General features: G+C 33.2%; 3 protein-coding genes across 3 annotated transcripts in view; 2 read left to right on the top strand and 1 right to left on the bottom strand.

Annotated features, from left to right (window-relative positions):
- The first annotated feature begins 47,967 nt into the window (after positions 1–47,967).
- Positions 47,968–109,687, top strand: LOC119602860 (tetratricopeptide repeat protein 28). The gene is made up of 6 exons (XM_037954636.1): positions 47,968–48,166; positions 101,509–104,626; positions 104,691–104,810; positions 104,929–106,597; positions 106,656–107,389; positions 107,453–109,687. Exons 1-6 carry the CDS (start codon positions 48,035–48,037, stop codon positions 109,453–109,455), a joined length of 7,776 nt encoding a protein of 2,591 aa, XP_037810564.1. The 5' UTR covers positions 47,968–48,034; the 3' UTR covers positions 109,456–109,687.
- A 19,582-nt stretch (positions 109,688–129,269) lies between these two features.
- LOC119602855 (inositol oxygenase) lies at positions 129,270–133,035 on the top strand. The gene is made up of 3 exons (XM_037954629.1): positions 129,270–129,481; positions 129,561–130,312; positions 132,812–133,035. Exons 1-3 carry the CDS (start codon positions 129,464–129,466, stop codon positions 132,918–132,920), a joined length of 879 nt encoding a protein of 292 aa, XP_037810557.1. The 5' UTR covers positions 129,270–129,463; the 3' UTR covers positions 132,921–133,035.
- A 23-nt stretch (positions 133,036–133,058) lies between these two features.
- The window catches only part of LOC119602854 (protein suppressor of white apricot), a 12,461-nt gene continuing 1,340 nt past the window's right edge, over positions 133,059–144,179 (bottom strand). Inside the window, 8 exon segments of the mRNA XM_037954628.1 lie at positions 133,059–134,162; positions 134,599–134,727; positions 137,532–138,002; positions 138,071–138,146; positions 138,148–138,756; positions 138,758–139,042; positions 141,345–141,532; positions 142,244–142,416. Of these exon segments, the coding sequence (XP_037810556.1) occupies positions 133,339–134,162; positions 134,599–134,727; positions 137,532–138,002; positions 138,071–138,146; positions 138,148–138,756; positions 138,758–139,042; positions 141,345–141,532; positions 142,244–142,416 (2,755 nt within the window). The 3' untranslated portion in view covers positions 133,059–133,338.

The following is a 144,179-nucleotide window of genomic DNA, read 5'->3' as shown; positions in this document are numbered from 1 at the left end:
AAAATTTATCTTCTAATCATTAGATATTGATCGGAACAATTTTTTTTCTAATACGGGTTTTTTTTCATATTGTTAATTGTCATACATTGTGTAATTTTAAAGTACAATAAACCTGAATTTGGAACATTGTTTAAGATATTTTGATTTACAATTCAAACTTAAAAATTTTTTTGTAGATGTAGTTTCCAGTGGTCGATCAAAAATTTGTTTAAAACACAATATTCTAGATAGTATTGCCCCTTTCTACTAGCTTGCACTTAGTAAATACTAAGAACCGTCAGAGCCTTCAAAACTTCTTCCAGATTTCGTATACGATTTTGAAATTTTTATTATCAAATATTGTTTTTAAACTTGTTTTTTTTTTTTTCTTCAGAATCTGTTGTTTAGATTGTCGTTAGGGATATCTTTTATATCTTGTTTGGAATTTTTTTTTTTAATATGGCGATGGTAGAAAGATCACCACCTTCAGCTATGCCTGAAGCATCTAATGAACCATACTGTATTGTTTGCAATGAAACTATGTCCAATGGGCAAGACTGTCTGATAATCTCGGAATGTAACCATTCCTTTCATCGAATCTGTATTGAGAAATATTTGTCTCATTCCGCAGAATGTCCCAGCTGCAAACGGCCTTGTGCCTTATCTGAATTAAAGACAATAAATTTTAATGACAGTTTTCATCCGACAGTGAAACCTAAAGTAGTTGCATCCAAAACTCGTGGTGTTGTTGCCAAGTACTATAACACTAGGCAAAATGCGAAAGCTTTGTTCAATGAACCACAAACCCCTTGTGCAGATTTTAGATCTGATGGCCAGTCAGCCCGGACAACCAATACACCACAGACAAATCGTCCTGTATCTACCGATAATAATTTATTTCGGAATAATCCTCCTACTGCTAACAGGGAGAATAATGTTCAAAATAATACAATAACCATAGATTCCTCACAATTAACGAGTTTAATTGAGACTACAGTTAATCGCTTATTGAAAAATTTAAACTTAAATCAATCCTCTCAAAATTCCAATGAGAATAGCAATTTCCAACCCTTTCATAATTACAATGAGAATCGAAATGTCCAACCTACAACGTCTAGACATCAACTAGAATTCTCAAATGGTCCAAATAACCCTCACAGTCGCCAAGATTGTAGATTTAGAAATCCGAACACTCGTCAAAATTCACACAATTCCTTTGATGAAAACTTTGCCATACGGTCCGATAAGATAACATCGATAATCCAAAACTGGAACCTAAAATTCGATGGTTCAAGCAATGGCATTAGTGTGGACGAATTTCTATATCGTGTAGGGTGTTTAACAAAGGAAAATTTTAACAATGATTTTTCATTTGTGTGTAAAAACTTACATATTTTACTTGCTGGTAGAGCTAGAGAGTGGTTTTGGCGATACCACAAGCAAGTAGAATTCATCGATTGGAAAGAGTTTTGTCAAGCGCTAAAATACCAATATGGTGAATTCAAATCCCCATTTGATATACATGAAGAGATCAGAAATCGCAAAATGAAAGCAAATGAAAACTTTGAGACATTTTACGAGTCCATTTGTGCTCTGTTAGATAAACTCACAAATCCTATACCGGAAGCAGATCTTATAGAAATTTTAGTTCGAAACCTTCGACCGGAGATAAGGCATGAGCTCCTATATGTACCGGTGTACTCAATTGCTCATCTGCGCAAATTAGTGCAGATGAGAGAAAATCTATTGGAAAACGATTATTTTAAGAAAAATGTACCAAATAAATATTTCCCAAATTTTCATACTCGAAGACAAGTTTCTGAAATCGATGGTTCTTCTGAACTTAATAGTCTTGAACCAAATGTTGTCCATGATATGTCAGTCGATGCTATTCAGCAATCTCCTAATATTATCAAGTGCTGGAACTGCGATCAACCTGGTCATCACTGGGAAGATTGCTTAGAATCTCGTAACATTTTTTGCTATGGTTGTGGATTGAAAGATACGTATAAGCCACAATGCACCAGATGCACAAATAGGAAAAGTAATCAGACAAAAAACTCGATGGGTCAAAACAATGTGCGGAATCAACCTTAGTGTTGGCTAGCTCAGACCCCATTATCTCTAATAAAACCTTAATGAAAATTACAGAAACATCCCAAAATCTGAGACCAAATATTCCCAAGAATGATATTAGTGGAAGTTCTGAAAAAATAATTATTTTGAAAAAAGAAAACGAAAACCAAAGTTCTGTTAGTAAGTCAAGTGCAAATATTAACAAACTGATTTACCCTATAGTACCATATCATATCCGAATGCAACGATATTTGGAAAAAAGGAAGACCATTTATGAAGTTAATGTTGTTAGTAATTGTCCTGTTAGGAAACAAAAACGTTCTACTCGAAGGCTTCGTCAATATTTTAAAGATCGGAAATTTAGCTCAAAATTCGTTCTGTCCACTATTGTAAACAATCCTGGTGACAAACGATATTATGCCCCTGTAAAATTTTTAAAATTTTATGAATTTGGCCTTTTGGACACTGGTGCAAATGTGTCTTGTATAGGATCTGATTTGGCTAACTCTGACTTTTGTAAGTTTGAAGAATTTAGTCCTTTTAAGTCAGTAGTCAAAACAGCGGATGGTAGCGTACAAAAAGTCCGGGGAATTTTAAATGTTGATGTTCAGTTCAAAGATATCGTTAAAAAATTGAAAATTTTAGTTATCCCTTCTATTACGCAAAGGCTTATTCTAGGCTTAGACTTTTGGGAAAGTTTTAATCTTGCTCCCGATTTCTTTAGTTCTGTAATACATTCGTCTGTCCGAGAAAGTCCTTCAAAAGTCCTGTCCGAATTGGTTAATTATACTCCGGCTCCTGCTGAAGTTAAGTCTGACATAAATACCATTAGCCAGTATCCTTTAAACTCTACACAAAAGTCTCAACTCGATGCTATTGTGAATTTGTTTCCAAATTTCGAGAAACAAGGTTTAGGACGAACGAGTCTGATAAAACATAGTATCGATATTGGTGAAGCAAAGGCAGTAAAACAACGATTTTACCCCATTTCCCCAGCAGTAGAAAAGTTAATGTTTAAGGAGATTGACCGAATGCTTGAGTTAGGAGTCATAGAGCCCTCATCTTCCGCCTGGAGTTCTCCTATGAGGCTGGTCGTAAAACCCCATAAAGTTAGGTTGTGTTTGGACGCGAGGAAACTGAATGACCTCACCAAAAAAGACGCATACCCTCTGCCAAATATAGAAGGTATATTTTCACGTTTACCTAAGGCCAATTTGATATCAAAGCTAGACCTTAAGGACGCCTATTGGCAAATCGCTTTATCAGAAGAATCAAAGCCCTTGACAGCATTTACAGTCCCGGGAAGGCCGCTATACCAGTTTGTGGTAATGCCTTTCGGGCTCTGTAATGCTCCGTCCACAATGTGCCGCCTTATGGATAGTTTAATTCCTCCTGACCTTCGTTATTCCGTTTTCGGATATCTTGACGACTTGATTATAGTCTCAGAAGACTTTAACTCACACCTTTCTGTCCTTGTTCGCATTGCTGAGCAATTTAAAAAAGCAAATCTTACTCTCAATATATCTAAGTCAAAGTTCTGTGTCACAGAAGTTAATTATTTAGGGTACATAATCGGAAACGGTGGTATAAAGACAGACCCAGAAAAGGTGGAGTCAATCCGGAAATGGCCAACCCCGAAAAACATTAAACAAGTTCGTGGGTTTCTGGGCCTAGCAGGTTGGTACCGCAGATTTGTTGCTAATTTCTCTTCAATCGTTTTCCCAATAACGGAAGTCTTGTCGACTAAAAGAAAATTTTGTTGGACTCCAGAAGCACAAGCATCCTTTGAACGTATAAAAAATTTGTTAACATCCGCACCCATTCTGTCTAATCCTGATTTTTCTAAGAAATTTTATTTACAATGCGACGCAAGCGACTTTGGCATCGGTGCTGTGCTTGTGCAGTTTGACGATGACGGCAACGAAAAGCCTATAGCTTTCATGTCGAAAAAGTTAAACACTGCACAACGCAACTATTCTGTCACCGAACGCGAATGCTTAGCAGCGCTAGAGGCAATAAAAAAATTCCGATGCTATTTGGAACTACAAGAATTCGAAGTCATTACTGACCACTCTTCATTAGTTTGGTTAATGAAACAACAGGATGTGACAGGAAGGTTGGCGAGATGGGTCTGGAAGCTCCAAGGATATAAATTTTCGATTAGTCACCGTAAGGGAAAGGATAATGTGGTACCTGATGCCTTATCTAGGTTTCCTTTCGAAGAAGTAGGTGCAATTGAATATGTGGAACCCGAAATAGACTTGTCTTCACCCCATTTTAAGGACGAAGACTATGTTGAATTGCAGGAAAAGATAAAGGAAAATTCTAGTAAATTCCCTGATATCAAAATAATTGACAATTTTGTTTATATCCGAACATCTCATTATACCGGAAACAATGAAGAGGAAAATAACGCATGGAAACTGTGGATACCACAAAATCTGAGACAAACAATTATACATCGCTTCCACGATACTCCTATTGCTTCCCATGGAGGCATGGTAAAGACCACCGAATTAATTAGGAGAAATTTCTACTGGCCAGGTCTCGTTCGTGATGTAAGAAATTATATAAGAAATTGTGATACCTGTAAGGAATCGAAAGCTCCTAACGTTATTCTTAAACCTAATATGGGTAATCCGATTATTAGTCTTCGACCCTTTCAGAGACTGTACGTCGATATTTTAGGTCCGTATCCCCGAAGCAAAAAGGGTCATATAGGGATTTTTATTGTACTTGATCATCTGACCAAATTCCATTGGCTTTGTTTATTGAAAAAGTTTACTTCAGCTGTTATACAAGATTTTTTATTACAGGAAATTTTTCATACGTATGGTGTACCAGAAACTTTGGTTAGCGACAATGGTTCGCAATTTAAAGCAAACGAGTTCAATGCTTTTCTTACTGCTCTTGGCATCCAACATACGTACACTGCCATATACTCCCCTCAGTCGAATGCTTCGGAAAGGGTAAATCGTTCTATAATTGCCGGCATTCGTTCTTACTTGAAAAAGGATCACACCCTTTGGGATAATAATTTAAGTTCCATCAGCGGCGCACTAAGAAATTCTGTTCATCAGACAATTCAATGTACTCCATATCGTGCGGTTTTTGGCCAAGAAATGGTTACTCATGGTAGTTCGTATGAACTGCTTAGAAATCTAAATGTCTTAAATGAAACATCATTCACATTGAACCATGATGATAAACTTTATTTACTTCGGAATGATATCCGAAAACATATCAACAAAGCTTATGAGATTAATAGAACTCATTACAATTTAAGGGCCAGAGCAGTATCTTACGAAATTGGGCAATATATATTTAGAAGAAATTTTGCACCATCAAATTTAGAAAAGAAATTTAATGCTAAACTAGCACCTTCCTTTATTAAATCCAAAATTAGAGACAAAGTGGGAAACAATTATTATATCCTGGAGGATCTAGAAGGAAAACTATTAGGCACTTATCATGCGAAAGATCTTCGCCCTTAATCTTGTTTTTCCTCCTAATACTTCTAAATATTATTTAAGTATTATGCGGTTTGTAAGGCAAGATTTGCGGATAAAAAAATACTCGCTTTCGTTGTATACATTTTTTGGCATCATATTGCAGAAACCTTTTATTTCCTTTTCCTTATTATTTGTTCTTGACCATTACCATTAACAGTCCCCGTGTTTATAAATAAAGTTAATGACTTCGTTTTGGTTCTTGAGATTTTGTTTGCTTAATTTCTTTATTTGTAGTAACATTTTTTCCTTTGGTGTAATTTAAATAGCTTACGAATTTTGTAACAACACCTAATTAATACTACACTCGATAAATACTCAATTGTTTACACACACATCCCCAGTCCTCTTGTAAACATTCTCTCAACGCAATGTTTCTACATGATCCAGCAACATTGGTTGTTGTCCGTGCTAAACTGTAAAAAAAAAAACAATTTGCATGTTGCGTACAATACAGGCCCATATACAAATGCATATTGAACAGAAATAGAAGCAAATTATTAGCAACATACTTATTTTACATTGTGTTAAAATGTATTTACAGCTCGATTGATGTTTCAATTATTTTATTATATTAGTTAAAAAAAAAAAGTAAACTTTTGTATTACAACAAGAGTAAATATGTATTAAATGATATAAGGAAATATTAGTGTACACGAGGACAGAATGAAATTGTTTGATCATTTTCATAATTTCTGAAGAATAAGTCTAATGATTAAGATCTCTTAAATCTGACTAATACCCATTTGCTATTATAATGTATTTCACAACTAATTTCATCGTACTAATTTGCTTGAATTAAGGAAATCTTCGTCAAATTATAAAATTGTTTGTCAAAACTTGCTATAATCAAAAGGTGGCAATATTCTCCATGACAGTGCTTATGGACAGAGGTGTTATAATAGCTACCTTTCTCTGAAGAATTTCTTTTCCGGTTTACTGCGAACAACAAAACAACATTACGCATAATTGCAAATCATCTCAAAGATTTATTAATTAAAAGTGATTTAAAAAAATACATAAAATACACAAGTGAATTTAAATTTGTCTTCTTAAATCCTAGAAAGTCCACAGCACATATAACTAAATTACGACAATTGGATAATCTTTCTTGCCTATGTTGCCAAATAACTTATTTTGACCTATGGTCAAGACTCCGGAAAGATCATATTAATCAGTCGTTTGTTCACGATTATAGCAAGGAACCACATTTTTTCCATTTTTTATTCGTGGTGGACTCATTTAATGAGCCACCACTGTTCCTTTTAATCTCATCGTATATTTAATAATAAATGTATGTATGTCAATCTATTACGCTATTGTAAACGTTAACAGAATCGCTCAGCTAGAAATATGTATGTAGGAATGTGTATCCACATTCCAGACATTCTTTAAGAATTCTTTGTATAAAGAGGAAGAAGAGAAAGATCGAACAATTGCCAATGATCACATTTATTTTGAATAAGAAAGAGCATACAGTAATTACATGACAAGAATACATATAACATTTAACTTATTTAAAACAAAGAATTCAAGTGAAAAACTAAATCAACTCTTATCATCGGGCAAATTTACTAATTTATATCATCCTATACCACCCAAAGGATTGATTCCTTCGAAGAATCTGGTTTAAAATCCCTTTGAAGATCTCATTTGATGGCTTAAATACCAACGTTATGTAACTATAGTGCTATTAAATTGTGTTATTTACGGAAACCTACTTAAAAATAAATTTCTAAATGTGCAAAATAGTCAAAGAGTGAAAAAAAATAAGTCCAAAACATCCAAACTCGTCATAAAAAAAAAAAAAATTAAATAATTTATTTGAAAAGTCTAAAAATAGTAAATTTTCCTTATAAAAAGATAATTAAAAGAAAAAACCTTAAGCTAATTAAAAATCCTTAAAACACTAATTAAAACCCTTAAAATTAATTAAGAAGCTTAAAACTAATTAAAACATCTTATAAACTAGATATTGCACATTGAAATTTCTTTTTAAGTCGATTAAATAAGAATCAATAATTTAAAAAAAAACACTATTGTAATTTTAATTTAGCATAAGTATATTCATCTGCATTGAATACCCTTACTACAAGCATTACACGCTTGTACATTCGTACATATTTACATATATACTTGCATCTCATCTTCAGTACCAGCAGTTGCAGAGGCCTCTACATATGCGGTTACATACAAACTTACATTGTAAATTCGGTGAGTGAGAAAAAAAAATTATTACTATATATATCTGTATGTATGTATTCCTCAACAAATGTTAATAAAACAACAGTAACATTAATTACTCACTCAGGCTAATGTTAATTTTTATTAAAAGCTTTTGAAATGCTTGCTAAATATGATTTTTATTCTGTTTTATATCTGTTGTTTTGTTATCATTTGGCTATTGAGTGCAGATAAACAAAATCTTATTTATTAGAGACAGAATTCCTATCTATTAATTTTGAAAAAAAAAAAAAAAAAAAAAAAAAAAAACAAATTAAGTTCAAAAAGTTTTTTTTTACTAATAAGTTAGCTCAAGATTGTTTTATATACATCTAATAACGTATATACCTATTAATTTCCTTATTTCAAATGTTAAATTGACAGTTTATTAATTTGTGTCATTCAATTATGCTTAAAATTGAAACAAGGAAAATAATCCACTTTAAGTTGCCATTTCTATACCCTCTTATTATATTCGATCCAGAACCGATTCTTATTTAAATTCGCTATATCCCTTATTTGATTAAATTCGGCTTTGGTTGAAAATGTTACTTAAAGTTAATAGTTTTAAAATAGATTTTTTTTTATAATGTAAACTTGCATGATATCGGGTTTCTGTAAACTCTTGGTAAATATAGTTTTTTTTGTTAACATTTAAAATAAAAAAAAAAAAATGAATTTTAATATGAATTGCTAAACACCTAAAAAGTTTTCTTACTACAATGTGATGTGAAGGTTTTGGTAAAGGAGTTTGGGATCTTAGTTAATCGCTGGCGCTACTAAGATCATAGGAAGGGAGGGTTTCGAAGCGCGTCTCTACCCAAATACCACCAAAGGAAGACTTAATTAAAAAAATAGTTGTTTTCGGTTGATGTTTTTTTTTCGTTTATTTTCAGTTAGTTGATCTAAATACGGGGTTTTGTCACTATCTTTGTTGAGTTATGATCAATTATAGTCCATAATTACTTATATAGGAGTCTATAATATTATTTATGTAGCAAATTATCGTCTGTTGACAAGCGAGATAACTGAGACAAGAATCCACCCCACCCGACTGACCGCTAGTGTTTGCAATGGCTCCTCTAGTCCCTTTATCTCGATCCTGAGCATATTTCGTCAATGGTCACATGTCACCTCTATGTGTTGTCATGGTATGTTTCTACTTATTAATGCAAGAAACAGAACAAAATAATTCACAACCAAAGTTTTGTTCATTACAGTCTATAGTCTTGTCTATAGTCTAGTCTATAGTCTAGTCTATAGTCTAGTCTATAGTCTAATCTGTAGTCTAGTCCATAGTCTAATCTATAGTCTGCTCTATAGTCTAGCCTATAGTATAGCCTGAAGTCTAGTCTATAGTCTAGTCTGTAGTCTAGTCTATAGTATAGTCTATAGTATACTTTATAGTCTAGCCTATAGTCTAATCTGTTGTCTAGTCTGTTGTCTAGTCTGTTGTCTAGTCTGTTGTCTAGTCTGTTGTCTAGTCTGTTGTCTAGTCTATAGCCTAGTCTATAGTCTAGTCTATAGTCTAGTCTATAGTCTAGTCTATAGTCTAGTCTATAGTCTAGTCTATAGTCTAGTCTATAGTCTAGTCTATAGTCTAGTCTATAGTCTAGTCTATAGTCTAGTCTATAGTCTAGTCTATAGTCTAGTCTATAGTCTAGTCTATAGTCTAGTCTATAGTCTAGTCTATAGTCTAGTCTATAGTCTAGTCTATAGTCTAGTCTATAGTCTAGTCTATAGTCTAGTCTATAGTCTATAGTCTAGTCTATAGTCTAGTCTATAGTCTAGTCTATAGTCATAGGTCTATAGTCTAGTCTATAGTCTAGTCTATAGTCTAGTCTATAGTCTAGGTCTATAGTTAGTCTCTAGTCTAGTCTATAGTCTAGTCTATAGGTCTCGTCTATAGTTCTAGTCTATAGTCTAGTCTATAGTCTAGTCTATAGTCTAGTCTATAGTCTAGTCTATAGTCTAGTCTATAGTCTAGTCTATAGTCTAGTCTATAGTCTAGTCTATAGTCTAGTCTATAGTCTAGTCTATAGTCTAGTCTATAGTCTAGTCTATAGTTAGTCTATGTCGTCTATAGTCTAGTCTATAGTCTAGTCTATAGTCTAGTCTATAGTCTAGTCTATAGGTCTAGTCTAGTCTAGTAGTAGTCTAGTCTATAGTCTAGTCTATAGTCTAGTCTATGGTCTAGTCTATAGTCTAGTCTATAGTCTAGTCTATAGTCTAGTCTAGTCTAGTCTATAGTCTAGTCTATAATCTAGTCTATAGTCTAGTCTAGTCTAGTCTAGTCTATAGTCTATAGACTAGACAATAGTCTGGACCCACGATCGGCAAGTCTAGTCTAGTATAGACAAGACTATAGTCTAGTCTATAGCCTAGTCTATAGTCTTGTTTATAGTCTAGTTTGTATTCTTGTTTATAATCTGTATAATATATACACCTTCTACTGTATTGTTCTGTTTTAGTACAGCCTTAAGGTATGCAAATCTTTTACATATTAAGTAAACGGTTTTACCCAGTAACTGTTTTATCGTCAGTATTAGATTTGAAGTAATTTTAAAAGATTTCGTTAATTTTAAATTAAAATATGTGTTAAATTAACCGGTTTCCTTTAGAATATACAATTAACCTTCTGTAAGTATTTTGTGTAAAAAAGTATGATATGAGACTGCCATACCGACTGCTTAATAAGATTTTCTTCAGCTCAATTAGACCCAAAGAGAATAATTGTTAACAAGATCACAGATCACAGCTTTAACTCTTTTCAGCTTAAACTCCAGCGAACAGTTTACAACGGCAAAGCGAGCGAGTAACAACATTTAAACGGATAAAAGCGCAACTTAACGTGGTTTTAAATAAAAAAAAAATTAAAGTGAAAAAAATTGCCAAAAAATATAAAAGAAAATTTTTTATGGTAGAAAAAATATTTTCGTTTAAAGAAAATAGCAGAAGAAGCAAAGGAAATTTTTTGGAGAAAAAATATGAAAGTTTAAAGAAAATTCTGAATATATTTAAGAAAAAAGTAATTAAAAGTTTTAAGAAATGTAACAAATGGAAAAAGATAGAAAAATATTACTAAAGAATAAGATTTAAATATTTAAAGAAAATTTGTAATTTTTACAAGAAAAATTGATCTATGTGAGTGTGTATGTGAAAAAATTCAAGTATAAATTTGACAAATTTTCAAGTGATTCAATTCAAAAAAAGAAAATTTTCACTTTTCCTGTGATGGAAAATTAAATGGAAACAATAACCATTAAACAAGTAAATGTTTTAATTTTGTTGTTAATTTTCATTTTATATAAGTTTTTTTTCTGCAAATTTTAATTAAAAGAAAATTTTTGCACTGTTCATGATCAGCTAAACTTAGCAGCTGTAAGTGTATGTATGTGTTTGCCTGTGAATGTTGTTGTATGTGTAAACCTCATTTCATTTTTGATCATTTTTTTCATTTTTGTTTTTGGTCTTCATCTTATTGTTGCTGTATATTGTTGTTGTCTTATTTATCTCTGTTTGTGTTTTTGGTTTGTTTTTGTTGTTTTCATTACATTCCTTAACATTAGCAGCAGCATAAAAGTTGTTTGACTTGTTTGCATGTTGTTTTTGTTGGTGACTGCGCCGCGCGCTGTTAAATAAATGAGAAGAACCCAATAGCCGTACTAGAGATTGGTGTTTGTCAAACTGGCTAAGAAGACAAGAGTGTTGTCAATTTAATTTAAAATGGTTTGGTTTTGCTTCCAAATAATGTAGTTAAGACAATAGGCTATAGTCCAGAGTATGGGCTATATTCCTGACTATGGGCTGTAATCCAGACTACACTAGATAGACTATAGTCCAGACTAGAGACCAGACTACAGACTAGTGCTGTAATATTCTACTACTTTTGATTACTCAATACTTTTCGCTTGGGTACTCAATACTACTCGATACTTTTAACGGTTTTATTTTAAATTAAAAACGAGAAATTTTTCCTTATTTTTAAGTAAAGTAAGACCAGACATCACACCTCTTTTGAGACATTTTATTTTTTTTAGATTGCGTCAATAAATATTTGAAACTTTTTAACTATTATTGCAGTTTTTAAATTATTTTTATATTGATTTGACATTGCTAAGAGTAGCATTTCTAATAATGATATGATCTGTATTACTTCTAGAGCTGTATTTTTTCACATCATAGCCGTTAAATTTAAATAAGTTAAATCCATATACAAGTCTGAAAGTATTGAGTAACTACTTCTTAGTATTGAGTACCCAAAAAATAGGGCAAATACTCGATACCCACTACTCAATACTTTAACAGCACTACTACAGACTACATAGTCCTGACTATAGGCTATACTGCAGATTAAAGGCCGTAGTCCAGATTATAGGTTATAGTCCAGACTTTAGACTGCAGTTCAGACTATAGTCTATATTACAGACCATAGGCTATAGACCAGACTATAGTCCAGACTATAGACTATAGTCCAGACTATAGACTATAGTCCAGACTATAGACTGTAGCCAATAGTCAAAACTATAGACTCAAGTACTATAGACTATATTCCAGACTATATTCCAAACTATAGACTGTAGTCCTGACTACAGTCCAAACTATACACTATATTCCAAACTATAAACAATAGTCCAGACTATAGTACAAATTATAAAATATAGTCTAGACTATACCCTAGACTAAACTATAGACTACACTATAGTCTAGACTATAGACTAGTCTACAGTTCAGTCTATAGTCAAGTGTACGGTCTAGTCTATACTCTAGTCTACAGTCTAGTCTATAGTCAAGTCCATAGTCTAGTCTAAATTCTAGTCAATAATCTAGACCATAGTCTAGTTTGTAGTATAGTCTATAGTCTAGTCTATAGTCAAGTCTAAAATCTAGTCTATAGTCTAGCCTATAGTCTATTCTAGAGTCACTCTATAGTTCTGTCTGCAGTCAAGTCTGAACAAGACTATATTATATTCTATAGTCTAGTCTATAATCAAGTATACATTCTAGTCTATAAAGTAGTCCATAGTCAAATCTATGGTCTAGTCTCTAGTCTAGTCTCTAGTCTGGTCTCCAGTCTATAGTCTATTCTATAGTCTAGTCATAGTCTAGTCTCTAGTCTAGTCTACAGTCTAGTCTATAGTCTAGTCAATAGTCTAGTCAATAGTCTAGTCAATAGTCTAGTCAATAGTCTAGTCTATAGTCTAGTCTAGTCTATAGTCTATAGTTTAGTCTAGTCTATAGTCTAGTCTATAGTCTTGTGTATAGTCTTGTTTATACTCTAGTCTATAGTCTAGTATGCAGTCTAGTCAAGAGTTTAGTCTATATTCTATTCCACAGTCTAGTCTATAGTCTAATATATAGTCTAGTATGTAGCATAGTTTATAGTCTAGTCTATAGTTTATTCTATAGACTATTCTATAGACTAGTTTATAGTCTATAGTCTATTCTATTATATAGTCTATAGTATAGTATGTAGTCTAGTATATATTCAGTCTATACTATAGACTGAATATATACTAGACTATAGACTCTATAGTATAGTCGATAGTCTAGTTTATAGTCTAGTCTATAGTCTACTCTATAGTCTTGTGTATAGTCTAGTCTATAGTCCATCTACAGTCTTGTCTACTGTCTAGTCTGTAGTCTATTCTATAATCTTGTTTACATTCTAGACTGTAGTCTAGTCTAAAGTCTAGTATATAGTCTAGTCTATAGTGTAGTCTATAGTCTTGTCTGCAGTATATTCTATAATCCAGTCCATGTATAATCTAGTCAACAGTCTACTCTGTAGTCTAGTCAAGAGTTTAGTATATAGTCTAGTCAATAGTTTAGTCATTAGGCTAGTCTTTAGTCTGGTCTTTAGTCTAGCTTATAGTCTAGTCTCTAGTTAATAGTCTAGTCTATAGTCTAGTCAATAGTCTAGTCTATAGTCTAGTCTAGTCTATAGTCTAGTCTATAGTCTTGTGTATAGTCTTGTCTGCAGGATATTCTATAATCCAGTCTATGTATAATCTAGTCAACAGTCTAGTCTATAGTCTAGTCAAGAGTTTAGTATATTATCTATTCCATAGACTAGTCTATAGTCTAGTATATACTCTAGTATACAGTCTAGTCTGTAGTCTAGTCAATAATCTAGTCTATAGTCTAGTCAATAGTTTAGTCTTTGGTCTGGTCTTTAGTCTAGCTTATAGTCTAGTCTCTGGTCTAGTCTATAGTCTAGTCTATAGTCTTGTGTATAGTCTTGTTTATACTCTAGTCTATAGTCTAGTATGCAGTCTAGTCAAGAGTTTAGTCTATATTCTATTCCACAGTCTAGTCTATAGTCTATTCTATTATATAGTCTATAGTATAGTATGTAGTCTTGTATATATTCAGTCTATAGTCTAGTCGATAGTCTAGTTTATAGTCTAGTCTATTATCTACTCTATAGTCTTGTTTATAGTCTAGTCTATAGTTTAGTATGCATTCTAGTCAAGAATTTAGTCTATAGTCTATTCTATAGTCTAGTTTATAGTCTAGTCTATAGACTGGTCTATTCTATAGTGTAGTGTATAGTCGTCTATAGTCTAGTCTATAGTCTAGTCTTTAGTTTGGTATATAGTCTTGTCTTTAGTATAGTTTATAGTCTTTTGTCTAGTATATAGTCTAGTCTATAGACTAGTCTATTGTCTAGTATAAAGACTAGTCTATAGTCTAGTCTATGGTCTAGTCTATAGTCTAGTCTATAGTCTAATCTATAGTCCAGTCTATAGTCTGGCCTATAGTTTAGTCTAAACTATAGGCAATAGTTAAGACTATAGTCTAGACTATCGACTATAGTCCAGAATATAGCCAATAGTACAGGTCATAGTCTATAGTCTGGACTATATTTTAAACGCTTTAAAAAAACCTTAAAATTGTCAACACTGTTCTTAAGAAAACATGCTCCACACTCAAGTTTTTATTTTATTCTCCTTTTTCCTCTTACTCGTTATTCCTCTTACACTCATACAAACAAATATATTCGTTTTGTGAGTGTATCATGGAGCAGACCATGCTCTTTCTGAAGAAAAGAAAAATAAAACAACAACAAAAATAGAAATATATTTCTTGTTTTTGTGTGTTTTTTCTTCTTATTACTTTTCTGGTCTTTAATATTTTTGTAAATTTTTTTTATATATTTTTTTTTTGTAATTTACCAAACATGTGCATTCACCTGTAATTATAAAAGTTAGTTTTTGGTAATGTGAATAGTTGTTGTTCTTGTTGTTGTTAAGCAAAGTAAAAAATAAAAATTTATTTTTAATTTGTTTGTTTTTAGTTTTTGGTTTTTGATTTAGAAAAAAAAAAGACAAACAACCTAAAACGCCAGCAAATACATAATACTAACAACTACAACAACAACAGCAACAATGCCACACTTATGTTATACATGTTTTTTCAATTAAATGTTATTTGTTGTATTTTTGTGTTTTTTTAATTTGTTTGTTTGTTTTTGTGTCTTTTTGCTTTTTTTGAAAAACAAGTTTGTTGCCTAAGTCTTTTGTTTAGTTTTTGGTTTGGTCTTACAAAATAGCAAAAAAATTGTTTAAATTATTTCTTTTAATGAAATGAAAAATTGCGTGTATCAACTTCAAAGTAATTATAGCAACAATACTATTTGTAGCATTTAAAAAAACACAAATTTGCTAATGTTTTTTTAATAACATTTCAAACAACATTAATATGTTGTTGCTGTTTTTATTTTTTTCAATTCATAAGATTTTAATTTCTTTTTATAAGGAAATTTTATTCTTCTTATAAACATTTTTCAAGTGATTTTTTTAAACATTTTGTAGGAAGTAATTACTGTTATTAACACTTAAACAAAAAAACATTTTGTTTAATGACGTCTATAACTGTCAAGGTCTGTGAGATTTTTAAAACAAAATGTCCAATATAGACAGAGTTTTTTCAAATCAAGTGTGATGTAGACGATTTTAATAATCTGCAAATTAATGGCCACTTGTTGAAGATTAACGACTTTTTTGTTGGTACCAAGTAAAGAAACAATAAAATCAACAATTATCAAACAATTAACACAATTTAGAGACAATAGAGAAGGTGTTTGGTGTTATAAAGTGTTTTAATATTAAAATTTTTTAAAAGTTTTATTAATAAAGAAATTGGAAGAAATATGGTAAATGTACCTTTTAAATTAAATAAAAAAAGTACCATTCTCCACAATATCCACTTTTTGTTATCAATCTCAATTCATTAGTAAGGGATTAATAAGTGTCGATATGCATTTACGCTCCAGTTTCTATATTAAAATAAGTACCAAAAAGTACTAAATGAAAACTACATGCAGCTTTATTTTCCAAAATTTATTATTTTATATTAAAATTATTTAAAAATCTGGACTAAACTACTAAACAGTAGACTAAAGACTAGACTATAGACTATACTATAGACTAGACTATAGACTATACTATAGACTTGACTAAAGACTAGACTATAGACTATACTATAGACTAGACTATAGACTAGACTATAGACTAGACTATAGACTAGACTATAGACTAGACTATAGACTAGACTATAGACTAGACTATAGACTAGACTATAGACTAGACTATAGACTAGACTATAGACTAGACTATAGACTAGACTATAGACTAGACTATAGACTAGACTATAGACTAGACTATAGACTAGACTAGACTAGACTAGACTAGCTAGCTAGCTAGTTAGTTAGTTTAGTTTGTTTGTTTGTTTGTTTGTTTGTTTGTTTGTTTGTTTGTTTGTTTGTTAGTTTGTTTGTTTGTTTGTTTGTTTGTTCGTTTGTTGTTTGTTTGTTGTTGTTTGTTTGTTTGTTGTTTGTTTGTTTGTTTGTTTGTTTGTTTGTTTGTTTGTTTGTTTGTTTGTTTGTTGTTTGTTTGTTTGTTTGTTTGTTTGTTTGTTTGTTTGTTGTTTGTTGTTAGTGTTAGTTAGTTAGTTAGTTAGTTAGTTAGTTAGTTAGTTAGTTAGTTAGTTAGTTAGTTAGTTAGTTAGTTAGTTAGTTAGTAGTTAGTAGTTAGTTAGTTAGTTAGTTAGTTAGTTAGTTAGTTAGTTAGTTAGTTAGTTAGTTAGTTAGTTAGTTAGTTAGTTAGTTAGTTAGTTAGTTAGTTAGTTAGTTAGTTAGTTAGTTAGTTAGTTAGTTAGTTAGTTAGTTAGTTAGTTAGTTAGTTAGTTAGTTAGTTAGTTAGTTAGTTAGTTAGTTAGTTAGTTAGTTAGTTAGTTAGTTAGTTAGTTAGTTAGTTAGTTAGTTAGTTAGTTAGTTAGTTAGTTAGTTAGTTAGTTAGTTAGTTAGTTAGTTAGTTAGTTAGTTAGTTAGTTAGTTAGTTAGTTAGTTAGTTAGTTAGTTAGTTAGTTAGTAGTTAGTTAGTTAGTTAGTTAGTTAGTTAGTTAGTTAGTTAGTAGTTAGTTAGTTAGTTAGTTAGTTAGTTAGTTAGTTAGTTAGTTAGTTAGTTAGTTAGTTAGTTAGTTAGTTAGTTAGTTAGTTAGTTAGTTAGTTAGTTAGTTAGTTAGTAGTTAGTTAGTTAGTTAGTTAGTTAGTTAGTTAGTTAGTTAGTTAGTTAGTTAGTTAGTTAGTTAGTTAGTTAGTTAGTTAGTTAGTTAGTTAGTTAGTTAGTTAGTTAGTTAGTTAGTTAGTTAGTTAGTTAGTTAGTTAGTTAGTTAGTTAGTTAGTTAGTTAGTTAGTTAGTTAGTTAGTTAGTTAGTTAGTTAGTTAGTTAGTTAGTTAGTTAGTTAGTTAGTTAGTTAGTTAGTTAGTTAGTTAGTTAGTTAGTTAGTTAGTTAGTTAGTTAGTTAGTTAGTTAGTTAGTTAGTTAGTTAGTTAGTTAGTTAGTTAGTTAGTTAGTTAGTTAGTTAGTTAGTTAGTTAGTTAGTTAGTAGTTAGTTAGTTAGTTAGTTAGTTAGTTAGTTAGTTAGTTAGTTAGTTAGTTAGTTAGTTAGTTAGTTAGTTAGTTAGTTAGTTAGTTAGTTAGTTAGTTAGTTAGTTAGTTAGTTAGTTAGTTAGTTAGTTAGTTAGTTAGTTAGTTAGTAGTTAGTTAGTTAGTTAGTTAGTTAGTTAGTTAGTTAGTTAGTTAGTTAGTTAGTTAGTTAGTTAGTTAGTTAGTTAGTTAGTTAGTTAGTTAGTTAGTTAGTTAGTTAGTTAGTAGTTAGTAGTAGTTAGTTAGTAGTTAGTTAGTTAGTAGTTAGTTAGTTAGTTAGTTAGTTAGTTAGTTAGTTAGTTAGTTAGTTAGTTAGTAGTTAGTTAGTTAGTTAGTTAGTTAGTTAGTTAGTTAGTTAGTTAGTTAGTAGTTAGTTAGTTAGTTAGTTAGTTAGTTAGTTAGTTAGTAGTTAGTAGTTAGTTAGTAGTTAGTTAGTTAGTTAGTTAGTTAGTTAGTTAGTTAGTTAGTTAGTTAGTTAGTAGTTAGTTAGTTAGTTAGTTAGTTAGTTAGTTAGTAGTTAGTTAGTTAGTTAGTTAGTTGCACTTTTTTACATATTAAAATTATGTTATGTAAATTTTTATATGAAACATACTTCATCATCATCTTTATAACTTCATTATGTACTAAAATGTTGAATAACTTTTTTGTTTCATTTAATGTTAAACAAAAACACGAAGTAATAAATAACGAAAACAATATGAACTATAAACAGTTCAAGTTCGTTGCCTAAGTCTTTTGTTTTCCATGTTGTTTTACTAAGAAATGCACGTGTTTTTGTTGCTGTTTTAAATATTATGCACATGAAGCTAAAGTGGGAAGAAAATCGAAATATATTAAGAAAGAAAACAATTAAAAAGGCTGTTAATGAAGAAACAAATATTTGTTTTAAAGATTTGTTTAAAAATAAATTAAATTTTGTTTGTTTTGTAGAGAGACGAAAAACTAATATTTGAAAATAGATTTTGAAACTATATATGAAGAATACTATTTAACAAGATCTAATTTATTTATATACATAGAAATTTCAGATAGTTTAGATAATTTCTTAAGATTTATTATCATTTGAAATAACATTAATTTAAATATTTATTAGATTAAATTAGACTTCCGAATGTGAATTATAATATTCCATTAATTAAGATTCCTTTAATGATAAAATTATAAAAAAAATGATAATACAACTCTTCTAATCTTATTTATTAAAGTTTTATATATTAGTCATTTAATAAATGGCTTTAAAATTTTAATTTTTTTATATAAATAAACTTGATTTTGTTAATATTCTATAACAAAAGTATATAATTTTGTACTTTTTGGTTCCAATGAATATTTATAAATTACCATTGATAAACTAAAGCAACCATGTAAACTCGCTTAAATTTATCTTATTCTCTCTATAAAATTAATATATTTGAATCTTTATTCAAATATAAACTCACCATATATAAAAAAATCCATACAAACGTAATATCCAACAACAAATTTAATTAACATAAATAAAACAAATGTGGTTTTCTTTCAAGTCACTTTGATAGTCACAAACTAACTAACATCTCAGTGAAACCCTAGTAATTTATTAAACTTCTTTTCATCTTAACTATAATTATGCAAAAACCCCCCACAGCACAGACCTCAAACCTTTCCTTTATACTTATAAATTAGAACGAATGTCTGTCAATCCATCTGTCCGTCCGTCAATCATTAATTGTCTATTGATTGGTTTGGTTTTGGTTTTAATTTTCCAATCAAGTTCATTTGCATTTGTTTGTAGTAATTTTTTTGCTTTTCATTGTGACAAACTCAGTATTTTGCTGTTAAATGTTGTTACTGATGATGACGATGACGCTGACTCTGATGTTATTGAGTTTGATGTTGATCGGTGACAATGATTCATACAGTGTTTCAAACAAGACATTAGAATAAATTAATGGGTTATCATAACGTTTTTTAGCCTACATTAGAAGTAAAACAAAGTTAATGGCCGTTACATAAACATCAAGTACAGTAATGGCGGAAATAATGAGAATTTATTAAAAGAACTGGACAGTATTAAACGTTGTGTTAATGTAATAAAGTTAATATCAAGTGTTTGAACATTAAAGATTACAAACATCAACAGAACTAGAACAGAACTAGAACAGAACTAGAACAGAACTAGAATAGAACTAGAAAAGATCTAGAACAGAACTAGATCAGAACTAGAAGAGAACTAGAACAGAACTAGAACAGAACTAGAACAGAACTAGAACAGAACTAGAACAGAACTAGAACAGAACTAGAACTGAACTAGAACAGAACTAGAACAGAACTAGAACAGAACTAGAACAGAACTAGAACAGAACTAGAACAGAACTAGAACAGAACTGCAACAGAACTAGAACAGAACTAGAAAGGAACTAGAACAGAACTGCAACAGAACTAGAACAGAACTAGAACAGAACTAGAACAGAACTAGAACAGAACTAGAACAGAACTAGAACAGAACTAGAACAGAACTAGAACAGAACTAGAACAGAACTACAACAGAACTAGAACAGAACTAGAACAGAACTAGCACAGAACTAGAACAGAACTAGAACAGAACTAGAACAGAACTAGAACAGAACTAGAACAGAACTAGAAAGAACTAGAACAGAACTAGAACAGAACTAGAACAGAACTAGAACAGAACTAGAACAGAACTAGAACAGAACTAGAACAGAACTAGAACAGAACTAGAACAGAACTAGAACAGAACTTGAACAGAACTAGAACAGAACTAGAACAGAACTAGAACAGAACTAGAACAGAAACTCGAACAGAACTAGAACAGAACTAGAACAGAACTAGAACAGAACTAGAACAGAACATAGAACAGAACTAGAACAGAACTAGAACAGAACTAGAACAGAACTAGAACAGAACTAGAACAGAACTAGAACAGAACTAGAACAGAACTAGAACAGAACTAGAACAGAACTAGAACAGAACTAGAACAGAACTAGAACAGAACTAGAACAGAACTAGACAGAACTGAACAGAACTAGAACAGAACAGAACAGAACTAGAACAGAACTAGAACAGAACTAGAACAGAAACTGAACAGAACTAGAAAACTAGAAACTAGAACAGAACTAGAACAGAAACTAGAACGAACTAGAACAGAACTCGAACAGAACTAGAACAGAACTAGAACAGAACTAGAACAGAACAGAACAGAACTAGAACAGAACTAGAACAGAACTAGAACAGAACTAGAACAGAACTAGAAAGACACTAGAACAGAACTAGAACAGAACTAGAAAGAACTAGAAACAGAACTAGAACAGAACTAGAACAGAACTAGAACAGAACTAGAACAGAACTAGAACAGAACTAGAACAGAACTAGAACAGAACTAGAACAGAACTAGAACAGAACTAGAACAGAACTAGAACAGAACTAGAACAGAACTAGAACAGAACTAGAAGAACAGAACTAGAACAGAACTAGAACAGAACTAGAACAGAACTAGAACAGAACTAGAACAGAACTAGAACAGAACTAGAACAGAACTAGAACAGAACTAGAACAGAACTAGAACAGAACTAGAACAGAACTAGAACAGAACTAGAACAGAACTAGAACAGAACTAGAACAGAACTAGAACAGAACAGAACTAGAACAGAACTAGAACTAGAACAGAACTAGAACAGAACTAGAAACAGAACTAGAACAGAACTAGAACAGAACTAGAACAGAACTAGAACAGAACTAGAACAGAACTAGAACAGAACTAGAACAGAACTAGAACAGAACTAGAACAGAACTAGAACAGAACTGAACAGAACTAGAACAGAACTAGAACTAGAACAGAACTAGAACAGAACTAGAACAGAACTAGAACAGAACTAGAACCGAACTAGAACAGAACTGCAACAGAACTGAACAGAACTGAACAGAACTAGAACAGAACTGCAACAGAACTAGAACAGAACTAGAACAGAACTAGAACAGAACTAGAACAGAACTAGAACAGAACTAGAACAGAACTAAAACAGAACTAGAACAGAACTAGAACAGAACTAGAACAGAACTAGAACAGAACTGCAACAGAACTAGAACAGAACTGCAGAACTAGAACAGAACTAGAACAGAACTAGAACAGAACTAGAACAGAACTAGAACAGAACTAGAACAGAACTAGAACAGAACTAGAACAGAACTAGAACAGAACTAGAACAGAACTAGAACAGAACTAGAACAGAACTAGAACAGAACTAGAACAGAACTAGAACAGAACTAGAACAGAACTAGAACAGAACTAGAACAGAACTAGAACAGAACTAGAACAGAACTAGAACAGAACTAGAACAGAACTAGAACAGAACTAGAACAGAACTAGAACAGAACTAGAACAGAACTAGAACAGAACTAGAACAGAACTAGAACAGAACTAGAACAGAACTAGAACAGAACTAAAACGAACTAGAACAGAACTAGAACAGAACTAGAACAGAACTAGAACAGAACTAGAACAGAACTAGAACAGAACTAGAACAGAACTAGAACAGAACTAGAACAGAACTAGAACTAGAACAGAACTAGAACAGAACTAGAACAGAACTAGAACAGAACTAGAACAGAACAGAACGAAGAGAACTAAACAGAACTGAAACAGAACTAAAACAGAACTAGAACAGAACTAGAACAGAACTAGAACAGAACTAGAACAGAACTAGAACAGAACTAGAACAGAACTAGAACAGAACTAGAACAGAACTAGAACAGAACTAGAACAGAACTAGAACAGAACTAGAACAGAACTAGAACAGAACTAGAACAGAACTAGAACAGAACTAGAACAGAACTAGAACAGAACTAGAACAGAACTAGAACAGAACTAGAACAGAACTAGAACGAACTAGAACAGAACTAGAACAGAACTAGAACAGAACTAGAACAGAACTAGAACAGAACTAGAACAGAACTAGAAAGAACTAGAACAGAACTAGAACAGAACTAGAACAGAACTAGAACAGAACTAGAACAACTAGAACAGAACTAGAACAGAACTAGAACAGAACTAGAACAGAACTAGAACAGAACTAGAACAGAACTAGAACAGAACTAGAACAGAACTAGAACAGAACTAGAACAGAACTAGAACAGAACTAGAACAGAACTAGAACAGAATTAGAACAGAACTAGAACAGAACTAGAACAGAACTAGAACAGAACTAGAACAGAACTAGAACAGAACTAGAACAGAACTAGAACAGAACTAGAACAGAATTAGAACAGAACTAGAACAGAACTAGAACAGAACTAGAACAGAACTAGAACAGAACTAGAACAGAACTAGAACAGAACTAGAACAGAACTAGAACAGAACTGCACCAGAACTAGAACAGAACTGCACCAGAACTAGAACAGAACTAGAACAGAACTAGAACAGAACTAGAACAGAACTAGAACAGAACTAGACAGAACTAGAACAGAACTAGAACAGAACTAGAACAGAACTAGAACAGAACTAGAACAGAACTAGAACAGAACTAGAACAGAACTAGAACAGAACTAGAACAGAACTAGAACAGAACTAGAACAGAACTAGAACAGAACTAGAACAGAACTAGAAAACAACTAGAACAGAACTAGAACAGAACTAGAACAGAACTAGAACAGAACTAGAACAGAACTAGAACAGAACTAGAACAGAACTAGAACAGAAATAGAACAGAACTAGAACAGAACTAGAACAGAACTAGAACAGAACTAGAACAGAACTAGAACAGAACTAGAACAGAACTAGAACATAACTAGAACAGAACTTGAACAGATCTAGAACAGAACTAGAATAGAACTAGAACAGAACTAGAACAGAACTAGAACAGAACTAGAACAGAACTAGAACAGAACTAGAACAGAACTAGAACAGAACTAGAACAGAACTAGAACAGAACTAGAACAGAACTAGAACAGAACTAGAACAGAACTAGAACAGAACTAGAACAGAACTAGAACAGAACTAGAACAGAACTAGAACAGAACTAGAACAGAACTAGAACAGAACTAGAACAGAACTAGAACAGAACTAGAACAGAACTAGAACAGAACTAGAACAGAACTAGGACAGAACTAGAACAGAACTAGAACAGAACTAGAACAGAACTAGAACAGAACTAGAACAGAACTAGAACAGAACTAGAACAGAACTAGAACAGAACTAGAACAGAACTAGAACAGAACTAGAACAGAACTTGAACAGAACTAGAACAGAACTAGAACAGAACTAGAACAGAACTAGAACAGAACTAGAACAGAACTAGAACAGAACTAGAACAGAACTAGAACAGAACTAGAACAGAACTAGAACAGAACTAGAACAGAAACTAGAATAGAACTAGAAACAGAAATAGAAACTGAATTAGTTTTGAACTGATAAATCAAAATTCCAAAAACATTTCAAAACGGATCATAACTTTAATATGTGTAAAAAATGTTGAGGGTGAGTCTATGAATTTTCTCATAAAATTACTTTTTTTGTAATTAACCAAAATCTTTAAATATTAACCCCATAAATTACTTAGCTTTTTAAATTAGCTCATTTAAACACTGGGGTTCTAGACCCAAAATTAAGTTAAGGTTCATTAAAACATAAATGTGCTCAAAAAATCTCAATTATTCAAATAACTTTTGAAATAGTTTAACCATGATATTGGTTCTTTTTTTTTTTTTTTTAATATAAATAACTAATTAATAAACATTTACATATATTAAGTAATGACAATCAACAAAATTTATAAAAAAAAAACTCCTACCAAAAACTCTATATTTAATACCAATAAACTTATTAACATATTTTTGTTAAAACAATTTTAAAAAATTCTTTAATTTATGCCAAAAAAGACTAAAAAACCGGGGTGGTAAAATTTATAATCAAAAAAAAATAAATTAATATTTTATAAATTTTGGACATTATCGTTTTGGTAGCTTAAGTCACAAATTAATTATATTTTTCTAACTCTCTATGCATGATTCTTGGTTCTCCTTATCTTTACATCTTTAATTTTTTGTTACACAAAATTAATTAAAGAAAAGTCTAGATTTTATGGAATCTTATTATTCAATAAAACAGTGTGTAACAAATTTGGTCTTTGTATTATAACAGGGGTATGTGTATGTTTTTAAATTCCTTCTAGATTAAATCAAAACTTTATTTCTACACTTTTATGCTTAATTAAAGTATTAAATGTAAAAAACAAAAATAATTTTATTGATCATGCAAATTGATTCGTTTTTAAAAGTATTTATAAAAATTGCAGAAAAAAAAGCACAATAATCAATCAAAAATTGACATGGGAACAAAAGCATTTAGAATGGTTATGAATTAAATCTCAAATTTGGAATATATGTATACGAGACTGCGTAATAAAATCGATTTTTGCAAATCACCAGCTGTTTTGTATTAAACAAGGTGGAACCGTTTTATAACGTAATTTTAAAAATAAAACTAATATAAAGTATTTAATATACTTTTAAAATATGCACTAAAATTATGACACAGACAGATCAAAAGCCGAGACCAGTCACAATATATAGTCACGATATTAGAATACAGTTTAAGTATATAATCCGAATAGAGCCGGCGCTATTTTCAGATGATAGTTTAAGTCTACAGACCAGTTCTAGTTCTGTTGTTCTGTTCTAGTTCTGTTCTAGTTCTGTTCTAGTTCTGGTCTAGTTCTGTTCTAGTTCTGTTGTAGTTCTGTTGTAGTTCTGTTGTAGTTCTGTTCTAGTCGTTCTAGTTCTGTTCTAGTTCTGTTCTAGTTCTGTTCTAGTTCTGTTCTAGTTCTGTTCTAGTTCTGTTCTAGTTCTGTTCTAGTTCTGTTCTAGTTCTGTTCTAGTTCTGTTCTAGTTCTGTTCTAGTTCTGTTCTAGTTCTGTTCTAGTTCTGTTCTAGTTTGTTCTAGTTGTTCTAGTTCTGTTCTAGTTCTGTTCTAGTTCTGTTCTAGTTCTGTTCTAGTTCTGTTCTAGTTCTGTTCTAGTTCTGTTCTAGTTCTGTTCTAGTTCTGTTCTGTTCTGTTCGTTCTGTTCTAGTTCTGTTCTAGTTCTGTTCTAGTTCTGTTCTAGTTCTGTTCTAGTTCTGTTCTGTTCTTCTAGTTCTGTTCTAGTTCTGTTCTAGTTCTGTTCTAGTTCTGTTCTAGTTCTGTTCTAGTTCTGTTCTAGTTCTGTTCTAGTTCTGTTAGTAGTGTTCTAGTTCTGTTCTAGTTCTGTTCTAGTTCTGTTCTAGTTCTGTTCTAGTTCTGTTCTAGTTCTGTTCTAGTTCTGTTCTAGTTCTGTTCTAGTTCTGTTCTAGTTCTGTTCTAGTTCTGTTCTAGTTCTGTTCTAGTTCTGTTCTAGTTCTGTTCTAGTTCTGTTCTAGTCTGTTCTAGTTCTGTTCTAGTTCTGTTCTGGTTCTGTTCTAGTTCTGTTCTAGTTCTGTTCTAGTTCTGTTCTAGTGTTCTAGCTCTGTTCTAGTTCTGTTCTAGTTCTGTTCTCTGTTCTATTCTGTTCTAGTTTTCTAGTTTGTTCTAGTTCTGTTCTAGTTCTGTTCTAGTTCTGTTCTAGTTCTGTTCTAGTTCTGTTCTAGTTCTGTTCTAGTTCTGTTCTAGTTCTGTTCTAGTTCTGTTCTAGTTCTGTTCTAGTTCTGTTCTAGTTCTGTTCTAGTTCTGTTCTAGTTCTGTTCTAGTTTGTTCTAGTTCTTCTAGTTCTGTTCTAGTTTGTTCTAGTTCTGTTCTAGTTCTGTTCTAGTTCTGTTCTAGTTCTGTTCTAGTTCTGTTCTAGTTCTGTTCTAGTTCTGTTCTAGTTCTGTTCTAGTTCTGTTCTAGTTCTGTTCTAGTTCTGTTCTAGTTGTTCTAGTTCTGTTCTAGTTCTGTTCTAGTTCTGTTAGTTCTGTTCTAGTTCTGTTCTAGTTCTGTTCTAGTTCTGTTCTAGTTGTTCTAGTTCTGTTCTAGTTCTGTTCTAGTTCTGTTCTAGTTCTGTTCTAGTTCTGTTCTAGTTCTGTTCTAGTTCTGTTCTAGTTCGGTTCTAGTTCTGTTCTAGTTCTGTTCTAGTTCTGTTCTAGTTCTGTTCTAGTTCTGTTCTAGTTCTGTTCTAGTTCTGTTCTAGTTCTGTTCTAGTTCTGTTCTAGTTTGTTCTAGTTCTGTTCTAGTTCTGTTCTAGTTCTGTTCTAGTTCTGTTCTAGTTCTGTTCTAGTTCTGTTCTGTTCTAGTTCTGTTCTAGTTCTGTTCTAGTTCTGTTCTAGTTCTGTTCTAGTTCTGTTCTAGTTCTGTTCTAGTTCTGTTCTAGTTCTGTTCTAGTTCTGTTCTAGTTCTGTTCTATTCTGTTCTTCTGTTCTAGTTCTCTTCTAGTTCTGTACTAGTTCTGTTCTAGTTCTGTTCTAGTTCTGTTCTAGTTCTGTTCTAGTTCTGTTCTAGTTCTGTTCTAATTCTGTTCTTGTTCTGTTCTAGTCTGTTCTAGTTCTGTTCTAGTTGTTCTAGTTCTGTTCTAGTTCTGTTCTAGTTCTGTTCTAGTTCTGTTCTAGTTCTGTTCTAGTTCTGTTCTAGTTCTGTTCTAGTTGTTCTAGTTCTGTTCTAGTTCTGTTCAAGTTCTGTTCTAGTTCTGTTCTAGTGTTTTAGTTCTGTTCTAGTTCTGTTCTAGTTCTGTTCTAGTTCTGTTCTAGTTCTGTTATAGTTCTATTCTAGTTCTGTTCTAGTCTGTTCTAGTCTGTTCTAGTTCTGTTCCAGTTCTGTTCTAGTTCTGTTCTAGTTCTGTTCTAGTTCTGTTCTAGTTCTGTTCTAGTACTGTTCTAGTTCTGTTCTAGTTCTGTTCTAGTTCTGTTCTAGTTCTGTTCTAGTTCTGTTCTTGTTCTGTTCTTGTTCTGTTCTAGTTTTGTTCTAGTTCTGTTCTAGTTCTGTTCTAGTTCTGTTCTAGTTCTGTTCTAGTTTTGTTCTAGTTCTGTTCTTTCTGTTCTAGTTCTGTTCTAGTTATGTTCTAGTTCTGTTCTAGTTCTGTTCTAGTTCTGTTCTAGTTCTGTTCTAGTTCTGTTCTAGCTCTGTTCTAGTTCCAGTTCTATTCTAGTTCTGCTATATTTCTCTTCTAGCTGAATCTAACATTTTTAACTGTTAACCCATAGTTGTTTGGATTTTTTTAAATGCAAATTTCTCATAAGAATATTTTTCATTTTGTTTAGTCATTATTTGTTTTATATTTAAAGTAACTGCTTTATCATGTCGTCTTTTTTCTAAGAAATAATCAGCAAATGTTCTTAGTATTTCGGAGACATCATTTATGTTTAGGCGCCGGAACTAAGAGACCTTAATTTTCAGTATAAAACGGTTAATAATTGGGGAAAATTTTTGGATATAAAAATAATTATTTAAAATGTTTGTGTGTAATTATGTTATCTTAAGATATTGTTTAATTTTTTAGGTGTTAAAATTTTTTTAGCAGATTTAAGTTCAGTTTAAAAGCTCTTTTGCTTTCACGCATAAGAAAGATTACAAATGTATTGCATGGAACTCATTTGTCACTCTCTGTTGATGCCAGTTTATAGTCTCTAATTCAGTTTCTTTTAAACAAGATTCTGGCATAAATAAAGTTTTGAACCTCAGTTTTTCTGCTGTTCGCTAACATTATAATCATGTCATCAGAAAACGTCTTTTTCTCTATATAACCAACTCTCATATCAACTAATGTCGTATCATCATGTCTTCATTAGATTTAAATTAACAATATACATTTTATATTCTAGTATTTTTCTAACGTAATTATTATTATTTTTTTTTTTTTTTTTTGTTAACATTATTTATTTATCAAATTATTCAAATCACCCGAGAACACACAACAGACTAAACAAATGAAGATTTTCCAAGCAAAAAACAAAAAAAAAACTTAAATGAAAATGTGGAAAAAATCTACATGTTTAACTGTACAAAAATACCCCAAAGTTAATCAGGTAAAATGTTTCTTTCTAACAACATGTTGCTGCATATTTTCAAACTCCAAAAGCAGTGATGGGCAACACACAGATTAACTAAATAAGGAATTTTCGTAAAAAAGCAACAAATTATACACAAAAACTTAATTCCAAAATGTAACATGAGTGTGAAGCACAAAATTAATTTATTTTTCTCAAATCTCAGCCTAACGTACCTTATTGAAAGTCTTCACGCACTAGAAGAATCTTGTCATATTAACTTATGCTTATATTGTTTCATACGTTGCCCATTGCTGCTCTATGGTAAATGATGATGATGATGGGGGGGGCAACAAACAGTCTTTTTAAAGGAAATAGCAACAATGTTGCCGAAAGCCAAATGATTAGAACATAAACCACCTTAAACAATGTTTAATGCATGTTTATGTATTTTTTTTTTTGTTGCAGCAACAAAAAAATTAGATTTCAAAAACAACAACAACTAACTCCATTAAAATATTTTTCATGACAAATGTACATGTATGGGGAAATTATTTTTTTGTGGAAATCAAAGAGAAAAAAATTTGCACAAAATATTTGCTATTTACAAGAACAATCAGGAAAAACATGAAACAATTTGAATTCCATTCGAAAGTAAAGAACGAATTTAAAATGCTGTACATTTTAGTAGTTAAGTTTTAGTGCTGTTCTAGTTGTGTTCTAGTTCTGTTCTAGTTCTAGTTCTGTTCTAGTTCTGTTCTAGTTCTGTTCTAGTTCTGTTCTAGTTCTGTTCTAGTTCTGTTCTAGTTCTGTTCTAGTTCTGTTCTAGTTCTGTTCTAGTTCTGTTCTAGTTCTGTTCTAGTTCTGTTCTAGTTCTGTTCTAGTTCTGTTCTAGTTCTGTTCTAGTTCTGTCCTAGTTCTGTTCTAGTTCTGTTCTAGTTCTGTTCTAGTTCTAGTTCTGTTCTGTTCTAGTTCTGTTCTAGTTCTGTTCTAGTTCTGTTCTGTTCTAGTTCTGTTCTAGTTCTGTTCTAGTTCTGTTCTAGTTCTGTTCTAATTCTGTTCTAGTTCTGTTCTAGTTCTGTTCTAGTTCTGTTCTAGTTCTGTTCTACTTCTGTTCTAGTTCTGTTCTACTTCTGTTCTAGTTCTGTTCTAGTTCTGTTCTAGTTCTGTTCTAGTTCTGTTCTAGTTCTGTTCTAGTTCTGTTCTAGTTCTGTTCTAGTTCTGTTCTAGTTCTGTTCTAGTTCTGTTCTAGTTCTGTTCTAGTTCTGTTCTAGTTCTGTTCTAGTTCTGTTCTAGTTCAGTTCTAGTTCTGTTCTACTTCTGTTCTACTTCTGTTCTAGTTCTGTTCTAGTTCTGTTCTAGTTCTGTTCTAGTTCTGTTCTAGTTCTGTTCTAGTTCTGTTCTGTTCTAGTTCTAGTTCTGTTCTGTTCTAGTTCTGTTCTAGTTCTGTTCTAGTTCTGTTCTGTTCTAGTTATATTCTAGTTCTGTTCTAGTTCTGTTCTAGTTCTGTTCTAGTTCAGTTCTAGTTCAGTTCTAGTTCAGTTCTAGTTCAGTTCTAGTTCAGTTCTAGTTCAGTTCTAGTTCAGTTCTAGTTCAGTTCTAGTTCAGTTCTAGTTCAGTTCTAGTTCAGTTCTAGTTCAGTTCTAGTTCAGTTCTAGTTAAGTTCTAGTTCTGTTCTAGTTCTGTTCTAGTTCTGTTCTAGTTCTGTTCTAGTTCTGTTCTAGTTCTGTTCTAGTTCTGTTCTAGTTCTGTTCTAGTTCTGTTCTAGTTCTGTTCTAGTTCTGTTCTAGTTCTGTTCTAGTTCTGTTTTAGTTCTGTTCTAGTTCAAATCTAGTTCAAATCTAGTTCTGTTCTAGTTCTGTTCTAGTTCTGTTCTAATTATGTTCTAGTTCTGTTCTAGTTCTGTTCTAATTATGTTCTAGTTCTGTTCTAGTTCTGTTCTAGTTCTGTTCTAGTTCTGTTCTAGTTCTGTTCTAGTTCTGTTCTAGTTCTGTTCTAGTTCTGTTCTAGTTCTGTTCTAGTTCTGTTCTAACTCTGTTCTAGTTCTGTTCTAATTCTGTTCTAGTTCTGTTCTAGTTCTGTTCTAGTTCTGTTCTAGTTCTGTTCTAGTTCTGTTCTAGTTCTGTTCTAATTCTGTTCTAGTTCTGTTCTAGTTCTGTTCTAGTTCTGTTCTAGTTCTGTTCTAGTTCAGTTCTAGTACTGTTCTAGTTCTGTTCTAGTTCTGTTCTAGTTCTGTTCTAGTTCTGTTCTACTTCTGTTCTAGTTCTGTTCTAGTTCTGTTCTAGTTCTGTTCTGTTCTAGTTCTGTTCTAGTTCTGTTCTAGTTCTGTTCTGTTCTAGTTATATTCTAGTTCTGTTCTAGTTCTGTTCTAGTTCTGTTCTAGTTCAGTTCTAGTTCAGTGTTCTAGTTCAGTTCTAGTTCAGTTCTAGTTCAGTTCTAGTTCAGTTCTAGTTCAGTTCTAGTTCAGTTCTAGTTCAGTTCTAGTTCAGTTCTAGTTCAGTTCTAGTTCAGTTCTAGTTCAGTTCTAGTTAAGTTCTAGTTCTGTTCTAGTTCTGTTCTAGTTCTGTTCTAGTTCTGTTCTAGTTCTGTTCTAGTTCTGTTCTAGTTCTGTTCTAGTTCTGTTCTAGTTCTGTTCTAGTTCTGTTCTAGTTCTGTTCTAGTTCTGTTCTAGTTCTGTTCTAGTTCTGTTCTAGTTCTGTTCTAGTTCTGTTCTAGTTCTGTTCTAGTTCTGTTCTACTTTGTTCTAGTTCTGTTCTAGTTCTGTTCTAGTTCTCTTCTAGTTCTGTTCTAGTTATGTTCTAGTCCTGTTCTAGTTCTGTTCTAGTTCTGTTCTAGTTCTGTTCTAGTTCTGTTCTAGTTCTGTTCTAGTTCTGTTCTAGTTCTGTTCTAGTTCTGTTCTGTTTCTGTTCTAGTTCTGTTCTAGTTCTGTTCTAGTTCTGTTCTAGTTCTGTTCTAGTTCTGTTCTAGTTCTGTTCTAGTTCTGTTCTAGTTCTGTTCTAGTTCTCTTCTAGTTCTGTTCTAGTTCTGTTCTAGTCCTGTTCTAGTCCTGTTCTAGTTCCTGTTCTAGTTCTGTTCTAGTTCTGTTCTAGTTCTGTTCTAGTTCTGTTCTAGTTCTGTTCTAGTTCTGTTCTAGTTCTGTTCTAGTTCTGTTCTAGTTCTGTTCTAGTTCTGTTCTACTTCTGTTCTAGTTCTGTTCTAGTTCTGTTCTAGTTCTGTTCTAGTTCTGTTCTAGTTCTGTTCTAGTTCTGTTCTAGTTCTGTTCTAGTTCTGTTCTAGTTCTGTTCTAGTTCTGTTCTAGTTCTGTTCTAGTTCTCTTCTAGTTCTGTTCTAGTTCTGTTCTAGTCCTGTTCTAGTTCTGTTCTAGTTCTGTTCTAGTTCTGTTCTAGTTCTGTTCTAGTTCTGTTCTAGTTCTGTTCTGTTCTAGTTCTGTTCTAGTTCTGTTCTAGTTCTGTTCTAGTTCTGTTCTAGTTCTGTTCTAGTTCTCTTCTAGTTCTGTTCTAGTTCTGTTCTACTTCTGTTCTAGTTCTGTTCTAGTTCTGTTTTAGTTCTGTTCTAGTTCTGTTCTAGTTCTGTTCTAGTTCTGGTCTAGTTCTGTTCTAGTTCTGTTTTAATTCCAGTGTTTTGTGTTACTAATTGTTTTATAAACCTTTGATAGCCTTTTTATGTATATTAATACCATGATTTTGTTCATGTTCATTTTATGGAAATTTTGAAATAAAACTATTAAAATATTTTGTTATATTTTAACTAATTTCTATAACAAAATTACTCTTTACTTACAATCGCGTTGATATAAATTTAACAATTACTCATTATTTAACACTTTTACTTAATTTTTTGCTATTTCATAAAACAAAGAATTCATACAGCGTGTCTGAACGTGTCAGGCGGCTGATATCAACTTACCACACCCTCAAACGTAATATGAAACTGTAGGGTACAATTACAAGATTAGAAACCTGACACACAAAAGCAAATATTTTCACAATGACAGCAACAAGAACAAATGTTACTTTATAATCTTTTATATAAAAAAAAGAAAACATAAATATACATTTTTGCAAACAAATGCATATTAATGCAAACAAATAATTAAATTAACATTTACCGGTTTTAATAAAGCTAAAGCACTTGAGTTTCAGCTTATTATTTTATTTAATTGAACAAATGTTCACTAGACTTAAATAAGTAAATAAACTAAATTACTTTTTTTAGTTTTACAAAGGTAAATAACTAATATTAACTATTTTTTAAATTAATAAAACCATTTACCTATATAGCCTGGGAAACTGGCTAATAAAACTTTTGTTAAACATTAATAACAACATCATTAGCCAACCCTTTTAATTAACATAATATACTTTTTTCTGTATAGTTTTAAACGAAATTGTTAACAAAAAACAGACTCATTAGGGGATTATAACTAGTGTTTTTTTGTTTAATTAAGTTATAAATTTTATAAATAAACCATTTTGCATTCTCTGGTAACAAAACATGCTGGAGCATGAAACATTTTTAGTGAGACTGGGAATAGTGATTGAAGAGAAAACAATAGCCCTGAGACGCAAAACATTAATGACAATAATAAAAATTACTTTGGAATTTGTAAGCCAAAATAGAACAGTAAAGACTACCGCGACTACAGCCGAGACTGCGTTGAAACAATAGACATTACTATAGTGTGACTATAGTCAAGACTATAGTGGACTATATTTAAGGCTATAGTGAGACTTTAGTTAATATTATAGTCAAGACAAAACGATAGTCACTAATAAAGTGAGACTATAGTCAAGACTATAGTAAAATTAAATTGAAGACAATAACTAGCGAGAATATAGTTAAGACCATAGACGTGATTATAGTGAGACTATAGTAAGTATAACCAAGACAATTGTGAAACTATAGTCATTACTATAGTGCGACTAAGGAAGACAATAGTGACTCTAGAGTTCAGAATATAGTAAATCTACAATCAAGACCATCATAGTGAGACTATAATCAAGACAATAGTGAGGCTATAGTCAAGGCTATAGTGAGACCACAGTCAAGATCATCATATGACCATAGTCAAGACTATAGTTAAGACTATAGTGAGACTATAATCAAGAATATAGAGAAACCATTGTCTCAGTAATGACTAGAGTGAAGCCTGGGGAGACCATAGTCAAAAAACTATAGTGCTACTATAGTCAAGAGTATGTATTCAAGCTAACAATGAGACTATTATCAGGACTCTAGTGGAGCTATAGGAAAAACTACAGTAAGACTATAGCTTCGCTAAAGTTCTGTGCATGTTCTGTTCAGTTCTAGTTCAGTTCCAGCTCAGTTCTAGTTCAGTTCTAGTTCAGTTCTAGTTCAGTTCTAGTTCAGTACTAGTTCTGTTCTAGTTCTGTTCTAGTTCTGTTCTAGTTCTGTTCTAGTTCTGTTCTAGTTCAGTTCTAGTTCAGTTCTAGTTGAGTTCTAGTTCAGTTCTAGTTCAGTTCTAGTTCAGTTCTAGTTCAGTTCTAGTTCAGTTCTAGTTCAGTTCTAGTTCAGTTCTAGTTGAGTTCTAGTTGAGTTCTAGTTGAGTTCTAGTTGAGTTCTAGTTCAGTTCTAGTTCAGTTCTAGTTCAGTTCTAGTTCAGTTCTAGTTCAGTTCTAGTTCAGTTCTAATTCAGTTCCAGTTCAGTTCCAGTTCAGTTCTAGTTCTTTTCTAGTTCAGTTCTAGTTCTGTTCTAGTTCTGTTCTAGTTCTGTTCTAGTTCAGTTCTAGTTCAGTTCTAGTTCAGTTCTACTTCTGTTCTAGTTCTGTTCTAGTTCTGTTCTAGTTCTGTTCTAGTTCTGTTCTAGTTCTGTTCTAGTTCTGTTCTAGTTCTGTTCTAGTTCTGTTCTAGTTCTGTTCTAGTTCTGTTCTAGTTCTGTTCTAGTTCTGTTCTAGTTCTGTTCTAGTTCTGTTCTAGTTCTGTTCTAGTTCTGTTCTAGTTCTGTTCTAGTTCTGTTCTAGTTCTGTTCTAGTTCTGTTCTAGTTCTGTTCTAGTTGTTCTAGTTCTGTTCTAGTTCTGTTCTAGTTCTGTTCTAGTTCTGTTCTAGTTCTGTTCTAGTTCTGTTCTAGTTCTGTTCTAGTTCTGTTCTAGTTCTGTTCTAGTTCTGTTCTAGTTCTGTTCTAGTTCTGTTCTAGTTCTGTTCTAGTTCTGTTCTAGTTCTGTTCTAGTTCTGTTCTAGTTCTGTTCTAGTTCTGTTCTGTTCTGTTCTGTTCTAGTTCTGTTCTAGTTCTGTTCTAGTTCTGTTCTAGTTCTGTTCTAGTTCTGTTCTAGTTCTGTTCTAGTTCTGTTCTAGTTCTGTTCTAGTTCTGTTCTAGTTCTGTTCTAGTTCTGTTCTAGTTCTGTTCTAGTTCTGTTCTAGTTCTGTTCTAGTTCTGTTCTAGTTCTGTTCTAGTTCTAGTTCTAGTTCTGTTCTAGTTCTGTTCTAGTACTATTCTAGTTCTGTTCTAGTTTGGATCAAACTCAGTTCTCTTCTTTAAACGTATTTGAATTATGTTATAAGATAAATTTTTGAAAATTTACGTTATCCGGGTTAAATGTGTATTACTGCAGAAACCTGCGCTTTAATTTATAAAATTGAAATAAATTAATTCGCCATATAAACACATAATTATGCGCATTTGTTTTTAATTAAGTTATAAAACAAAGCAACCAGCTTAAAAGAGAGTTGTTGTTGAGCAAAGGAAATAATAGTTTATATAAAGAAAAAGAAACAAAAGACTAAAATTGTAAAGTTCACTAATTAATGTAGACAAAACAGAGGATTTCCTTAAATAAAATTAAACAAGAAAATAAATCAAAGTTAACAAAATATATAAAAAATTTAGTAGATAATTAAATTTAACAAAAGTATAAAATAGAGGGATATATAATAAGACAAATATAGATAAAAAATATTAATAAAATGAAAATGAAGAAAATATCTAAGAAATTGTATTTTTATTGATTTTATAAAATTCCTTTAAAATATGTTTAATCCCAAAGAAATATTTATAGATTTAAAGTATCTACTATGACAGCAACATGTCAAAGCTTTTAAAAAGTTAATTTAACACCAAACAAAAGACTTAAGCAACAAGCAGCCTTTTAAATAATTACTGAAACATTGTTTTTGTTATTTTATAAGATTTTGTAGTTTACAAAAACTTCGTCACATTTAATTAAAAGTGTAAATATATCTTTATATAGTTTTTTTTTCTATAGAATTTCTTCAACAAACCTTTTAGCTAAACAATTATTTATAACTATTATAAAAAAAAGCTAATGTTTAATTGCTATGAACTACAACTCCATGAGAGTATTTTTTATTGACAGTTAATAAAACTGTTTTGAAAATAAAAACTGTCATTGTTATGGCGCCTTTAGAGTCTTCTTTTATTAACTATCAATGTTGTTTTTAAAAACAATTTTCTCAATGATTAGACAATTTTCTATTTAACACTAAAACTAAAAAATGAAACTTTATACTCAACTATTCCCCTCCGACTAATATTTCTTTCTTTCTTTGGTTTTTTGATTTTACCGCTTTATTTGATTTTTTTTCATTCATCTATATTTTATTTCATTGCCATGTTTATTATAACTTTTGTGTTTTTGTAATTTAACGTAAATATAAAAATTCTTAGAAATTTATACACACTCACTTTAAATGTCGGCAATTTTATGTTTATAACTCATATTTCATTTCCGTTTCTTATTTGAATGGAAAGCAAAAGAAAAAAAAAACAAAATGTGAAAAAATTCAAAAGAGAATTAATACAAAAATATTTGTATAAAACTTTGATTTTTCTTTATTATTAACCAGATAATGATTTTAAAGATGAAAGGCAATCACATAAATCAGTAGAAGAAAATGAAACACCATTTCTTAAGAAAAGTAAATCTACTTAACATAGTTTTGACGATTGTGTGTAGTTTCACTATAGTCTTGACTATAGTCTCACTATAGTCTTGACTATAGTATTACTCTTGTCTTGACTATAGTCTCACTATAGTCTTGACTGTAGTCTTAATATAGTCTTGACTATAGTCCCACTATAGTCTAGACTATAGTACTCTTGACTATAGTCTCACTGTAGTCTTGACAACATTCTCACTATAATCTTGACTATAGTTTTACTATAGTCTCACTATATCCTCAGTATAGTCTCACTATAGTCTCCCTATAGTCTTGACTAGAGTCTCTCTATAGTCTTGACTATAGTCTCCCTATAGTCCCGCCGCAGTCTTGACTATAGTCTCTCTATGGTCTCGCTATAGTCTGTATATTGTCTTGACAATAGTCTTACTATAGTCTCAGTATAGACTTGACTACAGGCTTAATAATAGTATCAATATAGTCTTGTCAATAGTCTAAATATATTCTTGACTATAGTCTCCTTATAGCCTTGACTGTAGTCTCACTATAGTTTCACTATATTCTTGAATATAGTTCCACTATACTATTGAATTCGGTATCACTATGGTCTCATTATAGTCTTGACTATAATCTCGACTATATTCTCACTATAGTCATTATAGTCTTGACTATAATCTCACTATGGCCTCACCATAGACTCACTACGGCCTCACCATAGACTCACTGTTGTCTCAGTTCTGTTCAAGTCTTCAGTCCTTCTTGACTATATCCTCACTATAAGCTTTACTATAGTCTCACTATGGTCTCACCATAGATTCACTATGGCCTCAGTTCTGTTCTAGTTCTATAGTCTTGATTATAGTCTCACTACAGTCTTGACTGCAGTCACACTCTGGCCGTGACTAGAGTCACATTATTGACTAGAGTCACTTTATTTACCAGAGTCACACTATAGCCTTGACTATAATCTCACTATGGCCCTGACTATAGTCTTAACTATTGTCTTAGTATAGTCTCTCTATATCCTCAGTATAGTCTCACTATAGTCTCTCTATAGTCTTGACTATAGACTCACTATAGTCCCAATGTAGTCTTGACTATAGTGTAAGTATATTCCTGACTATAGATTAGACTATAGTCTAGTCTATAGTCAAGTCTATAGTCGAGTCCATAGTCTAGTCTATAGTCTAGTCTATAGTCGAGTCCATAGTCTAGTCTATAGTCTAGTCTATAGTCTAGTCTATAGTCGAGTCCATAGTCTAGTCTATAGTCTAGTCTATAGTCTAGTCTATAGTCTAGTCTATAGTCTAGTCTATAGTCTAGTCTATAGTCTAGTCTATAGTCTAGTCTATAATCTAGTCTATAGTCTAGTCTATAGTCTAGTCTATAGTCTAGTCTATAGTCTAGTCTATAGTCTAGTCTATGGTCTAGTCTATAGTCTAGTCTATAATCTAGTCTATAGTCTAGTCTATAGTCTAGTCTATAGTCTAGTCTATAGTCTAGTCTATAGTCTAGTCTATAGTCTAGTCCATAGTCTAGTCTATAGTCTGGTCTATAGTCTAGTCTATAGTCTAGTCTATAGTCTAGTCTATAGTCTAGTCTATAGTCTAGTCTATAGTCTAGTCTATCGTCTAGTCTATAGTCTAGTCTATAGTCTAGTCTATAGTCTAATCTATAGTCTAGTCTATAGTCTAGTCTATAGTCTAGTCTATAGTATAGTCTATAGTCTAGTCTATAGTCTAGTCTATAGTCTAGTTTATAGTCTAGTCTATAGTCTAGTCTATAGTCTAGTCTATAGTCTAGTCTAGTCTAGTCTAGTCTAGTCTAGTCTAGTCTAGTCTAGTCTAGTCTAGTCTAGTCTAGTCTAGTCCAGTCCAGTCCAGTCTAGTCTAGTCTAGCCTAGTCTTGTCTATAGTCTAGTCTAGTCTAGTTTAGTCTAGTCTAGTCTAGTCTAGTCTAGTCTAGTCTAGTCTAGTCTAGTTTAGTTTAGTTTAGTTTAGTCTAGTCTATAGTCTAGTCTAGTCTAATCTAGTTTATAGTCTAGTCTATAGTCTAGTCTATAGTCTAGTCTATAGTCTAGTCTATAGTCTAGTCTATAGTCTAGTCTATAGTCTAGTCTATAGTCTAGTCTATAGTCTAGTTTATAGTCTAGTCTAGTCTAGTCTAGTCTATAGTCTAGTCTATAGTCTAGTCTATAGTCTAGTCTATAGTCTAGTCTATAGTCTAGTCTAGTCTATAGTCTAGTCTATAGTCTAGTCTATAGTCTAGTCTATAATCTAGTCTATAGTCTAGTCTATAGTCTAGTCTATAGTCTAGTCTATAGTCAAGTCTATAGTCTAGTCTATAGTCTAGTCTATAGTCTAGTCTATAGTCTAGTCTATAGTCTAGTCCATAGTCTAGTCTATAGTCTAGTCTATAGCCTAGTCTATAGTCTAGTCTATAGTCTAGTCTATAGTCTAGTCTATAGTCTAGTCTATAGTCTAGTCTATAGTCTAGTCTATAGTCTAGTCTATAGTCTGGTCTATAGTCTAGTCTATAGTCTAGTCTATAGTCTAATCTATAGTTTAGTCTATAGTCTAGTCTATAGTCTAGTCTATTGTTTAGTTTATAGTCTAGTCTATAGTCTAGTCTATAGTCTAGTCTATAGTCTAGTCTATAGTCTAGTCTATAGTCTAGTCTATAGTCTAGTCTATAGTCTTGTCTATAGTCTAGTCTATAGTCTAGTCTATAGTCTAGTCTATAGTCTAGTCTATAGTCTAGTCTATAGTCTAGTCTATAGTCTAGTCTATAGTCTAGTCTATAGTCTAGTCTATAGTCTAGTCTATAGTCTAGTCTATAGTCTAGTCTAGTCTAGTCTATAGTCTAGTCTATAGTCTAGTCTATAGTCTAGTCTATAGTCTAGTCTATAGTCTAGTCTATAGTCTAGTCTATAGTCTAGTCTATAGTCTAGTCTATAGTCTAGTCTATAGTCTAGTCTATAGTCTAGTCTATAGTCTAGTCTATAGTCTAGTCTATAGTCTAGTCTATAGTCTAGTCTATAGTCTAGTCTATAGTCTAGTCTATAGTCTAGTCTATAGTCTAGTCTATAGTCTAGTCTATAGTCTAGTCTATAGTCTAGTCTATAGTCTAGTCTATAGTCTAGTCTATAGTCTAGTCTAGTCTAGTCTATAGTCTAGTAGTCTAGTCTATAGTCTAGTCTAGTCTAGTCTATAGTCTAGTCTAGGCTATAGTCTAGTCTAGTCTATAGTCTAGTCTATAGTCTAGTCTATAGTCTAGTCTATAGTCTAGTCTATAGTCTAGTCTATAGTCTAGTCTATAGTCTAGTCTATAGTCTAGTCTATAGTCTAGTCTATAGTCTAGTCTATAGCCTAGTATAAGTCTAGCCTATAGTCTAGTCTATAGTCTAGTCTATAGTCTAGTCTATAGTCTAGTCTATAGTCTAGTCTATAGTCTAGTCTATAGTCTAAGTCTATAGTCTAGTCTATAGTCTAGTCTATAGTCTAGTCTATAGTCTAGTCTATTAGTCTAGTCTATAGTCTAGTCTATAGTCTAGTCTATAGTCTAGTCTATAGTCTAGTCTATAGTCTAGTCTATAGTCTAGTCTATAGTCTAGTCTATAGTCTAGTCTATAGTCTAGTCTATAGTCTAGTATATAGTCTAGTCTATAGTCTAGTCTATAGTCTAGTCTATAGTCTAGTCTATAGTCTAGTCTATAGTCTAGTCTATATTCTAGTCTATAGTCTAGTCTATAGTCTAGTCTATAGTCTAGTCTATAGTCTAGTCTATAGTCTAGTCTATATTCTAGTCTATAGTCTAGTCTATAGTCTAGTCTATAGTCTAGTCTATAGTCTAGTCTATAGTCTAGTCTATAGTCTAGTCTATAGTCTAGTCTATAGTCTAGTCTATAGTCTAGTCTATAGTCTAGTCTATAGTCTAGCCTATAGTCTAGTCTATAGTCTAGTCTATAGTCTAGTCTATAGTCTAGTCTATAGTCTAGTCTATAGTCTAGTCTATAGTCTATTCTATAGTCTAGTCTATAGTCTAGTCTGTAGTCCAGTCTATAGTCTAGTCTATAGTCTAATCTAGCCTATAGCATAGTATATATTCTAATATAGTCTGGTCCATAGTATAGTATATATTCTAATATATAGTCTAGTCTATAGTCTAGTCTTGAGGATAGTCACATAGTCTTTAGAATAGTCTTGTCTAGGGTCTATAGTCTAGTCTGTAGTCCGGTATAGTCTTGACCATAGTCGCACTATAATCTTAATTACAGCCTCACGATAGTCTTGACTATGATCTCACTACACTCCTGACTATAGTTTTGACTATATTTTTCACTATAGTCTTGACTTTAGTCTTAATATAGTCTAGACTATAGTTGAAATTCGAAGGGCTTTAAATTGTCTAGTAGGGAAACGGTGTATTTATGGCTTTTTTGTTGTTGTTTTTGTACATCTCTAAATGTTTTAGTCATAAACCGACAAGTGGCGCCTGTAAACAAAAGAGTATGTTTTTTTTCTTATTTCCCCAACAACAATTCACAAACTATTATTACTCACTGTACATCATCTGATGACTATTGCGCATATTTTCATGATTCTCATGGAGTTCAAAAGAAGCATGTAAAGAATGCATGTTAACAACGTATGTTTTTTTTTCATCTTTAGTACTTCATTTATATTGTTACTAAAATCTGTTGTTGTCTTTTTTTTAGTTTTTCAATATAAAACTTAAATTAAAAATAATAAAGTAAAAAAAAAAAATAATAATAATTTTTATGTTTACACCTGCATGGTGTTGTTGTTTCTGGGCTTACAGTTTTTAGCCAGTTATTTTAATAGTTTTTAACGATAAGAAATAATTGAATTTTTTCCAGCTTAATTTTATTTTTTTAAATATAATTTATACTTTTTTGCAGCTTCTGCCTGGGAATTATGGCACTTACACCCATAAATTGTATGATTTTTTTCTCTTTAGATTTTTGAAATAAAAACAAGGTTTCTATCAGATTTATGGAAAAAGAAATAAATTAAAAATTAATATCAGGCTATTACTAGTTGAGTGCTAAGGAAGTCAGGAAAAAAGTGAGAGGTTGATTAAATTTATTAAATATTTTTTCTGCTATTTTGTTGTTAACAACAAAAATGTTGTAAATAACGCACGTGTCTTAAGTCTTTTGTTTTTTTTTTTTTTGTAAAAATAAATATAAATCTGTTTTCGTTTTATAAGTTTTAAACTGATTTTTTGTTGGCTTTTGTTTAATTAAAGAGAAATTTTTTAGAATTTTTCTTAACTCCTAAAAAATGCCCACAATTATTTACAGCTCTTGTTAATGTGGCCAAGAAATGGGTCACTAAACTTTACGATTTCTTTGGTAAATATTTGTAATCATATATTTTTAGAATTATCATAAATTGTTGCCAAAGTCATAAATCATTTACTATTGCCTATAAAAACTTACTTTTTTACAGGCAACAATTAAACTGTTGCAAAAAGCTTAATTTAAAAACAAAATTAAAATTTTTTCATTAAACCCAAAATCTTATGCTTAATTAGTTTCCATAACAATTTACACATGTTTTTAGTTTAACGTAATCTTTTTATAACATAATTCGTTTTACATAATAAATTTTTATGACTCAATTTTAGTAAAAAAAAAAAAAAACAACATATTTTTATCAGTTTCGGTTTCAGTTCTTTATTTTTAAATTCAACAACTTTTCATACCTTTAAAGATAAACATGTAACGGTTACGCCTTAAACAATAAAAATTGCCAAAAAAAAATTTCTTGCTGTTTTTGTTAGCCTCCATTTATTTGGTTTATAAAAGTGTTTTTCTTTTGGCACCAGAAAAAAATTTCAACTGACAACTGTAAAATATTTTTGATAAATAACTTTATCAAGAATAAACTAAAATGTAAAAAACAAACAGAAATTAATATGATAAATTAGAATAAAAATATTACTAAAACTAAAGTTATACTGTAGACAAAAGTGCGTAGTCTGAGGAGGCCACGCTAACTAAGTTCGATATAAGATAGTCCATATTCAAGAACTAAAACAGAACTAGAACAGAATTAGAAGAGAAATGCAACAGAACTAGAACAGAAATAAACAGAACTAGAACAGAACTAGAACAGAACTAAAACAGAACAAGTAAGAGTGTTATATTCGGCTATGCCGAATCTTATATACCCACCATCAAATCACTGTCATATAAATATTTTGAATATTTTATTATTATGTATCGATATTAATGAGAACATCATTATAATATTTGAAAGAGGTCCATTAATGAGGGTTTAACTATTGACAGTGCTCTTTCGAATTAAATATGTTAATTTATATAGGGAGCATTAAAGTCATTTTCTTAGAGGGACCTTATACGGGGTTAAGGTTAATTATGGACCGATCCTCATAAAATATGGTAGAGAGATTTTAGCTAAAAATTAGTTTATGTCGAATTGAATCGAATTTCATTTACGCCAGTAATGAGCGTTTAAGTTATTTTCTGATGGGGACCTTAAATGAAAGGTAGAGTCAATTATGGACCGATCCCCACAAAATTTTGTAGAGAGATGTTAGCTCATACAAAACTATATCGAATTTCATCGCCTTACTCGCTTTTTTAGGTCAGTAATGAGCGTTAAAGTAATTTTCTGTTAAGGATCTTATATGCGGGATAGGGTCATTTAAGGCCCGATCCACATAAAGGTTTTGGCTCCTATGATACTTATTTCTGTCAAATTTCTTTACGCCAATAATGAGCGTTAAAGACATTTTCAGAAGGGGACCTTATATGGGCGGATAGGGGCAATTATGGACCGATCCACATAAAATTTGGTAGAGAGAAGTCATATAAAACTTACTTCTGTGAAATTTCATCGCTATACTCGTATTTTTATGCCAGTAATGAGCGTTAAAGTAATTTTATGGAGGGGACCTTATATGGGGGGTAGGATCAATTACGGACCGATACACATATAGTTTGGTGGAGAGATATTGGCTTGCATGAAACTTACGTGTGTCAAATTTCATCGCTATATTCGTATGTTTAAGCCAGTAATCAGCATTATAGTCATTTTCCAAAGAGGACCTTATATGGGGGGTAGGGCCAATTATGGACCGATCCACATAAAATTTGGTAAAGAGATTTTGGCTCATATAAAACTTACTTCTGTAAAATTTCATCGCTATATTCGTATTTTTAAACCAGTAATGAGCGTTAAAGTCATTTTATGGAGGGGACCTTATATGGGGGTAGGGGCAATTATGGACCGATCCACACGAAATTTAGTGGAGAGATTTTTACTCGTATGAAACTTACTTATGTCAAATTTCATCGCTATACTCGTATTATTACGCCAATAATGAGCGTTAAAGTCATTTTCTGAAGGGAACCTTATATGGGGGGTAGGGCCAATTATGAACCGATCCACATAAAATTTGGTAGAGAGATTTTAGCTCATATAAAACTTACTTGTGTCAAATTTCATCGCTATGCTCGTATTTTTACGCCAATAATGACCGTTAATGTCATTTTCTGAAGGGGACCTTATATGGGGGGTAGGGTCAATTATGGACCGATCCACATATAGTTTGGTGGAGAGATATTGGCTTGCAAGAAACCCATGTTTAGCAAATTTCGTCGCTATATTCGTATGTTTAAGCCAGTAATCAGAATTATAGTAATTTTCAAAAGGGGACCTTATATGGGGGGTAGGGCCAATTGTGGTTCTATGTCCGACATAATTCAGAATTTTATTTCGGAGGTCAAAAAACTGACTTATACTAAATTTTGTGCCATTTGCTTCATAAACAACGAATTTGTGAATGTTTGAAGCTTTTTACACAATATTCCGGGGGTACATTTGTATGGGGGCTATGTGAAATCGTTGACCGATTTTGCCCATTTTCAATACCAAACATTTCTGATCAATAAAAAATATTTTGGGAAAATTTCATCTCAATATCTCTTTTTTTGTGGACGCTATCGTGCCAACAACAGACAGACGGATAGACGGACGGACATAGCTAGATCGTCTTAGAATCTTACGAGGTCCCAGAATATATATACTTTATGGGGTCTGTGAACAATATTTCTATGTGTTACACACGGAATGACAAAATCAATATACCCCCCATCTTTTTTGATGGTGGGTATAACTAGAACAGAACTAAACAGAACTAGAACTGAAGTAGAACAGAACTAGAACAGAACTAGAACAGAACTAGAACAGAACTAGAACAGAACTAGAACAGAACTAGAACAGAACTAGAACAGAACTAGAACAGAACTAGAACAGAACTAGAACAGAACTAGAACAGAACTAGAACAGAACTAGAACAGAACTAGAACAGAACTAGAACAGAACTAGAACAGAACTAGAAAAGAACTAGAACAGAACTAGAACAGAACTAGAACAGAACTAGAACAGAACTAGAACTGAACTAGAACAGAACTAGAACAGAACTAGAACTGAACTAGAACAGAACTAGAACAGAACTAGAACAGAACTAGAACAGAACTAGAACAGAACTAGAACAGAACTAGAACAGAACTAGAACAGAACTAGAACAGAACTAGAACAGAACTAGAACAGAACTAGAACAGCACTAGAACAGAACTAGAACAGAACTAGAACAGAACTAGAACAGAACTAGAACAGAACTAGAACAGAACTAGAACAGAACTAGAACAGAACTAGAACAGAACTAGAACAGAACTAGAACAGAACTAGAACAGAACTAGAACAGAACTAGAACAGAACTAGAACAGAACTAGAACAGAACTAGAACAGAACTAGAACAGAACTAGAACAGAACTAGAACAGAACTAGAACAGAACTAGAACAGAACTAGAACAGAACTAGAACAGAACTAGAACAGAACTAGAACAGAACTAGAACAGAACTAGAACAGAACTAGAACCGAACTAGAACAGAACTAGAACAGAACTAGAACAGAACTAGAACAGAACTAAAACAGAACTAGAACAGAACTAGAACAGAACTAGAACAGAACTAGAACTAGACAGAACTAGAACAGAACTAGAACAGAACTAGAACAGAACTAGAACAGAACTAGAACAGAACTAGAACAGAACTAGAACAGAACTAGAACAGAACTAGAACAGAACTAGAACAGAACTAGAAAGAACTAGAACAGAAACTAGAACAGAACTAGAACAGAACTAGAACAGAACTAGAACAGAACTAGAACAGAACTAGAACAGAACTAGAACAGAACTAGAACAGAACTAGAACAGAACTAGAACAGAACTAGAACAGAACTAGAACAGAACTAGAACAGAACTAGAACAGAACTAGAACAGAACTAGAACAGAACTACAACAGAACTACAACAGAACTAGAACAGAACTAGAACAGAACTAGAACAGAACTAGAACAGAACTACAACAGAACTACAACAGAACTACAACAGAACTAGAACAGAACTAGAACAGAACTAGAACAGAACTAGAACAGAACTACAACAGAACTACAACAGAACTACAACAGAACTACAACAGAACTACAACAGAACTAGAACAGAACTAGAACAGAACTAGAACAGAACTACAACAGAACTAGAACAGAACTAGAACAGAACTAGAACAGAACTAGAACAGAACTAGAACAGAACTAGAACAGAACTAGAACAGAACTAGAACAGAACTAGAACAGAACTAGAACAGAACTAGAATAGAACTAGAATAGAACTAGAACAGAACTAGTCATTACTCTGAGCAAACTATTGTTCTCTGTCTTAGGAGAAAAACTATATTTCAAAGTTTGAGCAGACTATAGTTCAATATAAGAGCAGACTACAGTTCACAGTGTATGCAGACTATTGTCTATAGTTGATCCAAATTATAGTCCATAGTCTGACAAAATTATACTTCTTTGTCTAAGCAGACTACAGTCCAATAAGGGTACAGTTTTTAGTCTAAGGAGACTGTAGGCCGTACTCCAAATAACTATGGTCAAAAGCAGACTATAGTCCATAGTCTGACCTTACTTTATTCCACAGACTCATCAGGCTATATTACGTAGTTTGAGAAAACTATAGTAAACTATATACTACAGTCTGAGCAGACTATAGTCCGTATTCTGAGGAGACTAGATTCCATAGGCTGAACAGATAAAAGTCTATAGTCTCAGCAAACTCAAGTTCACAGTCTGTGCAGGCTATATGCAACAATCTCAACAGACAATCGTTTATGGTCTAATCAGACTATAGTCCATAGCCTGAGCACAATGTAGTCTAATAACTGAGAAGACTATAGTCCAATAAATAAGCAGGTTACAGTCCATAGTCTTAGCAGGCTATATTCCACAGTCAGAGCAGACTACAGGCCACAGTCTGTGCAGACTATAGTTCATAATCTCAATAAACTATATAGACTATAGTCTATATTCTGAATATCCTATAGTTCATAGTCTAAGCAGATTATAGTCCATAATCTGAGCAGGCTATAATCTATAATGTGATCAGGCTATAGTCCATAGCCCGAGCGAACTATGGTCTATAGTCTGAAAAGGCTACAGAACATATTTTAAACAGACTATAACTCATTGTCTGAATATATAGTCCAGTGATTGAGCAGTCTATAGTCCATAGATTGAGAAAACTATAGTACATAGACTGAGAAAACTATAGTACGTATTCTGAGCAAAATATAGTCCATAGTCTGAGTAGACTATATTCCATATTTTGGGCAGAATACAGTTAATAGTCTGGTCAGACTTTAGTGCATAGTCTTAGCACTTTCATTTCTCTCCCGTTCTCTACCCCCAAATTTGTATATTCAACTCTCCCATTTATTCTTACATTTCTTAAAGCCAAAAAGAAACTTTACAAAACCCCCAACAAAAAAAAAAAAACAGTAATATTATAATTTATTACCCCAAAGGCTTAAGGAGTGTTTGCCAAAAAAAAAAGAACACAAAACAAAAGCAAAATATTAATGTCAGAGTCATTTATTTAATAGCGGAAGTTATTTATAATAAGAAAAATTGTTTCAGAACTTTGTTAAAAGTGCAACATTGTTGCAACAAAATCAAACACCACAGCGTTTTTAAAATGAAATCAAAAACTTGCTGACTAAGAGAAGAGATATTGTCAAAAGTCTGTACATTTAAAGTCATTTATCAAAAAACTGTTAATAAGTAGTCCGACAAAATAACAAAAGATTTTAAAGTGAAATCAAATTAAATTTTTTTTTTTAAGGAAAACAAGTATGTGTCTTAAGTCTTTTGATTTTATAGGTTTATTGACAATATAACTGTTGTAAATATCTACTAAAAGTATCTTTCAGATAGTGTCATAAAGCAAACAAAATAATTATTTTAATTTAAGAATACTTTAAACCAATAAAATTTTAATTTATTTTCTCCCTTTCCAGCTTAATAATTCAATTTGAATATAAAAATGTCCTTCGCAACTTCTAAACATAAAGAATTCACGAGGCCTTGTTTAAGATAAAAGTTTGTTTTCCTTTGGTTAACGAATTATGTTAAATGATTTTTTAAACGATGACAAATTATGAAAATTTATTAAATTTGCCAATGAATTTTAATGGCAACGAATTGAATGGTGATTTAAATAATTCCAATCTACCAACACAACATGATGCTGTAAAAATGTCCCAAAGAGATTTCTCGGAGGTAAGTTTGCTAAAATAAAACTTAATTATACGATAAAGAATTTTAAGCAATAATAATAAAACAGAATAAACCCACTGTAGACTATAGATTGATCATACTTTGTACTAAGTATATATAGTCAAACAAAAATTGCTCTGATAACGGTTTGTATAAAGTTCCTTATGGATTATAAGCAGCTCATATTATAGTATGTAGTTTGTTGAGATTATGGATTATATTCAGCTCAACCTACAGTCTATAACTAGCTCAGACTATGGACTTTACCCTGCTAAGTCTATTGCTCAGAATATGGCCTATAGTCTGCTCAGACTACAGACTGTAGTCTGCTCAGACTACGGACTGTAGTCTGCTCAGACTATGGACTATAGCCTGCTCTGTATTTTGACAAGAGTCTGCTCAGTCTATTGACTATAGTCTGCTCAGACTATGGACCACAGTCTGGTTAGACTATGGACTATTGTCTGCTCAGTCTATGAATTATGGACAGCTCAGACTATGGACTATAGTCTGCTCAGACAATGGACTAGATAGAGTTCGCTTAGACTTTTGCTCAGTCATCTCAGTCTATTAACTATAGTCTGTTCAGACTATCGACTAAAGTCTGCTTAGACTATGCACTAGAGTCTGTTCAGACTATGAGCAACAATCTGCTCAGACTATGGTCTGCTTAGACTATAGACTATGTATAGTCTTCTCAGAATATAGACTGCTCAACCTCTTGACAACAGTCTGCTAAGTCTATGGACTAAGTATAGTCTGCTCAGTCTGTGGGCAGTAGCTTGCTCAGACTATAGGTTGTATTCTGCCCAAACTTTGGACTAGAGTATGATACAGTCTGCTTAGACTATAAACCGACTACAATGTGCAAAGACTCTTGACAACAGTGTGCTCAGATTATGGACTATAGTTTGCCCAGTAGCCTGCAGTAGACTGTTAACAACTGTCTACTTAGACTATGCCCTATAGTCTGTTCAGACACAGTTAGTTAGTTAGTTAGTTAGTTAGTTAGTTAGTTAGTTATTTAGTTAGTTAGTTAGTTAGTTAGTTAGTTAGTTAGTTAGTTAGTTAGTTAGTTAGTTAGTTAGTTAGTTAGTTAGTTAGTTAGTTAGTTAGTTAGTTAGTTAGTTAGTTAGTTAGTTAGTTAGTTAGTTAGTTAGTTAGTTAGTTAGTTAGTTAGTTAGTTAGTTAGTTAGTTAGTTAGTTAGTAGTTAGTTAGTTAGTTAGTTAGTTAGTTAGTTAGTTAGTTAGTTAGTTAGTTAGTTAGTTAGTTAGTTAGTTAGTTAGTTAGTTAGTTAGTTAGTTAGTTAGTTAGTTAGTTAGTTAGTTAGTTAGTTAGTTAGTTAGTTAGTTAGTTAGTTAGTTAGTTAGTTAGTTAGTTAGTTAGTTAGTTAGTTAGTTAGTTAGTTAGTTAGTTAGTTAGTTAGTTAGTTTAGTTAGTTAGTTAGTTAGTTAGTTAGTTAGTTAGTTAGTTAGTTAGTTAGTTAGTTAGTTAGTTAGTTAGTTAGTAGTTAGTTAGTTAGTTAGTTAGTTAGTTAGTTAGTAGTTAGTTAGTTAGTTAGTTAGTTAGTTAGTTAGTTAGTTAGTTAGTTAGTTAGTTAGTTAGTTAGTTAGTTAGTTAGTTAGTTAGTTAGTTAGTTAGTTAGTTAGTTAGTTAGTTAGTTAGTTAGTTAGTTAGTTAGTTAGTTAGTTAGTTAGTTAGTTAGTTAGTTAGTTAGTTAGTTAGTTAGTTAGTTAGTTAGTAGTTAGTTAGTTAGTTAGTTAGTTAGTTAGTTAGTTAGTTAGTTAGTTAGTTAGTTAGTTAGTAGTTAGTTAGTTAGTTAGTTAGTTAGTAGTTAGTTAGTTAGTTAGTTAGTTAGTTAGTTAGTTAGTTAGTTAGTAGTTAGTTAGTTAGTTAGTTAGTTAGTTAGTTAGTTAGTTAGTTAGTTAGTTAGTTAGTTAGTAGTTAGTTAGTTAGTTAGTTAGTTAGTTAGTAGTTAGTTAGTTAGTTAGTTAGTTAGTTAGTTAGTTAGTTAGTTAGTTAGTTAGTTAGTTAGTTAGTTAGTTAGTTAGTTAGTTAGTTAGTTAGTTAGTTAGTTAGTTAGTTAGTTAGTTAGTTAGTTAGTTAGTTAGTTAGTTAGTTAGTTAGTTAGTTAGTTAGTTAGTTAGTTAGTTAGTTAGTAGTTAGTTAGTTAGTTAGTTAGTTAGTTAGTTAGTTAGTTAGTTAGTTAGTTAGTTAGTTAGTTAGTTAGTTAGTTAGTTAGTTAGTTAGTTAGTTAGTTAGTTAGTTAGTTAGTTAGTTAGTTAGTTAGTTAGTTAGGGGGGTGCAGGTTACATCACATAATAAGAAATACATCCAGGTCTTAAACGGACCTGTTGTTCCCTTCTTTATCAGTGCCTTTGGTGGGAATGGAACACTGAGACTATAGACTATGGACTATCAGTTAGTCAGACTATAGACTACTCAGCCTATAGTCAGGCATCATCGTTAAACTTTTAATTTTCTTCATTATTCCCTTCAATAGAACAGCATCGCCTCTATAATTTACTTTTCAATTTCCATCAATCTATTCACACAAGAAAATAATTGGTATTGATTAACGCCTACTCATAAAATTTATGGCGATGATGGCCTTCAAAAAAAAGCTGAAACACATTTTTTCAACTAAAGCTCGTTTTAAGTTCAGTGAAGTTGAAAATACGAATTTCTGCTCTAATTCTTACAAAAAAAAAAAAAAAAGACATCCAAACTGAGAAACAAAACGAACAAAGATCGTAAATAAAACTAAATTTAAACAAAATCTAAAAAAAACTAAATAAAAGAAACAAGTTCCAGTCAAGCCATATAAACATCAAACTCTAAAAATATCCCAAAAAAAAAGAACTACAGCCAATAACCAAAATACAAAAGACGAAGAAAAAAATCGATTAAAATCAAAAGAAATTAAAAGCAAAATGCGAAAAGATAAAAATAAATTTCTTGTTAAAAAATAAAAAAATAAAATTAAAATAAAAGACTTTAAACATTATGAAGGTCACCTATAGTTGAAATTCACAATCGCACAAATATATTTATATTTTTCGAGTTTTTTTTTTGCCAGGATTTTAAACCAACCCTTTGGAGCTGATCGCTTGTCTTTTTTGCTTTCTTAACAAATTAGACATTGTACATTTTTATGTAGATATACAAACACACATACTTATTCCCTTTTTGAAATCCAGAGCCTTTGGAAGAACTAAAAAAAGGGTTTTATCTGTCTCTCTGTCCGTCTGTCTGACTGGCTGTTTAATCTTGATTATTGTGTCGTCGTCGTCGTCGTCATCATCGTTGGTTGTGGTCTTTGTTACGAATTTTAATTTGTTTTATAAATTACATAAAGATAAAACTGAAACAAAAATCACAGATAAGACCAAAATTTAACAAGGATTTTGAAAAGGAGAAAAGAATGAAAACAAAACTTTGATGGCAAAATAAAAATTATTTGAAAAAGAAAAACAAACGTTCAGGGAATTAGGGATTATTGAACAAAGTTAATAGAGAAACTAAAATCTGATTAGAAGTAAATGATTCGATACTAATCTGCAGTGTTTAGACAGAGCAGAATCTGCTAAGAGACACTAAAGTCTGTATAGATAGAGAGAGACCAGAGTCAATCTGAATGGAATTGATTAGAGTCTGTTAAGACAGATTGTTTCGACAGACTAGAGATAAGATTTTAGCCGAAGAAGAGTATGTTTAGATATTCTATGTCCTATTGGGACTAACTAGTTCTAGTTTAGTCTGTTAAGATTCTAGAATAGAGTATAGACTAGAGTCTAGTATAGAGTCAAGACTAGAGTCTAGATTTGAGTCTAGACTGAAGACTAGACTAGAGTCTAGACTAAAGTCTTCAATAGACTCTAGACTGAAGTATAGAATAGAGTCTAGACTTTAGTCTAGTCTCTATTCTAGACATTCTAGACTCTATTCTAGACTCTATTCTACACTCTAGTCTAGACTCTAATCTAAACTCTAGTCTAGACTCTATTCTAGACTATAGTTAGTGTTTATAAAAAACCGACTTTTGGAAAAACCGGTTTTTCGGTTAACCGAAAATTAACCATTTCTAAAAAACCGGTTTGTCGGTTAACCGAGTATAAAAAACCGGTTAAACCGGTTAACCGAAATGTTTGGAAATCTTTAAAATATTATAATATATAGTTGAAAAATGTCATTTTGCGAAATATTATAAATTACTTAATAAGATATTTGCATTTTTTAGTATAGATATGTACATTAATATATCATAAGAAAACAAACTTATATAGATCTGAAGATATTATTGATTCGTTAGGTATATGGAAGTTGCCATACGAGGGATAAATTGACCATATATATCAATAGCAAAAATTATGCCCAGAACTATAAACAGTGTTCAGGTTCGCGACGATTGTCTCGACATAGACAGTGACCTCCCTCCACTCACTACGCCTGTGGTTGTTCAAATTACTGTGAATGACGCTTAGGAATATTGACAGGTGTCATTCTGACTTCCTGTCAATCAACCTAAGCGCCATTACAGTTTGTGAAAAACCCCAGCAGCATAAGTTCTCGGACGGCAACAACAATCCTTATGTTTCGATAAATAAAGTCCGTTTTGAGAACGTTTGAGAAACTTCTCGATTTTTACTATACTCACGCAGTAAACAAGTAAGTATATAGATAATATTTGTTTAACAATCTTAGGTCTGTTTTCATATGCACAAACGGAAAATAATGTTTAAAATTATCTATCCAAAATTTTTAAAAATCACAATAAAATATCAAAGAAAACATAAAATTTTGTACTAAAAATTAGATTTTTTTGAAACCGGTTAACCGAGACTTAAAAACCGGATAACCCGGTTAACCGAAAACCAATGTTTTAAAAAACCGGTTTGCGAAAAACCGAAATATGCAATAAAAACCGGTTTTTCGGTTAACCGGTTAACCGGTTTATAAACACTAACTATAGTCTATACTCTATTCTAAACTCTAGTCTAGACTCTATTCTAGACTCTCGTCTGGACCCTATTCTAGACTCTAGTCTAGACCCTATTCTAGACTCTAGTCTAGACCCTATTCTAGACTCTAGTCTAGACCCTATTCTAGACTCTAGTGTAGACCCTATTCTAGACTCTAGTGTAGACCCTATTCTAGACTCTAGTCTAGACCCTATTCTAGACTCTAGACTCTGGTCTAGACTCTATCCTAGACTCTGGTCTAGACTCTATCCTAGACTCTAGTCTAGACTCTAGTCTAGACTCTATCCTAGACTCTAGTCTAGACTCTAGTCTAGACTCTAGTGTAGACTATAGTCTAGACTCTATTCCAAACTCTATTCTAGACTTTAGTCTAGACACTATTCTAGACTCTAGTCTACACTCTATTCTAGACTCTTTTCTAGACTCTAGTCTAGACTGTATTCTAGACTCTAGTCTAGACTCTATTCTAGACTCTACTTTAGACTCTATTCTAGACTCTAGTCTAGACTCTATTCTAAACTCTAGTCTAGACTCTAGCCTACACCAGACTCTAGTCTACCCTCTAATCTATACTCTAGTCTAGACTCTAATCTAGACTCCAGTCTAGACTCTAATCTAGACTCCAGTCTAGACTCTAATCTAGACTCTAGTCTAGACTCCAATCTAGACTCTAGTCTAGACTCTTATCTAGACTCCAATCTAGACTCTAGTCTAGACTCTTATCTAGACTCCAATCTAGACTCTAGTCTAGACTCTAATCTAAACTCTAGTCTAGACTCTATTCTAGACTATAGTCTATACTCTATTCTAAACTCTAGTCTAGACTCTATTCTAGACTCTCGTCTGGACCCTATTCTAGACTCTAGTCTAGACCCTATTCTAGACTCTAGTCTAGACCCTATTCTAGACTCTAGTCTAGACCCTATTCTAGACTCTAGTGTAGACCCTATTCTAGACTCTAGTGTAGACCCTATTCTAGACTCTAGTCTAGACCCTATTCTAGACTCTAGACTCTGGTCTAGACTCTATCCTAGACTCTGGTCTAGACTCTATCCTAGACTCTAGTCTAGACTCTAGTCTAGACTCTATCCTAGACTCTAGTCTAGACTCTAGTCTAGACTCTAGTGTAGACTATAGTCTAGACTCTATTCCAAACTCTATTCTAGACTTTAGTCTAGACACTATTCTAGACTCTAGTCTACACTCTATTCTAGACTCTTTTCTAGACTCTAGTCTAGACTGTATTCTAGACTCTAGTCTAGACTCTATTCTAGACTCTACTTTAGACTCTATTCTAGACTCTAGTCTAGACTCTATTCTAAACTCTAGTCTAGACTCTAGCCTACACCAGACTCTAGTCTACCCTCTAATCTATACTCTAGTCTAGACTCTAATCTAGACTCCAGTCTAGACTCTAATCTAGACTCCAGTCTAGACTCTAATCTAGACTCTAGTCTAGACTCCAATCTAGACTCTAGTCTAGACTCTTATCTAGACTCCAATCTAGACTCTAGTCTAGACTCTTATCTAGACTCCAATCTAGACTCTAGTCTAGACTCTAATCTAAACTCTAGTCTAGACTCTATTCTAGACTATAGTCTATACTCTATTCTAAACTCTAGTCTAGACTCTATTCTAGACTCTCGTCTGGACCCTATTCTAGACTCTAGTCTAGACCCTATTCTAGACTCTAGTCTAGACCCTATTCTAGACTCTAGTCTAGACCCTATTCTAGACTCTAGTGTAGACCCTATTCTAGACTCTAGTGTAGACCCTATTCTAGACTCTAGTCTAGACCCTATTCTAGACTCTAGACTCTGGTCTAGACTCTATCCTAGACTCTGGTCTAGACTCTATCCTAGACTCTAGTCTAGACTCTAGTCTAGACTCTATCCTAGACTCTAGTCTAGACTCTAGTCTAGACTCTAGTGTAGACTATAGTCTAGACTCTATTCCAAACTCTATTCTAGACTTTAGTCTAGACACTATTCTAGACTCTAGTCTACACTCTATTCTAGACTCTTTTCTAGACTCTAGTCTAGACTGTATTCTAGACTCTAGTCTAGACTCTATTCTAGACTCTACTTTAGACTCTATTCTAGACTCTAGTCTAGACTCTATTCTAAACTCTAGTCTAGACTCTAGCCTACACCAGACTCTAGTCTACCCTCTAATCTATACTCTAGTCTAGACTCTAATCTAGACTCCAGTCTAGACTCTAATCTAGACTCCAGTCTAGACTCTAATCTAGACTCTAGTCTAGACTCCAATCTAGACTCTAGTCTAGACTCTTATCTAGACTCCAATCTAGACTCTAGTCTAGACTCTTATCTAGACTCCAATCTAGACTCTAGTCTAGACTCTAATCTAAACTCTAGTCTAGACTCTATTCTAGACTATAGTCTATACTCTATTCTAAACTCTAGTCTAGACTCTATTCTAGACTCTCGTCTGGACCCTATTCTAGACTCTAGTCTAGACCCTATTCTAGACTCTAGTCTAGACCCTATTCTAGACTCTAGTCTAGACCCTATTCTAGACTCTAGTGTAGACCCTATTCTAGACTCTAGTGTAGACCCTATTCTAGACTCTAGTCTAGACCCTATTCTAGACTCTAGACTCTGGTCTAGACTCTATCCTAGACTCTGGTCTAGACTCTATCCTAGACTCTAGTCTAGACTCTAGTCTAGACTCTATCCTAGACTCTAGTCTAGACTCTAGTCTAGACTCTAGTGTAGACTATAGTCTAGACTCTATTCCAAACTCTATTCTAGACTTTAGTCTAGACACTATTCTAGACTCTAGTCTACACTCTATTCTAGACTCTTTTCTAGACTCTAGTCTAGACTGTATTCTAGACTCTAGTCTAGACTCTATTCTAGACTCTACTTTAGACTCTATTCTAGACTCTAGTCTAGACTCTATTCTAAACTCTAGTCTAGACTCTAGCCTACACCAGACTCTAGTCTACCCTCTAATCTATACTCTAGTCTAGACTCTAATCTAGACTCCAGTCTAGACTCTAATCTAGACTCCAGTCTAGACTCTAATCTAGACTCTAGTCTAGACTCCAATCTAGACTCTAGTCTAGACTCTTATCTAGACTCCAATCTAGACTCTAGTCTAGACTCTTATCTAGACTCCAATCTAGACTCTAGTCTAGACTCTTATCTAGACTCCAGCCTAGACTGTATTCTAGACTCTAGTCTAGACTCTTTTCTAGACTCCAGCCTAGACTGTATTCTAGACTCTAGTCTAGACTCTTTTCTAGACTCTATTCAAGACTCTAGTCGAGACTCTAGTGTAGACTCTAGTCTAGACTCTAGTCTAGACTCTCTTCTAGACTCTGGTCTAGACTCTAGTCTAGACTCTAACCTAGACTCTAGTCTAGACTCTAATCTAGACTCTAATCTAGACTCTAGCCTACACTCTAATCTACACTCTAGTCTAGATCCTAGAATATACTCTAAACTACACTCTAGTCTACACTCTAATCTAGACTCTAGTCTAGACTCTAATCTAGACTCTAGTCTAGACTCTAATCTAGACTCCAATCTAATCCCTAGTCTAGACTCCAATCTAGACTCTAGTCTAGACTCTTATCTAGACTCCAATCTAGACTCTAGTCTAGACTCTTATCTAGACTCCAATCTAGACTCTAGTCTAGACTCTTATCTAGACTCCAGCCTAGACTGTATTCTAGACTCTAGTCTAGACTCTTTTCTAGACTCCAGCCTAGACTGTATTCTAGACTCTAGTCTAGACTCTTTTCTAGACTCTATTCAAGACTCTAGTCGAGACTCTAGTGTAGACTCTAGTCTAGACTCTAGTCTAGACTCTATTTTAGACCCTAGTCTAGACTCTATTCTAGACTCTAGTCTAGACTCTATTCTAGACTCTGGTCTACACTCTATTGTAGACTCTAGTTTAGACTCAATTCTAGACTCTAGTCTAGACTCTATTCTAAACTGTAGTCTAGACTCTATTCTAGACTCTAGTCTAGACTCTATTCTAGACTCTAGTCTAGACTCTATTCTAGACTCTAGTCTAGACTCTATTCAAGACTCTAGTCTAGACTCTATTCTAGACTCTAGTCTAGACTCTATTCTAGACTCTAGTCTAGACTCTAGTCTAGACTCTAGTCTAGACTCTATTCTAGACTCTAGTCTAGACCCTATTATAGACTCTATTCTAGACCCTATTCTAGACTCTATTCTAGACTCTAGTCTAGACTAGAGTCTAGAATAGAGACTATATGGAAATCTAGAATAGAGCCTAGACCAGAGTCTAGAATAGAGTGAAGACTACTGTCTAGAATAGGGTGTAGTCTATAGTCTTAACTAGGGTCTAGAAGAGAATCTAGACTCTAGTCTAGAATATAGTCTAGAATAGAGCATATTCTATACTCTAGTCTAGAATAGAGTCTAGTTTAGAATAGAGTCTTGACTCTAGACTTTTTATGCTTTCATTGTCGTTTTCTTTTCTTCTTTTAGTTAACTTTATGATGAAAAAATACTTTCAACTACAGATTTTGAAAGCTGCCATACTTATTGTTTTGCCTTTTCTACGTTAAACCTCCGCGTCAGCTCTAACTGACTGTTTTCTTATTTAATTAAGGCACATTTTCATGTTGAGAAGTTTTTCTTCAAACTAAAATATATAAAAAAATTTATAAAAACAAGTTAGAGTGCTAAATTCGGCTGAGCCGAATCTTAAATACCCTCCACCAGCTACTTTTATATTAAGACTTTTCTAATTGGTCAAATATTTGTAGAAATAAGTTATCTCATGTCTTAAATTGAAAAATCCCAAGATTTAAACAGCTTAAATCTATTACAATTCCAAGATTTATTGAACATTACAAACGCAATTTTCTGTATATTTTTACAGCGCTTAGCGATATTTAGTAATTTGCATGTATGCATGTGTGTGAAAATTAAAGGATTTTCAAAATACATATATATAATCTACACAAATTGATAATGCAATACGGTTAAAGTGCTTTCAGGGGCAGGACCTAGATATGACCAATTATAGTCCGATCGTAAAAAATTCTTTAAGCTAAATTTCTGTACATAAAAGCTATATTTCAGTAAAATTTTATATCTATATCGTAATTAAGTAATAAGTAATGTGTGTTTAAGTGATTTTCGGAAGGGAACCTTGTATGGGACCGACCGCACCCATGTTATGAGCCGATCGTGAGAAATCTTGAAATAGAATTTTTGTATACAAGACTAATATTTGTGGCAAATTTTGTATCAATAGCTTTATTTGGTAATGAGTAATGTGCGTTTAAGAGATTTTCGTAAAAGGACCTTGTATGAGAGCTATGACGAATTATGTATATAAAGACAAAATTTCAAAATTCTGTATCTATATCATTATTTGGTAATGAATATTGTGCATTTAAGTGATTTTCTGGAGAGGACCCAGTATGAGAGCTATGACCAAATATGGACCGATCGTAAAACAATTTTATAGTGTAATTTATGTATATAAGAGCAATAATTTTGCTAAATGTATGATATCAATATGTGGTAATAAATTATGTGCGTTTAAGTGATTTTCGGGAGGGAACCTTATATGGGAGCTATGACCAAGGTTGGACTAATCGTGAAAAGAATTTTGAAATAACATTTATGTGTACAAAAATAGTATTAATGCTAAATATTTTATGGGTATCACTATTTCCTAATGAGTTATGTGCCTTTAAGTGTTTTCTGAAAGGCACCTTGTATAGCAGCTATGATCAATTATGGACCGATAGGAAAACAATTTCACAGTAATATTTCTCTGTATATGAGCAATACTTCTGCCAAACTTTATAGTTAGTAATGAGTTATGAGCGTTTAAGTGATTTTCGGGAGGGGACCTTGTATGGGAGCTATGACCAATTATGGACCGATCGGAAAAAAATTTCACAGTAATATTTCCGCGCATATGTGCAATACTTGTACCAAATTTTATATGGATATCTTAATTAAGTAATGATTTATGTGCGTTTAAGTGATTTTCGGGAGGGGACCTTGTGTGGGAGCTATGACCAATTATGGACCGATCGGAAAAAACTTTCACAGTAATATTTCTATGTATATGGGCAATACTTATACCAAATTTTGTATGGATATCTTAATTTAGTAATGAGTTATGCGCGTTTATGTGATTTTCGGGAGGGGACCTTGTATGGGAGCTATGACCAATTATGGGCCGATCGGAAAAAACTTTCACAGTAATATTTCCGCGCATATGTGCAATACTTGTACCAAATTTTATATGGATATCTTAATTAAGTAATGATTTATGCGCGTTTAAGTGATTTTCGGGAGGGGACCTTGTATGGGAGCTATGACCAATTTTGAACCGATCCAAAAATAAATTTCACAGTAATATTTCTATGCATGTGGGCAATTTTTATACCAAATTTTATATGGATATCTTAATTAAGTAATGATTTATGCGCGTTTAAGTGATTTTCGGGATGGGACCTTGTATGGGAGCTATGACCAATTTTGGACCGATCGGAAAAAACTTTCACAGTAATATTTCTATGCATATGGGTAATACTTATACCAAATTTTATATGGATATCTTAATTTAGTAATGAGTTATGCGCGTTTATGTGATTTTCGGGAGGGGACCTTGTATGGGAGCTATGACCAATTATGGGCCGATCGGAAAAAACTTTCACAGTAATATTTCTGTGTATATGGGCAATACTTATACCAAATTTTATATGGATATCTTAATTTAGTAATGAGTTATTCGCGTTTATGTGATTTTCGGGAGGGGACCTTGTATGGGAGCTATGACCAATTATGGACCGATCGGAAAACACTTTCACAGTAATATTTTTATGCATATGGGTAATACTTATACCAAATTTTGTATGGATATCTTAATTTAGTAATGAGTTATGCGCGTTTAAGTGATTTTCGGGAGGGGACCTTGTATGGGAGCTATGACCAATTTTGAACCGATCGGAAAAAATTTTCACAGTAATATTTCTGTGCATATGGGCAATACTTATACCAAATTTTATATGGATATCTTAATTTAGTAATGAGTTATGCGCGTTTAAGTGATTTTCGGGAGGGGACCTTATATGGGAGCTATGTCCAATTATGGACCGATCCAGAAAATTTTTCTCTGAAAGAATTCTATTGACATAAGATTTCAACTTGTAAAATTTTGTGAAGATATCGACATTGTGATGGAAGTTATTAACGAAAAACCCATTTTCCGGGAATATGTACTTTTGTATGGGAGGTATATGAAATTGTGGAACGATTCTGGCAATTTTCTGCACGGATCAAGATCTTGTGTAGAAACGAATGTATGGTGATTTTCATGGAATTATCTTGAATAGTTTTGGAGAAAATTACATTAGAATGTGAAAAAAATGCTTATTTTTTTCGAGGTTGTTTTAAATTTTGATTCATAACTTTTCCCGATGTGAACCGATATTGCTCATTTTCAATACCAAACTGTACCGGATAATAATGAATATTTTGGGTGAATTTGGTTAAATTATATTGCTTCGTTTTAACGTGAGCGTGTTTTACACAGACAGACAGACAGACAGACGGACGGACGGACGGACGGACGGACAGACGGACATAGCTAAATCGACTCAGAATTTCATAAGGACCCAGAATATATATACTTTGTTGGGTCTCAGATGAATATTTCTTGGTGTTACACACGGAATGACAAAGTTATATATACCCTCTATCACCACTGATGGTGGTGGAGGGTATAAAAAAGCTGATTGCAACATACAATTTAACCCTTTGCATACAAACGACAACCCAAAATAACAAAAAGAGTTGCAATGACAAAATTTTAGCTGTTTTTTTTTTTTTTTTTTTTTTGTCTTTAAGTTGTAGCAACTGAATGTTTGTTAATTCGGTAAAACTGATTTGACAAACGTGACATACGGATTTTTTAAGGTTTTTTTGTGGTTTGGCAGAGAGGCTGTTTATCAAAAAAGCAGGAATGAGTGAAAAAAAACTTTGGTGGGTATTTTGCTGGATGTTTTTTTTGTTGTTGTTTTCGCCAAATTTTATTTACTTTGATCCCCAAACGAAGATTTGTTTAGTTGGTGTGTTAAAGAAAAGTTTTTTGTAAAATTTGGACAGAAACCTACAATGTTTCCCAATAAAAATAAGTTGTCAGAGCTTCAAGAAATAGTAATTTTTAACATGATCGTCGTCTCTCTTTTGTTTATAAGCCCAAGAGTAGCTGAAATAAAATGAGCTTTATACGAGCTTAACTCGTAATAGCAAAGCTTTAAGACACCTAAGCAGTGTTAGTTTTACATTTGTACCTTGCACTTAATTTCCAAAGGCAATGGTGTAAAAATAAGAAATTTTGAAACATTTTGGTTGACCGACTGTTTTTATTTCTTTTTTGCTTTTGTTGCAATTGCTTGCTGTGTTACCCTTTTTCTGAAGTTTTTTCTTTAGCGATTTTATTCGAAAATGTTTCATTCAGTTGATAGCTTTCTTAAAGTTTCTTTTGTTTGTCACTGCTGCAAGACGTGCCAGACGTGAGTTGATCGTAAAGATTTCTTTAAGTTTTTTTCTTTCAAAAATTTTTTGTTCTTAGTTTTCAAACTTTTTTACCTTCGAAACGGCCCAAATGTTTTGTTTAAATTGCCACATTTTTTCGTTTATTTTCGGCTAAATGTGCAGAATGCATCTCGAAATTTTAATTCTTAAGAATTTGGCACATTCTTATAGTTTTGAAGCGTTTTTTTGTTCTCTTTAGCATTTCAACAACAATTTAAATGTCTTTAAATTGTGAAAGACCCACAACGTCTTGGAGCAATAGATGGGAACCTTTACAAGGAAACATACATATAAGTTAACTAGAAAATTTTTGTTTATTTTCTTTGGCTAAGCTTTTAATTTGGCAATTTTTTTCTTGGTTTATTTGATTTTAAATGACAGTTTAAAAAGCATTTTTAACTTGTCAATTGGTTAGTTTGGGTTTTGAGAAAGAAATATTTCTAAAACTTTATAATGTTTGGTGTGATAATGTTGTGATGAAAGGTGTCAGTAAGAGAAACAGTGGTCTATACAGGCTCTGAATTGGCCAACCAGAGTCTATCTAAACCATTTATGATCGTCTTAAACACACTATGATCAGTTTAAACGGACTGTTTTCCTTATAAAAAGACTTTGATCCGCTTAAACAGATTCCGAACTGTCTAAACAGACTCTGATCAGTCTAAATATACTCTGTTCAGTAAAAGCAGGTCTAAGCAAAGTATGATTAATCTAAACAGAAAGTTTTTCTTATAAAGACACACTGATCTATGTAAACAGACTCTGATTAGCCTAAACAGGTTCTGTTGACTTTAAACTAACTCCGATTAGTATAAACTGGCTCTGATCAGCCTAAACAGACTCTGATCAGTCTAAATATACTGCGATCAGTGGAAGCATGCACTGATCCCTGCAAACAGACTCTGATTATCCTAAACATTCTCTGTTGAGTTTAAACTGACTCCGATTAGTATTAACTGGCTCTGGTCAGCTTAAACAGAATCTGATCAGTCTATATATACTAAGATCAGTAGAAGTAGGCCGAAACAGACTATAATCAGTCTAAACAGATAGGTTTCCTCATAAAGAGATTCTGAACAGTCTAAACAGGCTCTGTTGACTATAAACTGACTCTGATCAGTCTTAACTGTCTCTGATCAGCCTAAACAGACTCTTATTACTCTAAATACACTCTGATCGGTTGAAGAAACTGACAGTTTTCCTTATAAAAATACACTGATCCGTGTAAACAGATTCCGAAAAGTCTAAAGAGACTTTAATTACTCTAAACCGGCTCTGTTGAGTCTTAACTGGCTCTTATCAGCATAAACAGACTAAAGATTCACTGATCCGCGTAAACGGATTCCGAAAAGTCCAAACAAACTCTGATTATTCTAAACGGGCTCTGTTGAGTATAAACTGACTCCGATCAGTCTTAACTGGCTCTGATCAGCCTAAACAGACTCTGATCACTCTAAATATAAACTGATCGGTGAAAGAAGGCCTAAACAGACTACTTCAACTGACTCTAGTCTATCTTAATGGACTCTAGTTTATCTCAGCAGGCTTTTTCCCGTATCAGCAGACTCTATTCTACCTAAATAGACTCTAGTCTATCTCAACAGACTCTAGTCCATCTCAGCAGACTCTATTCTACCTCAGCAGACTCTATTCTACCTAAGCAGACTCTATTCTACCTCAGCAGACTCTAGTCTATCTCAACACTCTCACGTCTATCTCAACAGACTATAGTCTGCCTCAACAGGCTCTAAGCCATTTCAGCAGATTTTATTCTACCTCAACAGACCCAAGTGTATCTCAACAGATCCAAGTAAGTCTCAACAGCGGACTAGAGTCTGTTGAGAAAGACTCAGCAGACTCTATTCTGTTTCAAGAGACTCTAGTCTGTCTCAACAGATTCTAGTATACCTCAACACACTCTAGTCTTTCTCAACAGACTCTAGTCTTTACCAACAGACTGCATTCTGCCTCAGCAGAGTTTAATAAACTCTAGTCTGTTGCATCTGACTCTATTCTATCTTCGCAGCCTCTGGTCTGTCTCAGCAGATTCTTGTCTATCTCAACAGACTCTAGTCTTTCTCAGCAAACTCTTGTCGGCCTCAACAGAATCCAGTCTGACTTAAAAGTCTTTAGTCTATCTCAACCGACTCAAGTCCGTCTCAGCAGACTCTATTCTACCCCAATGGACTCTAGTCTTTCTCAACAGACTCTATTCTGCCTCAACAGACTCTAGTCCGTCTCAACAGACTCTTGTGGGTCTGACTCAACAGCCTCTAGTCTATCTCAAGAGGCTTTATTTTGTCTCAACTGACACTCGTCGGTCTCAACAGACTCCAGTCTAACTCAACAGTTTCTGGTCTAACTCAACAGACTCTAGTCTGTCTCAACAGTCTCTAAAGTCTAGACTATCTCAGCAGACTTCAGTCTGTCTCAACAGGCTCTAGACTGTCTCAAAAGACTTTATTCTATTTCAACAGGTTCTAATCTTTCTCAAAAGTCTCTAGTACGTCTCAAGAGATTCTATTCTGCTTCAGCAGACTCCAGTCTGTCTCAATAAACTCCAGTCTGTCTCGACAGGCTCTAGTCTTTCTCAATAAACACTAATCTGTTTCAACAACTGAAGACTCTCGTCTTTCTTAGCAGACTCTATTCTTTCTCAACAGACTCTAGTCTATCTCTACAGATGCTAGTCTATATCACTAGACTCTGGCATATCTCAAGAGACTCTAGTCTGCTTTCTCTAGGCAGTAAATGGATTATTTTAAGCCCTAGACTTTATCTCTCCAAACCACTGTTTCTTTAAACATTAATTATATCATTTCTTAAGTTTTTTTGTAAATTTCCCTCCATCTTTTCCCTTAAACACCGAAGACTTTTTTATAGCTTGTAACAAAAACCAAGCGTGGGTTGTTCTTCCTTCTTAAACTTCAATGTTTTTTTAAGAAAACCAAACATCATTTTAAATATATTTTTTTTTACTTTTTGTCTCAAAATTGTGTTTAGTTAAACCGTTTAAATACTCCAGCAAATAAACACACTTGGAACTGATTAAGTATTTAAGATTATTTACTTTAAAAAGTTACAAGGCAAAAACAACAAAAAAAGTTAAAAGTAAAAGAGTCTTTAAATGCATTTGCCACATTTGCATTTTGTCTGAAAGATTTTGATCATTTTAGTTTTATTTAATTATCCAAAAAAAAGGTATATGTTACGGTATGGTAATAAAACTGTTACCAAGATCCCGACTAATACGTTTGAAAATGAAAATTATTTGGAAATCTAAATGATTTGTTAATAGAGAAATTTGTATGAAATGGAACTGGTGTGAATAATCAGAAAGGCTTAACAGACTTTTTTAAGGAAGTGCCCATTTTCTATAGAAATTTTCCACATTTGTTTAAATAAATAATAGATTTTTGGCTTGAAGTTTGTTATATACTAGACTATAGACTATACTATATACCAAACTATAGACTAGACAATAGGCTATACTCTATAGACTATAGAGTATACTATAAACTAGACTATAGACTAGAATGTAAACTATACTATAGACTAGAATGTAGACTAGACTGTAAACTAGACTATAAACCAAACTATAGACTAAACTATAGACTAAACTATAGACTAAACTACAGACTAAACTATAGACTAGACTATAGACTAGACTATAGACTAGACTATAGACTAGACTATAGACTAGACTATAGACTAGACTATAGACTAGACTATAGACTAGACTATGGACTAGACTATGGACTAGACTATGGACTAGACTATTGACTAGACTATAGACTAGACTATAGACTGGACTATACACTAGTCTATAGACTAGACTATAGACTAGACTATAGACTAGACTGTAGACTAGACTATGGACTAGACTATACTAGACTAGACTATGAACTAGACTAGACGACTATAGACTAGACTATAGACTAGACTATAGACTAGACTATAGACTAGACTATAGACTAGACTATAGACTAGACTATAGACTAGACTATAGACTAGACTATAGACTAGACTATAGACTAGACTATAGACTAGACTATAGACTAGACTATAGACTAGACTATAGACTAGACTATAGACTAGACTATAGACTAGACTAGACTATAGACTAGACTAGACTATAGACTAGACTAGACTATAGACTAGACTAGACTATAGACTAGACTAGACTATAGACTAGACTAGACTATAGACTAGACTAGACTATAGACTAGACTTCAGACTAGACTATAGACTAGACTATAGACTAGACTATAGACTAGACTATAGACTAGACTATAACTAGACTATAAACTAGACTATAAACTAGACTATAGACTAGACTATAGACTAGACTATAGACTAGACTATAGACTAGACTATAGACTAGACTATAGACTAGACTATAGACTAGACTATAGACTAGACTATAGACTAGACTATAGACTAGACTATAGACTAGACTATAGACTAGACTATAGACTATAGACTAGACTACACACTAGACTACGGACTAGACTATGGACTAGACTATATACTAGACTATAGACTAGACTATAGACTAGACTATAGACTAGACTATAGACTAGACTATAGACTAGACTATAGACTAGACTATAGACTAGACTATAGACTAGACTATAGACTAGACTATAGACTAGACTATAGACTAGAATATATACTAGACTATAAACTAGACTATAGACTAGACTATAGACTAGACTGTAGACTAGACTATAGACTTGACTATAGAGTAGCCTTTAGACTAGACTATAGACTAGACTATAGACTAGACTATAGACTAGACTATAGACTAGACTATTGACTAGACTATAGACTAGACTATAGACTAGACTATAGACTAGACTATAGACTAGACTATAGACTAGACTATAGACTAGACTATAGACTAGAATATATACTAGACTATAAACTAGACTATAGACTAGACTATAGACTAGACTATAGACTAGACTATAGACTAGACTATAGACTAGACTATAGACTAGACTATAGACTAGACTATAGACTAGACTATAGACTAGACTATAGACTAGACTATAGACTAGACTATAGACTAGACTATAGACTAGACTATAGACTAGACTATAGACTAGACTATAGACTAGACTAAGACTAGACTATAGACTAGACTATAGACTAGACTATAGACTAGACTATAGACTAGACTATAGACTAGACTATAGACTAGACTATAGACTAGACTATAGACTAGACTATAGACTAGACTATAGACTAGACTATAGACTAGACTATAGACTAGACTATAGACTAGACTATAGACTAGACTATAGACTAGACTATAGACTAGACTATAGACTAGACTATAGACTAGACTATAGACTAGACTATAGACTAGACTATAGACTAGACTATAGACTAGACTATAGACTAGACTATAGACTAGACTATAGACTAGACTATAGACTAGACTATAGACTAGACTATAGACTAGACTATAGACTAGACTAGACTAGACTAGACTAGACTATAGACTAGACTATAGACTAGACTATAGACTAGACTATAGACTAGACTATAGACTAGACTATAGACTAGACTATAGACTAGACTATAGACTAGACTATAGACTAGACTATAGACTAGACTATAGACTAGACTATAGACTAGACTAGACTAGACTATAGACTAGACTATAGACTAGACTATAGACTAGACTATAGACTAGACTATAGACTAGACTATAGACTAGACTGTATTTGACAAGACAAATCTTGATTTTTCTTTGTGCTTTTACGTCAACAGTGTAGCATTTCTAATACTTTCTCTCAAAGGTTCAAAGTTTATGGAGTAAACTATTGAATTTTCCTTATTTAACCCTCTTTAGCTTACAAATTATTGGTATTTACCTGCATTATGCAATTCCATTTGCATATCTTTTCGTAACTCCAAAGAGACCACCACCATAACCGTTTAAACAAATAACTAATGGGACACTAATTATGCGGCTAAAGCTATCAGCAGCATCATCGTCATCTTAAACTTTTAAAGCCAACCCAAAAGACACTATTTTTCTTAACTACAAGTAATTTAATATTTATATTTGACACTATAAGGAGTTTGGCTCATAAATTGACGTTTTGAAATTTTAAACAAATAACTATGATATAAATTACCAAAAAGCTTTTAAAAACTACAAGGCTATAGTTTGGAAAAAAGCTACGCAAAATCCCCATAATCAAATAAATTGGAATTTATGTTCAAATTGCATAAACATAAAATGTTAGAAGACACTTTTCTTAAAAATTTTATAAAAAAATATTAATATTTAAAATTAATTTTTGAAAAATTCCAACTATTTGAAGAAATAACTGAGAACTTTATTAGATTTTAAATAGTTAAAGCTTTTAATGTATATTTTTATTTAGAAAAGTTTGAAAGTTAGAAATAGTTTAGAAAAGCTAGTTGAATTGATCATTTGCTATTGGAAAAACTATTTAAGTTTGATCAAAGTCTAATAAAAACTTTTATAAAAATGTGAAAATATACTTAAGAAAAAGTATTAGGGTGATAAATAAATTTAAGGGCCTCAGTAAACTTTCTTCATCAGAAAGCAAAGTTTCCTTAGATAAACTAAATTCTGCTTAGAATGGACAGACTAGACTCTGTTCAGACATACTACAGTCTGTTCAGACAGACTACAGTATGTTCGGACAGACTACAGTTTGTTCAGACAGACGACAGTCTGTTCAGACAGACTAAAGTCTGTTCAGACAGACTACAGTCTGTTCAGACAGACTACAGTCTGTTCAGACAGACTACAAACTGTTCAGACAGACTACAGTGTGGTCAGACAGACTACAGTCTGTTCAGATAGACTACAGTCTATTCAGACAGACCACAGTCTGTTCAAACAGACTACCGTCCGTTCAGACAAACTACAGTCTGTTTAAACGGACTACAGTCTGTTTAGACAAACTACAGTCAGACTGACTAAAGGGTGTTCATACCGACAAGAGTCGCTTCAGCACAAGTAGAGACGGACTAGAGTCAGTACAGAAAGAGTAGAGTCCGATCATGCATCATCATCATGAAAGGCTAGCGTCTGTTTATATCTACTAGAGTGTGTTCAGACCGACTAGAGTATGTTAAGGCCGACTAAAGTCTGTTTAGCACGAGTAAAGAGAGAATAGAGTCTGTTTAGAAAGACTAGAGTTAGTTCAGAAAGACAAGAGACGGAACATACAGAGTAGAGCCTGTTTAGACAAACTAGAGTCTGTTTAGACAGACCAGAGTCTTTTCAGATCAACTAGAATATGTTCAAACCGATTAAAGTATGTTCAGTACGAGTATTATCTGTTCACATCAACTAGAGTCTGTTTAGACAAACTTGTGTCTTTTCAAACAAACTAGTTTACAGCCTGACTAACGACTTGACTTTGTTTAGACAGACTAGAATCTATTCAGACAGATTAGAGTCTTTTCAGATCGACTAGAATCTGTTCAAACCGATTAAATACAGTTCAGATAGACTAAAATCTATTCAGACCGTGTAGACTAATTTCAGTCCAAATAGAGTCAATTTAAACAGACTAGAATATACTCAGACGGACTAGAGCCTGTTCGGATAAAGTTTATTTATAAAGACTTGGATTTATTTATACCCCTAATATATATGTATTTGTTACCAACATTTATTAACAAAAGTGATCATTGCTTTTTTACAAGACAAGAAGACAAACATCATGAAAATGTAATAAAAACTAAAATAATATTTTATGGATAAAATTCCTTTCTTTCTCCAATAATATAAACTCGCACTCTTAACAACGGCAACAACAACAACAACCACATTACCATAATATGAGAAAATATGCATCAAACGATCAAACAATAACTGAAAATAAAAGAGAGAAAGAAATATAAAATGTTAGAGAGCTCATGAATAAGTGGTAGTGGTGGCAATGACTATCATGATCATCGTACTGATGATGATGGGGTTTCTATTCCAACTGTGTAATATTGCAATATTTCCAATGGATATTTGCTGTTTCTTAGTTTTTGTTTTTTTTTTGTTTTTTTTTTTTTTGCCATTTTCTACTATTTTATGTTTTAGTTTACGTTGTTGTTGTTTTTTTCTTTCTGCATCGCTTTTTTTATGGCAGCCAATAATGGCAGATGTTATCTGGCCTAGCGGTGGTCAACTACTATCACTAGTTTTTATGTCTTATGCCTTCTGTGAACTGGGCAAAAAAAAAACAACAACTACAACAGAAACAACATGTTGCAATCGCTTAGGAAAAACGCAGCATAAAAAATTTAACCAACATACCGCAAAAACAATTCACAGCCATCATTTGTAACCAACCGAGAGAGCAACTGCGCTCAAATAAAAAGTGTGGGGCGTTAACAAGCCTTGAACAGGGAAAAAAATTATTACCAATTTTAGGTTTTTTTTGTAAACAACCGCAAAAATATATAAATTTTAAGAAATTATTAAAAATGAAAAAAAAATATAAGGCTCCAATGCAGGAAAAACTTTTTACTTTTACCAATTTGAAAAGGGAAATTTGATTAATGTTTAACCAAAAATATCTAAAGACTCTAGTGTGTCTTAACGGGCAAACAAACTTTTGAGAAATACTACAGTCTGTTTAGATATACTAGAGACTGTTTAGATGGACTTGGAGTCTATTCTGATAGACTTGTAGTCTATTCAGATAGAATAGTGTCTATTCAGATAGCCTAGAGTCTATTCAGATAGTCTAGAGTCTATTCAGATAGACTGGAGTCGATTTAGATAGACTGGAGTTTATTTAGATAGACTGAAGTCTGGAGTCTACTTAGTCTATTGATCAGTCTGCTTAGATAGAATATAATCTATTCAGATAGACTAGAGTCTATTTAGAAAGAGTCTGTTTAGACAGACTAAAGTCTATTTGGATGGACGAGAGTCAATTTAGACAGACTAGACCCTGTTTAGATAGACTATAGTCAGTTTGGATAGAATAGAGGATGTTCAGATAGATTAGAGTCTGTTTAGGTAGATTAGAGTCTGTTCAGATAGACTAGAACCTGTTCCGAGAGACTAGGGTCTATTTAGATAGATTACAGTACGTTCAGACAGACTAAAGTCTATTCAGACAGACTAGAGTCTGTACAGATAGACTATAGAGTCTCTTCAGAGAAACTAGAGTCTGTTCAGACAAACTATAGAGTCTGTTCAGACAGACTTTAGAGTCTGTTCAGACAGACTATAGAGTCTGTTCAGACAGACTATAGAGTCTGTTCAGACAGACTACAGATTCTGTTCAGACAGACTATAGAGTCTGTTCAGACAGACTATAGAGTCTGTTCAGACAGACTAGAGTCTGTTCAGACAGACTAGAGTCTGTTCAGATAGAATAGAGTCTGTTCAGACAGACAAGAGTCTGTTCAGACAGACTATAGAGTCTGTTCAGACAGACTAGAGTCTGTTCAGATAGAATAGAGTCTGTTCAGACAGACAAGAGTCTGTTCAGACAGACAAGAGTCTGTTCAGACAGACAAGATTTTGTTCAGACTGACTATAGAATCTGTTCAGACAGACTAGAGTCTGTTCAGACAGACTATAGAGTCAGACAGAGTTTAGAGTCAGACAGACTAGAGTCTGTTAGACTGGCGTTCTTCAGAAAAACTACAGTCTGTTTAGATAGAAGGGACAGATCTAATCCGGTCCCGAGGGATTGTTCTTACTAACGGAGAACACAGTCTAATGAATCTGGTATGAAGAGATTAAACCCTGAACATACCCGAAGAAGGAAGGAAAATTCAATGGTAACACTTGTATAAAATACCTTTCATTCATCATCATTTAACCCAGCACACTTCGCATTCGTCCGAAACACGCATTGAGAAACACATCCGACACATACACCAACATCCATCCAGTATCTCATATCTTGACTCATTTCCAACGGTTAGTCCCACATTCACTCCTCTGTAGGGTATCTGTTCTTTCGGCCACAGCACCGAACTTAAACCGAATTGTAGACTTAACCATGTATCAGTGTTTTAACCAAAATTCTCCTCCCGGGAATTTTGATTTAAACCACAGCCACCACCACCACTGAAACTCTGCCCTGTGATTCTCTGGTTCGATCCCATGTCAAATTAGTGACGAGACTAGAGTTATTGGTAGCACCTCTTTTCCCGAGATTGCAATAACGTGAACATCAGTCTTGACGCCCTTATCTCACGGTGGTCTTTTTTAACCACTGTGTGGCCTTGGGACGGTTAACCACTCAATTCTTCTATGAAGAAATCAGGCGGCAATACTTTGCTCAAGTACTCGCGCTATCCAATCTCTTGCCATAGCTGTCCTGTTGCGGAATGACAGGCAGGTGAGATCAATCCCAATACATACCCTAACAAGCCAATAGAAGGGTCAATCCTTAGGTGAAATCAATCTTCCGTTATCTTACGCCGGAAGGTGGCCATCCTTATGATGTCATGCATTATTACATCAACTAATGATCCATTCCAGTACATTCCTTAACCTCTTAAAGCCCGCGCAACCACACTATTGAGATGGCTCTGTTGCTTCGGCAACAGCACCTAGTCCGAAATACCCAGCCAATAAATCAGGATCACTCTGTATGTCGAGATAATGTGCCAAAGGATGTAGGAATTCCCATAGTCAATTCGAACCCAATAATTGCCCCAAAAAGTTGAGTGGTGGACGTCAACTATAAGTCGCATAGCATGAAGTAATACGCATCTTGTTGATATAGCAACAGCACCGAGAACTTCCCTGAAGTAAAAGGTCTACTAGATCAGTACTAGTGGTACCGTAGTACCAGATTATGTGGTTATCTGGTTCAACTCCAAGTCAAATCACAATTGATCATCACCAGTTTACAGTAATGAAACTAGAGTTTCTTTAGACCGTCTAGAGTTTCTTTAGACCATCTAGAGTCTGTTTAAACAGTTTCATCTGGACATTTCAGGCATCGACCTGGCCTCTATTTATTCAAGTGCAGAGTTGGTTACTTTAGAAATCAGAATTCTTTTTTGGCGTTGCTATCCCCGACAGACAAGAATACAACACAAGTACACATCTTTTCCCCGGGATTGCAATAACACTAAGGTAACATAACCGCGGGTTACTCAAAGTAGAGTCAATAGAACCTTATAATTTATAATACATATTTCCAACGATATATAAACACCGCTTGCACATACATTCATACCTATATATTCCTCTACAAGTCACAAAAACAAAACACTTTATACACCTTTAAATGTAGATTTGTCTGATATACGAAAAAAGCAGCGATCTTATAAACATTCATATAAATATTTCTTATAACATCATACAGACAATTGTTTCGAAGCGATATACTTACCTTACCACCTGTGCTTTTGGTTTCAAACTTGAGTATTTTTCTACGTTCATATCGATTGCAGTTGTACGCGCTGAAAGTGGCTGCAAAAAAAAGGTCTGAAAAAATACACTCTAGTATGTATGAAGTTGGATTCTTTTTTGGTATGTTTGTGGTTCTTGTGCTCGTATTTTATGATGGTTTTAGATTTGTCTGAATGCGGTTGAAATTCGTATTCGTGGTAGTTTCGTAGAGTTTATATGTTACAGCTTCCACAAGATACGCATCAGTATTTTTTTTTATTATAAATAAAATTTTTTGCAGGTTCTTGTTTGAAATTGAGTTTTGTTTTTTGCCTGGACGGGACACAAAATAATATGAATAGCAGTGTAAGGCCTACCAAAGGCTAAATACGTTTGTTTGCCTGTTTGGGTGCTTGTGTGTAGGGAACAGGATTGTGACTTAAAAAGTACCAATGTTATTGATACTATTGTTGAAATATAAGTACCATTTAGTGTTTTCCCCAAAAGTTCCCTTTACATCTAAGTACCATTGTTATTGGTACTATTATTAAAAGCAAATTTAGGGGAAAACATGTTAAATAAAAGTATCATCTAGCGTTTCCCCTAAAGTCCTCTTAGCATTTAAGTTTGCACCTCCCAGTTTAAAAATATTTCCTTAGAAGTCAATACAGCAACAATGCAATGGCTACAAATTAAAACAATAACAACAACAAAAATATCCAACAGCATATACAAACAAACGCCAGAAAACAAAAACAATATGGCAACTACAAACGACGCAAAAAACAGCAACAAAATAAACATATTAAAAGAGACAACAGTGGGATTTGTATAGTTTAGTTAGTTAGTTAGTAAGTTAGTTAGTTAGTTAGTTAGTTAGTTAGTTAGTTAGTTAGTTAGTAGTTAGTTAGTTAGTTAGTTAGTTAGTTAGTTAGTTAGTTAGTTAGTTAGTTAGTTAGTTAGTTAGTTAGTTAGTTAGTAGTTAGTTAGTTAGTTAGTTAGTTAGTTAGTTAGTTAGTTAGTTAGTTAGTTAGTTAGTTAGTTAGTAGTTAGTTAGTTAGTTAGTTAGTTAGTTAGTTAGTTAGTAGTTAGTTAGTTAGTTAGTTAGTTAGTTAGTTAGTTAGTTAGTTAGTTAGTTAGTTAGTTAGTTAGTAGTTAGTTAGTTAGTTAGTTAGTTAGTTAGTTAGTTAGTTAGTTAGTTAGTTAGTTAGTTAGTTAGTTAGTTAGTTAGTTAGTTAGTTAGTTAGTTAGTTAGTTAGTTAGTTAGTTAGTTAGTTAGTTAGTTAGTTAGTTAGTTAGTTAGTTAGTTAGTTAGTTAGTTAGTTAGTTAGTTAGTTAGTAGTTAGTTAGTTAGTTAGTTAGTTAGTTAGTTAGTTAGTTAGTTAGTTAGTAGTTAGTTAGTTAGTTAGTTAGTTAGTTAGTTAGTTAGTTAGTTAGTTAGTTAGTTAGTTAGTTAGTTAGTTAGTTAGTTAGTTAGTTAGTTAGTTAGTTAGTTAGTTAGTTAGTTAGTTAGTTAGTTAGTTAGTTAGTTAGTTAGTTAGTTAGTTAGTTAGTTAGTTAGTTAGTTAGTTAGTTAGTTAGTTAGTTAGTTAGTTAGTTAGTTAGTTAGTTAGTTAGTTAGTTAGTTAGTTAGTTAGTTAGTTAGTTAGTTAGTTAGTTAGTTAGTTAGTTAGTTAGTTAGTAGTTAGTTAGTTAGTTAGTAGTTAGTAGTAGTAGTTAGTTAGTTAGTTAGTTAGTTAGTTAGTTAGTTAGTTAGTTAGTTAGTTAGTTAGTTAGTTAGTTAGTTAGTTAGTTAGTTAGTAGTTAGTTAGTTAGTAGTTAGTTAGTTAGTTAGTTAGTTAGTTAGTTAGTTAGTTAGTAGTTAGTTAGTTAGTTAGTTAGTTAGTTAGTTAGTTAGTTAGTTAGTTAGTTAGTTAGTTAGTAGTTAGTAGTTAGTTAGTTAGTTAGTTAGTTAGTTAGTTAGTTAGTTAGTTAGTTAGTTAGTTAGTTAGTTAGTTAGTAGTAGTTAGTTAGTTAGTTAGTTAGTTAGTTAGTTAGTTAGTTAGTTAGTTAGTTAGTTAGTTAGTTAGTTAGTAGTTAGTTAGTTAGTTAGTTAGTTAGTTAGTAGTTAGTTAGTTAGTTAGTTAGTTAGTTAGTTAGTTAGTTAGTTAGTTAGTTAGTTAGTTAGTTAGTTAGTTAGTTAGTTAGTTAGTTAGTTAGTTAGTTAGTTAGTTAGTTAGTTAGTTAGTTAGTTAGTTAGTTAGTTAGTTAGTTAGTTAGTTAGTTAGTTAGTTAGTTAGTTAGTTAGTTAGTTAGTTAGTTAGTTAGTTAGTTAGTTAGTTAGTTAGTTAGTTAGTTAGTTAGTTAGTTAGTTAGTTAGTTAGTTAGTTAGTTAGTTAGTTAGTTAGTTAGTTAGTTAGTTAGTTAGTTAGTTAGTTAGTTAGTTAGTTAGTTAGTTAGTTAGTTAGTTAGTTAGTTAGTTAGTTAGTTAGTTAGTTAGTTAGTTAGTTAGTTAGTAGTTAGTTAGTTAGTTAGTTAGTTAGTTAGTTAGTTAGTTAGTTAGTTAGTTAGTTAGTTAGTTAGTTAGTTAGTTAGTTAGTTAGTTAGTTAGTTAGTTAGTTAGTTAGTTAGTTAGTTAGTTAGTTAGTTAGTAGTTAGTTAGTTAGTTAGTTAGTTAGTTAGTTAGTTAGTTAGTTAGTTAGTTAGTTAGTTAGTTAGTTAGTTAGTTAGTTAGTTAGTTAGTTAGTTAGTTAGTTAGTTAGTTAGTTAGTTAGTTAGTTAGTTAGTTAGTTAGTTAGTTAGTTAGTTAGTTAGTTAGTTAGTTAGTTAGTTAGTAGTTAGTTAGTTAGTTAGTTTAGTTAGTTAGTTAGTTAGTTAGTTAGTAGTTAGTTAGTTAGTTAGTTAGTTAGTTAGTTAGTTAGTTAGTTAGTTAGTTAGTTAGTAGTTAGTTAGTTAGTTAGTTAGTTAGTTAGTTAGTTAGTTAGTTAGTAGTTAGTTAGTTAGTTAGTTAGTTAGTTAGTTAGTTAGTTAGTTAGTTAGTTAGTTAGTTAGTAGTTAGTTAGTTAGTTAGTTAGTAGTTAGTTAGTTAGTTAGTTAGTTAGTTAGTTAGTTAGTTAGTTAGTTAGTTAGTTAGTTAGTTAGTTAGTTAGTTAGTTAGTTTTCCGTTTCCAAGCCCATCAAGAAGAAACTGAGACTTTTACTCTCTTGCCCCACTGTTAACTCTTACACATAACAACAACAATATCAATCCTAAACTTATTTTGTCTTTATGCCAGCAGTCTCTCCCTGCGTATAACTCTGTGCGCCAAAAGTTGTGCATCTGGAATGCGATCAGTGACGATCGGTATGTGTTGATTGGAATTTTTCTTAACTTTTTTCTCCTATTCACTGTTGTTTTTGTTCTTATTGTTGCTGTATTTATTATTTTTCTGTTTGTAGTTATTGTTGTTGTTGCGCTATATATATTTTTTTGCAATTTTTTCTCTTGATTGAATTATTTTTATTACCTACCCGAAGTGTACAAGTAGTAGAACTCTATACTACGATTGTTAGTGTCTGTTGAAGTTTTTTTTTTTTTTTTGGTTCTTACATTTTTGGTTAAGTTTATAAGTCTTATTAATATTATTTTATGACTGAACAGCAACTATAACAACAACGCAAAAAAGTTAATGATACTTACAGTTTATTTAGTTTTTTTTTTTTTTTGTTTGGATCTTGTAAATGTCTGCTTATAAAAATATTGCCGAAAAATTATTTGTACACTTAGAGAAATAACAAATTTTCCAACTATCATATAAATAGCAAAACATTTAGAGTCCAAGGAATGGATCTAGAACAACAATTTAAACTCTCGCAACTAAGCCTTGAAATTATCACATTTAACAAACTTTAGACAACCAAGCTTTCGATTACCATCACCAATATTTTCTCTCTCTGTATAAATTGTTTACCAGCTTAAATGAACAATTACATACATGCTCGCTCACATTCCCATTCGAGTACAACGTACAAATAACACTCGTACAACATTGTATTTGATTCTATATGATGCTCTTCTGTGTTTTTATTTTGCAACATTGTATTGCCCACTAGATTTTGGATAATGACTTGTAATTTATTCAGTCGAAAAAAAAATATCGTAATACAACAACAATAACAGCAAAACAATTCAAACATAAAATACAATTCTTGTTCTTTTTAAGAATTTATTTACAATTTATCGTAGTGAATTTGAAAAATAATCATATTAAAATTATTTGTATGTTTGTTAATCGCAGACCAGTTGGATTTAGAATATAGTTATATATGTATATGTAAATGTGGCGTATATTTCCGACAGCTCATCAAAATTGGAAAAAAAAAAAAGAAGAGTGATTCACATCTCATAGAAAGTAGAGTATAAGAATGGGAAAAGATTAGAGAGTTTAAGGTGAATAGACAGACGGACATTGTTAAATTGACTCAGAAAATGAGTCTATCAGTTTCGGAATCAAGGGTTCGATTCCCACAATCCATTAGTCATCCTTACTCTGCTCGTTAAGCACTTAAGTTGCGCAGATCTTTTAAAATAGTGCAAGGAATGCATAACTCTGTTCTGCTGAATAATGAACTATGTAGTTCCCGAATATCTGCTGATGCTCAAGTTGAGTAGATTTTTGAAAGAGTGCAGGGAGTACATATCTTCACCACTTCACTCTTTACTTCTCGATCAATGATTGCGAATACGAAAGACGTTTAATGGTAAGGGTAACGATTGCAATCGATTGCGATTGAACTTGTTCCGAAATCTCGGATACCCTAGTATCTGCTATACTGATCACATACTTCCAGAACTTAACTAAGAGCTCCAGTTGTGCAGATTTTTTAAATAGAATGCAGAGAATACATAACTCCACTCCTTCATCATTAACTTCTTGATCGTAGATAGCGCATTCCAAAGAGGTTTATCGGCGACGGCACAAATATGTGCCGTGATTCATTGAATTCCTTCACTCTTAAGTTTTTAACTGAAGGCAGGGAATATCCAACATATTTGTTCGATCATCAACACACTGCACTGTATTTTTATTGTTCTATCGAAACTATTCTGCTGATAAAGAGGAAATCGATTTCGATACTCGTTCCCCGAATCCTGCATATATGCTAGAGACTGAATCGGTGTTTCGATATTCTAAACTTAGCATGGAATACTTCACTCCATCTGGATTAGAATTCAACTCCTTCTACTTCGACTTTTTTACAAAAGAGAGCAAAGATACTTATCGGTAATCGGCTGCGGTGATTAAGAATCTAAAGCCTTCATGGAAGACACAAAAGTTACACCGCTGTATTGAAATTGTGAAGCCTGGTACAGGCATTTCGAAAATCATTAGTACTACCCCCAACCTCATTGCTCTTTTAGATGGAATGACACACTCTCGGAATGAAGCAGTCGATTTTCAGAAGCAGCTCTTTATGGAAGCATCGGGTTTGACCAGTCCAGGCTTTTTTAAAGAATTCGTGCACCAGACATTTGCTAGCGATTATGGTCTAGGTGCTGTGCTATCACAGGAGGTAAAGGGTCATATCATAGCAACATTTGGGAAGTTGAGACCTTATCTCGAAAGATACCATTTCGATATAATTGGGAACTGAGCATTAGGCTCTTAAGTGACTGAATTTAGTCGAACTTCAATAAATACGCTACCGGTTTCTAAAAAACATTAAACACAGCAAAACTGGTGGCATAAACATAAAGATCTAGGCATTACAACACTGATCTCATGGTGATTCCCAAATGTTTGAAGATCAAACACTTTTTCAGTGTTTAGAGCTTCGAAAGTGAAAGCAAACCAGTTTCATTAAGGAAATTGTGAGCAAGTTTGAGGCTTTTCCTATGTAGCTCTTCCAAAGGAAAAAAAAGATGTACCATCTCTTCTTCCATTTCATTCGTTGAAGTTAAAGACTAGTCTCCTGGCATGAATAGTGTCCTGGAAAGACTGTTATAAGGCTTATTTACTGATGTCTACGGATAGCCGTCAAATAGTCTTTATATTAGGACAAGTCATTAGTTGATCTAGTTTGTCAAATTTTGCTACTATGTGATTTAACCTTGTGTATCAGATGTGAAACTTGGAGCAATATCTGCTGTAATTGTTGTTTGGGTAGCTTAAACTTTCTGATATGTATCCAATCTTACAGTTCCCAGTATGTATTCCTATTCCTAAGAGTTATTTTTAAATGATCTCTGGCTAATATGAATGATCTTGTGAATCTGAAGTGGATTTTTTACCAAAAAACTTCCTCTAAACCACATTTCCAGTAATTGTTACTTGGAGAGTTCAGCCATCTTTGTCTCTAATCCTGCAAATTCCAGTATATATTCCTATTCATAAGAATCCCTTAAAAAGTTGAGTGATCTTGTGAATCTGAAGTGAAACTTCCTCTAAACAACATCTGCTGTAGTTCTTACATAGGTTGCTCAGACTTTCTGTTATGTGTCCAATCCTGCAGTATCCTTTAAGTATTCCTATTCCTAAGAATAATGATCCATTCATAAGTTGGGTGATCTTGTGAATCTGAACTGGAACTTGTACTGAAGAACAACAATATCTGCTGTAATTGTTACTCGAGTAGCTCAAACTTTCTAATATATATCACATCCTGCAGTATCTAGTAAGTATTCATATTCCTAAGAATGATTCTTAAATGATCTCTGCTTAAGTGGGATGATCTTATCAATCTGAAGGGGTACTTGTACTGTAGAACAACAATATCAGCTGTAATTCTTACTTGGGTGGCTTAAACTTTCTGATATGATTCCAATCTTGCAGGGCCCTATATGTATTTCTATTCCTAAGAATAATTCAGAAATGATCTCTGCCTTAGTTGGGTGATCTTGTGAATCTGAACTGGACCATGTTCAAAAATACTTCATCTAAACAACATCTGCTGTAATTGTTACTTAGATAGTTCAGGCTTCTTAATATGTGACCAAACCTGCAGTACACAGCAAGTATTCCTATTCCTGAGAATAATTCAGAAACGATCTCTGCCTAAGTTAAGTGATCTTGTGTGGAACTTGAACCACGATCTGCAACATCTGCAGTAATTGTTACTTGTCTAGCTCAATCTTTCTAATATGTTTCCAATCCTGCAGTATTCTTAAGAATTATTCTTAAATAATCCCTGCCTAGGTTGAGTGATCTTGTGAATCTTAAGTGAAACTTCCTCTAGACAACATCTGCTGCAATTGTTACTTGACTGATCAAACTTTTTGATATACATCTGAGAAGTTTTAACTCATTTCTATCCAGAATCAAGAGTATTAACATACTTTCCTGAGAACTTCCGAGCCAAAGCCTTTTGTAGTTTCTTTTGTTGCCCATTAGTCGATCATGTTCGAAATCACAGATAGAGGAATTTGAGTATAATTTTCTGAAACAGTTTCCTCCAAGGAAGATCTGTTAATAGCGCATTTGTTGGTTATTTCATTTCTACCAGTACCTTCTTCATCCTATAACCCATATCAATTCGAAAAAGCTTCGTGTGATATGGAATAGGGAGGGAATGAGTGAATGAAACTAGATTTAGTTACAGGATTCTACTCACGGCCACATGGCCTCAATTTCCTAGAAAACGGAGCAGGTTATGGCAATTTGATGGTTTCCAAAATTAACAAACTTTTTAGAGAAAATTCCTGAGCTAGAGGAGTTATTTTAACATCAGTGAGGAAGTAGATTCGGTGATACTGAAGAAAGTATTGGTTTTCTGATTTAGATAGTAAGCACCGACTTATCCAAGGATCAATACTATCTTCTTAAAGTGCATCCTACTGTTCGAATCTGAAAGCTGTTTTAGCAGAAATGTTACTGATAGGGGAGGCAATTCCACGAGACAATTGAACCCTAACTCGGAATAGCTTTTAAGACATCCAGAGAGACATGAACAAAAGATACAAAGAGCCAGCCAGCCTTATGATTCCACCATTCATTTCCCATAATATAGTTTCTTACAAATTTCCAATTTGATACCTTAACTTGAATCAAACTTTGACATAAGCTTGTATGAAAGCTTTTTTTACTTAGCAAGACAATTATATTACCTTAAGAATCTTAATTTAAACAAAACTGAAGAACAAATTTTTCAAATAACAATAATTTATTAACTGTTCAATAATAACGAATCTACTATATTCCAAATATGTTCTTAAAATTACAAACATTACATTCTTCACAAAGCTCTCTAAACTTCCTAGTAATAAACTAAGAATTCCAACAAAACAAAACTTATGAGCTTTAATTTGATGATGACAATAATGATGATGTGTAATGGCATGTAAAGGTCATATGTGCAAAAGCAACAACAAAAGAAAAACTAAGAAAAGTCATTAAAATATCTTTAATATGTAATAGAAACATTAACTCTAAACTTTATAACCTTTTATCTTCTTTAAATGAAAGCTTAATTCTAAGAAATTTAAGACATGGCTCTTATGTCTCCAAAAACAAACAAACAAACAAGTCAACAACAAAGCCTTAGACGGGCTCCCTAACAAAGTTTAAAACAAAAGACTTAGACAACAAACACGTTGTGAATGTTGCTGAGATTTTTCCTTCATTTTTTTCTTTTTTTCTTGTAGAGATTCCTTGGGGAAAATATGTTTAAAATCTTTACTAATCAAATAAAACTCTGTTTGTTTTTATTTTATTTCTATTTGTTAGCATCACTACAAACAGTGGCTAATTATTTTATGGGACATAAAACGTACAACTAACAATTACCTGTGAAAGCTAAAATTTACAACAACAAAAATCATAGAGTTAACTCCTAGCTTTAGTAGAAGTTTTAATGTAAACACTTTAACTAAAATTCTTAGAATATTTAATGAAGAATTTTATAAGCCGTTTTGTGTAATTCTGACTACCAACAATTTGTGGCTAAAATACTTTAGTGTATGACTGAAAAATTCAAAAGCTAAAACACACAAAAATGACAACAACTACAATAGTAGCAAGTATCAGCAGCAGCACAAAAAATATTTCTAGATACAGTGGAATGATTAAAGGGGAAAAAGAAGTCAGCGGATGTGTTATTGGTTTTTGAAATTAAAAAAAAAATCGCTTTCGAAAAAGCTTTTTTTATCTGAATGAAAAATTTCTTGGTAAAACATTTAAAAAAGCTTTTTAAATTAGCTTTTAATAACATTTTCTAAAAAAATGCCCTTTTTAAAGCTTTTTAGAAAAAAGCTTTTCTAAAAGCTTCTTTGTAAAAAGATATTCTAAAAGCTTCTTTGTAAAAAGCTTTTCTAAAAGCTTCTTTATAAAAAGCTTTTCTAAAAGCTTCTCTATAAAAAGCTTTTCTAAAAGCTCTTTGCAATAAAGCTCTGTTTAAAGCTATTTCTAATATCTTCTTTGTAAAACGCTATTCTAAAAGATTCTTTGTAAAAAGCGTCTTTGCAAAAAGCTATTCTAAAAGCTTCTTTGTAAAAAGCTATTCTTAAGGCATCATTGTCAAAAGCTTCTTTATAAAAAGATTAAAAAAAAAGCTCTTTGCGAAAAAGCTACTTTTAAAGCTTCTTAGAAAAAAGCACTTTTTAAAGCTCCTTAGTAAAAAGCTTTTCCAAAATCTCTTTTTTAAAGCTTCTTAGTAAAAAGCATTTTTATTGCAAAATTAAACATTTTTGAGCTTCTTTGTCAAAAGCTTTTTTGCTATCAAAAACAACTTTTTTTAAGAATTTTTTTGTAAAAAGCTTTTAGAAGTTGCTTCATTATTTTCTAAAAACTTTTCTGTAAAAAGTTTTATTAAAAACTTTTTGCTTAAAAGCTTGTTTAAAAGTTTCTCTGATAAAAGCCTCTCTAAAACCATATTAATAAAAGCTTGTTTATAAAAAATAATTTTTCCATAAGGTTTTGTGTAAGGTTATGTGTAAGAAAGCTTCTTAAAAGCACTTTTGTAAAAAAGGCTTTCTAAAAAGCACTTTTGTAAAAAAGGCTTTCTAAAAGACACTTTTGTAAAAAAAAGCTTTCTAAAAGACACTTTTGTAAAAAAGCTTTCTAAAAAGCTCTTTTGTGAAAAAGCTTTCTAAAAAGCCCTTTTGTAAAAAAAAGCTTTTTCAAAAATTCGTAAATAAAAAAATCTGTGAAAAAATTTTTTTTTCGAAAAAAGCTTTGTGTGAAAAACTTTTTTGAATTTTTAAATAAGCTTCATTTGAAAACAGAAAAAACTTCTTTTAAACAAGTTTTTTAATTTTTTTGTGGAAAGCTTTTTAGTAAGTTTTTAACTTTCTTGTTAAAATTTTCGGAAAAAACTACAAAAGCTTTTTTAAAAAAGTTCGAGATAACTTTTAAAAAATTTTTGTTTTAGAAGACACTTATTTATGAAAAGCCTTTTTTGAAAAAGCTTTTTTTTTGATTTTCTGTAAAATTTTTGTTATTTTTTGTAAAAGGTTATTTATGAAAAAAGTTTAAAAAAGCTTTTTTGTGAAAAATTTGCAAAAATCTTTTTTTTTTTTTTTGCTTTTAAAAGCGCTGCTTGAAATACTTTTCTAGAAAAAGCTTTTTGTTGAAAGTGAAGAAAGTTTTTTTATTAAAAATTAATTTCGACAAAATATTTTTTTAAAAAGCTTTCTTGTAAAAGCTTATTTATGGAAAAGTTTGAGTATAAAGCTTTTTTGTGAAACAATTCTCGGAAGTTATGTGTGAAAAGTTTTTATAAAAACAAAAATTTGTGGTGTGGTCTTATTTCTCTATTATTTCCCATTAATACCACTGTGCACAAAAGCTAATTTGGGATTTCTGAAAAGAATTTCTTATATTATATGATTTTCTGTTGTTGTTGTTCTAGTGAATTTGTATGTTTTGCTGCTGTTGTTGTTGTTGTTTTAGCTTTAAGTTGAGTAAAACATAACTACCAATTTGGATAATGTCTTTTTGGATCTTTTGATAGCCTGAGAGTAAAGCTGGGTAGCTGAGATACTCTGTGGCATACAGCAAGTAGTAACATGATTGTTATTTTTTGTTGTTATTGTCGACGACTATGAAGATTTTTTTTTGTTTGACAAATATTATTTACTAAGTACCCTACAAACAGATTAACAGATTAATTGCAGTTAAAGTTATTTTGATTAGATTAATGGAAAGTGAGCCGCTATAAAAGAAGCGAATGAAAAATGGAGTTATTTCCGACTATGGCCCTAAAAATCCAGAGTTATGGTGTCTCTGCTATTTGTTTAATTTCCTTAGGTAGCCTCCTCTTAGAACGACTTAGCCCTTGCCATTATTTTCTTTTTATATTTATTATTACTAGCTGCTGGATTTTTGTTCTCTCATTCTTTTGCTTGCTCATTTTGTATGCCGTTGGGCGCCAATTTTTAAAATGACATAAAAATGCTCAGACATATTTTGTGTTTTTCTACTTATTTCGATTTGGTATGTAACAGGCAACAAAAAAACTACAACAACAGCAATATATTAGAGCTAGAGATAAAACAAAAAGTACAACAACAAGAAGCGATAAGTTCAAATCATAAGCTAAAAACTTAGACTTTGTTTTTGTAGCAAAAGAAAGAAAAACATTCAGAAAACTACCAGAACCCTTTTATGACGCTTTAAAAACACATAATCAAGGGAGAAATGGAGTTGGAACAATAGTACTTTTTCTAGGAACAATTAGCAAATTATATTAAAAGGGAATTTTGCGAAATTTTGTTCTATAAAAAAAGAATTTAAAGAATATTTTTCTATAGGAAAAAAGCTTTTTCTATCATAAAAGCTTTTTTCTTTTGAAAAGAAAAAAGAAAAAGTTTTTTTTTTTAGTGCAAAGCTTTTTCTCCCGTGCAAAAAGTTTATTGTGCTAAAAAGTTTTATCTTGTAAAAAAGATATTTTACAGTTTTTTGCTGGAAAAGCTTTTTTTAGAAAAAGCTCTTTTTTTAATGCAAAGCTTCTCTATCTAGTGCAAAAGGTTTATTGTGCTAAAATGTTTTCTCTTGTGAAAAATTACGTTTTATAGCTTTTTTTCCTGAAAAAGCTATTTTTAAGAAAAAGCTCTTTTTGGCGCAAAGCTTTGTTTTAACTAGCACAAAAAGCTTATTCTGCTAAAAACTTGCTCGTAGTTTAAAAAGATATTTTATTGTTTTTTGTTCAAAAAGCTTTTTTATAAAAAGCTCCTTTTTAATGCAAAGCTTTTTTTTCAAAAAAGCTCATATTGCTATAAAAATATTGTGAAAATAGATATTTTACAGTTTTTTGCTTAAAAATATGTTTTTAAGAAAAATCTCTTCTTTATTACAAAGCTTTTTTTCTACCTAATAGTAGTAAATAGTACTTTTTGTCTATAAAAGCTTCAATCCTGTTCTCAAAATATACTTCTATGTATCAAAAAAAATTATATATAAAGTATCATCAAAAGATCTTAAACAATAACAACAGACAAAACAACAAATGAAACCAACTAAAATGGTACCAAAGTGTACTTGTACCAACAACAACAACAGTAAGAAGAAAAAAACGAAAAAACAACAGGCAACAATCCTGTCTGAAAAGACATTTACAGACAGCGATTTATGTGACATGACAGCGGTACATAATGAAAGGATTCCTTATATGTTTCTGTTTGTCTTGTTGTGTTCTGTTCCTTACTAAACCACAGAACTGTTCTCTATAGTTCAGTTTTGTAGTTGTTCTTGTTGGTTTGTCATTATTGTTGTTGTTTTACTCTATGTTCCTTGTTTTATTTTTTTTATATGTTCAATTTAACAATCGGTCTTTATGATTTATAAAGACTGAGTTTTTCTGCTTAATTTCATTTAAATCGAAAAATCCTTTTCTTGGATTGAACAGCAAATGAAAAAGATGAAATTAAAAGGATTTAAAAGGCAGAGATGGAAAATTACACTAAAAATTGGAATAGAATTAAAGCAGAAAAGAACAGAACTAGAACAGAACTAGAACAGAACTAGAACAGAACCAGAACAAACAGAACAAGAACAGAACAGAACCAGAACGGAACTAGGACAGAACTAGAACGGAATTAGAACAGAACTAGAACAAAACTAGAACAGAACTAGAACAGAAAAGAACTAGAACAGAACTAGAACAGAACTAGAACAGAACTAGAACAGAACTAGAACAGACTAAAACAGAACTAGAACAGAACTAGAACAGAACTAGAACAGAACTAGAACAGAACTAACAGAACTAGAACAGAACTAGAACAGAACTAGAACAGAACTAGAACAGAACTAGAACAGAACTAGAACAGAACTAGAACAGAACTAGAATAGAACTAGAACAGAACTAGAACAGAACTAGAACAGAACTAGAACGGAACTAGATCGGAACTAGAACAGAACTAGAACAGAACTAGAACAGAACTAGAACAAAACTAGAACAGAACTAGAACAGAACTAGAACAAAAACTAGAACAGAACTAGAACAGAACTAGAACAGAACTAGAACAAACTAGAACAGAACTAGAACAGAACTAGAACAGAATTAGAACAGAACTAGAACAGAACTAGAACAGAACTAGAACAGAACTAGAACAGAACTAGAACAGAACTAGAACAGAACTAGAACAGAACTAGAACAGAACTAGAACAGAACTAGAACAGAACTAGAACAGAACTAGAACAGAACTAGAACAGAACTAGAACACTAGAACAGACTAGAACAGAACTAGAACAGAACGAACAGAACTAGAACAGAACTAGAACAGAACTAGACAGACTAGAACAGAACAAGAACAGAACTAGAACAGAACTAGAACAGAACTACAACAGAACTAGAACAGAACTAGAACAGAACTAGAACAGAACTAGAACAAAACTAGAACAGAACTAGAACAGAACTAGAACAGAACTAGAACAAACTAGAACAAACTAGAACAGAACTAGACAGAACTAGAACAGAACTAGAACAGAACTAGAACAGAACTAGAACAAAACTAGAACAGAACTAGAACAGAACTAGAACAGAACTAGAACAGAACTAGAACAGAACTAGAACAGAACTAGAACAGAACTAGAACAGAACTAGAACAGAACTAGAACAGAACTAGAACAGAACTAGAACAGAACTAGAACAGAACTAGAACAGAACTAGAACAGAACTAGAACAGAACTAGAACAGAACTAGAACAGAACTAGAACAGAACTAGAACCGAACTAGAACAGAACTAGAACAGAAACTAGAACAGAACTAGAACAGAACTAGAACAGAACTAGAACAGAACTAGAACAGAACTAGAACAGAACTAGAACAGAACTAGAACAGAACTAGAACAGAACTAGAACAGAACTAGAACAGAACTAGAACAGAACTAGAACAGAACTAGAACATAACTAGAACAGAACTAGATCAGAACTAGATCAGAACTAGAACAGAACTAGAACAGAACTTGAACAGAACTAGAACAGAACTAGAACATAACTAGAACAGAACTAGAACAGAACTAGAACAGAACTAGAACAGAACTAGAACAGAACTAGAACAGAACTTGAACAGAACTAGAACAGAACTAGAACAGAACTAGAACAGAACTAGAACAGAACTAGAACAGAACTAGAACAGAACTAGAACAGAACTAGAACAGAACTAGAACAGAACTAGAACAGAACTAGAACAGAACTAGAACAGAACTAGAACAGAACTAGAACAGAACTAGAACAGAACTAGAACAGAACTAGAACAGAACTAGAACAGAACTAGAACAGAACTAGAACAGAACTAGAACAGAACTAGAACAGAACTAGAACAGAACTAGAACAGAACTAGAACAGAACTAGAACCGAACTAGAACAGAACTAGAACAGAACTAGAACAGAACTAGAACAGAACTAGAACAGAACAGAACTAGACCAGAACTAGAACAGAAACTAGAACAGAACTAGAACAGAACTAGAACAGAACTAGAACAGAACTAGAACAGAACTAGAACCGAACTAGAACAGAACTAGAACAGAACTAGAACAGAACTAGAACAGAACTAGAAACAGAAACTAGAACAGAACTAGAACAGAACTAGAACAGAACTAGAACAGAACTAGAACAGAACTAGAACAGAACTAGAACAGAACTAGAACAGAACTAGAACAGAACTAGAACAGAACTAGAACAGAAACTAGAACAGAACTAGAACAGAACTAGAACAGAACTAGAACAGAACTAGAACAGAACTAGAACAGAACTAGAACAGAACTAGAACCGAACTAGAACAGAACTAGAACAGAACTAGAACAGAACTAGAACAGAACTAGAACAGAACTAGAACAGAACTAGAACAGAACTAGAACAGAACTAGAACAGAACTAGAACAGAACTAGAACAGAACTAGAACAGAACTAGAACAGAACTAGAACAGAACTAGAACAGAACTAGAACAGAACTAGAACAGAACTAGAACAGAACAGAACAGAACTAGAACAGAACAGAACAGAACTAGAACTAGAACAGAACTAGAACAGAACTAGATCAGAACTGGAACTAAACGAACCTAAACAATGTAAATATCTTTAAATTGGCTTTTTAAACCTCATAAACTTTTAAAAACTATTTAAAATTTTATTAAATATTTGTTAAAATTATTTCTACTATTTTAACTTTTTAACATGTTTCCGTTTGTTCTTTTCAAATTGTATATTTTATGATTTGCTGTTGGTTGTAAATATTTGTATAAAATTGAATTGCAAATAATAACAATGACACAAACATAAACAACAAACTAACCAGAAGTAAATAACAGCAACAAGAAATACAACAACAAAAACTAAACAGCTAATGGCAGAAATATGTTTTTGTTTAAATTTGCATGTTGTAAGGAAAATAGTTGTTGCTGTTGTTGGTATTATTGTGGAGTTTTGTTTATGGGTTTTTGACTTAAATGGTGGAAGAGAACTATGGTGAGAGTGAGAGAGAGGGAGGAAACAAGTAAAGAGAAGAAAAACAAACAAACAAAATAATGATGATGAAGAAGAAAAGAATCCAACGGTAAATATTGTTGTTATTCAAACGAAGCGCTTTTAACAGAAATAATAACAACAACAACTGCAAACATTTAAAGAACTTAAAAGCCAAAAAAACAGCAACAAATCTTTAATACAAGTTTGTTGTCTAAGTCTTTCGTTTTGTTTGTTTACAAATAGCTAAACAGTGGGTTTTTGGGACAAATTTTGTTATTTGTCTTAAATCTAAATAAGTTTTGAATGATAAAAGCCAGAAAAAAGGTTTATTTATCACAATAAAAGAAAAAACTATAAACTTTATAAAAATTGATCCACACTTTGTTTAAAACAAATACATATTTCCTTAAAAAATCACATTTCTTAAACATTTTATATTTCCAAAACCACTGTTGTCACTTAAAAATCTCTGTTACTTGTTTTCCTTTTCTCCTGTTTTGCTTAAAATTTAAATATTTTTCTACAATTCTTTATTTTGCTGAAAATAAGAAAAAAAAAACAAAAATACTAATAAACATGACATGACATTGACAAGAATTTTTTTCCTGTAAATGTTTGTAAAAATACAAAGTTTTTTTTTTAATTTTCTGTAACCAGCCTGTTGTTTAAAAGAATTTTTAACACTAAACTGTAGTAATAAATAAAATCATAAACAAAATACCTGCATAATATGCCTTAAATATTTTTTTATTTAAAAATACTAAAGAAAAAATAAACACTTCACTAAGTAGTCATTATCAACTTTATAAATTATTGAAAAGTAGGGAGAAAAATATATAAGAAAAAAAAACAAATACAACATGTAATATACACCTCTTTATTATTACAACAACTTGTAATATAGATTTTTGTTGTCGTTGTTATTGTGGTCTTTATTCCCTTTACGCTTTAATGCTGTAGTTAATTCTGTAAGAGACTTTACCTTAATGTAGTGGTTAAAAATGCACTATGGGATGGAAAAGGCAAAAATTTAGGCAAAATTTTACATCCAACAACTAGAACTAGAACAGGACTAGAACAGAACTAGAACTAGAACAGAACTAGAACAGAACTAGAACAGAACTAGAACAGAACTAGAACAGAACTAGAACAGAACTAGAACAGAACTAGAACAGAACTAGAACAGAACTAGAACAGAACTAGAACAGAACTAGAACAGAACTAGAACAGAACTAGAACAGAACTAGAACAGAACTAGAACAGAACTAGAACAGAACTAGAACAGAACTAGAACAGAACTAGAACAGAACTAGAACAGAGCTAGAACAGAACTATAACATAACTAGAACAGAACTAGAACAGAACTAGAACAGAATTAGAACAGAACTAGAACAGAACTAGAACATAACTAGAACAGAACTAGAACAGAACTAGAACAGAACTAGAACAGAACTAGAACTAGAACAGAACTAGAACAGAACTAGAACAGAACTAGAACAGAACTAGAACAGAATTAGAACAGAACTAGAACAGAAACTAGAACATAACTAGAACAGAACTAGAACAGAACTAGAACAGAACTATAACATAACTAGAACAGAACTAGAACAGAACTAGAACAGAACTAGAACAGAACTAGAACAGAACTAGAACAGAACTAGAACAGAACTAGAACAGAACTAGAACAGAACTAGAACAGAACTAGAACAGAACTAGAACAGAACTAGAACAGAACTAGAACAGAACTAGAACAGAACTAGAACAGAACTAGAACAGAACTAGAACAGAACTAGAACAGAACTAGAACAGAACTAGAACAGAACTAGAACAGAACTAGAACAGAACTAGAACAGAACTAGAACAGAACTAGAACAGAACTAGAACAGAACTAGAACAGAACTAGAACAGAACTAGAACAGAACTAGAACAGAACTAGAACTAGAACAGAACTAGAACAGAACTAGAACAGAACTAGAACAGAACTAGAACAGAACTAGAACAGAACTAGAACAGAACTAGAACAGAACTAGAACAGAACTAGAACAGGAACTAGAACAGAACTAGAACAGAACTAGAACAGAACTAGAACAGAACTAGAACAGAACTAGAACAGAACTAGAACAGAACTAGAACAGAACTAGAACAGAACTAGAACAGAACTAGAACTAGAACAGAACTAGAACAGAACTAGAACAGAACTAGAACAGAACTAGAACAGAACTAGAACAGAACTAGAACAGAACTAGAACAGAACTAGAACAGAACTAGAACAGAACTAGAACAGAACTAGAACAGAACTAGAACAGAACTAGAACAGAACTAGAACAGAACTAGAACAGAACTAGAACAGAACTAGAACAGAACTAGAACAGAACTAGAACAGAACTAGAACAGAACTAGAACAGAACTAGAACAGAACTAGAACAGAACTAGAACAGAACTAGAACAGAACTAGAACAGAACTAGAACAGAACTAGAACAGAACTAGAACAGAACTAGAACAGAAACTAGAACAGAACTAGAACAGAACTAGAACAGAACTAGAACAGAACTAGAACAGAACTAGAACAGAACTAGAACAGAACTAGAACAGAACTAGAACAGAACTAGAACAGAACTAGAACAGAACTAGAACAGAACTAGAACAGAACTAGAACAGAACTAGATCAGAACTAGAACAGAACAGAACTAGAACTAGAACAGAACTAGAACAGAACTAGAACAGAACTAGAACGGAACTAGTACAGAACTAGAACAGAACTAGAACAGAACTAGAACAGAACTAGAACAGAACTAGAACAGAACTAGAACAGAACTAGAACAGAACTAGAACAGAACTAGAACAGAACTAGAACAGAACTAGAACAGAACTAGAACAGAACTAGAACAGAACTAGAACAGAACTAGAACAGAACTAGAACAGAACTAGAACAGAACTAGAACAGAACTAGAACAGAACTAAAACAGAACTAGAACAGAACTAGAACAGAACTAGAACAGAACTAGAACAGAACTAGAACTAGAACTAGAACAGAACTAGAACAGAACTAAACTTTAACTAGAATTCTTTCTAAATTCTCATCTTTGTCCAAATGATTCACTTCCCTTACACAGTTTTTCATTTAGAAACTCAAAAAAGAATCTTGTACATTATTGCATTCTAAACATTAATTTAAGTTTTAGTTATTTTATACACATTTTTTTGTTTTTCTTCATTTCAATTTTTTACATCATCAACATGATGTTACTGCATTTAGACTTGCCTGTATATCTGTCCTTCCGTTTGTCTGTCCAACCATCCGTCCGTCCATCCATCCGTCTGTCAGTCTTTTATGCTAGCTATCTTAAAGTTTTGTATATTACTGTCCGTTTGTCTGTCTGTCTATCCATCTTATTATTTCTTTCTCATATTTATTTTTCTAGTGAACTTGAGTGCAGCTTGTAACCATACGCTTGTTTAAACGCATTTATACTATTTCCACATGACTGCATTTTCATAGAAACTGACATCACGAGGACGTTTTTCTTAACAAGTGTTTTTTTTTTTTTTTTTTTTTTTTTTTTTTTTGCTATAAACGTACATTTAGTCTGTTGGCTTCATTCACAATATTATTTTCATTTATTTCATTATTTTGTTGTATTTCATTTGCGGTATTATGGCCGTTAATGTTTTTTTATTTAAACTTTTTATTGTAGTTTAATTTTAAAAGTTGTTTATTTTTTTTTTAATATTATTTATTGTATTTATTAATTTCATGTTGTTTGGAGGTGTTTTTCTTATTTTTTTTTTACTTTAAAACTGGAAAATTTTTGGTTCATGGTTTCATGTTTAGTTATTTTTCACAAAACAGTTTTTCCATTCAAGCCTGTTGATTTCAATCAATGTCTATATAGTGTTAAACTATAGATCGCAGACAAGATCATGTAAATAATATAAATTGAAATATAAACATTTGAGTGAAGGAAGGTTAATTAAACAAGTTTAACTTTAAACAAGTAAGAGTGTTATATTCGGCCATGCCGAATCTTATATACCCACCATCAAATCATCCTTATTACTAAACTTTATCGAAGCATTTCCTCATTTATTAGATCCTCATTATTTGGTCTAATTTTTATAATCATAAACTGTTTTGTTGGCAATTTTGGACCTATCTTCATCGGTTTATACAATAATTATTTGTAACGAATTTCATATCTGTACTAGTATATTTAATTCAGTCATGAGATTTAAAGGAAATTTCTAAAGGAAACCCATAATGGGGGGTTGGATCAGTTATCGACCGATCCTCACCAAATTCAGTCGAAACATTTTAGTTCCTATAAAACTACCGTAATTTGGAGCCATAGACAAACGTTAAAGAAATTTTCTGGAGTAAATGTTATATAAGGATCAATTATGGACCGATCCTCCTAAAATATAGAACTATTTTTGTTCATACAAATATTGTTTATATCGCATTTTTGAGCCAGTAATGAGCGTTAAAGTAATTTTCTAAAGGAGAGCTTATATGGGGGGTAGGGTCAAATATAGTCCGATACTCATAAATATCTCAAGAGGACAGTTTTGCTCATACAAAACTTGTTTATGTGAAATTTCATCGCTGTAGTCATATTTGAGCGTTAGAGACAGTAATGAGCTTTACAGTCATTTTCTGAAGGCGGCCTTATATGGAGGATAGGGTCAATTATAGACCGATGCCCATAAAATTTGATAAAGAGTTTTTGGCTAGCACAAGACTTGTTTATGTAGAATATCACTGCTATAATCGCATTTTTAAATGAGCAATGAGCGTTAAAGTAATTTTTTGATGGGGACCTTATAGGGGGGTAGGGTCAATTATAGACTGATCCTCATAAAATTTAGTAAACAGGTTTTGGCTCATACAAAACTTGTTTCTGACGAATTTCATAGCTGTACTAGCAGTTTTAAGCTAGTAATGAGCGTTAGTCATTTTCTGAAGGGGACCTTATATGCGGGGTAGGGCCAATTATGGACCCATCCTCATAAAATTAAAGAAAATGATTTTAGTTAATATAAATCTTGTTTATGTCTTATAAAATTTTACGAAGAGATTGAAGTTCCTATAAAATATGTTCCTGTCGAATTTAACAACTATATATGTTTCTTTTAGACAGTTATGAGCTTTAAAGTAATTTTTTGAAGGGGACCTTATATGTGGGGTAGGGTCAATTATAGACCCATTCTCATAAAATTTAAGAAAATGATTTTTGTTAATATAAACCTTTTTTATGACGAATTTTATTTCTATATATGCTTCTTAAGGTCAGATATGCGCATTAAAGTCATTTACTTAAGGGGCCCTTATATGGGGGATAGGGTCAATTATGGGACTATCATTATAAAATTTTACAAAGACATTTAGGTTCCCATAAAACATGTTTGTGAAGTATTTCACCGCTACAGGTGCTTCATTTAGCCAGTTATTAGCGATAAAGTCAATTTCTGTAGGGGGCCTTATATGGACCGATTTTGCCCATTTTCAATATCAAACAAACTGCATCAACTAAAAGTAATCACGCAAAACTTCAGCTCGTTATCTACTTCCATTTGGACTCTATCGTGTTTTCAACAGACAGACGGACACACAGACGGACGGACATGGCAAGATCGTCATAGAATTTAATAAGGACCCAGAATATATATACTTTTATGGGTCTTACACGAATATTTCAATGTTATACAAACGGAATGACAAAAACAATATAAAAAACTATACCAAATATTTTATATTTCTAAAAGATTTAATTCTGTCCAGGTGTAGTCCTTCTAGTTGTTGTTCTGTTTTAGTTCTGTTCTAGTTCTGTTCTAGTTCTGTTCTAGTTCTGTTCTAGTTCTGTTCTAGTTCTGTTCTAGTTCTGTTCTAGTTCTGTTCTAGTTCTGTTCTAGTTCTGTTCTAGTTCTGTTCTAGTTCTGTTCTAGTTCTTTTCTAGTTCTGTTCTAGTTCTGTTCTGTTCTGTTCTAGTTCTGCTCTAGTTCTGTTCTAATTCTGTTCTAGTTCTGTTCTAGTTCTGTTCTAGTTCTGTTTAGAGTTCTGTTTTAGTTCTGTTTTAGTTCTGTTTTTAGTTCTGTTCTAGTTCTGTTTTAGTTCTGTTTTAGTTCTGTTCTAGTTCTGTTCTAGTTCTGTTTCTAGTTCTGTTCGAGTTCTGTTCTAGTTCTGTTCTAGTTCTGTTCTAGTTCTGTTCTAGTTCTGTTCTAGTTTCTTGTTTCTAGTTCTGTTCTTAGTTCTGTTTTAGTTCTGTTCTAGTTCTGTTTTAGTTCTTAGTTCTAGTTCTGTTTTCTAGTTCTAGTTTCTGTTCTATTCTAGTTCTGTCTGTTCTAGTTCTGTTCTAGTTGTCTAGTTCTGTTCTAGTTCTGTTCTAGTTCTGTTCTAGTTCTGTTCTAGTTCTGTTCTAGTTCTGTTCTAGTTCTGTTCTAGTTCTGTTCTAGTTCTGTTCTAGTTCTGTTCTAGTTCTGTTCTAGTTCTGTTCTAGTTCTGTTCTAGTTCTGTTCTAGTTCTGTTCTAGTTCTGTCTAGTTCTGTTCTAGTTCTGTTCTAGTTCTGTTCTAGTTCTGTTCTAGTTCTGTTCTAGTTCTGTTCTAGTGTTCTAGTTCTGTTCTAGTTCTGTTCTAGTTTCTGTTCTAGTTCTGTTCTAGTTCTGTTCTAGTTCGTTCTAGTTCTGTTCTAGTTCTGTTCTAGTTCTGTTCTAGTTCTTTCTAGTTCTGTTCTAGTTCTGTTCTAGTTCTGTTCTAGTTCTGTTCTAGTTCTGTTCTGTTCTAGTTCTGTTCTGTTCTAGTTCTGTTCTAGTATGTTCTAGTTCTGTTCTAGTTCTGTTCTAGTTCTGTTCTAGTTCTGTGTTCTAGTTCTGTTCTAGTTCTGTTCTAGTTCTGTTCTAGTTCTGTTCTAGTTCGTTCTAGTTCTGTTCTAGTTCTGTTCTAGTTCTGTTCTAGTTCTGTTCTAGTTCTGTTCTAGTTCTGTTCTAGTTCTGTTCTATTCTGTTTCTAGTCGTTCTAATTCTGTTCTAGTTCTGTTCTAGTCCGTGCTAGTCCTTTCTAGTTCGTTCTAGTTCTGTTCTAGTTCTGTTCTAGTTCTGTTCTAGTTCTGTTTTCTAGTTCATTCTAGTTCATTCTAGTTTCCAGTTCTAGTTCTGTTTCTAGTTCTGTTTTCTTTCGTGTTCTGTTCTAGTTCTTTTTAGTTCTGTTCTAGTTCTGTTCTAGTTTCTGTTCTAGATTTTCTGTCTAGTTCTGTTCTAGTTCTGTGTCTAGTTTCTGTTATAGTTCTGTTCTAGTTCTTGTTCTAGTTCTGTTCTAGGTCTCTTAGTTCTCTTCTAGTTCTGTTCTAGTTCTGTTCCTAGTTCTGTTCTAGTTCTGTTCTAGTTCTTTTCTAGTTCTGTTCTAGTATCTGTTCTAGTTCTGTCTAGTTCTGTTCTAGTTTTGTTCTAGTTCTGTTTTAGTTCTTTTCTAGTTCTGTTCTAGTTCTATTCTAGTTCTGTTTTAGTTCTGTTTTAGTTCTGTTCTAGTTCTGTTCTAGTTCTGTTCTAGTTCTGTTCTAGTTCTGTTCTAGTTCTGTTCTAGTTCAGTTCTAGTTCAGTTCTAGTTCTGTTCTAGTTCTGTTCTAGTTCTGTTCTAGTTCTGTTCTAGTTCTGTTCTAGTTCTGTTCTAGTTCTGTTCTAGTTCTGTTCTAGTTCAGTTCTAGTTCATATTTGAATCTGGTAACCCTTAGAAAATTAGTATTTTCTTTACAACAACAAAAAAATATCACATTCCTCAGCATAAAGAAATTATGGCAATTTTGAACAAAGTAATTTGCAATCTGTCGACTTTACTATACTATGTATATACACGAAGTGAAAAAAAAAATTAAGCGGATGAATACAACATTTTTCTTTTGAAATCCACCCAGTCAGTCAGCCATAATGCCAGTCGGGGTTATGCTTACACAACAACAATAATAATACCTACTACAACAAAAGCAACATTATAAACAAAATGGAGTTACAACAAAAAAATCTTATAAAAATCATTTAGAATGTGTAAAGGAAAATAGGGAGATCTGTTTGAATGTAAGTTTGATCATCTAAATCAAAGAAAAGGAAAAACTACTCAATATGCAAGAGATCACACGACACCATTTCGAAGTACAACAGAGAAAATAATTAAACATTTCGTAAAGAGAATACTTTTTGAAATGAATAATAATCATATTTTTAGGTGTAGTTCGATCTCTTTTAAATTTTAAATTTCTTTACGATTTTATTGAATTTTTTGGAGATTTTTTCATATATTCCAAGCTCTTGGAAATGGTGTTTAGAGTCCAATAAACAATGATGGTTTTTAATTTAGTTTTGTTGTTGCAACAATTTCTTAAACATAAACGTGACTCAACCTTCAACGACTGCGTTACCATGTCCATTGCGTTCCTCTGCCAACTACAACACACTAAATACTTTAAGTTGTGGCAACATTCATGCTGCTGCAGCAAATAATGACTCGTTTGTGGCAGAAAAACTTAAATTATAATATTGCCTCAGCAGAGCAGCAGTTAAGTGAAGGTAGCATACGAGTAAAGGAATTTCAGGCAAAAAAAAAAAAGTTACAAACTAAAGGTTTTACAACAATAACAACAACGAAATCGAAATAAAATAGCAATTTTTACAACATGACTGCATTTAACATAATTACCAGCTACAACATACAAATCTGCCAAGTTAGCCAGTCACAGCACTATAAAGTTAAAGGTCCATAAATTTATAAAGAATAAAATATAAAAGAAACCATTCCAAAGCTTTCTTTCTTGGGGTTTAAGAAAATAAAATGTTAAAAGAGGTGTAGTAAATGCAAACAAATCTTTTTGTCTGTCCATTCGAATGTATTCAATGCCCTTAAGGAATGCGTAAAACAGATGTGCCGATTTTTTTCGCTCTTGTACTGCTCCTTCTGTTAGATTTGCTCTAGATTTAGGCGATTTGTAATGATCGTGCTGTTGTTGTTTTTCTTTTAATTTTCTTCTTCTTTAAGGTTGCCAATTGTTTATTTAATATTAAACCAGTTCTAGTTCAGTTCTAGTTCAATACTAGTTTGGTTCTAGTTCAGTTTCTAGTTCAGTTCTAGTTCAGTTCTAGTTCAGTTCTAGTTCAGTTCTAGTTCAGTTCTAGTTCAGTTCTAGTTCAGTTCTAGTTCAGTTCTAGTTCAGTTCTAGTTCAGTTCTAGTTCAGTTCTAGTTCAGTTCTAGTTCAGTTCTAGTTCAGTTCTAGTTCAGTTCTAGTTCAGTTCTAGTTCAGTTCTAGTTCAGTTCTAGTTCAGTTCTAGTTCAGTTCTAGTTCAGTTCTAGTTCAGTTCTAGTTCAGTTCTAGTTCAGTTCTAGTTCAGTTCTAGTTCAGTTCTAGTGCAGTTCTAGTTCAGTTCAGTTCAGTTCAGTTGCTAGTTCAGTTCTAGTTCAGTTCTAGTTCAGGTTCTAGTTCAGTTCTAGTTCAGTTCTAGTTCAGTTTCTAGTTCAGTTCTAGTTCAGTTCTAGTTCAGTTCCTAGTTCAGTTCTAGTTCAGTTCGAGTTCAGTTGCAGTTCAGTTCTAGTTCGAGTTCTAGTGTTCAGTTCTAGTTCAGTTCTAGTTCAGTTCTAGTTCAGTTCTAGTTCAGTTCTAGTTCAGTTGCTAGTTCAGTTGCTAGTTTAGTTCTACTCCAGTTTTGAGTTCAGTTCTATGAATCAACTAGAGAATCTTTCAAAAAAATCCGGCAACCACTTCCCCTTATACATAATTCTCAATTAAAACAATTTCATTTTTTCTGTTAATTCCCTGTCTCTCATTTGCTTACCCCCAACACGTCAGAAGTAAATCCACAACTTCCAACTTCTTAATAAGAAAACAGACTAAAAGCAAAACTAGAAGATAAAAAACGTAAGAAAACATTAACTCTTTGGAATGTTGTTTATATCACGAGTATTGTTTATTAAAGAAAAATTACATTTTCCCATTATAATAATTTAAACTTAACATACATTTTAGTAGTTTAAATAAATGTTGTATGTAGTCGTCGTAACACAAGCTATTTTGCTGTGGCAAACAACAAATGTTGAGGCAACAACAACATGTTTAGTTTTTAGTGGCAACTAAATGTTCTAATACTTTGTAATTGTATTCGTAGTAGTAGTTGCCTGTTATTGTTCTGTGTTCTAAACATAGACAGACATAGTGATTGGGTTCAACAGAGGTGTCCTAAATAAGGCTTTACTAGAACAGAACTAGAACAGAACTAGAACAGAACTAAAACAGAACTAGAACAGAACTAGAACAGTACAAGAACAGAACTAGAACAGAACTAGAACAGAACTAGAATAGAACTAGAACAGAACTAGAACAGAACTAGAACAGAACTAGAACAGAATTAGAACAGAACAGAACAGAACTAGAACAGAACTAGAACAGAACTAGAACAGAACTAGAACAGAACTAGAACATAACTAGAACAGAACTAGAACGGAACTAGAACGGAACTAGAACAGAACTAGAACAGAACTAGAACAGAACTAGAACAGAACTAGAACAGAACTAGAACAGAACTAGAACAGAACTAGAACAGAACTAGAACAGAACTAGAACAGAACTAGAACAGAACTAGAACAGAACTAGAACAGAACTAGAACAGAACTAGACAGAACTAGAACAGAACTAGAACAGAACTAGAACAGAACTAGAACAGAACTAGAACAAACTAGAACAGAACTAGAACAGAACTAGAACAGAACTAGAACAGAACTAGAACAGAACTAGAACAGAACTAGAACAAACTAGAACAGCACTAAACAGACTAGAACAGAACTAGAACAGAACTAGAACAGAACTAGAACAGAACTAGAACAGAACTAGAACAGAACTAGAACAGAACTAGAAAAAACAGAACTAGAACAAAACTAGAACAGAACTAGAACAGAACTAAACAGAACTAGAACAGAACTAGAACAGAACTAGAACAGAACTAACGAACTAGAACAGAACTAGAACAGAACTAGAACAGAACTAACAGAACTAGAACAGAACTAGACAAACAGAACAAACTAGAACAGAACTAGAACAGAACTAGAACAGAACTAGAACAGAACTAGAACAGAACTAGAACAGAACTGAACAGAACTAGAACAGAACTAGAACAGAACTAGAACAGAACTAGAACAGAACTAGAACAGAACTAGAACAGAACTAGAACAGAACTAGAACAGAACTAGAACAGAACTAGAACAGAACTAGAACAGAACTAGAACAGAACTAGAACAGAACTAGAACAGAACTAGAACAGAACTAGAACAGAACTAGAACAGAACTAGAACAGAACTAGAACAGAACTAGAACAGAACTAGAACAGAACTAGAACAGAACTAGAACAGAACTAGAACAGAACTAGAACAGAACTAGAACAGAACTGGAACAGAACTAAAACAGAACTAGAACAGAACTAGAACAGTACAAGAACAGAACTAGAACAAAACTAGAACAGAACTAGAATAGAACTAGAACAGAACTAGAACAGAACTAGAACAGAACTAGAACAGAACTAGAACAGAACTAGAACAGAACTAGAACAGAACTAGAACAGAACTAGAACAGAACTAGAACAGAACTAGAACAGAACTAGAACAGAACTAGAACAGAACTAGAACAGAACTAGAACAGAACTAGAACAGAACTAGAACAGAACTAGAACAGAACTAGAACAGAACTAGAACAGAACTAGAACAGAACTAGAACAGAACAAAACAGAACAAGAACAGAACTAGAACAGAACAGAACTAAAACTGCGATAGAACTGAACTAAAACTGACCCCTTGCCATTGCCCCACCCCTGTCCCATTACATACTGTGTTAGTATTTTTCGTTTACCTTATGACGACGAAAATAAATAACTTTCAAATGCAAACGGGAGGCGGCGACGAGAGCATAACAGAAGAGAGCGAACAAAATTATAAGAAAAAATATTTTTGATTAAGATTGAATGTCTTTAAAGATAAGCTTTTTGAATAATTGTAGTGTTGTGGTGCACTTAAAACACTAGATTGATTACTTAGATACTTTATGTTTGCCAAGTAACTTCATATATGTATGTATAAGAAAAACACTTTTATATGGGAGTACAGGAATTCGTATATAGATAATTTTTGTAATATCTGGTTAAGAGAAAACATTTCTTCAATTATTGTGATATTTTATCTAATAAATGGATTTTAAACAACCAGCAAAAAAATGTTTAATCATTTGAAAAATTTACTCAAATAACAATAAAATTAGTTGAAGAAATTGTGGTGATTTAAAGATATAAACAATTGTTTAAGAGAGATAGTTTTCATCATAATAATTTAAAAGGTTTTTGTTGTAAAAAAAGGGAAAGAGAAAATGGCTTCGCAAAATTGCAAAATTTAAAAAGATTAAGAACTTGAACTGTCGATCGAATCTTGACAGAGATAGACAATTAAGTTCTTCTACGGATTTAGTTTAAAGAACAAGAGAACTCTCTATCTATATCTAATGGTTATTCCTAAAACGCAGTTACTAAAGATATTATTCTCCCTCCCTCTCTTTTCAGAATGAACCCGAGTGCAATCCCGAACTTACCGCTGCCAATCGGGCTTTGTTTTTGGAAAAAGTTCGCCAATCAAATGCCGCCTGCCAGAGTGGTGACTTTGCCACCGCGGTCCTGCTCTATACAGATGCCCTACAACTGGATCCCGGCAATTATATACTCTACAGCAATCGTTCAGCAGCACGCCTGAAACATGGTCAATTCGCTTTGGCCCTACAAGATGCCACTAAAGCCCGCGAACTTTGTCCTCAATGGCCCAAAGCTTATTTTCGCCAAGGCGTGGCTTTACAATGTCTCGGACGTTATGGGGAGGCCTTAGCGTCTTTCGCTGCCGGTCTAGGGCAAGATCCTCAAAATAAACAATTATTGGCGGGACTACTGGAGGCCTCCATTAAAAGTCCTCTAAGACATGCTCTCGAGCCCACATTGCAGCAATTACGTGCCATGAATTTAGATCAGTCCCCTTTTGTGGTTATATCCGTAGTGGGTCAAGAGCTTTTGCAGGCGGGACAGTACCACTCAGCCGTTACAGTATTAGAGGCCGCTTTGCGTATAGGTTCCTGTTCTTTGAAGTTGAGAGGTTCAGTTTTTAGTGCCTTAAGTTCGGCCCACTGGGCTTTGAATCAATTGGATAAAGCTATAGGTTACATGCAACAAGATCTAGCGGTGGCTAAAAGTTTGGGCGATACAGCCGGAGAATGTCGAGCCCATGGCAATTTGGGTTCGGCCTATTTCAGTCAAGGTTCCTTTAAAGAAGCCTTAACTGCCCATCGTTATCAATTGGTGTTGGCTATGAAGTGCAAGGACACTCAAGCCGCAGCAGCAGCCCTTACTTCTTTGGGTCATGTTTATACCGCCATAGGAGATTATCCCAATGCCTTGGCTAGCCATAAGCAGTGTGTTCAGCTAGTAAAACAAATCGGTGATCGTTTGCAGGAGGCTCGAGAAATTGGCAATGTGGGAGCGGTTTATTTGGCCATGGGAGAATTTGATTCGGCGGTGGATTGTCACACGCAACATCTAAGATTGGCACGCAAACTGGGCAATCAAGTGGAGGAAGCCAGAGCTTATTCCAATCTAGGCTCTAGTCATCATTATCGACGTAATTTTGCCCAAGCCATGACGTTTCATGAGCAGGTCCTGAGGATTTCCCAACAACTAGGCGATCGTAATATAGAAGCAAGAGCCTATGCTGGTTTGGGACATGCGGCCCGCTGTGCTGGAGACTTTGTGCAGGCCAAGAAATGGCATGAAAAACAATTGGAAATGGCTTTGGCAGCCCGAGATAAGATAGGAGAAGGAAGAGCTTGTTCTAATTTGGGAATCGTCTATCAGTTACTAGGAGAACATGATGCCGCCTTAAAATTACATCAGGCTCATCTTACTATAGCCCGGCAGCTGCATGATCGTGCTGGCATGGGTAGGGCGTATGGTAATATAGGAAATGCCTATTCCTCGGCTGGATTATATGAGGCCGCCATTAAGTATCACAAACAGGAATTGACCATTAGTAAAGAGGTCAATGATCGCAGTGCAGAGGCTTCTACACATGGCAATTTGGCAGTGGCTTATCAAGCTCTAGGAGCCCATGATATGGCCCTCATACACTACCGAGCCCATTTGAATATAGCGAGGGAGTTAAAGGATACCCAGGGAGAGGCTTGTGCTTTATTAAATTTGGGTAACTGTTTAAGTTCCCGGCAGGAATTTGCCCAGGCCGTACCCTATTATGAACAGTATTTAATGTTATCCCAAGAACTGGGAGATGTGGCAGCCGAAGGCAAGGCTTGTCACTTTTTGGGTTATGCCCACTATTGTATAGGCAACTATCGGGAAGCTGTAAGATATTACGATCAAGATTTAGCTTTGGCCAAAGACTTACAAGATAAAATGAACATGGGTAGAGCTTATTGTAATCTAGGTTTGGCTCATCTAGCGCTGGGCAACAATCAAGCTGCCCTGGAGTGTCAGAAATACTTTTTAGCGGTGGCCCATATGACCAATCATTTATCGGGCAAGTTTCGAGCTTTAGGCAATATAGGCGATATTCTGATTAGAACTGGAGAAATAGAGGAGGCTGCCAAAATGTATCAGAGACAATTGACTTTGGCCCGCCAATCACGCGAAAGATCTATGGAAGCAGCAGCCTGTGGAGCTTTAGGTTTGGCTCATCGTTTGATTAAGAAATATGACAAAGCTTTGGGTTATCACACCCAAGAATTGACCTTAAGACAGGAAATGTCCGATCTGAAAGGAGAATGTAAAGCCCATGGCCATTTGGGAGCGGTACATATGGCTTTGTGCAATTACACTCATGCGGTCAAGTGTTATCAAGAGCAACTGGAAAGGGCCCAAGAGTTGCAAGATTCCGCCATAGAGGCTCAAGCTTATGGTAATTTGGGTATAGCTAAGCTTAATATGGGTCATTATGAAGATGCTATAGGTTATTTGGAACAACAATTGGGCACCTTGGAAAGAGTTAATCTTCCTACTACACAACATGATCGGGCAAGAGCTTTAGGTCATTTGGGTGATTGTTATGATGCTCTAGGGGATTATGAGGAAGGCATTAAGTGTCATGAACGTCATTTACAATTGGCCACTTCTTTGCAAAGTTTTCGTGATCAGGAAAGAGCTTATCGGGGTTTGGGCCACAGTCATCGAGCTTTAGGCAACCTGCAAGAAGCTTTAGTTTGTCTGGAAAAACGTTTGGTGGTGGCTCATGAACTGGGCAGTCCAGAAGTGAAAGCAGTATCCTATGGGGATTTAGGCAACATTCACTGCGCCTTGAGTAACCACGAACAGGCCGTGAACTGTTTGGAGCATCAGCAGGAAATAGCTCGAGAATTAGGTGATCGAATGCTGGTGTCCGATGCCACCAGTGCTTTAGGTAATGTCTATCAACGTATGGGCGATAATGATGGTGCTTTAAAACTGCACAAAATGGACCTGGAAATGGGTGAACATTTGGGTAATGCCTTTATGCAGGCCAGAGCTTGTGGCAATTTAGGAGCTGTCTACGAAGCCATACGTTCCTATGTGGATGCGGTAAAGTTTTATGAGAAACAATTGGCTTTAACCGCAGATCGCTTGAGTAAAACTTATGCTTGTGGTTCACTGGGTAAGTGGGACTTTAAGAATTGTCGAATCAGAAAAAAATCTAATATGTTTTCATTTACCATTAGGACGTGTATTTCATCAGATGGGTCAGCATGCTCAGGCCATTAACTACTTAAAGCAGGGCTTGAGTATAGCACAATCGATTAATAAATCGGAAGATGAGGCCAAAATAAGACATCAATTGGGTAAGTTGAAAGTTATGACTTTAATATCAGACCGATTGAAGTTTCTATGCTTTCTTTCCAATGTCTGTTTTCTTTTTAAATATAAAACTTATAATATTTCTGATATCTCCTCTTACAGGTCTTGCCCTCAGAGCTTCCGGTGATAATGAAGGTGCTAAACTACAAATGGAAACGGCGGCCCAGCTATTGGAATCGGTACGCTATGATCAGCGTAGTCCCGAGGCCCGCAGCAGTCTCTTTGATTTGCAAACCTCTTGCTATCACATCCTCCAGCAAATCTTTGTGGCGATGCAACGCAATGAAGATGCTTTAGTGGCGGCGGAACGTTGTAAGGCCCGCTCTATGCCCGATACTAATAGTATTTCCCGCAAAACCATGATGACTTGCAGCGAAAGCATCTACGATATTGTCAATCGCACCAAAACCAATGTTTTGTATTACAGTTTGGCGGGAGATGAGCTGTATGCCTGGTTTTTGCAGCCCCAAAAGGGAATCGTACGTTTTCACTCCATTAAAATTAGTGAGGAATCGCTGAAAATGTCCACTGAAAAGTTGGCTGAACATGCGAAGGATTCGGAAGATAAGGAAAGTCTTTTAGAGCGTTATATCAACATGGTGCGTGATAACTTGGGTGTTAATTCGGACTCGGTGTTACACGAGGGCGATGGCAGTGGTTGGCGTTCTAGTTCCGAGAATCTTTTAGATGATTTCTCTAATGAAAGATCGGGCTTTTTGCGCATGGTCAACCGTAATCATTTAATGAACTCCTCTAACTATTCTTTAAGTTCCCTGTTCAGTTTGGGTTCTGTAGGAGGTTCGGTGGCTAGTTTGCAAGGTTCTACGAGATCAATAGGCAGTTTGCAAGGTTCCTCACGTTCTCGTCGTGCTCCCATGCTGCCCGCTTGGCAAGGTCCTTCCTGTTTGCACACCTTGTTTAATATTCTGTTGTCTCCCTTTGATGATCTTTTGCCTACGGGAGGAGCTGTTTCTAGACAGGGACGCAAAGAGTTGATTTTGGTTTTGGACAATGAACTGTATTTGGTGCCTTTTGCTATTCTGCGCAGTGCCAAAGAAGATGGTGAATATTTATCGGAAAGATGTTCCCTTATTACAGTGCCCTCGCTGCAATCTTTAAGAATGAAAAGTAAAATGTTGCGCTCCCGAGAGTTGGCGGAAAATCTTAATACCGCTTTAGTGGTGGGAGGACCACGTATACCCTCCACCTTATCCGAAACTTGGGGCTGGTCAGAGTCACCAGCTTCTCTACAAGAAGCCGCCATGGTGGCTGATATGCTGCAGGCTAAAACTTTGGCGGGCTGTAATGCCACCAAAGAGGCGGTGGTGTCGGAATTACCTTCGGCTGAATGTGTACACTTCGCTGCTAATTTAAGTTGGAAAATGGGCGCCGTCGTTTTAAGTCCTGGTGATGTTGTCGATTCTCAGTCGCAGAAGCGTTTCTATCAGTCTTCGAATGCTGAAAATTCAGCGGAACAAGATGAGACACCCGAGTTGTCGGGTGGCAATATGGAATTGCCTCAACTATCCGATTTTATTTTATCCTCCAATGATGTTACGAATATGAAACTTAATGCAAAGTTGGTGGTTTTAAGTTCCTATCATTCCATAGAACCTATAACTGGTACCGGGGTAGCCAATTTGGCTGGCAGTTGGTTGTGTGCAGGAGCTGGGGCTGTATTGATATCTTTATGGCCAGTGCCGGAAACAGCAGCCAAGATTTTGTTAAGAGCTTTCTATTCAGCTCTATTGCAAGGTGTAAGAGCTGCCCGGTAAGTTTCTGATTCCCAAGAAATTTGTATCTTTTCCTAACAATTTTTATATTTACAGAGCTTTAGCGGAAGCCATGCAAACGGTACAACATACTAAGCACTTTGCCCATCCCGCCAACTGGGCGGGTTTCTTGCTTATAGGAGGCAATGTGCGTCTCTCTAATAAGGTGGCTCTCATGGGTCATGCTTTATGTGAACTTATGCGTACTCCCGATAAGTGTCGTGATGCTTTGCGTGTTTGCTTGCATTTGGTGGAGAAGAGTTTGCAAAGAATACATCGTGGCCAAAAGAATGCCATGTACACCACACAAAAAAGTATAGAGAATAAAGCAGGTCCCGTAGGAGGTTGGAAAGATCTGTTAATGGCAGTAGGTTTTCGTTTTGAACCCGCAGCCAATGGCATACCTTCTAGTGTTTTCTTCCCCCAAGCTGATCCAGAAGATCGTCTTTCACAATGTTCCGCCAGCTTGCAGGCTCTATTGGCTTTAACTCCTCTAACTCTGCAGGCTTTAGCGAAACTTGTTAATAGCTCGGAAGTGGCGGACGATATTATAGCCGTCATACGCAATGTTTTGACTCAATATCCTCCCAAGGGAAGTCCTGAAATAGAGGTCTCCATAGAAATACCTTTGTCGGTTAGGTTATGGCGTGTAGCGGGCTGTCATGAGTTATTAGCCTCAGTGGGTTTTGATCTTACCGAAGTGGGTCAAGATCAGGTGACTTTAAGAACTGGCAAGCAGGCTAATCGCAGAACCTGTCAATTTGTTTTGCAAGCTTTGTTAGCTTTATTTGGTAAGTTTAAGTTTCTCTAAAAACAAAACTTTTAAATCTAAAAGTTTTTCTTTTAATTTACAGACACCCAAGAGGCCCCCAAAACTTTGGGCTTAGACTCCTCCAGCAGCTGCGAGTCCTTAATAGAAGAGTCGGCTGCTGATATAACTTTAACAAATACCGCTTCCAACCTACCTGCCTTGACTTCTACCCCGCATCAGAATTTAACCCTGGATACTACCAAAACCTTAAATATGGGCCTCACCTTACCGCCATTACCCATAAATCGTTCACGCTTAATAAGCAATGGCAGTGGAGCTTTTATATCTTACGTTAGACGGCGAGGAGAACCAGATGGTGGTAGAACTGATAATGAGTCCACACCGGCCAGTGCCTCCAGCAGTTCGGGTGTTTTATATCCCACTTTAGATTCCAGTTTGAATAACACTACAGATAGCGAATTATCAGATGGTTATATCTCCCAATCGCATATAACCAAAACGAATGCTTGCCGCTTGGGTCCCGCCACTTTGAGAGGTCCCATAAGAGTTTCTAGACCGGGAGGTGGAGGAGAAAGTGATGCTGCTTTTACCCCTAGTCCTCCGGTAACAAATCAAAATCCGGTAGATCCTAATGTTTCTTTGGCTTTGGCCCATCAGACCAGAATACGCAATTTATACTCGGGCAGTGGCATGGGTTATTTGGGAGACAATGTTATACCCGAAATGTCGACGGTACCGCCCACTAACAACAATCGCCGACCAGATAGTTCCAGTTCGGCTAGTTCTACCACAGATTGGGAGGGATCGGGACATGCCACAGTATTACGCAGAGGAGGTCTTATGCCTCCTTTACCACCTCCCCGACAAAATATGCCTTTGGTGGATAGTTTGAGGCCTTTGGCACCCATGGCTCCGGTATACAATAATTTGGGACAATCAGTAGGATCAGCTAATACTGCCAGCGGAACCCTAGACTCCAATAGCAGTGAATCAGACTTCGAAAGAGGCTTAAAAGTGGGACAAATGTCCCACTTCCGTTTAAAACCTAAAATCAAATTGGGCAGCGCCCAGACTTCAGTGGCCGCAAGGGTTAACAAAGAACATGCCTTATTCATGGATCGTTTAAGTGTTAGAACCGAGGTTAATACTTTAGCCTCAACGGCAACTGCTGTAGCTGGCACGTGCACGGTAAACAACAATAATACGGCGGGCAGTAGGAAACCCATTAATCTACCAGAAGATGAAGACAATGCTTTAGTGTTTAATGCTTCCAATTTATACTTTTCACAAGCAGACAATGATCTGCTGCAAGAAGCTAAAAAGGATTTGAGTTCCTCCACAGCGAGCGGTCTTACCAACTCTAGTAATATCAATACCCAAGGCGCAGTAGCTAAGGAAGCGGTTAAGACCAATCAGAAAACCATACAAGACTCTATAATGCGCCACATGAATAGAGAAATGACTCCCACTATTTCCGAAGTCTACCATGAACGCAATTTAGGCTTGGGTCTGGCTCCACCTCTATCAAAACTTTTGCTTAGCAAAAACTATGATGAAACCGAAAACTGTAAAACCAATAACAACAATAGTAATGCTTTGAAGTCCTTAGTGGATGCGGTTAGTGAAATGGAACTTAGTGGAGCCTCCTCTACATCCTCCGTTAGTACAGCCAATACCAAGACCCTCAATACCCAAAGTTCTAGTAATAGTGCAGCAGCCAAAGATGTCTGCTCGATTTGTGGTGAACCGGCAGATATAATATGTCGCTGTAAGGCGGCCACTGTGCAAAAGAAATCCAATCTTAAACCCTGGCTTAGTAATGTACCCTCGAGCATTGTCAAGGCTAGCGATCTGACTACAGCCGATAATTTGGAGAGACAACATAAGATACGCACTAGTGTTACGAGTAATATAACGAATCTAAAACGAGCACCCAGTCCTTTTAATGAATTCTGTCGAAGGGATGAGGGAGATGGCCGCTCAGTTGCCGATTCCCAGTGTAGTAGTAATTATAAGAATATCACCGCTTTAAAGAATGATGCTGCCAGCCAACAGGCGAATAGTGTGGTGAATAGAAAAGTGTAAATGAAAATCACGAATCTGCGGATTGAAAAAACCCGTTAATTTTGGTAAAAAGTCTACTCGCTCTCTCTTTTCTGTATAGAGCATACGTTGAAAGCTTTCAAGATTTATATACCATTAGAATTTTGACTTTATGTTAAAGGTTTTTAACTTAAATTTTAAAAGTTATTTCAAATATAATTTATAAAATTATGTGTATTTTAGTCTAATTAATTTAATCTGTAAACATTTTATAAGAAAATACTCTTAAATTAAAATTTAATCTAGATTTTAATCATATATTATATATCATTTACTATTTTTTTATAATTTTTATACGTAATAATTGTTTTCTTATTATTTTATTTAGGATTTTTTTTTAATTTTAAAAATATATTTATTTAAAATTGTATATCATTAGCAAACACATGCAATATTTATGGTATTATACTCGTATTTATGTAATTTCTTTTTTGATGTATATTAGTAGCTTTCATATTAATTATTTCTTTATAATTTGTTTGAATTTTTCGATTTCTTTCTATATAAAAAAGCACCAGAACTGATAAACTTTAATTGTATTAATTATTTTTTATGGCATTTTCTTTTAATTTTCTTTTTTAATTATATGAATAATTTAATAAATATTAAATAGTATTAAAAATATTTAAAATGGAATGGTTTCAATCTTTGGACGAATATCTTATAGGAAAGCTATGTTTAGTTCTGAACCGTTTCGAATATGTTTAGTTTTAACTTATGACGTTTGACTTACTTTTGATCGTTTGACAAGGTTAGGTTAGGAATCAAGAGCACCTGTTTAATAAGCTGCCCACTTGGGTCCATTTAATTTGGTCCCGTCGTGAAACCTACAGGAGTATAATCAGGTATCACTCTCAGCTTCCAGAACTAAACCACCCGGTTTCATTTAAAAAGGGAACATCAAAGTTGTGTTCTTTCTTGTCAAATAATGTAGGGCAATGACATAGTAGATGAGACAACGTCCCATCTTTCTCTTCATTATGACAACTTCTCCAGCAATCATTGTATCCAAAACCTATTCTTCTGATGTGCCGATGACACAGTGCTCTCTAATTATTGATAATAACTTTCTTATCTGCTCTCTCCAAAAGTCTATGAGTAAACTTAACCTGAGTGCATTGTATAGAGGCCAAGTAGACCTCGAAGTCTGAATAGGGGCTTTCCCATACATCTCATTTAGAACAAGTGTCTTACAATTCATAAGAGATCGATACCAGTAAAGGCGTCGATTTCTTCTTCAGCCATCATCTTCTAAAGTTTATGAGTAATCTTAACCTAAGAGCATTGTCTAGAAGCCAAGTAGACCTCGAAGTCAGACCAATGGTTTAACTGAACAACCTACAGCTCATTTGGAACAAGTGTTTTACAATTTATAAGAGATATACCAGTAAAGGCGTCGATTTCTTCTTCATCCATTATCCCGCCGTTCCCGACTAATTCATTAGCTATACAGTTATCCTGACATTTATCGTAACCAGGGACCCAAAATAGCATTAACATAGAATGCCTTGTTATTTCATTTAGAGATACCCGACATTCTCTGATTAATCTAGACGTCGTAAAGAACCCCACTTTCTTGAAAGTAGTTTTGATGTCAGTGTACTATCATTTCCCCCAATTCGCAGCTCATCTGATAGCAGATATTAAGTAGTCTATAGAAACCGTGTTAAACGAAGTTGTCTACTATATAGGTGAATCCCTCGATAGCAAACTGTGGCATGCATTGACATCGAAGGCGCCAATTCAATAACGTGCACACTGATACTCTTAACCAATCCTTAGACCAGTTTTATGTTGACCGGATGCTCCGTAACTGGATCAAATACATGCTAAGGAACAGATGGATAAGCTGCGATTATACGATATAGCCATCAGGAAAAGGGTATTTCGTGGTACACCACAGGGTGGCATTTTGTCACCTTTACTCTGGATTAAGGACCCTAACCGAGAAAGGACTTAAACCGGTCTGCTATGCAGACGATGTCGTAATACTTCTAAAGGGAAAGGCTCCAAATTACTTGTGTAGAAGAGCTGAGGAGGCTCTGAATACGGCCTTGAGCTGGGCTCAACCCAAAGGCCTCAATGTTAACCCGGCGAAGACGAAAAGCTGTCTTTTCACAAGAAAGACAAAATTTTCTACGTATACTGAACCTTGCTTGCGATATGAAGGAGAATTATTGGCATGAAATGGATTCTTAGTCCTACTATGACGCATTGGCTTTATAAAAATGTAATTAGACCCATTTTAGCTTATGCTACAATAACAAAAACAATTTAAGATATGAGGCGGCACTTACAGCCGAACGTCTCATAATTTTAAGCGAACTGGCCTGAAGCGGTTATAAGCACGTCATCAATGTATCCGGTCGCATACAAGGCACATAAAATGGACTTTTATGTTTTCACTCAAAAAAGAGATTTTTAATAGGAAATTAAAGTGATTACAGATTTTCTAGGGCTAGGGCACCTTTAGTTTGGCCAGAAAATGGACTTTTATGTTTTCACTCAAAATATAGATTTTTGGTGGGAAATTAAAGTGATCACAGATATTCTTTCTTTTTGCCCTAGCGCCTTTAGTTTGGCCAGAAAATGGACTTTTATGTTTTCACTCAAAATATAGATTTTTAATGGGAAAATAAAGTGATCACATATTTTCTTTCATTATGCCCTAGCGCCTTTAGTTTGGCCAGAAAATGGACTTTTATGTTTTCACTCAAAATATAGATTTTTGGTGGGAAATTAAAGTGATCACAGATTTTCTTTCTTTATGCCCTAGCGCCTTTAGTTTGGCCAGAAAATGGACTTTTATGTTTTCACTCAAAATATAGATTTTTGGTGGGAAATTAAAGTGATCACAGATTTTCTTTCTTTATGCCCTAGCGCCTTTAGTTTGGCCAGAAAATGGACTTTTATGTTTTCACTCAAAATATAGATTTTTGGTGGGAAATTAAAGTGATCACAGATTTTCTTTCTTTTTGCCCTAGCGCCTTTAGTTTGACCAGGAAATGGACTTTTATGTTTTCACTCAAAATATAGATTTTTAGTGGGAAATTAAAGTGATCACAGATTTTCTTTCTTTATGCCCTAGCGCCTTTAGTTTGGCCAGAAAATGGACTTTTATGTTTTCACTCAAAATATAGATTTTTGGTGGGAAATTAAAGTGATCACAGATTTTCTTTCTTTTTGCCTAGCGCCTTTAGTTTGGCCAGAAAATGGACTTTTATGTTTTCACTCAAAATATAGATTTTTAGTGGGAAATTAAAGTGATCACAGATTTTCTTTCTTTATGCCCTAGCGCCTTTAGTTTGGCCAGAAAATGGACTTTTATGTTTTCACTCAAAATATAGATTTTTGGTGGGAAATTAAAGTGATCACAGATTTTCTTTCTTTTTGCCCTAGCGCCTTTAGTTTGGCCAGAAAATGGACTTTTATGTTTTCACTCAAAATATAGATTTTTGGTGGGAAATTAAAGTGATCACAGATTTTCTTTCTTTTTGCTCTAGCGCCTTTAGTTTGGCCAGAAAATGGACTTTTATGTTTTCACTCAAAATATAGATTTTTAATGGGAAAACAAAGTGATCACAGATTTTCTTTCTTTATGCCCTAGCGCCTTTAGTTTGGCCAGAATATGGACCTTTATGTTTGCACTCAAAATATAGATTTTTGGTGGGAAAATAAAGTGATCACATATTTTCTTTCATTATGCCCTAGCGCCTTTAGTTTGGCCAGAAAATGGACTTTTATGTTTTCACTCAAAATATAGATTTTTGGTGGGAAATTGAAGTGATCACAGATTTTCTTTCTTTTTGTCCTAGCGCCTTTAGTTTGGCCAGAAAATGGACTTTTATGTTTTCACTCAAAATATAGATTTTTAGTGGGAAATTAAAGTGATCACAGATTTTCTTTCTTTATGCCCTAGCGCCTTTAGTTTGGCCAGAAAATGGACTTTTATGTTTTCACTCAAAATATAGATTTTTGGTTGGAAATTAAAGTGATCACAGATTTTCTTTCTTTATGCCCTAGCACCTTTAGTTTGGCCAGAAAATGGACTTTTATGTTTTCACTCAAAATATAGATTTTTAATGGGAAAACAAAGTGATCACAGATTTTCTTTCTTTATGCCCTAGCGCCTTTAGTTTGGCCAGAATATGGACCTTTATGTTTGCACTCAAAATATAGATTTTTGGTGGGAAAATAAAGTGATCACGTATTTTCTTTCATTATGCCCTAGCGCCTTTAGTTTGGCCAGAAAATGGACTTTTATGTTTTCACTCAAAATATAGATTTTTGGTGAGAAATTAAAGTGATCACAGATTTTCTTTCTTTTTGTCCTAGCGCCTTTAGTTTGGCCAGAAAATGGACTTTTATGTTTTCACTCAAAATATAGATTTTTAGTGGGAAATTAAAGTGATCACAGATTTTCTTTCTTTATGCCCTAGCGCCTTTAGTTTGGCCAGAAAATGGACTTTTATGTTTTCACTCAAAATATAGATTTTTGGTTGGAAATGAGTGATCACAGATTTTCTTTCTTTATGCCCTAGCACCTTTAGTTTGGCCAGAAAATGGACTTTTATGTTTTCACTCAAAATATAGATTTTTGGTTTCTTCTTTCTTTTGCCCTAGCGCCTTTAGTTTGGCCAGAAAATGGACTTTTATGTTTTCACTCAAAATATAGATTTTTAGTGGGAAATTAAAGTGATCACAGATTTTCTTTCTTTATGCCCTAGCGCCTTTAGTTTGGCCAGAAAATGGACTTTTATGTTTTCACTCAAAATATAGATTTTTGGTGGGAAATTAAAGTGATCACAGATTTTCTTTCTTTTTGCCCTAGCGCCTTTAGTTTGGCCAGAAAATGGACCTTTATGTTTGCACTCAAAATATATATTTTTAGTGGGAAATTAAAGTGATCACAGATTTTCTTTCTTTATGCCCTAGCGCCTTTAGTTTGGCCAGAAAATGGACTTTTATGTTTTCACTCAAAATATATATTTTTAGTGGGAAATTAAAGTGATCACAGATTTTCTTTCTTTTTGCCCTAGCGCCTTTAGTTTGGCCAGAAAATGGACCTTTATGTTTGCACTCAAAATATAGATTTTTAGTGGGAAATTAAAGTGATCACAGATTTTCTTTCTTTATGCCCTAGCGCCTTTAGTTTGGCCAGAAAATGGTCTTTTATGTTTTCACTCAAAATATAGATTTTTGGCTGGAAATTAAAGTGATCACAGATTTTCTTTTTTTTTGCCCTAGCGCCTTTAGTTTGGCCAGAAAATGGACTTTTATGTTTTCACTCAAAGTATAGATTTTTAATGGGAAAAAAATGATCACAGATTTTCTTTCTTTATGCCCTAGCACCTTTAGTTTGGCCAGAAAATGGACTTTTATGTTTTCACTCAAAATATAGATTTCTGGTTGGAATTTAAAGTGATCACAGATTTTCTTTTTTTATGCCCTAGCGCCTTTAGTTTGGCCAGAAAGTGGACTTTTATGTATTCACTCAAAATATAGATTTTTAGTGGGAAATTAAAGTGATCACAGATTTTTTTTGCTCTAGCGTTTTCAGATTGGCCAGAAAATGGACTTTTATGTTTTCACGCAAAACATAGATTCTTGGTGGGAAAATGAAGTGATCACAGATTTTCTTTCTTTTTGCCCTAGCGCCTCTAGTTTGGCCAGAAAATGGACTTTTATGTTTTCACTCAAAATATAGATTTTTGGTTGGAAATTAAAGTGATCACAGATTTTCTTTCTTTATGCCCTAGCACCTTTAGTTTGGCCAGAAAATGGACTTTTTTCACTCAAAGTATAGATTTTTAATGGGAAAACAAGGTGATCACAGATTTTCTTTCTTTATGCCCTAGCGCCTTTAGTTTGGCCAGAAAATGGACTTTTATGTTTTCACTCAAAATATAGATTTTTGGTTGGAAATTAAAGTGATCACAGATTTTCTTTCTTTATGCCCTAGCACCTTTAGTTTGGCCAGAAAATGGACTTTTATGTTTTCACTCAAAATATAGATTTTTAATGGGAAAACAAAGTGATCACAGATTTTCTTTCTTTATGCCCTAGCGCCTTTAGTTTGGCCAGAAAATGGACTTTTATGTTTTCACTCAAAGCATACATTTTTAATGGGGAAAAAAATGATCACAGATTTTCTTTCTTTATGCCCTAGCACCTTTAGTTTGGCCAGAAAATGGACTTTTATGTTTTCACTCAAAATATAGATTTTTAACGGGAAACAAAGTGATCACAGATTTTCTTCCTTTATGCCCTAGCGCCTTTAGTTTGGCCAGAAAATGGACTTTTATGTTTTCACTCAAAGTATACATTTTTAATGGGAAAAAAATGATTTCTTTCTTTATGCCCTAGCACCTTTAGTTTGGCCAGAAAATGGACTTTTATGTTTTCACTCAAAATATAGATTTTTGGTGGGAGATTAAAGTGATCACAGATTTTCTTTCTTTTTGCCCTAGCGCCTTTAGTTTGGCCAGAAAATGGACTTTTATGTTTTCACTCGAAATATAGATTTTTGGTTGGAAATTAAAGTGATCACAGATTTTCTTTCTTTATGCCCTAGCGCTTTTAGTTTGGCCAGAAAATTGACTTTTATGTTTTCACTCAAAATATAGATTTTTAATGGGAAAACAAAGTGATCACAGATTTTCTTTCTTTATGCCCTAGCGCCTTTAGTTTGGCCAGAAAATGGACTTTTATGTTTTCACTCAAAGTTTAAATTTTTAATGGGAAAAAATGATCACAGATTTTCTTTCTTTATGCCCTAGCACCTTTAGTTTGGCCAGAAAATGAACTTTTATGTTTTCACTCAAAATATAGATTTTTAATGGGAAAACAAAGTGATCACAGATTTTCTTTCTTTATGTCCTAGCGCCTTTAGTGTGGCCAGAAAATGGACTTTTATGTTTTCACTAAAAATATAGATTTTTAATGGTAAAATAAAGTGATCACAGATTTTCTTTCGTTTTGCCCTAGCGCCTTTAGTTTGGCCAGAAAATGGACTTTTATAATTTCACTCAAAATATAGATTTTTGATTGGAAATTAAAGTGATCACAGATTTTCTTTCTTTTTGCCCTAGCGCCTTTAGTTTGGCCAGGAAATAGACTTTTATGTTTTCGCTCAAAATATAGATTTTTAATGGGAAAACAAAGTGATCACAGATTTTCTTTCTTTTTGCCCTAGCGCCTTTAGTTTGGCCAAAAAATGGACTTTTATGATTTCACTCAAAATATAGATTTTTGGTGGGAAATTAAAGTGATCACAGATTTTTTTCTTTTTGCCCTAGCGCCTTTAGTTTGGCCAGAAAATGGACTTTTATGATTTCACTCAAAATATAGATTTTTGGTGGGAAATTAAAGTGATCACAGATTTTCTTTCTTTTTGCCCTAGCGCCTTTAGTTTGGCCAGAAAATGGACTTTTATGATTTCACTCAAAATATAGATTTTTGGTTGGAAATTAAAGTGATCACAGATTTTCTTTCTTTTTGCCCTAGCGCCTTTAGTTTGGCCAGAAAATGGACTTTTATGTTTTCACTCAAAATATAGATTTTAGTTGAGAAATTAAAGTGATCACAGATTTCTTTCTTTTTGTCCTAGCGACTTTAATTTGGCCAGAAAATGGACCTTTATGTTTGCACTCAAAATATAGATTTTTGGTGGTAAAATGAAGTGATCACAGATTTTCTTTTTTTTGCCCTAGCGCCTTTAGTTTGGCTAGAAAATGGACTTTTATGATTTCACTCAAAATATAGATTTTTAATGGGAAAACAAAGTGATCACAGATTTTCTTTCTTTTTTCCATAGCGCCTTTAGTTTGGCCAGAAAATGGACTTTTATGTTTTCACTCAAAATATAGATTTTAGTTGAGAAATTAAAGTGATCACAGATTTTCTTTCTTTTTTCCATAGCGCCTTTAGTTTGGCCAGAAAATGGACTTTTATGTTTTCACTCAAAATATAGATTTTTAATGGGAAAACAAGGTGATCACAGAATTTCTTTCTTTTTGCCCTAGCGCCTTTAGTTTGGCCAGAAAATGGACTTTTATGATTTCACTCAAAATATATCTCAAAATGGACTTTTATGTTTTCACTCAAAAAATAAATTTTTAATGGGAAAACAAAGTGATCACAGATTTTCTTTCTTTTTGCCCTAGCGCCTTTAGTTTGGCCAGAAAATGGACTTTTATGTTTTCACTCAAAATATAGATTTTTAATGGGAAAACAAGGTGATCACAGATTTTCTTTCTTTTTGCCCTAGCGCCTTTAATTTGGCCAGAAAATGGACATTTATGATTTCACTCAAAATATAGATTTTGGCGGCTTTAGTTTGGCCAGAAAATGGACTTTTATGTTTTCACTCAAAATATAGATTTTAATGGGAAAACAAAGTGATCACAGATTTTATTTCTTTTTGCCCTAGCGCCTTTAGTTTGGCCAGAAAATGAACTTTTATGATTTCACTCAAAATATAGATTTTTGGTGGGAAATTAAAGTGATCACAGATTTTCTTTCTTTTTGCCCTAGCGCCTTTAGTTTGACCAGAAAATGGACTTTTATGTTTTCACTCAAAAAATAGATTTTTGGTGGAAAAATGAAGTGATCACAAACTTGGAAACTCTGGTCCCAGATAGAATGTCTTTGCCAAGCGAAACATTATAGCAAATACCCGTAGGAATCCGTTGCTACACTGATGGCTTAAAATTGGGGCACTTTGGGCCTGGTGGATAGAACCACAAAGATTCTAAGGGGTAGTCTTACTGAAAACAAGAGTAGAAATCTGAGGTTAGTATGATGGTACGTATTCTGAGTGGACACACAGGATTACGAGCACAGCTATACAAAATTGGACGTGCAGATTCAGACGAATGTCTAGAGAACAGTGAAACTGTTAAATTGAGATCTTATTAAGAACTACAATAAAGTTATAAATTACCGTTTAAAACTTATAAATAATGATAAGGAGTGACGATAGGACCAATCAACGGCCCGATCTCTTCAGTTATCATCAGAGTCACTGCTTAGTCTGCAGTGCCCGAATGAGGGGTGATAAGGGTGCACCATGTACTAATCTATATAAGACAGACTTGTTAGACCAACGATTATAAAATATATCGTACATATCTGCCATCTCTCTAGTTTGCATCGATTTTTTTGACCGTTAGTATCGAATGTAGCAAAAAATGCTCCTGTAAGCTCCCTCTATCCGCTATCAGAGACGCATCCGATTGATGCAAATATATATAGATGGAAGCTGATAGATCTATGATTAAACCTAAACTGGGCCTACATTAAGTCCAAAGTTTGAGCCTAAACCGGCAGTATATGAAGATATATAATTGAAGCTTAACTGAAAACAATGAATTTTACCAAAATTCTCATTAATATGAACCAATCCCCATAAAATTCGGAGGAGGGATTCACTATATAAACTATATTAATGCTGATTTTCAACTAGATACTAATGTTGATAAATTCATTATGGACTTTAAAGTAATTTTCTAAAGGGCAGATTGTAGGGGGATTAGGCCCGAATAAATTAGTCCCGATTTATCGACCGTTAGTATCAAATGTAGCAAAAAATGCTCATGTAAGCTCCCTCTATCCCTATGCAAATATATATATATATATATATATATATATATATATATATATATATATATATATATATATATATATATATATAGATGTAAGCTTAGCTGATAGATCTATGATTAAACCTATACTGGGTCTACATTAAGTCCGAAGTTTGAGCCTAAACCGGCAGTATATGAAGATCTATAATTGAAACTTAACTGAAAACAATGAATTTTACCTAAATTCTCATGAATATGAACCAATTCCCATAAAATTCGGAGGAAACTATATTAATGCTGATTTTCAACTAGATACCAATGCTTATAAGTCCATTATGGTCTTTAAAGTAATTTTCCAAGCGGCAGTTTGTAGGGGGATAAAAAAATCGGGAAATTAGTCCCTTAATTTAGCTTTGATTGTTTATTGAAGGCAAACTAACATAATTATGATCTGAAATCGGGAGATCCGGTTATATGAGCGCCTAGTAAAATAATGGATTCATTTGAACCATTTTAAATGTATGCCCAAAAGAGACATATGTGTCAAATTTCTTCAAATATCTTTAAAATTGCGATCAGTAGTTTGGACGTAAGGAAAGGCAGTCAGACGGAGAGTTCCCGTTTTATGAGCGCCTAGTGAAATAATGGATTCATTTGAACCATTTTAAATGTATGCCCAAAAGAGGCATATGTGTCAAATTTCTTCAAGATATCTTTAAAATTGCGATCAGTAGTTTGGACGTAAGGAAAGGCAGACAGACGGACACAGCTATATCTATATATAATGATTCTGGTATACTTGGGTGGATGACTGTAATACATATATGCTTGACATATATCAGCATAATCACATAATACCTTCCCCACTAAAGTGGTATAGAGTATAAACAGAAAAACTACGATCAAAGTTAAACCTTAAAGCTTAACTGAGAGTGCTTAAAGATCAGCAATTACAAGTTAGCTGGGAGTATATAAAGATCTGCGATTTGAAATAAACTATTAATTAAAAAAAAACACATTTCATCCCAAGAACATAATCTATATTACACTTAAAATGGGTTAAACTATTCGCAAAATATCGATAAGCTTTATAATTTGTTCATACTAGCAGAAACTGACCTCTTTCTTTATTTCCTCCACAAAACTTAAGTGTCAGTTGTTGTTAGTGTGAACAACATTTATAATGATTTATTTTATTATTATTAATAGTTTCTCATGTTTTATTTGTTTATTTTACAATCAGATCGAAGTGAAAAAACAAATATATTTCCTTTAGTTGTTTTTTAAACAATTGAAATTTGTTTATAATTGATTGAGCGATAAGATATATAATTTTAAATTGAGTGTGTAGTAGGTCCAATAAATTTCCAATAAGTTGAAAATAATAAGAATTTTAATCGTCTATTAAACTGACCAATTGATAAGGAATATACATTTTAGATTAAAGTTATTTAATTAATTAGTTAAAGGGGTTGTTAATAGCTGCGTAAGAGTGGGTTTATCTCAGTGTAATTTGAAATTGATAAGAAAAATGTATAAATTTAAAAGAAATTTTTCAAATTCTCTAAAGTTTTTTTTTTAACAAATTTTGCACATTAAACGTCCTTGACCATTACAGATAATTCGCCAGTTTCAAAAGAGTCTCAAAAAAATCTAATTATTAAATAATTTATTAAAATACATTTTACTCTTTAAACCAAACATCCGCCCTAAAATGTAGACTTTAATATTGAAACTAACCGAACATTCACAAAAATAGTCCAAAACCTTATCTCAATTTAAAATTTAAAACAATAAAACATGCAATAAAAATTAAAATACCATAATAATTAATACAAACATACCATAAAATTAATTTAATTACAGACTATATATTTTCGGAAAGTTCAACAAAAGGTCGAATACGTTTATGATTTGTCATTTTCTTTTTTAGAGGGTTTTTAGAATTATCAAGTTTAGTATATATAAATCACGTGTGTGTATGGAATCTATGAATTCTTCTGAACTTTTTTTTTGCACAAATATACATTTTTAAAAAAAGTTTGATATTACTTTCAGAGTTAAAGTACATAGGGATAACTCAAGGCGTTAACATTTTGTGGAAGTGAAAAACGGTTATACAAAGTCGTGTCAAGATCTTAAATTTAAATTATATTGACCGATACTAATATTATATATAAATGATCGCCTTTACCGAATCATATATACACTTCACCATAGTGTGAACGTATTTTGCTGATGTTAAATAGGAAGCTTCTCTTAAGCATGTCTGACAAAATTATTGAAGATTTGGTTCCCGGAGTTGTATGCAGTCTTCAGAAAATTGATTTCAACTGACGGACGTGGCTTAGTCGACTCCGCTATATATAAGAATCCAGAATATATATACTTTTTTGGGTCGGAAAATTACAAACGGAATGACAACTTATATGTATGTATATACCCTTCTCACGAGGGTGAACGGTGTTAGTTAGTTAGTTAGTTAGTTATTTAGTTAGTTAGTTAGTTAGTTAGTTAGTTAGTTAGTTAGTTAGTTAGTTAGTTAGTTAGTTAGTTAGTTAGTTAGTTAGTTAGTTAGTTAGTTAGTTGTTAGTTAGTTAGTTAGTTAGTAGTTAGTTAGTTAGTTAGTAGTTAGTTAGTTAGTTAGTTAGTTAGTTAGTTAGTTAGTTAGTTAGTTAGTTAGTTAGTTAGTTAGTTAGTTTAGTTAGTTAGTTAGTTAGTAGTTAGTTAGTTAGTTAGTTAGTTAGGTTAGTTAGTTAGTTAGTTATTAGTTAGTTAGTTAGTTAGTTAGTTAGTTAGTTAGTTAGTTAGTAGTTAGTTAGTAGTTAGTAGTAGTTAGTTAGTTAGTAGTTAGTTAGTTAGTAGTTAGTTAGTTAGTTAGTTAGTTAGTTAGTTAGTTAGTTAGTTAGTTAGTTAGTTAGTTAGTTAGTAGTAGTTAGTTAGTTAGTTAGTTAGTTAGTTAGTTAGTTAGTTAGTTAGTTAGTTAGTTAGTTAGTTAGTTAGTTAGTTAGTTAGTTAGTTAGTTAGTTAGTTAGTTAGTTAGTTAGTTAGTAGTTAGTAGTTAGTTAGTTAGTTAGTTAGTTAGTTAGTTAGTTAGTTAGTTAGTTAGTTAGTTAGTTAGTTAGTAGTTAGTTAGTTAGTTAGTTAGTTAGTTAGTAGTTAGTTAGTTAGTTAGTTAGTTAGTTAGTAGTTAGTTAGTTAGTTAGTTAGTTAGTTAGTTAGTAGTTAGTTAGTTAGTTAGTTAGTTAGTTAGTTAGTTAGTTAGTTAGTAGTTAGTTAGTTAGTAGTTAGTTAGTTAGTTAGTTAGTTAGTTAGTTAGTTAGTTAGTTAGTTAGTTAGTTAGTTAGTAGTTAGTTAGTTAGTTAGTTAGTTAGTAGTTAGTTAGTTAGTTAGTGTAGTGTAGTTAGTAGTAGTTAGTTAGTTAGTAGTTAGTTAGTAGTTAGTTAGTAGTTAGTTAGTTAGTAGTTAGTTAGTAGTTAGTTAGTTAGTTAGTTAGTTAGTTAGTTAGTTAGTAGTTAGTTAGTCTAGTTCGTTAGTTAGTTAGTTAGTTAGTTAGTTAGTTAGTTAGTTAGTTAGTTAGTTAGTTAGTTAGTTAGTTAGTGTAGTTAGTTAGTTAGTTAGTTAGTTAGTTAGTTAGTTAGTTAGTAGTTAGTTAGTTAGTTAGTAGTTAGTTAGTAGTTAGTTAGTAGTTAGTTAGTAGTTAGTTAGTTAGTAGTTAGTTAGTTAGTTAGTTAGTTAGTAGTTAGTTAGTTAGTTAGTTAGTTAGTTAGTTAGTTAGTTAGTTAGTTAGTTAGTTAGTTAGTAGTTAGTTAGTTAGTTAGTTAGTTAGTAGTTAGTTAGTTAGTTAGTTAGTTAGTTAGTTAGTTAGTTAGTTAGTTAGTTAGTTAGTTAGTTAGTTAGTTAGTTAGTTAGTTAGTTAGTTAGTTAGTTAGTTAGTTAGTTAGTTAGTTAGTTAGTAGTTAGTTAGTTAGTTAGTTAGTAGTTAGTTAGTTAGTTAGTTAGTTAGTTAGTTAGTTAGGTAGTTAGTTAGTTAGTTAGTTAGTTAGTTAGTTAGTTAGTAGTTAGTTAGTAGTTAGTTAGTTAGTTAGTTAGTTAGTTAGTTAGTTAGTTAGTTAGTTAGTTAGTTAGTTAGTTAGTTAGTTAGTTAGTTAGTTAGTTAGTTAGTTAGTTAGTTAGTTAGTAGTTAGTTAGTTAGTTAGTTAGTAGTTAGTTAGTTAGTTAGTTAGTTAGTTAGTTAGTTAGTTAGTTAGTTAGTTAGTAGTTAGTTAGTTAGTAGTTAGTTAGTTAGTTAGTTAGTTAGTTAGTTAGTTAGTTAGTTAGTTAGTTAGTTAGTTAGTTAGTTAGTTAGTTAGTTAGTTAGTTAGTTAGTTAGTTAGTTAGTTAGTTAGTTAGGTTAGTTAGTTAGTTAGTTAGTTAGTTAGTTAGTTAGTTAGTTAGTTAGTTAGTTAGTTAGTTAGTTAGTTAGTTAGTTAGTTAGTTAGTTAGTTAGTTAGTTAGTTAGTTAGTTAGTTAGTTAGTTAGTTAGTTAGTTAGTTAGTTAGTTAGTTAGTTAGTTAGTTAGTTAGTTAGTTAGTTAGTTAGTTAGTTAGTTAGTTAGTTAGTTAGTTAGTTAGTTAGTTAGTAGTTAGTTAGTTAGTTAGTTAGTTAGTTAGTTAGTTAGTTAGTTAGTTAGTTAGTTAGTTAGTAGTTAGTTAGTTAGTTAGTTAGTTAGTTAGTTAGTTAGTTAGTTAGTTAGTTAGTTAGTTAGTTAGTTAGTTAGTTAGTTAGTTAGTTAGTTAGTTAGTTAGTTAGTTAGTTAGTTAGTTAGTTAGTTAGTTAGTTAGTTAGTAGTTAGTTAGTTAGTTAGTTAGTTAGTTAGTTAGTTAGTTAGTTAGTTAGTTAGTTAGTTAGTTAGTAGTTAGTTAGTTAGTTAGTTAGTTAGTTAGTTAGTTAGTTAGTTAGTTAGTAGTTAGTTAGTTAGTTAGTAGTTAGTTAGTTAGTTAGTAGTTAGTTAGTTAGTTAGTTAGTTAGTTAGTTAGTTAGTTAGTTAGTTAGTTAGTTAGTTAGTTAGTTAGTTAGTTAGTTAGTTAGTTAGTTAGTTAGTTAGTTAGTTAGTTAGTTAGTTAGTTAGTTAGTTAGTTAGTTAGTAGTTAGTTAGTTAGTTAGTTAGTTAGTTAGTTAGTTAGTTAGTTAGTTAGTTAGTTAGTTAGTTAGTTAGTTAGTTAGTTAGTTAGTAGTTAGTTAGTTAGTTAGTTAGTTAGTTAGTTAGTTAGTTAGTTAGTTAGTTAGTTAGTTAGTTAGTTAGTTAGTTAGTTAGTTAGTTAGTTAGTTAGTTAGTTAGTTAGTTAGTTAGTTAGTTAGTTAGTTAGTTAGTTAGTTAGTTAGTTAGTTAGTTAGTTAGTTAGTTAGTTTAGTTAGTTAGTTAGTTAGTTAGTTAGTAGTTAGTTAGTTAGTTAGTTAGTTAGTAGTTAGTTAGTTAGTTAGTAGTTAGTTAGTTAGTAGTTAGTTAGTTAGTAGTAGTTAGTTAGTAGTTAGTTAGTTAGTTAGTTAGTTAGTTAGTTAGTTAGTTAGTTAGTTAGTTTACTGAACTAGAACTGAACTAGAACTGAACTAGAACTGAACTAGAACTGAACTAGAACTGAACTAGAACTGAACTAGAACTGAACTAGAACTGAACTAGAACTGAACTAGAACTGAACTAGAACTGAACTAGAACTGAACTAGAACTGAACTAGAACTGAACTAGAACTGAACTAGAACTGAACTAGAACTGAACTAGAACTGAACTAGAACTGAACTAGAACTGCACTAGAACTGAACTAGAACTGAACTAGAACTGAACTAGAACTGAACTAGAACTGAACTAGAACTGAACTAGAACTGAACTAGAACTGAACTAGAACTGAACTAGAACTGAACTAGAACTGAACTAGAACTGAACTAGAACTGAACTAGAACTGAACTAGAACTGAACTAGAACTGAACTAGAACTGAACTAGAACTGAACTAGAACTGAACTAGAACTGAACTAGAACTGAACTAGAACTGAACTAGAACTGAACTAGAACTGAACTAGAACTGAACTAGAACTGAACTAGAACTGAACTAGAACTGAACTAGAACTGAACTAGAACTGAACTAGAACTGAACTAGAACTGAACTAGAACTGAACTAGAACTGAACTAGAACTGAACTAGAACTGAACTAGAACTGAACTAGAACTGAACTAGAACTGAACTAGAACTGAACTAGAACTGAACTAGAACTGAACTAGAACTGAACTAGAACTGAACTAGAACTGAACTAGAACTGAACTAGAACTGAACTAGAACTGAACTACTGAACTAGAACTGAACTAGAACTGAACTAGAACTGAACTAGAACTGAACTAGAACTGAACTAGAACTGAACTAGAACTGAACTAGAACTGAACTAGAACTGAACTAGAACTGAACTAGAACTGAACTAGAACTGAACTAGAACTGAACTAGAACTGAACTAGAACTGAACTAGAACTGAACTAGAACTGAACTAGAACTGAACTAGAACTGAACTAGAACTGAACTAGAACTGAACTAGAACTGAACTAGAACTGAACTAGAACTGAACTAGAACTGAACTAGAACTGAACTAGAACTGAACTAGAACTGAACTAGAACTGAACTAGAACTGAACTAGAACTGAACTAGAACTGAACTAGAACTGAACTAGAACTAGAACTGAACTAACTAGAACTGAACTAGAACTGAACTAGAACTGAACTAGAACTGAACTAGAACTGAACTAGAACTAGAACTGAACTAGAACTGAACTAGAACTGAACTAGAACTGAACTAGAACTGAACTAGAACTGAACTAGAACTGAACTAGAACTGAACTAGAACTGAACTAGAACTGAACTAGAACTGAACTAAAACTGAACTAGAACTGAACTAGAACTGAACTAGAACTGAACTAGAACTGAACTAGAACTGAACTAGAACTGAACTAGAACTGAACTAGAACTGAACTACAACTGAACTAGAACTGAACTACAACTGAACTAGAACTGAAATAGAACTGAACTAGAACTAAAACTACAATTGCTAATTTTTTTTGTGTACAACTAAGGACAATTATTTTAACCACCGGTTATAGCGTTACTGTTTGATATTCGGTCGATAAAAATCTGATTCGTATTGCGATTATATTGCTTGACTAGAGTTTGATACCAAAGTGAGGGCTCCATTAGATAGACATAATCCAATAATCCCCTTATTTCTTTCAGTGCATTTTCAAACAATTGTTCCTTATCGTTTTATACAACAATGCGACATTTTATTATATATATTTTTTTTTTGCAAAAATCAATGTCAAGAATATTTGCTGATTTCAAAATTTGTTCATCGTCTACGACAAGCCTTCACAACAACAAAATGTCTTCGCAGTCATATTAAACAATTTCAATTTCTTTATTCTTCCAAACAATATCTCAAAACTCGGCTTATCTTTAAAACAATGACTTATTAACATAATAAATTTATTTTAATAATTTTTAAATAAATGTTTTAAATTGAGTCCAAATACATGTTCAACACATAATAATTATATTTAATTGCACGTGCAGGGGAAATCGGTTAGGAAGTCAAATGACATATGAAGTTGATAAGATGAAATTTATTTTATTTGCGAATGATTCGAAAACATTTTCAAATATTTAAAGATGTGGTTAGGATGTTATGCATATATTGGAAAATTACTCTTCGATTACATTCAATTTATTATTATTTAATAATTTTTTTGTTGAACAATTTTTTATTGCATTATAAATGTATTTATTACGGTGTTGTTTACAATTGAAAAGTGGCAAGAAAATAAATTCAAAACAGTGCAAATTGTTTTTGAAATTGAACAAAAAATGCAAGTAAAAAGTGCAACGGAAAAATTTACCTTTAGGATGCAGTAATATAAAGGAATGTATTTCAAAATGGACTTGGTTTCAAACAAGATCAAAATGTCAGCGATCTATTACAATCCTCCGCTTTAACTTAATCTTAAACAATATTAAACGATCACTCAAAAACTGTACCTTTAATTCACGTCTTTTTAATAGCAAATCTCCCGAAATTTGCTCTGAAACCCATAAACAATAATGACCCTGAAATCTGAAATTATTTCTAATATTTGTTTACTTAATTATTTTGAATAATTCTTAATGCAAAAGTACATTGCACTGGCTATCAGTTTGAAAATCTTCCAAAGTATAAACAACATTTTTTCCCAAAAGGTAACCAGAACAATATTGACGTATTAATTTAAATGCGAAATATATATATGATCGGATTATTATTTTGATCCTGATAAGAGGAAAACTTATGAATAAGCTTTTTAACATTAAAATTTTTTTGTTTAACTTTTCAATATTTTTAATTAGATGTTTTTGTTAAAAATAATATGCCTATAAAGATTTATGGCATTTTTATGCACTGAAAGAAATTTGTTTCAAGAAAATTGGAAAAAATTAAAGTTCAGTTTTAGTTCTGTTCTAGTTTAGTTCTAGTTCTGTTCTAGTTCTGTTCTAGTTCTGTTCTAGTTCTGTTCTAGTTCTGTTCTAGTTCTGTTCCAGTTCTGTTCTAGTTCTGTTCTAGTTCTGTTCTAGTTCTGTTCTAGTTCTGTTCTAGTTCTGTTCTAGTTCTATTCTAGTTCTGTTCTAGTTCTGTTCTAGTTCTGTTCTAGTTCAGTTCTGTTCAGTTCTGTTCTGTTCTAGTTCTGTTCTAGTTCTGTTCTAGTTCTGTTCTAGTTCTGTTCTAGTTCTGTTCTAGTTCTGTTCTAGTTCTGTTCTAGTTCTGTTCTAGTTCTGTTCTAGTTCTGTTCTAGTTCTGTTTTAGTTCTGTTTTAGTTCTGTTTTAGTTCTGTTTTAGTTCTGTTTTAGTTCTGTTCTAGTTCTGTTCTAGTTCTGTTCTAGTTCTGTTCTAGTTATGTTCTAGTTATGTTCTAGTTCTGTTTTAGTTCTGTTTTAGTTCTGTTTTAGTTCTGTTTTAGTTCTTTTTAGTTCTTTTTTAGTTCTGTTTTAGTTCTGTTCTAGTTCTGTTCTAGTTCTGTTCTAGTTCTGTTCTGTTCTAGTTCTGTTCTAGTTCTGTTCTAGTTCTGTTCTAGTTCTGTTCTAGTTCTGTTCTAGTTCTGTTCTAGTTCTGTTCTAGTTCTGTTCTAGTTCTGTTCTAGTTCTGTTCTAGTTCTGTTCTAGTTCTGTTCTAGTTCTGTTCTAGTTCTGTTCTAGTTCTGTTCTAGTTCTGTTCTAGTTCTGTTCTAGTTCTGTTCTAGTTCTGTTCTAGTTCTGTTCTAGTTCTGTTCTAGTTCTGTTCTAGTTCTGTTCTAGTTCTGTTCTAGTTCTGTTCTAGTTCTGTTCTAGTTCTGTTCTAGTTCTGTTCTAGTTCTGTTCTAGTTCTGTTCTAGTTCTGTTGTAGTTCTGTTGTAGTTCTGTTGTAGTTCTGTTGTAGTTCTGTTCTAGTTCTGTTCTAATTCTGTTCTATTTCTGTTGTAGTTCTGTTGTAGTTCTGTTGTAGTTTTGTTGTAGTTCTGTTCTAGTTCTGTTCTAGTTCTGTTCTAGTTCTGTTCTAGTTCTGTTCTAGTTCTGTTCTAGTTCTGTTCTAGTTCTGTTCTAGTTCTGTTCTAGTTCTGTTCTAGTTCTGTTCTAGTTCTGTTCTAGTTCTGTTCTGGTTCTGTTCTAGTTCTGTTCAAGTTCTGTTCAAGTTCTGTTCTAGTTCTGTTCTAGTTCTGTTCTAGTTCTGTTCTAATTCTGTTCTAGTTCTGTTCAAGTTCTGTTCTAGTTCTGTTCTAGTTCTGTTATAGTTCTGTTATAGTTCTGTTCTAGTTCTGTTCTAGTTCTGCTCTAGTTCTGTTCTAGTTCTGTTCTAGTTCTGTTCTAGTTCTGTTCTAGTTCTGTTCTAGTTCTGTTCTAGTTCTGTTCTAGTTCTGTTCTAGTTCTGTTCAAGTTCTGTTCTAGTTCTGTTCTAGTTATGTTCTAGTTCTGTTCTAAATTATACAGATATAGTCTATAAATTTGGTTCGATCCTTTGTAAGAATGGTTCTCTTTAAATATTCTCAGTGTATTTTGTTATGTACTTAGTATAGTACATATTTTGATTAATTATCGTGGTGGTTCTGCGTTTTAATGATTAGGGAACCGTTATTCAATGATGTTTGTTTTGTTATTGTTTTTTTATATTAATTTATTTCGTATAACGGCAATCAAATACTGAATTACGAAGATGGGTGACGATTTTTGCGCTCTTCAATTTAAAGATTGCGCTATAAATAAGCCGCATTTCCGTCGTGACTATTTCAAAAGTGAATTTGAAGTGTAACGTTTAACAGCGGTGCAATTAAAATAAATTTAATTAAAATATAGTAAAAAAAGATAAAATATTAAAAGAAAAAATTAAATTAAAATGCGTTTATTACAAGAGGTAAATAAAACGCTCAAGTGTTTTAAGTTTAAAAGAAAATAGCAAAAAAAATTAATAAAAAATATTTACTATATCCTAGCACCAAATCGATTTTATTGATCCTTCGGAATTATTGCGGCCAGAACCCACTTTCGCCGATAAAAGTTTATCGAAATTCCGTGATTATAGTGTAGATGAAACAGATCCTCTCAAGGAACGTGTACGTCAAACTTACCGCCTTATGCACTTAAATCAAACCGTGGATTTTGTTCAAGGACGTCGTCAGAGATGGTTGCAATATAATACCATGAAAGCCACTGTACGTGAAGCTCTAGAGAAACTTAACGATTTAATTGATGAATCTGATCCCGATATTGATTTACCCAATATTGTTCATGCTTTCCAAGCAGCTGAACGGGCACGTGAAGAATTTCCCGAACTCGATTGGTTACATTTGACCGCCTTAATTCATGATTTAGGCAAAATTATGGCTTTCTATGATGAACCTCAATGGTGTGTAGTGGGTGACACTTTCCCCGTAGGTTGTGCTTGGGGTGATAGTATTGTCTATCGTAAGGATAGTTTTGAGGGTAATCCAGATGGTAATAATCCCCAATATAATACAAAGTATGGCATGTATGAACCTAATTGTGGCGTTGATAATCTTTTAATGTCTTGGGGTCATGATGAATACATGTATCAAGTTTTGAAACATAATAAAACAAAATTACCCGACATTGCCTGCAAAATTATTCGTTTCCATTCGTTCTACCCCTGGCACAACGGTGGTGATTATCAGCATTTGGCTAAACCAGAAGATGAGGAGACTAAGAAATGGGTGCTGATATTTAAGTAAGTATTATAGGAGAAATTATTGTCCGGAATCTAAATTTAGAAAATAGAACTTAAACGGTACAAGAACTTGAACTAAACTAGAACCAAACTAGAAATGCACTACAGCTGAACTAGAACTGAACAAGAACTGAACTAGAACTGAACTAAAACTGACCTAGAACTGTAAAAGAACCGAATTAGAACTGAACTAGATTAGATCTAAAACAGAATTAGAACAGAACTAAAACAGAACTAAAACAGAACTAAAACAGAACTAAAACAGAACTAGAACAGAACTAGAACTCAGCTAGAACTGAACCAGAACTGTATTAGAACAGAACTAGAACAGAACTAGAACAGAACTAGAACAGAACTATAACAGAACTAGAACAGAACTAAAACAGAACTAGAACAGAACTAGAACAGAACTAGAACAGAACTAGAACAGAACTAGAACAGAACTTGAACAAAACTAGAACTGAACTAGAACTGAACTAGAACTGAACTAGAACTGAACTAGAACTGAACTAGAACTGAACTAGAACTGAACTAGAACAGAACTAGAACTGAACTGGAACTGAACTAGAACTGAACTAGAACTGAACTAGAACTGAACTAGAACTGAACTAGAACTGAACTAGAACTGAACTAGAACTGAACTAGAACTGAACTAGAACTGAACTAGAACTGAACTAGAACTGAACTAGAACTGAACTAGAACTGAACTAGAACTGAACTAGAACTGAACTAGAACTGAACTAGAACTGAACTAGAACTGAACTAGAACTGAACTAGAACTGAACTAGAACTGAACTAGGAACTGAACTAGAACTGAACTAGAACTGAAACTAGAACTGAACTAGAACTGAACTAGAACTGAACTAGAACTGAACTAGAACTGAACTAGAACTGAACTAGAACTGAACTAGAACTGAAACTAGAACTAGAACTGAACTGAACTAGAACTGAACTAGAACTGAACTAGAAAGAACTGAACTAGAACTGAACTAGAACTGAACTAGAACTGAACTAGAACTGACTGAACTAGAACTGAACTAGAACTGAACTAGAACTGAACTAGAACTGAACTAGAACTGAACTAGAAACTGAACTAGAACTGAACTAGAACTGAACTAGAACTACGAACTAGAACTGAACTAGAACTGAACTAGAACTGAAACTAGAACTGCACTAGAACTGAACTAGAACTGAACTAGAACTGACTTGAAACTAGAACTGAACTAGAACTGAACTAGAACTGAACTAGAACTGAACTAGAACTGAACTAGAACGAACTAGAACTGAACTAGAACTGACTAGAACTGAACTAGAACTAGAACTTGAACTAGAACTGAACTAGAACTGAACTAGAACTGAACTAGAACTGAACTAGAACTGAACTAGAACTAGAACTGAACTAGAACTGAACTAGAACTGAACTAGAACTGAACTAGAACTGAACTAGAACTGAACTAGAACTGAACTAGAACTGAACTAGAACTGAACTAGAACTGAACTAGAACTGAACTAGAACTGAACTAGAACTGAACTAGAACTGAACTAGAACTGAACTAGAACTGAACTAGAACTGAACTAGAACTGAACTAGAACTGAACTAGAACTGAACTAGAACTGAACTAGAACTGAACTAGAACTGAACTAGAACTGAACTAGAACTAGAACTGAACTAGAACTGAACTTGAACTAGAACTGAACTAGAACTGAACTAGAACTGAACTAGAACAGAACTAGAACAGAACTAGAACAGAACTAGAACAGAACTAGAACAGAACTAGAACAGAACTAGAACAGAACTAGAACAGAACTAGAACAGAACTAGAACAGAACTGGAACATAATTAGAACAGAACTAGAACAGAACTAGAACAGAACTAGAGCAGAACTAGAACAGAACTAGAACAGAACTAGAACAGAACAAGAACCGAACTAGAACAGAACTAGAACAGAACTAGAACAGAACTAGAACAGAACTAGAACAGAACTAGAACAGAACTAGAACAGAACTAGAACAGAACTAGAACAGAACTAGAACAGAACTAGAACAGAACTAGAACAGAACTAGAACAGAACTAGAACTGAACTAGAACAGAACTAGAACTGAACTAGAACAGAACTAGAACAGAACTAGAACAGAACTAGAACAGAACTAGAACAGAACTAGAACAGAAATAGAACAGAACTAGAACAGAACTAGAACAGAACTAGAACAGAACTAGAACAGAAATAGAACAGAACTAGAACAGAACTAGAACAGAACTAGAACAGAACTAGAACAGAACTAGAACAGAACTAGAACAGAACTAGAACAGAAGTAGAACAGAACTAGAACAGAACTAGAACAGAACTAGAACAGAACTAGAACAGAACTAGAACAGAACTAGAACATAACTAGAACAGAACAAGAACACAACTAGAGCACAACTTGAACAGAACTAAACCTTTGTTTTTACAAACTACCGTTATTAATTTTCTTTTATAACTTTTCTCCTTCTTTCAGCCGTTATGATTTATACACCAAAAGTGAAAAGATACCTGATATTGAAGCTTTATGGCCCTACTATCAATCATTAATCGATAAATATCTTCCCGGCGAATTGGAATTTTAAAATTTATTATAGAATTTAATATAAATTTAGTAATAATTTTAGTTATATGTACAGTTGGTGGTATATTAAGAAACCTGTGATTTAATATACAAATACAAAAACACATAAAAAATAATAACAAACATTTTTTTATTTTATTTATAATTTAATTTTTATTTACACATTTTATGTAACTACCTAAAACAATGTAAACAACATTTTACGTATATTTATTATCTTTAAACACTAAATACTTAAAGATTAAAAACTTTCTATATAACGTGTGTATGCAGTATGGTAAATATTTATATAAAAAGAAAACTCTATAGTACAAATATGTAGCCCCGGAAGTACTTACTGATATGGGAGAGGGGGTGTAACGGAAGTACTATTTTTTTAAGGTAAAAAGTTATTCAAAAGTAAAACGAAGTTGTAAGATTTAATCATATCTATGTGAACGACTTTTATCTTTATGGGAACGACTACTGCTACTGCTGTAATGGCTGCGACTGGGAGTGTGCGATGATCTTTTGCGTTGTTCTCTATCCCTATCTCTTTCTCTTTCACTGTGGCTTGGTTTGTAATATTCTTCATGATTATTATAACTACGTGATCTACTTCTTTGACGATAACGCTCACTGTGATAATGGCTGTGATGATGACTACGTGAACGAGAGCGCGAACGTGTGCGTGATTTGGAACGAGAACGTTTTTTCGATTTCTTTTTACTTTTGGAGGATTTTTTCGATTTGGATTTTTTCGATTTATGTGATTTTGATTTCGATCTATGAGATCTACCATCATCTTCCCGATCTTCCTCCTCCTCGTCGTCATCATTCGAGGACAACAAAGACTCTGTGGATGGTGTGCGTTTTCTATAATGCCGGCGACTATGTGTAGATGTTATTAAAATGTCTTTGGATCTTGATCTAGAGCGTCTTTTACTATATATTTCTCTAGGTTTAATTTCACTTATTAATTCCACTTCATCATCATCGGACACATTAACGGTGGGGGTTTTATGAAGTGTTAAATCTTTTGATTTTATTGGTATAAGCGGCGGTGACGGAGGTGTCGGAGTTATTATTTTATTTTCAAGTTTTTCTTCTACTTCATCATCGCTATTCGGTCCATACGATGTAATGGGTATGGAGTGTACTGACGCATCTGAATCATCACTATTATTACCCTCATCTTCGTTATTTGATAATTTGGTTTTCTTGACAGCATCTGCTTCGGAATCGTTGTCAGTCTTTGAAACACCTGAATAGATTAAGAAGTGAAAGGAGTAGGAAATTTTATATTATTAAACTACAGCTGGAATGATACTGAACAAGAACCGAACTACAATTGTTCTATAACTGAACTTGAACTGAACTTGAACTAGATTTGTAATTTTAATTGATTTTTTTTTGGTAAAGCAAAGATATCGATAAAATAATAAAATTTTTATATTTAATAATTGTTTGTAAAAAGTTTATCCAACTTTTTAGAGGAGATGTGAGTCATAGATAAGAATTTCATCTTATGAAGACGACTTCATTTACAACAGAAATATTTTAAACTTTAAATTTGTGGAAACAGAATTATTTGGATTTGGCAATTGATATAATTTCAAAGACATTTTGCAATAAAACCCCTTAATTGACTTGTTTTAACGTTGAAGAGAAAAGTAAAAAATATAATTTTTCCCACTTACCTTTAATTTGATTTAAAAATGCCATGGCTTTACGTTTACGCTCCAATTGCAACTGTTTTTCCTTCGATATTAAACCGCCAAGTTTTTCGCGAGCAATTTGGGCCAATTTATCTTTAACTTTTTCTTCAGCTATAAAATGGAACAATAAAACATTAAATAAAAACTATTCATTCATAGAACAGAACCAGAGCAGTACAAGAACAGAACTAGAACAGAACTAGAACAGAACTAGAACAGAACTAGAACAGAACTAGAACAGAACTAGAACAGAACTAGAACAGAACTAGAACAGAACTAGAACAGAACTAGAACAGAACTAGAACAGAACTAGAACAGAACTAGAACAGAACTAGAACAGAACTAGAACAGAACTAGAACAGAACTAGAACAGAACTAGAACAGAACTAGAACAGAACTAGAACAGAACTAGAACAGAACTAGAACAGAACTAGAACAGAACTAGAACAGAACTAGAACCGAACTTGAAGAACTTGAACAGAACTTGAACAGAACTAGAACAGAACTAGAACAGAACTAGAACAGAACTAGAACAGAACTAGAACAGAACTAGAACAGAACTAGAACAGAACTAGAACAGAACTAGAACAGAACTAGAAGAACTAGGAACAGACAACTAGAACAGAACTAGAAACAGAACTTAGAACAGAACTAGAACAGAACTAGAACAGAACTAGAAACAGACACTAGAAACAGAACTAGAACAGAACTTAGAACAGAACTTAGAACAAACTAAGAACAGAACTAGACAGAACTAGAACCAGAACTAGAACAGAACTAGACAGAACTAGAACAGAACTAGAACAGAACTCGAACACGAAACTAGAACATGAACTAGACAGAACTAAAACAGAACTAGGAACAGAACTAGAACAGAACTTGAACAGAACCTAGAACAGACACTAGAACAGAACTAGAACAGAACTAGAACAGAACTAGAACAGAACTAGAACAGAACTAGAACATAACTAGAACATAACTAGCAACATAACTAGAACAGGAACTAGAACAGAACTTAGAAAAACTAGAACAGAACTAGAACAGAACTAGAACAGCAACTAGAACAGAACTAGAACAGAACTAGAACAGAACTAGAACAGAAACTAGAACAGAACAAGAACAGAAACAAGAACAGATCTGGAACAGAACTAGAACAGAACTAGAACAGAACTAGGACAGGACTAGAACAGAACTAGAACAGAACTAGAACAGAACTAGAACAGAACTAGAACAGAAACTAGAACAGAACTAGAACAGAACTAGAACAGAACTAGAACAGAACTAGAACAGAACTAGAACAGAACTAGAACAGAACTAGAACAGAACTAGAACAGAACTAGAACAGAACTAGAACAGAACTAGAACAGAACTAGAACAGAACTAGAACAGAAACTAGAACAGAACTAGAACAGAACTAGAACAGAACTAGAACAGAACTAGAACAGAACTAGAACAGAACTAGAACAGAACTAGAAACAGAACTAGAACAGAACTAGAACAGAACTAGAACAGAAACTAGAACATAACCTAACTAGAACATACTACTAGAACAGAACTAGAAACTAGAAACTAGAACAGAACTAGCACAGAACTAGAACAGAACTAGAACAGAACTAGAACAGAACTAGACACAGAACTAGAACAGAACTAGAACAATAGAACTAGAAAGAACGAACGAACAGAAGACAGATCTGGAACCGAACTACGAACAGAACTAGAAACGAACTAGGACAGGACTAGAACAGAACATAGAACAGAACTAGAACAGAACTAGAACAGAACTAGAACAGAACTAGAACAGAACTAAGAACAGAACTAGCACAGAACTAGAACAGAACTAGAACAGAACTAGAACAGAATTAGAACAGAACTCGAACAGAACTCGAACAGAACTAGAACCAGAACTAGAACAGGACCTAGAACAGCAACTAGAAACAGAACTAGAACAGAACTAGAACAGAACTAGAACAGAACTAGAACAGAACTAGAACAGAACTAGAACAGGAACCTAGAAACAGAACTAGAACAGAACTAGAACAGAACTAGAACAGAAACTAGAACAGAACTAGAACATAACTAGAACATAACTAGAACATAACTAGAACAGAAACTAGAACAGAACTAGAACAGAACTAGAACAGAACTAGAACAGAACTAGAACAGAACTAGAACAGAACTAGAACAGAACTAGAACTAGAACAGAACTAGAACAGATCTGGAACAGAACTAGAACAGAACTAGAACAGAACTAGGACAGGACTAGAACAGAACTAGAACAGAACTAGAACAGAACTAGAACAGAACTAGAACAGAACTAGAACAGAACTAGAACAGAACTAGAACAGAACTAGAACAGAACTAGAACAGAACTAGAACAGAACTAGAACAGAACTAGAACAGAACTAGAACAGAACTAGAACAGAACTAGAACAGAACTAGAACAGAACTAGAACAGAACTAGAACAGAACTAGAACAGAACTAGAACAGAACTAGAACAGAACTAGAACAGAACTAGAACAGAACTAGAACAGAACTAGAACAGAACTAGAACAGAACTAGAACAGAACTAGAACAGAACTAGAACAGAACTAGAACTAGAACAGAACTAGAACAGAACAGAACTAGAACAGAACAAACAGAACAGAACAGAACAGAACAGAACAGAACAGAACAGAACAGAACAGAACTAGAACAGAACAGAACTAGAACTAGAACTGAACTAGAACAGAACTAGAACAGAACTAAAACAGAACTAGAACAGAACTAGAACAGAACTAGAACAGAACTAGAACAGAACTAGAACAGAACTAGAACAGAACTACAACTGAACTACAACTGAACTACAACTGAACTAGAACTGTACTAGAACTGAACTAGAGCTGAACTAGATCTCAACTCACACATACATTCTCACCTTTCTTTAATTCCTTATGACGTTGCTGTTGCTGCTGTTCAAATAAAGCATTTCGTTCCGCTTCTGCTTTGGAAGTGTTTGAAGTGCTGCTGGTGTTTATAGCTACAGAACTGGTAGATAATTTTGTCACAGAACTGGTTGGTAATTTTGTTGTTAATTTCTCGGCATCATAGCGTGTGGATAAGGATTTTAAGTTACTATTACCACTACTTCCACCACTATTGGCAAGAGGCGTTGTTTGTCTTAAAGCTAAGGTGGCCGCCAACTGAGCATTTCTAGCCATTAGCTGGGATTCAACCAATTGTATGGCTTTTTGTACATGTTCGGGTACATGACGTTGGGAACTGTTAGCTGATGCATTTGTTTTTGGTTTATCCTCATCATCGCTGTGTTCTTGAGGTAAAGCGGGCTGTTGCAGGGAAACATTTGTTGCAGTTTCATCTTTATTTTTTATGGAAAACGATACAGGGTCTAGAGGTAAAACAATAACAAAGATTTAGTTTTTGTTTACTTTGTAATTACTATACTTTTAAACCTACTTGTTGCTGTCGATTTATCACCACTTAAACCTTTTTTACTTAAAAGCGCCTCTGCTACTTCTTTAGCTTTACGTTTTCTTTTGTTCTTTAGAAGCGGCATTAGGGTCTCCCGTTATTTTATACATATAATAAGGATAAAATTCATTATCAGGCAGCAAGAAAGTAAAACGTTCTACAGATTTACTGCGCAACGTTTCCTCAAATTGTCGTCCATTCTTTATGACATACACTGCAGTTTTATCGATAATATTTTGTAAACTTTCCGGTGGTAATGGAAATTCTAATTTCGGTGGTGTTTTCTCTCCCTCGGCTTCATCAGCCTCTTCTTCCTCTGTTTCCGAATCGGAAGAGTAATTTTGTGCCAAAGCCAATGCACTGGAATTTTTTAAAATCTCCACTTTTGGCTGTGAATCATTTAATGTATCAGTAGTTGTTTTTGTTTGCCCCGTATTAGAGTTGGAATTTTCATCTTGTTCCGTCACAAAAGTGGCACCATTATATTGTAACAACACTGGTGTTAAGGAAGGGGAATTATTTGCACTTTCCTGCTGTGAGTTCAAACTTTGTCTAGAACTTTCATCGTGCAGTTCGGAAAGTGGTACACCCTTAATTTTACTTATCAACTGTGTATAAGCACAATCCGCTGAGGGTTTGTATTTAATGGTGGGTACTGTTACAACAGGTTTTTAACACCACATTTTCTGTCCCAGAGCCCAGTGTATTACTATTGGCATTGTCACCACTTTCTTTGGGGTCTTTTTCTTTGGCTTCGGTGTGCTGGGGATAGGTGCCATCTTTTATGGAACTTACCACATATTTATAGTAGGGATTTAGTATGGAGTTTCGGGATAAAAATTCAAATTGTACATTATTCGATTGTTTGGCTTTTAATAGAATTTCCATTTGTACACCTTGAGAGGCTATAAAACGAGCGGTTTTCTCGATTATAGCATGTTGTTTCATTGTTTCAGGCTGCAACGGTTTAAAGAATTATACGAAAAATGTATTATTTTCGAGAAACATGTTTGAAATATTAACTATAGAACAGAACTAGAGGGGAACTAGAAGAGAACTAGAACAGAACTAGAACAGAACTAGAACAGAACTAGAACAGATCTAGAACAGAACTAGAATAGAACTAGAACAGAACTAGAACAGAACTAGAACAGAACTAGAACAGAACTAGAACAGAACTAGAACAGAACTAGAACAGAACTAGAACAGAACTAGAACAGAACTAGAACAGAACTAGAACAGAACTAGAACAGAACTAGAACAGAACTAGAACAGAACTAGAACAGAACTAGAACGAACTAGAACAGAACTAGAACAGAACTAGAACAGAACTAGAACAGAACTAGAACAGAACTAGAACAGAACTAGAACAGAACTAGAACAGAACTAGAACAGAACTAGAACAGAACTAGAACAGAACTAGAACAGAACTAGAACAGAACTAGAACAGAACTAGAACAGAACTAGAACAGAACTAGAACAGAACTAGAACAGAACTAGAACAGAACTAGAACAGAACTAGAACAGAACTAGAACAGAACTAGAACAGAACTAGAACAGAACTAGAACAAAACTAGAACAGAACTAGAACAGAACTAGAACAGAACTAGAAAAGAACAAAACTAGAACAGAACTAGAAAAGAACAAAACTAGAACAGAACTAGAACAGAACTAGAACGGAACTAGAACAGAACTAGAACAGAACTAGAACAGAACTAGAACAGAACTAGAACAGAACTAGAACAGAACTAGAACAGAACTAGAACAGAACTAGAACAGAACTAGAACAGAACTAGAACAGAACTAGAACAGAACTAGAACAGAACTAGAACAGAACTAGAACAGAACTAGAACAGAACTAGAACAGAACTAGAACAGAACTAGAACAGAACTAGAACAGAACTAGAACAGAACTAGAACAGAACTAGAACAGAACTAGAACAGAACTAGAACAGAACTAGAACAGAACTAGAATGGAACTAGAATGGAACTAGAATGGAACTAGAATGGAACTAGAACAGAACTAGAAAAGAACTGGAACAGAACTAGAACAGAACTAGAACAGAACTAGAACAGAACTAGAACAGAACTAGAACAGAACTAGAACAGAACTAGAACAGAACTAGAACAGAACTAGAACAGAACTAGAACAGAACTAGAACAGAACTAGAACAAAACTAGAACAGAACTAGAACAGAACTAGAACAGAACTAGAAACAGAATAGAACAGAAACTAGAACAGAACTAGAACAGACTAGGAACAGAATCTAGAACAGAACTAGAACAGAACTAGAACAGAACTAGAACAGAAACTAGAACAGAACTAGAACAGAACTAGAACAGAACTAGACAGAACTAGAACAGAACTAGAACAGAACTAGAACAGGAACTAGAACAGAACTAGAACAGAACTAGAACAGAACTAGAACAGAACTAGACACAGAACTAGAACAGAACTAGAACAGAACTAGAACAGAACTAGAACAGAACTAGCACAGAACTAGAACAGAACTAGACAGAACTAGAACAGAACTAGAACAGAACTAGAACAGAACTAGAACAGAACTAGAACAGAACTAGAACAGAACTAGAACAGAACTAGAACAGAACTAGAACAGAAACTAGAACAGAACTAGAACAGAACTAGAACAGAACTAGAACAGAACTAGAACAGAACTAGAACAGAACTAGAACAGAACTAGAAACAGAACTAGAAACAGAACTAGAACAGAACTAGAAACAGAACTAGAACAGAACTAGAACAGAACTAGAACAGAACTAGAACAGAACTAGAACAGAACTAGAACAGAACTAGAACAGAACTAGAACAGAACTAGAACAGAACTAGAACAGAACTAGAACAGAACTAGAACAGAACTAGAACAGAACTAGAACAGAACTAGAACAGAACTAGAACAGAACTAGAACAGAACTAGAACAGAACTAGAACAGAACTAGAACAGAACTAGAACAGAACTAGAACAGAACTAGAACAGAACTAGAACAGAACTAGAACAGAACTAGAACAGAACTAGAACAGAACTAGAACAGAACTAGAACAGAACTAGAACAGAACTAGAACAGAACTAGAACAGAACTAGAACAGAACTAGAACAGAACTAGAACAGAACTAGAACAGAACTAGAACAGAACTAGAACAGAACTAGAACAGAACTAGAACAGAACTAGAACAGAACTAGAACAGAACTAGATCAGGACAATGACTGAAGAGAACGTATCCATTAAATAGTCTACTCACCAATTGCATTCCCTCTGGCACTTGAAAATTGTAGGGTAATTGAAATGCTTGTTCAGCTTCTTCACATGATGGTGAATTGGAAAACTCTTCGCGATTGGGACCAATTTGTTGTGATTGATCGTATGAAAAGCCAACTTGACTATAACTACAGCCATTGGTTTCCTGTTGCAGACGTTTCAATTCCTCCTCTAATCACATCAATAAATGCACCAAAGCCAAAATAAACCCAAAAAAAGTATTAGAAGAAAGATAAAAAGAAACCAGAATAAGTTTTCCAGCAATGAAACATGATATAAAAAATCACAACAGAAATTGTTGTCGGCAAGAAAAAAATCTAAAAAATTTATGTTATAATAAAAGCTTATAATTTTTAGAGTAATAAAAATGTTGTTTCTTTTTTAAATAAACGAATTTTAAAGCTGTTGCAGTAGAAGGACATCTTTAATTTACAATAACAAGTATACACTGACGGATATATTTCTCAGGGAATTGCAGCTTTTAGTTTTTGTAAAATCTGTAAATAAATATTAGCATTTATATGAAAATATTTTGGTATTTACCTGTGGCGGAACGTAATTTTCACATCCTTAAACTGTCAACTTAAGCCTAAAGCTTATTTAAAAAGCTTTCATAACTAACAAGCTTTTTAATGTAGTTAAATGGCTAAAATCCTTTCGTGGAGTATAGTTTACTTACGTGTAGGCATTTTATTTATAGTTTTTATTAAGGAATGTTTAATTTTTACTTTATCACTTTTATTTAAAAGCTAAATTATATTTATATTACAAAAAATGAAGGGAGCTTTAGTGGTAAAGCTCCCCAACAAAATATTTTAGGACATAGTAATTTTGTTTAAATGTTTTAAACAATTAACAATTGTAAAATTTTAGCCAACTTACCCTGTTTGGTTATGACATCTTCCTCATTGTTGTATAAAAATAAATAACGTTCTTCTTCGCACAATTGTTCGGCTCTTTGTTCCTCAGCCGTCAGATAATCTAAACGGTTGCCATAACCTCCCGGTGGTGGTTCATAGGGAGTTAAATCATATAAAGCACCACGCACATCATATCTGATATTTGAGCGCAAACGAATACATAGTTTTTTGGATACATGATGTTGTGGGCAGTTTTTCAAAATTGATTTTTTTTAAATTTTGTTTCAGTTTTATTTTATTTTGTTAAGTGAAGGGCATTCGTTTGTTTAACACGTATGGAAAGAAGAAATAATAGTTGACAAAATAAAATTAAAATCATATTCAAAACAAGAGCGCAACTAAAGAAATTATTAACAAAAAGAAAACAGAAATAAAACTATTTACATGTTTTTATCTTTAAATGGATTTTTTTCTTTTAAATAACAACCTAAACTTTTGGGATTTTATTTTGTTTTAAATCATTTTAATTAATAATACATACATACCATTTTACGTTTCATTAGTTTTATCTTTTAAAAAAATCGGTTCATACGTGTATATCCAAAATATAAATTTAACTTTTAAAACCAAAAATATTTGTACATTTTACAGCATTGTCAAGTAAAATATTTTATTCTAGAATTGAGTTTATCCTTTAGGGCTGATTAGTGGACATCTTGTTGAAGGAGCATTTGGTGTTTTCCTTTAGGACTAATTCTAAATCTAAATTCTTTATGCTTTGCGAAACATTTATACTTTGCAAGAAAGGTTTTTTAATCTTAAAAGCAAATTAGTCAAACTCGTAATAAAATTGGACTTTCAATAAAAGTGCTAAAAATTAAAAGTCCAACCAGACTATGCAGTTATAGTTTAGTTCTAGTTCATTTCTAGTTCAGTTCTAGTTCAGTTCTAGTTCAGTTCTAGTTCAGTTCTAGTTCAGTTCTAGTTCAGTTCTAGTTCAGTTCTAGTTCAGTTCTAGTTCAGTTCTAGTTCAGTTCTAGTTCAGTTCTAGTTCAGTTCTAGTTCAGTTTCTAGTTCACTTCTAGTTCAGTTCTAGTTCAGTTCTAGTTCAGTTCTAGTTCAGTTCAGTTCTAGTTCAGTTCTAGTTCAGTTCTAGTTCAGTTCTAGTTCAGTTCTAGTCAGTTCTAGTTCAGTTCTAGTTCAGTTCTAGTTCAGTTCTAGTTCAGTTCTAGTTCAGTTCTAGTTCAGTTCTAGTTCAGTTCTAGTTCAGTTCTAGTTCAGTTCTAGTTCAGTTCTAGTTCAGTTCTAGTTCAGTTCTAGTTCAGTTCTAGTTCAGTTCTAGTTCAGTTCTAGTTCAGTTCTAGTTCAGTTCTAGTTCAGTTCTAGTTCAGTTCTAGTTCAGTTCTAGTTCAGTTCTAGTTCAGTTCTAGTTCAGTTCTAGTTCAGTTCTAGTTCAGTTCTAGTTCAGTTCTAGTTCAGTTCTAGTTCAGTTCTAGTTCAGTTCTAGTTCAGTTCTAGTTCAGTTCTAGTTCAGTTCTAGTTCAGTTCTAGTTCAGTTCAGTTCTAGTTCAGTTCTAGTTCAGTTCTAGTTCAGTTCTAGTTCAGTTCTAGTTCAGTTCTAGTTCAGTTCTAGTTCAGTTCTAGTTCAGTTCTAGTTCAGTTCTAGTTCAGTTCTAGTTCAGTTCTAGTTCAGTTCTAGTTCAGTTCTAGTTCAGTTCTAGTTCAGTTCTAGTTCAGTTCTAGTTCAGTTCTAGTTCAGTTCTAGTTCAGTTCTAGTTCAGTTCTAGTTCGTTCTAGTTCAGTTCTAGTTCAGTTCTAGTTCAGTTCTAGTTCAGTTCTAGTTCAGTTCTAGTTCAGTTCTAGTTCAGTTCTAGTTCAGTTCTAGTTCAGTTCTAGTTCAGTTCCAGTTTACTTACTAGGCTATATTCCATTCAAGGCTATAATCCTATAATCTATAG

Source organism: Lucilia sericata, unplaced genomic scaffold (assembly GCF_015586225.1).
Source record: "Lucilia sericata isolate MDLA Ls3-8-SP2 unplaced genomic scaffold, ASM1558622v1 Contig000259F_arrow, whole genome shotgun sequence".
Classification (NCBI taxonomy): domain Eukaryota; kingdom Metazoa; phylum Arthropoda; class Insecta; order Diptera; family Calliphoridae; genus Lucilia; species Lucilia sericata.
Note: the sequence above shows the minus strand (reverse complement) of the source record. Positions and strands in the feature narration are given on the sequence as shown.

What these genes read in the sequence shown, in the direction of transcription:
- LOC119602860 (XM_037954636.1), top strand. Translation starts at nt 48,035, where the DNA reads ATGACAAATTATGAAAATTTATTAAATTTGCCAATGAATTTTAATGGC. An exon ending in CAAGGTGTAAGAGCTGCCCG is followed by an intron (nt 106,598 to 106,655) that starts GTAAGTTTCTGA and finishes TTATATTTACAG; the next exon opens with AGCTTTAGCGGAAGCCATGC. An exon ending in AGCTTTGTTAGCTTTATTTG is followed by an intron (nt 107,390 to 107,452) that starts GTAAGTTTAAGT and finishes TTTAATTTACAG; the next exon opens with ACACCCAAGAGGCCCCCAAA.
- LOC119602855 (XM_037954629.1), top strand. An exon ending in AAATGGGTGCTGATATTTAA is followed by an intron (nt 130,313 to 132,811) that starts GTAAGTATTATA and finishes TCCTTCTTTCAG; the next exon opens with CCGTTATGATTTATACACCA.